This window comes from Lygodium microphyllum, chromosome 11 (assembly GCF_053477565.2).
Source record: "Lygodium microphyllum isolate KBCC chromosome 11, Lygodium_microphyllum_v1.1.10, whole genome shotgun sequence".
Classification (NCBI taxonomy): Eukaryota; Viridiplantae; Streptophyta; class Polypodiopsida; order Schizaeales; family Lygodiaceae; genus Lygodium; species Lygodium microphyllum.
Window position 1 is genome coordinate 84,432,133 of NC_141145.1, and position 144,179 is coordinate 84,576,311.

General features: G+C 39.2%; 1 protein-coding gene and 1 pseudogene across 3 annotated transcripts; one reads left to right on the forward strand and one right to left on the reverse strand.

The window, feature by feature from the left end:
* Positions 1-7,670: 7,670 nt before the first annotated feature.
* On the reverse strand, positions 7,671-15,432 carry LOC148029036 (uncharacterized). Of its 3 annotated transcripts, none has more exons than XM_087687805.1 (19): positions 15,221-15,429; positions 14,073-14,824; positions 13,426-13,961; positions 13,191-13,313; positions 12,939-13,063; positions 12,698-12,831; positions 11,987-12,600; positions 11,523-11,777; positions 11,253-11,429; positions 10,967-11,173; positions 10,550-10,756; positions 10,146-10,355; positions 9,822-10,031; positions 9,498-9,707; positions 9,185-9,394; positions 8,899-9,108; positions 8,514-8,720; positions 8,319-8,441; positions 7,671-8,172 (listed from the first exon to the last, which is right to left on the reverse strand). In XM_087687805.1, exons 2-19 carry the CDS (start codon positions 14,809-14,811, stop codon positions 8,167-8,169), a joined length of 4,503 nt encoding a protein of 1,500 aa, XP_087543931.1. In that variant the 5' UTR covers positions 14,812-14,824; positions 15,221-15,429; the 3' UTR covers positions 7,671-8,166. The 3 variants fall into 3 exon arrangements, 2 of the variants coding, with proteins under 2 accessions (XP_087543931.1, XP_087543929.1); XM_087687803.1 differs by having other exon boundaries at positions 7,672-8,188; XR_015692362.1 differs by lacking the exons at positions 7,671-8,172; positions 8,319-8,441; positions 8,514-8,720; positions 8,899-9,108 and having other exon boundaries at positions 9,255-9,394; positions 9,498-9,694; positions 15,221-15,432.
* On the forward strand, positions 15,268-95,653 carry LOC148029037 (uncharacterized; annotated as a pseudogene).
* Positions 95,654-144,179: the final 48,526 nt, after the last annotated feature.

A 144,179-nucleotide genomic window follows, 5' to 3' on the forward strand; every position in this document is an offset into this window, starting at 1 on the left:
AAATTTAAGGATGTATGCAATGGGAGAAGCAAGAAGATGAAGAACAAAGGAGGTGGGATGAGGATGAAGCAAGAAGACAGATAGAGAAGGAATTAAGTATGTAGATGCAACCAGAGAAGGATAAATGTATAGAGGAAGCACAAGCTTTTTCCCATGCTCCACTACTTGCTACCAAGGTTGAGATATGGATGTTTTTGATGCACTTACTAAGAAGTTGAGCACTTATGATGTGAGTGTCTATGTTGAAGGTATGGAGGTTGTGATTTACCCTACTAATGAGGTCTGTATAGTTATGATGGATGCTTTAAGTCACCACACAGATGATCTTAATGCAGATACTTTTGATGTTGTGAGTACCCATGTGGATGATATCTTGAATGAACCTAAAGGGGATGACAGGGACAATGCATATGTACATTTTTTGAGTGCTTATGAGGAAGCATATGAGGCTCATGTCCTACTAGATGTAGTAGAGACTATTGAGGTGTTGACTAGTCATACCATGAATGCCTTGGAAGAGCCTGTAGTGGAAGAGTTGTCCATTGCGTATGCGGATTTTCTTAGTACATATGAAGAGACTTACAAAGCTCATGTTTTACTTGATGCAAGGACTTAGAGGGAGATTGCTAACATGCTGGATGCACATGATTTGCAAGATACAGTTATAGTTTCTAAGAAAGTTCATGAGCTTGAGAATATGTCTACAGAGGATGTTAGATGTGATGCTCCACAAATGGAGAATGTTTCAGATGCTTTGTCCGATTCCTTGACAGAAAATGTAGAGATGCTTCGGTATTTGGAATGTTTAGATGTTTTCAAAGATAGTATGAGTGTGTTGGACACATTGATTATGTTGGATGTGGAGCAAAAAGGTTATCAGAAGTAGCTTCCCATGCAATGGATTCTGAAAGAGCAAGCATGTTGCTATGTATTTGTTGATGGGTGCATTTCAAGCATGTATATGGAGGTTCCACAACCTCTAGTGTGTACGATGCACACCCAAGGCCTTATGACCCTAGAGGGGGTGCTAGGTGTGGTTCAAGAGTTGTACAAATATGTTGAATATTTTGATCTATGATCGAGGTGGATACTTGCTAATGTACATGATTAGAGAAGCACTCATTATTTGGGTGTTTTGACCTAGGTGGATGCATTAGTGGCACATACCGAAGGATGGGCAGGTTCAAAGGGAATGGATGTTACGCCACTATGCAGATAGAGTGTGAAAAACCCTCGAGTGCATCATCATCCAGCTTTCTTATTAATCTATAGAGTCAATGTCATATTAGTCATTAGTGTTAGTGTCCATAGTATGGATGGTTTAAAATTATCAAATTTTTTGATAATTTTAGCATATTTTTGCTATTTTGGACATTATTTCTTTTAAATATCCTCAAAATGTATAGAAAAATTCTAGAATAGAGTGGCATGAATCAAGTAAGTTTCTTTTCAGCTAGTTTTGGGTGGAGATCTCATGGAAAAAGAAGGGCTCCCAAATTCCCACTACACGCGATCGCAATGAGAAGGCAGAAAAGAGTACTTCAAATGGGAAGAGGGAAGAAGTAGCGATCCAAGAGAGTTCTAAGTAGGTATACTATGGTTTTACCCCCCTTTTGGAGCCAACGGAAAAATCACATTTGTTATCTCAGCAAAGTAGGCGCTAGTGTTTTGGTGCAATTTTCTAGCTATAACAGGGTGAAATAGGACATGGTGAAGGGGAGACTCATTGTAAATAGATCTTCTTAATCAAGGATTGGTTTTAGGATACTTTGAGCCTCTAATCTCTTGCATGTATATCTTTTCATCTCTCATTGGTCTCTACTTTATGTAATCTCTATCATCATCTCTGCTCTAATACAAGAATCTTCCTAATCACTTACTATCGTTAATCCTCACTTAAGAATCTCTCTAACATCATATACATCAATCTATCCCTTACTACTCTTATTGACTCCCATAGCCAAAGACCCAGTGTCTTCCCACCGACATATACACAAATTATCTTGACAGCAGGCACCTAGAGAATGGTATCACGATTTTGAATGCATTCATGCATTCATAGTCCTATACCCACAGTGCTATGGATATGTGTCTTTACACGAAGAAGGCATGTGATGTTAGCCTTATCATTTTAGTATTATATATTGATGATATGTTGATTGGCTAAGAGTGCTCTTAATGAGCTAGATGCTTTGAAGACTCAACTTAAGAAGAGCTTTGAGATGAAAAGCATGGGACATGCCTCTCACATACTTGGTATCCACATTATGCACAACCACTCTAAGGGACTCATCTACTTGTCATAGAAGGAGTACATTTATAGGGTACTTCAGTGGTTTCATACGCACAGTAGTTAGACCAAGTGGTGAAATTCAACCCATTAAAATGAATCTTATGTGTAAAGGAATTCTTGGCCACATCAACAAGATAGAGAGGTTAACACATAGGTAGAGGCCTCCAATGTGGGCACGAGCAATGCGCTCTCGTTGACACGACACATCATGACAAAGTACTTGGTAAAGAATTGGAGATGGACATATTGCAAAATGTGTTTGATACCGTTATAGTTAGGCAGAAATTGAAGCCTCTATTACCTTTTTGTTGATGAGTCCCCCATGAGGAAATAAGGCTTATGGATGTGCAAGTTGAGAAACTTAAAGATATCTTTGATAGATATGCTTATAAGACTACTACCACTCCCTTCCTTGTATCTATCATGCAACATAGTTTTGATACGGTCGTGAAAGTGATGGGTCTTGATCTATAGGAGTGGGAGGTGATTGGAATAGTGCAAAATGAGGAGTTTAAAAATGAGCTTGTTGTCATAGAGTGGGAGGACCTAAATAATAATAAATTTATCATTTGGGATGGAAACCATAGATTCAAGGCATGGTATAACTACATTCACGAAGGTATGTACCTTGGACTAGGGTTTCTAGCATTCAAAGTCAAAATGTACAAGAGTAGTAATGCTAAGAGGAAGGAATAGTAGGGACGGGAGTGGAATATACTTGGGAATGAACCCTAGAGTGCCCACCATGCATGGGGGATGAGTGTACAATGGATTCAAAAGTCGATATGGGCTCACTAAGCATGGGGTATGGGCAAGATAGCCACATGAGTAGCCCAATGAGGAGGAATACGAATTGTCTAGGTAGAGGATAGAAAGCCCTACAAATGGGATGAATCCACGGAGTGTGTGATGGCGCACCATAAGTAGAGGATGGATATCCCTAGGTCTAAGAGGCCAATGAAATGGGTGGTAAAGATCCAATGAGAGTCAGGGGGATACTTATCATAGACATCCCAAGGTAGACACTCACTTGCATATGTGTGTAAGGGACATTGGTAATGGGTGGGATTCCTGCGAATGATGTACTAGAGTGCAGAGTGGGATTCATTTGTGGGTAGGTAACACATGGTGTTGAAAAATAAAAAGTACTAAGAATAGAAACAAATGTCCCTAATCCTAATGTGCTTTGATGCAGTTGTGGAATTAAATCCTAAATCCTAAGCTATTGAAAGCAAATGAAAGAGAATCGAAAAAAGAGGTGGGATGGATGTGTGAACCAAAAATGCCAATTCCATGCTCAAAAGACAGAGGATACAGTTGCAAGTATATCTATATATGTATGTCTGGATCTAGGGCCTCTTTTATTGAAGTTAATATAATCAAACTTTTCATGATGTTGCACACCAAAAGAAGAAATGGAGAAGGGTTTTGATTCATATGACTCAATAGGATTAAAGAAACCTGCCACCAGGCCTAGCTATGATGAAGAGTCATTAGTTGTCCCAAATGTAGCATGTCCTCTTTGAGGGGGAGAGGTGACCAACCTCACCAATTTATCATGTTTAATGTGTAAGCTCCCACGAGTGTAGTGGGAATGATTGACATGCAAGAATTCATTGAACTCCATCATGGGCCCTACATCTTGCCATGTAAGCTCCCACGAGTGTAGTGGGAATGATTGACATGCAAGAATTCATTGAACTCCTCCATCATGGGCCCTACGTCTTGCCAAGAAGAATGCCTCGTCATCTTCCTCATTGAGTCTATAATGTCTCCTCAAGGCCTCCAATGATGGAGAAGCTGAAAAAGACACTATGGGATCCCAAGAAGAAGATGCCTAAGACATTGCGAATAGGTTACATGTCATTCATGTATCTCACATAAACCAAGCTCTGCACAATAACTACAATATACTCTTTCAAAAGAGCATTGATTCTAATATTATGAATTGATGCTAGGATTTGCCTGAGAAAATATAGGATGTGCAAACACACATAAAACGCAAGAACTTGGACAAGAACGCAATAAATGGAAAAAACTAACATAGAAGAGAGAAAACTCTAAAGTGAATGAATCGATGTTGTAAATGAAGGTAAGAATGTACACAATGCTCAAATGTAGAGCAATAGGTGTAGTTGGAGATTAATGTCTGCTAGAGACAAATCTTGAGGTCAGCGACCACCAATCGAAGCTGAATGTGAAGGGGCAGCATGCTACTAACCAAAACACGACAACCTAGAGGTCTGGAATAGGTAAACGCAACTATGTACCACCAATACCAACTAAAAGCTAGGTGATAGTTAGAGATAATTGATCTAATGTAGAACAACCTGTAGCTATTGTCAATACATCTAGCAAGAGAGAGGGATAATGACATCAATAGCTAGTGATGGCAAGCTAATAGTAAATGCAATTGTCTAAACAACTCCTAGCAACATGGTTTTAGCTAGGGATTGGACTCCAAGTATTGGAGTGAATGTGGCTATAATTGGCAAGGATTGGATACTCACGCCAAGTATTGGAGTGAGTGTGGCTATAATTGGCAAGGATTGGATAGCCAATGGAGGGTTGAGTGCTATAGAGTGCAAACAATTGAAGAGGGTATGGAAGACTGATGTAATCTACAAAAAAGAAATGAGCTAAGTGGCTAAGCAACCTCCTATTTCTAAATATGGATCCTCCCAAAATTAGGGTTTTGGCTTAAGGACCCAAATTTTGGTCATCTTTTAGGGGTTGTTTTAATGAGCTAATGAAGATTTAATTATGGAACGCATCTTTAGCTTAACAAACTGCAACCAAGAATTTTTAAGTGATCACTGAAAGAAGTAGGCTTACAATTGAATGAGTCTCAATATAAGAACAAAAACTCGTAGCTTATACCTCACATAAGTTGAAACCCCATGAATCCAACTATGCTCGACACAACCTAGCACTACTTGCAATTATTCATACCTTGAAATTTTGGAAACATTATCTACTGAGAAGAAATATCACTTTAGTGAGAAACCACAAGCCTTAAGTGGATCTTCACCTAGGTTGACCTAGACATGAGACAAGTATAGATTGAGATGTTGCAAGAGCCTAATTTTGAGATAGAATACTAACATAGAAAGAATAATGATTTTGTAGATGCCTCAATTCAAAAAACATTCCTTAATAGCATTGTCAAGGTACAAAATGTAAGAACCGTTTAAGATACGAAATAAAATTTTGATTGTTCATGAATGATTATTGGATTCTCAAATAGGAGACTTGTTTGGAGGATTATGTAGTTGATAATAGTTTATAACCTCTCAAATATTATATTTATCATCACATTTTATATTTGCAAGCCTTGTAATTATTTAAGCCCTAAACTATGGTTACTAGTTTCAAAAATTGGGCTATAAAACAAATAGGGAGAAGTAAACTCTTTGTTTGGTCCTATTTTGAGAGGATTTGATGTATAAATATACATACAAGCATGGGAGTGTGGATTACTCATGCTTGGAAGGAAATAAACCTAGCCTATATCATGCTCCCTTTCTACTTTGTTGAATTGTATGTTTTGTTGCTTTATCAAATTACTTTTAGATTCACAATACATACAAGTTTTTGAATTGTCCTTATTGATGATCTGGATAAGCACATTATCACTTGTAACCAAAGTTATTATCAAAACTCTTCAGGATGACCCCTTAAACAAACACACCTCTATGTTCATCACTTACCTCATCTTGTGGAGATCTCATCAACCTTTGGAGATTTGTCTAATCCAAACACAATGATTGTCAATACACAAGGTCCTCCACTTTCACAAACTAGATACATGTGGCATTGGTTAAATCTCATCAAATTTTATTAATACTCAAATTCTTAGCAACCCGTTGAACAAAATGGATTAAATCTTTCTCTTTTCCTTTGCTCACCAAGGGTCTACATTCACGTTGAGAGGGTGCCCTAATCAACTAGTTTTCTTCGTGTAGAGACATTTATATTACAACCCAAGGGGATCCCCATGGTGACCATAACAAATCTATCATTATGCTCCCCACTTTATCTAGGTGATTGTGATTGTACTACCATTTGGATTTCCAATTTACTAACACCGTTCCTTTCACAAGCCACCCACATTTTAGAGGCATAGTCTATTTCATTTTACAATTTATTTTTAACACAAAAAAAGTCATGCGCAAGATGCAAATAAGAAATATAGTCAATGTTGCCCCTAAAGCATAGAAGAATCAATACCAAAAGAGTGCGGATTACTATTTGATCCAACTGTAAATTACAAACAAATCAAGTGAGAATATCACGTCATCAAATGAGCTCTAGGCAAACAAACATTATGCAATAATCTAAGTCTCCCTTTAAGCTCCCATAAATCGAATAATCTAAGCTTTTTACAAATGGAACTAACTTGATCAAACTATGAAGATGAGAGATTAAAAACATCCCAATGTAAACACGGAACTCCCATAGAGCAATCCAAGCTTTCTCCGATTGGAACCATCTTTAGCTCCACATCATTCAAAAAATCCTGTGAAACCCGAACATCCACTCCCTCTCAGATGAAATAATTTGAGCTTTCTACAGATAGAACCGTTTATAGCTTGGTCAAACTGTCAAGAAGAGATCAAAACATCAATTGGAAACATGGGAGAAGCAAATTGACTCCGGGTTTGTAAGTGTGTCAAGAACTAGTTCAATTCAATCACAATCCACCCAAAATTTGATTTAAGAGATCATCTTTCAATCTGCGTGTTCTCATTGGATGAACACAGAAGACCACTTCAATATCCACAAAATGGATTGCACCAAACATTCACACCATCACTCTCTGAAATTGTAAAGCCTCTCTTTCAGACTGAATTGTGTCCACCGATGCACAAGACAACCTCCATCCAAAAATTCCAATTCCAACCCTCATTCCTCTCCTCCAGGCCACATTGATTATATTGATTGGGACAGGATAAATGCATAGTTTAAGGTACACTCGTCTGGATTATGACTCCTTATAGAGAGACTCTACCTTAAACCGTTTACACTCTTCACTTTGTCCCTCAAGGACCTATTTATAACAGTCACGCACTTTCATTTTTCTCTGCTTCGTTGATAGTTGGCACCCCAAGCTGTATTAATGTATCCTCACACACTGCTTTCATTGAATGTGGATATCCCATTCTATGATGTACTCTGCTTCACTGACAGCTGGCAACCCAAGGACTTTTTGCTGTGTTGGTGCATTTTCACATTACTGTTGTCACTGAACGTGGATTTTTCATCCCATTCCACTAAAGATGTCATTTGCAGCTAGTAACTTAACAAAAAGTAGATGTTTCCACAAATACAAATCGAGGATTCTGTAGCTGCAGAAACACCTAAATATCAACTCAATATAGAAGAGAAAGGCTATTATACAAGGCACACGACCCATACCAATTCATATTTATGAGCAATTCTCGTATTACATGGAAGAGAAAGGCTACTATACAAGGCACACGACCCATACCAATTCATATTTATGAGCAATTCTCGTATTACATGGAACTTCAGGGCCAAAATTCCAATATACCCATCTTGCCTTCCTACTTCTACATCTCCAGAATACAAGCATGAATCCATTCTTGCAGAGTAAGCCATGCCATGATTCCTTCATTATCTCATCCAGTAAGTCATGCCATGATTCCTTCATTATCTCAGTCCAATGAGATCCCAAGTGAACAAAATTCTTTTTGACAGTCCAAAAGCTCTGCAAATACGTGCATCAGAAATGACTATTCTGATGATACACAAAGTGATGCATCCATCACTGAGCAGTTCAATATGATCCGAGCAACTCTGTTTGTTGTTGAAGCAAGCTGGTATTCAGAGAGGTTCTATTGACTCATCTCTTACTTCTGCAATCAATCAAGGCTGTTTCACAAAACAGCTTAATTCATAGGTATCCACACAATCAAAGGCTACAACAATTTGGAGACAAAACAACATGCAGATACAACTATGGTAAAATCATGCACCTTGAATGAATTTTCAGAGGACTTACCCTCTGTTTAGACCTCTTTTTAGCAGATGCCTTAGGAGGACTATACTGCTTTCGCTCTGGTATTAATGTCGGTTCTAGGTCATCCCATTCAAGCTCCTCCTCATCTCCATTTTCGTATATCACCTGAAGACAAGTTTCACTAAGGAAGGTAGGTCTAATTATGAGTAAAAAATTCTGACAGATCAAACTGTGTACCTTGTAGACTGCAGTCTTCTTATAATAGCTGACCACAGTGCCCGCGAAAGGCTTTCCTTTGAACTTTTTCCTTGTGGATCTACCAACCAATGCAGCTCCTATGTCACCACTTTCAACAACAGGTACATCTCCATTCTCTTTTGGTAAAAGTATTGGTTCTAATTCACTCCGTTCAAGATCCTCTTCATCTCCATCTTCATATCTCACCTATACAACTCAAGATTTGTAACACTCACAGCAAATGCACAGCATAATTTCAAATTTCAACGAGAACATTTCAACTGTTACCAGAAACGCATTAATAACCAATTTGATTGTGTTATTGCTTTATGCCATAAACAAAAGGAGGACAATATCAAAAACATAAATTTAAATACATGATTACCTTATAGGATGATGTTTGACTATCAAAGCTGACCACTCGTCCCCTGTAGAACCTTTTACCAAACTTTTTTCTTATAGGTCTACCTACCAAACCAGCTCCCATCCCATTATAATCATCATTTGCAGATTTGTCCTCGTTCCTTTCTGGCAACAAAGTTGGCTCTAGTTCAGTCCATTCAAGATCCTCCTCATCTCCATCTTCATACCTCACCTAAATAAGCAAATAAAGAGTCAACAGATTTGCATTTGCTTCCTTCTTTGTGTCAGTGTGCTGCATTGGGACTTACCTTATAAAATGATGTGTGGCTATCAAAGCTGACTACCCTTCCCCTGTAGAATTTTTTACCGAACCTTTTTCTTGTAGCCCTACCTACCAAAACAGCTCCCATCCCATTCTCATTTTTAGTTGCATGTTTCTCCTCATTCCTTTCTGCCAACAAAGTGGGTTCAAGTTCACTCCGTTCAAGATCCTCCTCGTCTCCATCTTCATATCTCACCTAAACAAGCAAAATACAGATTCATTGGACTCCAAAAAATAATGGTACTTCCCATTTCACTACAAGGACATCATATAAAAGTACCATGCACTTTGAAAGTTACCTTGAAGAATGATGATTTGGGATCGAAGCTGAGTACTGTTCCCCTATACAACTTCTTTCCGAACTTTTTCATTGTAGCTCTACCTATCAAACTGGCTCCTAGCTCATTATCACTCTTAATTGCATGTTTGTCCTCTCTCTCTTCTGCCAACAAAGTGGGTTCCAGTTCACTCCATTCAAGATCCTCCGCATCTCCATCTTCATACCTCACCTAGACGAGCAAAATTAAGATTCACTGGAATCCAAAATAATAGTACTTGCAATCGGCCATTTTCCATTTCACTACAAGTATATCATGTAAAATAGCATGCATTTAGAAGATTACCTCGTAGAACAATTTTTTGCTATCAAAGCCAAGTACCGTTCCCATATAGAACTTCTTTCCAAACTTTTTCCTTGTAGCTCTACCTATCAAACTAGCTCCCAGCTCATTACCACTCTTAGTTGCATGTTTCTTCTCTCTCTCTTCTGCCAACAAAGTGGGTTCCAGTTCACTCCATTCAAGATTCTCCTCGTCTCCATCTTCATACCTCACCTAGACAAACAAAATTAAGATTCACTGGAGTCCAAAATAATAGTACTTGCAATCGGCCATTTTCCATTTCACTACAAGTATATAATGTAAAATAGCATGCATTTAGAAGATTACCTTGTAGAATGATGTTTTGCTATCGAATCCGAACACTGTTCCCCTATAAAACTTCTTTCCGAACTTTTTCCTCGTAGCTCTACCTATCAAACTAGCTCCCAGCTCATTATCACTCTTACTTGCATGTTTGTCCTCTCTCCCTTCTGCCAACAACACAGGCTCTAGTTCACTCCATTCAAGCTCCTCCTCATCTCCATCTTCATATCTCACCTAGACAAAGAGATATAACATACATTAGCACACACCAGAAACAGTGACCCAACTTATAATTAGAATATGAATTCATATCAACTCGAAGTCTGCTCTTACATTTAACATGCTACAGACATGAATGGAAAGCCTAGACACACACAGGACTATTGAGGTACAAAAACTTGCAGATACTAAGAAGATAGCAATCTTACCCTGTAAGATGATGTTTTATCATCGTAGCTCTGTACAGTTCCAGTGTAGAACTTTCTACCAAATTTTTTCCTGGTAGATCTACCAATCAAAGTAGCACCCACTTCATTGCTCTCAGTTACAAGTCTTTCCTGATTTTGTTCTACCAAGAGAGTGGGTTCTAGTTCAATCCATTCAAGATCCTCCTCATCTCCATCGTCATACCTCACCTGCATGGCAAAACCCACAGGTTGGCAACAAGTAATGTTCATGACAGAAATCTGATTGCTAAAACCTGCTTTAATAGAGAGAGGTGTCTGTCATACTGTATGAATGTCTCCATACCACCTAACTAGTGATGCTAGTTTTAGAAACAAGTGTTATTTTCCCTAGAGTCTTTACCACTACAAGCTTTTGAGCAGAGATGGAACTATTCTCACCCTGTAAAATGATGTCTTCTTATCATACCCAAGCACCACACCATAGTAATAGTCTCCACCAAATTTCTTCTTCATGCGTCTACCAACCACACGAGTTGGTAACTCTCTGCTTTCAGATGCATTCTCAATCTGCTTCCTTTCTGAGAGAAGGGTTGGCTCCAGTTCGCTCCATTTGAGCTTTTCCCCAATTCCATCTTCATATACCACCTGCACTATGAGCAAGTGCTTTCACCCAACATGAATACAGAGAACCACCAAAAGGAAAACACTTTTGAGTGACTCATACCTTGTAGAGTTTCTTCTTTTTGTTATAGCTGACTACACTTCCTGTGTAAGACTTCCTCCCAAATTTCTTCCTGGTGGAACTGCCTATCAAAGTAGAACCTCGTTCGCCTTCTGGTACTAAAATAGTCTCTAATTCTTCCCATTCAAGGTCCTCCTCATCTCCATCTTCATAGCTAACCTACAGAAATATGCCTGCAAGTATAGTAACAACCACAAGTGCGGGAAACAAATTACACAATCCACCCCTAAAGCATATCACCATCATAGTTACCTTGTACAACTTCCGTTTCTTGTCATAGCTCACCACAATCCCTGAGTAGAACTTTTTGTTGAACTTCTTTCTGATGGGCCTGCCAACCAGAACTGATCCCAACTGCCTGCTCCTTACTTTGCTTTGGTCCAACATCACCTCAGAACGCTTAGAAGGGTTCGACTTCACTGGTGTATCCTGATTCACCTCAGACAGAAGGGTGGGTTCCAATTCACTCCATTCAAGATCCTCCTCATCACTGTCCTCATATCTTACCTAAATACAGATCCATTAGAAAAGTTTGCATCATCCTTTTTTGTCTACAAGTATATAGCCTATGAAGGAAGCCAAGCAATATATCTACATTAGTGGAAGTGACAAGTCCTACATGCCATAAGTAAAGCTCAATCCCGCTCATGTTGCAAAACTCCGGGTCATAACTGACCACAATTATGACCTTGAAAACAGAACTTGAACTCACTCACCTTGTAAAACTTTGTTTTTGGATCATGACTGACCACAGTTCCACTGTAGAATTTTCCATTAAATTTTTTCCTTGTAGGCCTACCAACCAAGGTAGTTCCTCCATTGGTGTCTTCCACATTTCCATCCACTTCACTATTGGCTCTCTTTGCATTCCTTGTGGGTTCTTCAAGAGTTGTGCTTTTATGAATTCGTTTCTTGACCTTGTTTGAGCTTTTTGCCACCTCCATACTTCTGCCCTTAGACTTCTTACCATTTGAACTGTCATGTTTAACCTTGTTTGCAACCTCCACAGCTCTCTTCTTACTCTTTGAGCTGTTAATGTCGACCCGCACAGGACTGCTCAATCCTTCAACATCGTCAAGCTTAAGTTTTTTGCTTTTTGGGCTGCTGTTCTCTTCTGGACATTCCTTTCTCTTCACTTCTTTGCGCATAAACTTTTGACCAGAATCTCCAAGCTTCTGCAAGTACCTTTTTATGCCTTCTTGAAGGCTTATGCCTGACCCAGATCTCCTTTCTTTAAACTCACTTTTCCCAGACAAAGGACTTTCAAGCGCTTTTTTCAATGACACAACTTTTGCAGCTTTTTGTCCCTTCGAACCTTTTGACTTACGTCCTGCATTATTAGACAGGAACTGTCAGTGCCAGCACATAGCTATTTGCCACCCTAAACTAAGTTCTAAATGCCAGTAAGATTTCTATTTGGCCCTCACCTTTGTTAATCTCCCATTCAAAAGATAGTTCCCCATCTGCTAATTCCGAAGGTTTTTTGGAACCAACAAGCGTTTCCTTCTTTCCCTCCTTAGGCTGTCCTTCCTGCTTTATCTTTTTTACTCTTGTTGCATCCCTGAGATAAGCATAAACTATCTCTTGTTGAGGTTCAGTACTTATTATGCAGATACAACCACTTCTAAATTGCTGAGAAAAAGCAACAGGACAAGACAGCATAAGAACCTTCCAGACTCCTCAGTAACCGGCCTTTTGTTTGATTTGACTACTGGTAAAGCATCTACAGGAAGTAGAACAGCCTCCAGTTCCGACTTCTCCAAGTCCTCCTCGTCTCCATCTTCATACAAAACCTGAAACCATATTAGGAGTACAAATTATTCATACTTATCAAGCTCTGTCCCTGAGTGATTGGAGAAAATGTTTTTGGCAAGTCCCAATACACTTTGAATGAGCATTCAAAGATGAGGAGTCAGTTACCTTGTACCATTTGTTTTCAGAATCATAACTAACCACATCACCAATAAAAACCTTTCGGCCAAACTGTGTCCTTACTCTCCGTCCTTTATATTCACCAACTTCATCCTTCCCTGTCTCAGTTTCCTGTGCCAAAACAAGATTAGCAACTGCAACATCATGCAGTTAATCATATGCAAAATTGGCACTGTTCTGTATGGTAAATTTGAAAATGGATCGCTTCAGCCTCAATCATCACCTCAGTTCCTATCCTTGTAGTTTCTTCGGATGGTTGCATGCCCCCATCCTTTAATACTTCAGCCTTGGTAGTTTCATTACTCGGCTGGTTGTTTTCTCTCTCTAAAAGCTTGTTATCCAGAGTGTTCGAATTTTCAATTGTCTTAGTGACCACAAGACTGTTATCCTGTTCTTTGAATTTCGAAACCTCCGATTCCTTCACAGCTGTGACAAAAGCAATTTCATCCCTGTTTTCCACCATCTCTGACATCTCAACTTCTGTCACAGTCACAATACCACCTCCATTTATCATTTCAACTGTTTCCGAAACCTGATGTTTCACTGGTACAGAATCCTCATCAGCAGATGTGCAATTTTTTGTATTGCCTTTCTGCTGTTCATCCTTGTGAGCCCCAGGAATCCACAGACGTGCAGCCTGTTTTCCACAAGAAATTACCTCATCTTGTGGCCGCTGTGCCACATCTTCATTCACAGAGGTCCTCTGCATAGCTCTGGTGGTAGGCATCTCAGTGGGATTAGTTTTGTCTGTCAAGCCAGCTGTCAGAAACAAATATCAAACATCAATTGATAATCTGGAGGTTGACATTGCCCTTTTACAACCATGCCCTTCTAGGAAAACCCAAAATCTAAGTTTACAAGTATTACTACCTTGCTGTGTATTGCACAACTCCCCTGAAACTTCAACCAAAGATGGTTTGCCCTCCAACATCGGAGCAACAAACTTTACTGGCCCATCTTTCAATACCACCACCTGATGAAAAGCAGCATCCGGAGGTCCAGTTTCTGCTGGAATACCATCCAGGTGCTCATTTTGAGCTCCTCCAATCAATGGTGCTTTTGTTGCATCTTCTGATGGCAATGACAGACTATCTTTAGGAGCACCAAGGTCTTCATGCTTGTGCTCTGGTACAGGTACAGTAGTTTCCTGCTGTTGATTCTGCCATTCGTGATTCTCCATCAGAATCCTATTAACATCTGACGTATTCAGAAGTCCATTATTATTTGAGGCAATTCCTTCCACTGCACCATTTGGTTCTAGTGAGACCTCCTTAGGATTGGGCAGCCTTGCGCTTACAGAACTTTGCATTGTTGCATGGCCAATAAACAAATCATCATAGTTACTGACTGCCTGAAATATCTCATAGTCACTGATTGTACCACCATCATGAGAGCTCTGCAGACCACCTGTGTGAGCAGACTCAATCTGGGCTCCTTTAATATCAGATGCTAGATCTTCTGATGCACCACCTCTTGTTTCTGACTGCCTGCCAGTTTCACCTGCTGAAGAAAATCTGGGTGCATTGTTTGATGAAACCACAGACGCAACCAAACCACTGTCCCGTCTAACAGCAGGTTCTTCTTCCAAAGATTTTCCATCATCATCCATTCTGAGTGCCTCTCTGAGATCAATCCGACAATAAAACTAAAGCATGAGTGAACACATCAGGAATGGGCTAGCCAGGAGGACTTCAGAAGAGTATCCAAAACATCATCAACTAAGGGAAGCCTATCGATTCTAAATTCATTAACAAAGATCCTTCAAAAACTATGATGGTCTTGTCAAGCATTACGGATTTCAGAGAATCAATACATGATCCAGATTTCATCATACATTTGACCTAAATGACAAGCTGATTTATCCTAAGGGAAGGTTTATTAATTCCAAATTCATTAACAAGGATCTTTCCAAAACTATGATGATGTTGTCAGACATTACAGACTTCAGAAAATCATTATATGCTCCAAATTTGATCGTGCATTTGACCTAAATGACAAGCTGATTTATCCTTACATACCAGAAGAAACCTGACGTTATGATGGATGGGCAAATCCGTCGTCCACAATGGAGATGGAGACAGAAGATAATGATGATGGTGAAGCTGCTGATGATGATGGAGACGGAGCTGAGAGAGAGATTATCGGCCTGCATTCGGCAACCACAGCAGGAGCGCGAGACAGCAAGTCGGAATTTTTGAGAAGAGAACGTGTCTGGGATGCCACGTGCGATTTCCTTCCATTTTCTAAATTCGCAAATTCTATTTTTGGTTGTCGTATGTGTAAATCGTCCTTAAACAGCGCCACACACCACAACTTGCATTTCGGTGCGATGACTCATGTTACATGTGATATGGCCCTAAAGTCTTAAGAAGAGCAATATAATGCAACGGAATAAGGAATATAATGGACAAATTAGAAATGCCTAAAGACAAGCCAATGGGGTCATAACCCAATTAGTTTGTGAGTGCATTGAGTTTCATGGGTTTATGAGTTCAGCACTTCTCCAAAGGTACAAATATCTAACATCGTCTAGAAGCACCAAAAGACATTAAATGGGAGCAAGGATCCACTTTGAGAATCAACAAGTACATCGATAGACTACCATCTCACACACTCCACAAGTTCCCTCTCTCCACAATACAAATCTATCAAGTGCAAGTATACTTGGTGGTTCATGCTAGTGTGTTTTATTAGCATTGCTTTTTAGGGCATATGCTTATACAATGGTGTAATGATGACAAGGTGGTGCAGGTCCAAAAAATTTTACCCATTTGTTAACCTCAATTAAGTGGTCTACTTAGCCTTGAAATAGAAAGAGAAGTTTGTTTTAGAAAATTAAAGAGCTCTCTCTCTCTCTCTCTCTCTCTCTCTCTCTCTCTCTCTCTCTCTCTCTCTCTCTCTCTCTCTCTCTCTCTCTCTCTCTCTCTCTCTCTCTCTCTCTCTCTCTCTCTCTCTCTCTCTCTCTCTCTCTCTCTCTCTCTCTCTCTCTCATGCATTGTGTTCCTTTTTTTGCATAATGTTCCACGTGCAAAAGAGAAGGCCTTTCCTCCACCACAGCTAGCAACCTCTTTTTGGCACTAAAGCACTTCCATTCTTCTCTCTGTGTTAGCAATTAATTACTTTTAATCTTGCCATAATTTTGCACTTGTGTTGCCTGCTTCTCCCCTCCCCCTGCCTTCTGCCCTTTTCTTCACGTTCTTCTTATTCATCTACTCTGCTATATCTTATATGTGTGATTGATAGCCTAGATTAGTGTTTCAACCCTTTCTCTTGTCATTTTGGCAAAGGGAAAGAGAGGGATTTTACATTGTTGTAGCCTAGACTATCCATCACAAGAAGGCTGTAGAAATGAAAGCTTGGGTTCTCGCACTTTGGAATGCTAAAGGGGCATCTCTAAAGCAATGCGGGACTGTAGCTAATTGTTCTTCCTAGTTCCAGAAGGTTGCTCATTTTTGCCCTCAAGATTGGTGGTCCTTCTTTCTTTGTTCAAGCCATATGTTTTGTAGAATTATTTATTTTGGTGTGTAACTACTGCTTCTTGCCCTGCATCTAAGGGCATGAACCTATGAATTGGCTTTTTCGAGCACCTACTAGTGGTTTGACAGCAATTCAACAACATGTTTATCAAGGTATGTGAATGCTATTTATGCAGCCCATCTTAGTGTAGGATGATTTCTATGCAGATGATACAAGAAGCATGTTTGTTCTTAAACACAAACTAATCCATATCAGACACATGTAGGAAATCATGTAGAGTATGATTCACCCTGCAATTCTACATCTTCTGACAAAGGTGTTTTCTTCCTCATGCAAAGGCCACAATCATACTAGTAAATTGATTGAAAGGGGAGGCTCTAAAAGAGAAATTTTCTATTGGGAGATCTCATTCTAGTTTGATACAAAGCTCATCACATCTTGTCTATGATATGACAAAGCGGTGGATGGTTATCATGGTGATGATTCTTGAATGGAATGGGGCTAGGAATGGGATAGTCATAGAGACTTAAGGTCCATGTAAAGGGACATGCTACTCATTTATTGGGTTGCTTATTTAATCTACATTACATTTTTCCCTAAACCTACATGTCTAAGTGCCATTGGGACCAACTAAGCTTTTTTAACATTAGTATGATGTGTAGATGCTAAGTTTCCTAGATGGTTTGGATGGTGCACATGGGATGAATTTTACCATGATGTCACCATAGAGGGCATCAAAGAAAGTTTAGACAAGTATGCATGATTCTTACACCTAGTGTCTAGAATCATGAACTTTGTATGATGTTTTCATTGCAGCTAAATCAAGCATTTGTTTTTTGCACTTTAATTGTAGGTCTCACCACATTTCTAATAGTTGATTATGGATAGTAGTTTGTGGCCACTTACAGCAACCTAAAACTACCTCACTCACCAAAGGGATAAACATAATTGCCCTATAATATCATTGTTGCAATCAATTAGCATAATGCCTAGAACATGTTTCACTTTGTGTGTTAGTGTTATACAAATCACCATATCCATTCAGGCATCATATTTTGAATATTCCTTAAAACTTTTTTGTAGCTTTATAAGTCATCTAACACATATAAATGAGAATTTTAAATGGATGGTCAAAGACATGAGGATCTTGCTTTTTATTATGAAGCTACAAAATAGCATAATGTGAAGTGAGTTTCTTTAATTTTTGGCTATCCATTGATATTCAATAAATGGGGGAGAGTCTTCTTCTCCATTTCTATCTATGCATTCTAGCTCATAAGGATATTTCAAGTATGTTTATGTTTGGCATGCATACGCTAGATATTGGGAAGGGGTGAAACCTAGGATACCATGCATGGAGCTTTATGAATCAATACTAAAATATCATATCCAATCTCTCAGAGTTATTGCCAACAAGCCCAATTATGCATTTGACATAATTGCAAAGCATGGCTTGGCCTTGTTCACCCAAATAAGGTATTTCAATTCTCTGATGAGCTCCATAGTTACCTCATTGTAGTATGAGTTAATGGAGTCAAAGCAGCTGTGCATAACATACTAAAGACCCATGGATCAAGGTTTGAAGGCCCCGTGTCCTCAACAAAAAGTGCCATTAGGCCTTAGAAGCACCTATTGCTCATAATTTTCCTAACAATGGGTGCATCTCTTGCATGAATCACAATACAAATATGCCAACTAATGCTATAGATGAAGTGCTTGACATGACTAGATAGATCTTCCAAATTTTGACCAATTGGAGGTTATCCTTTCTTTGTAGCTCTAAGTAGACTGATAAAGTCAGGGTGTTAAATGACTTCCATTGTAGATATTGAGTGTCTCACACTAAACACATAACTTTTGTTGCTTACAGCATTTTGTTCCTTGCAGAATCCATGTAGTTGGATTGGGATATGTTTTAACTAAGTATAATTCTTGGTTTGTTAGCATTGCCTTTTAGGGCATATGCTATTACAAATGGTGTGGTGGCAAAGTGATGCCTGCCCCTAAAGAATTATCCACAGTTTACTTAGGTTAAGTCACTCACTCTCTTTAGCTAAGTATTTATCATTTTTCTCCTTGTTTGATTGGTTCTTTTTTTTTTGAAAACGATAAAATTATGGAAAGATAAAAGAATACATTTTCTTCCAAAATACTATTTTTGAGCTACTTTCTCTTCTTCTAGTTATTTTTCTTTTTCTTTTTCTTGTGTTTTGTTTTGATTCTTCCTTTCCCCTATCCCTGCCTCAGGCCTCATCACAGGATACACAAGGGAGAGCGACGTGAGCGAAGACTAATAGCCATGTCACTTCTTGTGTACAATCTCTCCTATAGGCTCTAACCTTGCTTGCCGACTTCACCTTTCCTTTCCCACACTGCATAGCTAGGGTTAGGTACTTTTGCAAGTTGCTATCTTGCCTTCCAATTTTGAATTTTCAACAAAGATTGTCCTACCACAAAGAAGTAGATAGGATTCTCCAATGAAGGTCACATAGAGTCACGTTTAAAGATATCGAAGGAGAAAAAAGAGGAGGGAAATTCGTGGGTACCAACAGGCGGGCGGTTCTTCTTTTTCATGTGTTTTTGCATTGTAGACGATCAGTATCCCTAGAGGGCTCTTTGGTTCTTTCTTAGGCTCAGATCTAGGGTTTAGTCCTAAGCACTAAGTTTCGTAGATCTTTTCCATGGTGGGAGCTTGTGACATCTAGCATCTAGGATACAAATCTACAGAGTTGTTGCTGTGTAGGACTACTTAGCCACATTTTCTCTTAATTTTAATCATAGGTTGGGCCCACCAACCTGAGGTTAGATGTATTTGGCTATAATGGATGCAATGTCGCCAAAGGGTAATGGATGCCTCTTTGGTGTGAGTGAACCTCTTTCCACCTCGGGTCCGATCTTCTGCAAAATCAAGAGTTGGAGAAGGTCCTTATCTTAACAGCCATGCTCATCATATATTTCTTCCACTCAGTTTGTTGGCCCTGAACATAGTCTACCTCACTTGCTATTTTTTGTAGTATTTAAGGAGCCTTAATTTGTATGAAAGTGAGGTAGAATTAGTTCTGCGGTAGGAGGAGGTCCTTGGGTGCCTTGATCAGTTGATTTATCTTTCAATCCAATGGTAGCGAATGAGAATATCAATCAAAGTTCATTGTAGTTATGTGCCTTGGATTCATAACTCTTACCATTGTATGTTTTTAGATTGTGAAAACATGGGTGAAGAAAATAAGCTTGGATAAAGGCTACAGCAAGTAGGTTGTCCAAGAGGCTAATGCAAAAAATTTCACATTTGGCTCATATCGCCTTGAGGTAAGTTTCCTTTGATGTTGCTTAGATCTCCATAAGCAACCTTGTATTTCACCAAAGAAAAATTGCAAGTTAAATTGTAGAGCTGGCAATGTTTGGTCTTCTAAATGCCCATGCTTTTTACTTTGACTAGGCAACTAGCTAATTAATGCACAAATGGCCCCATCAGTGAATGACCAAACTGATTGCCATATCACTTGTTTGACAAGTCTTCTGAAAAATGAAGATGACAATGGCATGGCATTTGAGGGAAAGTAATACCAAATTGAAGATAGATTTTTTTTGTTTGAAAGCATCTCCATTCTACTTCTAACACCTCTTCAAGGTAGGTGACTGGCAAAGTATGGTAGGAAGTTTGTGCAGCTTTCTCATAAATGAGAGAAGTTGTGGTGCATTGTATTTTTTATCTTTCTTAAGTGAGGTGCTAAATCCCAGTATTTTAATAGGTTGCACCTAAAATGACTTCAACAGTGAATTCTTCTAGGGGTAGGCCTTGTCATTTGATGAGGTATTCCTTGATGGATTGAGATCTCAAGTGTTTATCTCATTGCCCAACGATTGCCTCAGGGATATACTAAATGATACCTTCGTCATTTATGGGAAGTAGCTCTTCCACATAGTCCACTAAGGTGCCCATGCAGCCTTGGTGAGGTGATCAACTACCACATATATACTATTCTATCCTTTCTTGGTAACAATGAGTCTAGTAATGAAGTCCATGGTGATATGTGTCCATTTCCCTTTAGGAATAGGCAGGGCTATAAGAGGCTAGTAGGTCTAAGCATGTTGTCCTTGTTTTGCTAGCATGGAACACATTTAATCACAAAATCCTTGACATCCCTCCATAAGCCTTTCCAATGAAAGCTCTTGGCAATCCTATCATAGGTTTTGAAAACTCCTAAATGACTTGCAATGGGGGAAGAATGCATCTCTTCCATAATCTTTGGTGTGAAGGGAGAAGTGTGGGATGACAATCTTTCCATGGGATCAAATAAGGCTATGTTTGAACTGATATTGGGAGTTTTCAATCATTACCCCATGTTGTAATTTTTGAAATATGTGAATGAAGTCCTCATCCAACAAATAAGCTTTCTAAAGTTTCTCAATCCAATCACTATGCAACTCTGAAATGGAAGACACTCTACATGCCCACATCCGTAAGAGTGAATTAGCCACAATGTTATCTTTGCCCCAAGTGTGAGAGATGTCAAAATCATAGTTTTGCAAGGTTGCCACCCATCTCCTTTGCTTAGGAGTCAAAGTAGACTAAGTTAGAAAGTACTGGAGGACTCAATGGTCGCTCTTCACTCTAAAATGGCTGCCATTTCTTAATAGTGTGGAGGATGTCCAACATCTCCTGGTCATAAACATTTATTTGCATCTCCTTGTTATCAAGCTTACAACTCTCAAAAGCAATCACACTATGCTCTCGCAGCAATATAGTATCAATACCTCGGCTCCACACGTTGTCGAAGGGGTTTTTGTCGAAAGGTTGAATCCACTGGGGATCAGAGGTAGAAGGAAGTAGAGATAGGAGATGGAAGAGAAGAAAGAGAATAGACAAGAGGTAAACACGACAAAGACAAAACACAATGAACTGAATCAATATGTATTGAAAGAACTTGGAATCTTTGCACTACTCAAAAGCAATCTCCAGGCATTAAATCTCCTGGAGCTTCTTCGTAGAATAAAACGTGCATCAAAATTACAGCTCCTTCTCTACTGCTCAGAACCCAAATCTGATGGCTCTGTTGGCTCTGAAAGGGGGGTAAAACCTTATGACACCTAGTCATGGATCTCCCAGATCACTCCTTCTTCCTCTTCTAGTTCAAACGGTAGTTTTTAGCCTGTTTACAGCGATCGCAACGCATGCAATTTCGTCAATCTGTCCTTCTTATGAAAATCCCATAATTGACTGAAAAAGCAACTAGCTTTTTGCATGCCATCCTAATCTAGAAGCTTTTCTAACTTTTTCAGATTTTTACAATAAATAATATCAAAAATAGGCTAAAATTATCCAAAAATTTAGTATTTTTGGATAATCCATGCAATTCACACTAGTACCAATGACTCAAATCACATTGACTCTCTTGATCAATAAGAAAGTCGGCTGATGATGCATTTCATGCTTTTTCACACTATGTCCGCATAGCATCACGACATCCACTCCCTCTGAACTTGCACATCCTTTGGTATGTGCCAAAATCCTAGTTGCCACTAGATTTTGAGTCCTCCTCATCCTCTGTAACCATATCCTTTGCTTCTTCATCTTCCATATCTTCCTGGCTATCCCCTGTATCATGGCCACCATTTTCTTTCAATTCTAGCAACTCATAGGCAGTAGATTCCCACCTCTTGAATAATTTGATTCTTTTTCCTGCTACCGGAAGTTTTATGGCTGTCCCATCCAATTCATTTAATGCATAAGTAGCATTATCAAACACCTATCTTACCACATAGGGTCCAAACCATCTTTTGGAAACTTTACGCATGGCACTATGTTGGTTGTCTAAACTGCTATCATAAACCAATACCCAATCCCCATCTTGTATGGTTCTTGGTCTCAGTCTATGTCTTTTGTCAAACTGTTTCTTGTTCTGTATCCTTGCTGCCCTTAACTTTGCAATTGGTGCCTCTATGTCTTTTGACTTTCTTTCCAATTGTCTAATGCATAGGGCCAACAACTCCTCTCGATTCAACTCCTCTTCCCAAGGTAGCACACTCCATGTGACTGTCATCTCTTCTATCGGCATGATAGGTTTTTGACCATACATCAATTCTGTAAGCATATATCCTATAAGAGCACTATGAGTTGTTCTGTCAGCCCACAAAGCATAAGGGAACAATCGTGGCCACTCTTTTACCTTCTCTCCACATGCTTTTACCAATGCCTTCACAATAGGTGGATGACCTCTTTTACTTCTTCCATTTCCTTCAGGGTGTTGAGTGTGAAATATGTTGGTTTTTGGGCTGATTTTTTGTTGTTTTTGATGATAAATGGTTGTTTTTTATGACTGATTGTTTGAATTTGAAGATATTTTGAAGTGTTTGGAAAGGTTTGGATAAGTTTGAAGGGTTTTTTATGGTTTTTGATGAGGATGTTTGGTTCTGTAAGGTCAGATTTTCTTCTGCTTTCTTCTGTTTTGTTTCTATTTTGGTAGTAGAGATGGTTGAATGAATGTTTTGAGAGATTATTGAAGTTGTGTGAAGAGGTTTATGAAAGATTGAATTGGTTTTGTTTTGGTTTTTATGATTTTTATGGGTTCTGTTGATCTTCTATGAAGTTCTGTAAGTTTATGTAGCTCTGTTGTTCTGTACTTCTGTTGCTCTGTGGTTCTGTTCGGTTGTTTCTGTTGAGTGTTATGGTGGAAGTGTGGATATTTTGGGAAGTGTTTTTGTCTTAGGAAAGGATGAATGGAAGCTCTATCCAAGCTAATTGAAGTGAAGAAATAACTGCTGAAGATTCATAGAAGGTTACAGAAGACAATGACAGAAGACAGATCTCATAGGACACTATGAAGTCTCTAGTGCCCCTTCATACCACACATACCTTTTGGAAAGTGTATCCACGACCAAGAGAGGAGTATTATGTGTGATTATTGATTATTGTAGTGAGGATATGATGTACTATTGATGCAAAGAGAGAGAGAGAGAGAGCCAGAGATAGTCAATTCAATCAAAACATTGTAATTGTATATGAGAGATTAAGAGAGAGAACTATGAAGACATTGAAGATGAATAATATGTGATTGATTTCCATTCAAAGATGGTGTATTCCTTTGTGTTCTTTGTTCTTTTGATGGAGATTATGAATATGTTGAAGATTATGGTTGATTCTATCAAATCCGTGGGAGATCTACATGATGCTGCATGAAGATTTGTTGTGCATGGTGTTCTTTTCTTCATTGTGATCATATAAAACTTAATAAAAAAGCTTGTTGATGATGACAAGATAGATTTTCTTACAATAGAAACCCTATTTCCTTGGTGTCTCTCTTGGGGCTCCACAGGATTATAGGTTGAAGTTTAAGCAAGTTTTATCCCCAATCGTGCAAAGAAATCATGAGCTTCATCTGCATCCAGCTCATCCCTATCTGCTGTAATTTTTCCCACACAGCCCTACTGACAAAAGATCTCTTCTAAGAGAAAAGTACACATGGCATTTGTTGTCTTAGTACGTAGAGCTCTCCCTTCCACTTGATTAGTCAATTCTTCACGGGCAAGCACAAGATATCTCATTTGCCAAAGACCTGTAGGCATTGTGACCAAATCCACCACCCACTTAAAATGAAGAGACAATGGATATGTGGACTGCAATCCATCTCGATGTCTCACAAATGAATACATTTGACATGTCATACATGTTTCCACAAAGCGAGCAACATCCTTATACATACCTTGCCACCAATATCTTTCTTTGATCTTTGCAAAAGTATCCCAAACACCTCTATGACCAGCCCATAAGCTTTCATGTAATTCTTGCATAACATTTACTTGTGAAGTTCTGTCACCCAAAACTTGCAATGGCATACCTTGTTTCTTTTTAGCATGTTTCCATAAGTATCCATCTTTTAAGAAAAACCCATAGGCATTCCTCTTGATTCTTAAATTCCTCATTTGACCATTCATCTCTCTTTGTTAATGTACTGAGGTATTGACCAATTCTTAGCCACTCTCCTTCATATTTGTCTTCCAGAAACATTTCTACACAAGATGCAAAACATCTAAAGTGTATTCTCTTTGTTGTCCAAGCTTCAGCTAATGCTGTAGCAACACCTTGCATTGCTAAATTCACTCTTGCAATATCATTTTCAGTCACAAGAAAGTCATCTTCTTCCTCCTCATCCATCATCCCATCGTCATTCTCATAGCATGCTCGAGATAACATGTCTGCCCACACTAGGTTATCTCTTCCTGCAATATGCTGAAATTCAGGGTTCAAAGATTTGATGTATGCAATCCACCGAAGCATAGCAATGTCCAGGGTAGCACAACTAGTAATCATACCCAATATCAACAAATAATTAGTCTCAATGACTACATGAGCACCCATAAAATACTGCTTATCACATTTAAGGACTGTCACAATTCCCCATAATTCTCTTTTTACCTATGGATATATTCTCTATCGTTCAGTCAATACTTTAGCACCAAAGCGTATTGCATATCTTTGCCCTTCCTCATCATCTTGCCCGATTGCCCATCCAATCCCGATTGGGCTTGTATCAACAGTAATAATGATAGGCTTTCCATGTGAATAGTCAGCCTTCCTCAATGTAGGAGCAGATTTTAAGAGTTGCTTCAATTTCTTCATTGCTTTCTGATGCTTCCTTTCCCAATGAAATCTATGACCTTTCCTCAGAAGCTAATATAGAGCATCGGCTATATGTGCAAAGTGAGGAATCCATATCAAATAGAACACACATGCACCCAAGAATCTACATACCTCTGATACATTCGTGCATACATCACCCATAAGGCCCGCACATATGCCCAACAATCAAAACCTCTTCAACTCCAAAGACAGACTTTTGTCCAGAAAGAGTTAAATGCACCACTTCTAGACGTGTCAAAATCCTCTCACAATACACAATATGGTTTGCAACAAACTGTCTGCACCCATGAGCATCCATCTCTTCATTCTTTTCATCCACTGCACACCCTTTTATTGGAATATCATCCAAGAAGGGCATTGTCAATTGTGGTATAAAATCCATGAATACCCTATTCATAGCATTTGTCATGTGTGCCACTGAGTTTGTTGCACCATATGGGAGAGTACACATCCATACTAATCCCAAGGGAGTCTCCATGGTTATGATATCCCTACTTTCAATTGTGTTTACCGCAGCATAGAGGAGCGGGAAATGGAAAAAAGGAAATAGCAAAAGGCGCAGGACAAAAAGAAGAAAAAGGCGCCTTAACCGGTGACCAGACCCTGGAAAAAATTAAAAGCACAGGCACGACCCTTAGGAAGTCTTAGAGTCGCCCAAGGAGAGTGAAAGAGTAAAAAACGCACCATTAAGTGTGAAAACGCTCCGAATCCTTGTAAGAGAGCGCCAAGCTCACTCCTATGCAAATTGTATGCATTAGTTGGGAATAGGATAGACTAGAACGGTGGGAAATGAGAAATGGGCCTAGGCTAATGGCCCGTCATGTAAAAAAGGGGATGACCGCCCATGAAAAGTAGGGCATGTATATAAAGTTAAAAAGTGAATGAGAAGCTCATTCTTGTGTGTGGCCAAAGCTTCTTCTTCTTCTTCTCTTGTTTCTTGCCTTCTTGCTTGTGCTTGAGAGAGGGATTGAGAGAGAGTGTGAGGGAGTGAGGGAGTGATTGTGTGAGAGTGAGGGATCTTGGAGAAGAAGCTCTCCATCTTCTCTCTTCATCTTCCCCTCCTCTCTTCTCTTCTCTTGTCTTACACGTGGCTATGGAGGATGAAGCTCATGGGAGAGGGATTGAGGTGGCTTGAGCTTGCCTCAAGGATTGTGGAGCTACCGGTGTGCAAGAAAGAGGAGGGTACTCAATCGAGCATCAAGGTAAGCTCACTACACCCGTAAGGTAGGCATTGCGCGTCGGCTATGTGAGAGGTAGCCATGGCCGCTTAGTTCGAAACACTTGAGGAATAAGTGGTCCGTAGGTCTCGGGGTAGAGCTCGAAGCTCCCCTCCATTTTGGTTCCATTGACGGGACAGACTGAATCGAGCCTTGAGCGCCGCGCGCATCAAATCGAGCATAGAAGTAGGGTTTGCAGCCTGAACCGGTGCTCGAGATAGCTAGGAGATTTAGGAGGTTTTAATCCATGAAACAAGTAAGTATTTTGGTTTGTTGGAAGCATTAGTGTAGGACTACCATTCTACATCTCTGTTTTGCATTTTGGCTGTACTAGATTAAGGTTATATTAGGTTAAGAAAAGAGAAAACATAGGTTTTGGCTGCTGCTGGAAACATGGAAACAGGGGACCAGATTCAAGTTTCCGGGTAAAACAGGGAAAGAGAACTTGCTGTAAGGTTTCACAGTGCTAGGAAAGGACCTTAAGAGGCTTGGGAGGCCAGGACAAACCTCATTTCACTGGTTAGCTTTGTGTGTGTGTGTGAGAGAGAGAGAGAGAGAGAGAGAGAGAGAGAGAGAGAGAGAGAGAGAGAGCTTCTGGTTGCTAGGAAGAGGGAGTGCTATCACAATTCTGGGTGCCATCGATTTGTGCTGCTCCAGGTAAGTCTGGTGTTTCTTAGTAGTGCCCTAATCAGATCTGGAAAGTCCCTCGTGATTGTGTGCAGCAGGCATCAAGAGGGATCGAAATGCTTCGGAATCGCGCCTACCGCCAGACGCAGTCGAACCAGGTCTCAGTGGTCCAATTCCCAGAATCGGATCGTCCGACTGGGAGAGTTGGACCAGCCCTGTCCGATTCCCAGAATCAGACAGTCCGATCGGACGTGCCACATGGCACTCGGACTGCCCATCATAGTCGGACCATCCAACATTCGGATTAGACCAAACAAATTTAGGACTCGGACCAGCTCTGTTTGATTGCTAGACTCGGACCACCCTGTTCGACTGCTAGAGTCGGACTAGCTCTGTCCGATTGCTAGACTCGGACCGTCCGACTGCAAGAATTGGACCGTCCGACTCTTAGAGTCGGACCAGCCCTATCCGATTCCCAGAATTGGACCATCCTACCAGAAGGAAAAAAATAAGGATCTTTAGTTGACCCTGCCACCCACAAACCTGACCCCCAGGACACAACCTTGAATACCCCCAAGACCCAATTTGACCATTAGAATCTCAGAGACCAATCGAACTTAGAGCAGAATAGAAAACGCAGCACAGACCTTCAGAAAGACCATAGAATAGCCGGGAACTGAGCTTAGAACTCAAATCAGGCTAAGAATGTGGAGAGAAATAGGGTGGAGTTCGCATTAAACGCTTTCTGCATTGGCACTTCACTCTTGTGTTCCACTAAGTCTGCACTGCAAGAAAAGAGAAAAGCCTCTTTTCGCACCAAGCACCATGAAAGCACTAAGCATAACATGGGAATAAGGATTGCAGCTACTTTCAAACAACAAGGAACACATCAGGATATCTAATAACATTAAGGAACCCACTAGTAGGAGAAGACCCCAAGATTTAGACGGGTGCCTGAGTGCCCTACTAGTAGGACTTGGGAGAAGACACAAAGACACGGAAAGCAACAATATAGAGGATTGGACGCTGCCGGAGCTGCTTGGATTTATTGACAACCTCGTAGAGTTGGAAGCAGAAACAATGTCGGGATCAAGAGGCAAACGAGGAGAGGACCAATTAGACTTAGGAGAATTTCCAATCTCAGTCCAGGAACTGGTCCACAACTACGATCTACTCACTAGGACTGTGATCCAGGGCAGACTTGTAGAGGAAGTGGTAGCAGACCTGGAAGAAGAGAGAAGAGCGATCAAGAGAGCGCTAGAAGGCGTAATTGCCTACAACCATGAGCAAAGGGCTAGAAGGCTACATCAAGACGTAGATATGTACGAGGCTAGATGAGTGCTAAACCTAGCTGGAGCGGCCAAATCCAGACCGAATGTAGAGAGGGAACGGGCAACAGAGGCTGACATGACATTGAACGAGCTGGTAGCAAAGCGACTCTTGGACAACACGTCCGTTGAACAGAGCGCTACTGCCCTAGCCACCACGCTACTATCGGGATTGGGAGTCACGCAAGGGGTTAAAGGGCAGGCTAGAATCCCCATCGTAGCAAAACAACTAGCTAGATACGAACCTAGCAGTGACCCGTATAGCTTCATGGAGTAGTTCGAGCAAGTATGTGAGGCAAATGGTCTTATTGACCCTGCACAGCGAGCTCAAGCTTTCGGCCTGTGCTTAGGTGATAAGGGGAGGACCTGGTATTCTAGTCTGGATGACACAGAATGCACGAACTTTGCTCGCCTTAAGGGCCTCTTCATCAAGAGGTTTTCGGAGGTTGGGTATTCGGATAACCTCATCGTTAGGTTGATGAATATCAGTCAAAGGGAGAAGGAGGACGTTAGGGATTACGTCACTCAGGTGCGTAGCCTCTACAAGAGAATCCCTGCCAATGAGCGACCTACCAAGAGGGAAGTGTCTGTAGTGTTCATGAACGGGATTTGGAGCGAGGAGCTCTACAAGGCTTTGGCCAATAACTCCACCTTGCAACGAGACGTGCTAGCTAGAGTTTTCAAGGAGGCAATACGCATAGATGATCAACTCAGGGAATGCAACAGGAGGACTACCAACCAAGAAAGTGCAAGCCAGAGGGACCCTAAGAGATCAACTACTTCGGGGATAAAAGCAACTGCTAGTGCGCAGGATAAGGGAAAGAGTGTAGACCACGACCAGGGGATGGCAGAAATGAGAATGGAGATTGCACGGTTGCAAGAGCTTGTGAGGAAGCCTGTGAGGTTGCATGTACAATGTATATACTGCGACGGCAATCACCTCCCAGTTGAGTGCCAAGATCCTAGATCTCGGCCGTGCTCAAATTGCAGTAGATTCGAGCATGATGCAGTGCATTATAGAATACCGAGGAGATTCCCATATGCACAGTAGCACAACCCTCCATACTTAGGTAATAGGCCACCCAATTTCTTTGGGAGGGGAGCCCAGTTAGCTCTTCCAGCACCGACTGACTCAAGACCTGCCGTGCCTAGGCTGGAGATGAACCCAACTGGTATAGCCAGACCACCAGGGCCTTTTGTAACCCACCCATCTAGCGATGCTCCTGTTCACTTTGTGGAGGAGCCTAATGAGGAAGAAACATATGTCAACCCGTACATATCCTATGACGAGGAGGGCAACCCAGTCCTGATGGACTATCGGCCAGTGCCGGTGATGGCTTTAGGAAGAGGAAGAGGTAGAGGCTTTGGAGGGCCCAGTCACATGATGGACTTGCGGCCACCCAGGCCACATTTCATCACACTGCCCAGAATGAGAACAAGCTAACAAGGACAAAATGGATCTCCGAGGCACAGAGTGTGGAATCACACATCTATTTCCTGACTGTCTTAGGCAGAAGCCATCAACCAGCTCTGCCAACATGCCATCGGTGCCTTTGGGGCTATTTGGAGTGGAAACCTTTGGTAGTGAGGATACGCCCATCCCACTACATGCTATGATGTGAGCTCAAGCAAAACAAGCAGGCATCTCCTTGCCAGGGCCAAGTAACCTTGACGCAACCTCAATAGGGAAGAAAAGCCGGAGGAGACAGAAAAAGAGAGCCGATGCAAAGATAACTCTTAAAACTGAGGAAGCGACTACGTTAGCAACGGGAAAGAAGGTCACAAACGTAGAGGCGGAGACCTCAGCTCCTAAGACAGCCGAGCTAGGGAGTGCCAAGGTAGGGGAATATCCCCACCCCAAACGGCAACTCGAGGCTATAGCCAAGGTCAAGGACGCCCAAAAGCACCTCAAGGATACTGAACCCATATTAGAAGATCCTATTGACGATTTCTCCAGCGTGAGCACACCAGTCTCACCTTCAAAACCACAAGTTGCGAGCATACCTGCACCACTAGGAGCAACTCAGCAGCAAGGCCAAGGGGAAACTTGCTAGGGCAGACAGAACGCATGGTCTAGAAATGCTAGCCTCAGGGGAAGACAAGAGCCCAGTAGCCTCCTCACAACCTTGTTGTCTACTCCAGTAACTCTAAGCTTGGAAGATCTGCTTAGGCAAAATCATTTCTTGTGGCAGGAGTTAAAAGACTTGATGGAGGGACACACAAGACTTGCGGGTGCTGATCTGCAAGATCATGATGTAGTTACACAGATCCCAAGTCTCACTCTACACTCAAATCCTAAGTCTTTGCACATCAATGCTTTTTGGGAAGGCACTGAAATGCACGCAGTTTTGCCCGTCCTAGCCTTAGGAGATATGATGCGAAAAGGAATTGTAGGCACATGCGCAGGTGTTAGCGTACTAAACCATGCAGTCCTAAAGGCATGGGGAAACCCTCCTGTAGAGACTACCAGGTTTAACGTCACGTTAGCAAATGGAATGAAGGTAAGACCATTCGGGGTGTTAAAGAATTGGCAAGTAAAGATTGCCGGTGTGCAATTTTCAGTAAACTTCATTGTCATGAAGGGAGTGGATTACGACATATTATTAGGCCGACCTTGGATGAGGAATGCGTGCGTCATTGAGGACTGGGGCAATGGTTTGATTTTCCTAGGGAACAGAACTAATGCAGTAAGGGTAGAGATGGACACTTGGAAGACGACCCCTGTTGACCTAGATGCCATCTCAGCTATGCTGAAGGGTGATACTCAAATGACCAAACCCTATGGATCACTCATTAAATATATTCCTTGCCCTGAGGATGAGAGGGATTGGATGCACGTTTTGGCAACCATTGACCTACCAATCTCGGATGAGGAAGAACTATATCGGCAGGCTGCTAAAGCTGCAACCATGCCAATTGAGGAGCCAATTGTGCCACTCTGCATGATGGTAGGAAGCTCACTCAACCCAGGCAAACCAGCCTCGTTCCATATCCCCAGCAACAAACTAGAGCTTCACGAAATCGTAGACTATCTGACCAATGAACTAAAAGGCAACCTGGCTGCTAACTTAAAACCGCTACGTGATCTATTAGCTAAGCTAGAATGGAAATAGACCAAGGTCCATGACCTGAATTTGTTATATAATTGGGCCTTAGTTCCTGGTGACACGGAGACTGGAGAGGAAAGCTTAGGTGATGATGAGCAATCAGAAGGACAGGACTCTGATGATGAGGAGTATGAGAATTGTTGCTCTACGGGAGGGGAGAGTGAAGAAGAGATAGATACAATAGAGTACGACACGGAAGGAAAAGCGATAGAACAAATTAGGGCAGACTCGAGGCCCAGGAGAGGAAGGACCAGTCAGAACGAAAAGGCAGTCATGCGAATGGAGTGTGACAGATCCTAGCTAGAATGCATAGGAGCCATGGATTACGAGCAGGCCGGAGTGGCACGACCATGGATAATCCCAGTGCTCAAGATGGATGCACCTACTGAACTACGACCCCCTGGGAAAACGCCTTCCTCAAGTGAGGGGTGCGAGTTTAACTCAGAGTCGGAGGCCAGCACTGAGAGTGATCCCGAGATACCACAATCTTCTAAAGTCAAATGCATCAAGGGAGACTTGCCAGTCCACCTGAGGCGCAGGAGGCTAAAAGAGGAGGCCAGGAAGCAAGCAAAGGACTCAGAAGCAGAAAGGCAAAAGAAACCGCAGGATCTACCCAAACGGTTTACAAAATTTAAAAAGGGTGACAGAGTGGTGATTCTGCTAGGTGCGAAAAGACAAGGCCAAACTAGTGAACCGATCGAGGGACCCGCCAAAGTCAAGGAAGTTAACTTGGCTGGGGAAGGTGAAAAGCCAAGACATGTGTTCATTGTAGATGACTTGACGGAGGATGAGGAGACCAAACTCGTTGCGCTCTTGCAGGAGTACATTGACGTATTTGCTTGGACATTAGATGAACTTAAGGGAGTCGACCCTAGGATTGTGACTCATAATATCCCAATGGTCCCTGATGCAGTGCCAACGAAACAACGACCTTACCCCATGAATCCCAAACACGCCCATGCAGTAAAAGAGGAGATTGATAAACTCATGAGGGCAGGATTCATATATGAGATCGAGCACACAGATTGGGTATCACCTATCGTGATTGTCATGAAGAAAAATGGAAAAATCCGAGTGTGCGTGAACTACAAGAAAGTGAATGCCACTACGAAGAGGGATAACTATCCTTTACCTTACACCAAGCACATGCTTGAGAGGGTAGCAGGTAAAGAAGCCTACAGTTTTCTGGATGGTTTCTCGGGCTATAATCAAGTGCAAGTGCACCCCGACGATAGGCACAAGACTGCCTTTGCCACGGAATGGGGTGTATTCGCCTACATTGTCATGCCTTTTGGGCTAATGAACGCACCTGCAACTTTTCAACGCCTAATGTGCACTATCTTTAAGGACATGCTTAGGCGCGAACTGGAAGTGTTTGTAGACGACTTATGCTTATACTCTAGTTGGGCCGAACACTTAGAGAAATTGAGAGCTGTCTTTGAAAGGTGTAGGTTGTACCACCTCTCGTTGAACCCCTTAAAGTGCCAGTTCTGGGTGAAACACGGATGCATCTTAAGGCATGTAGTGTCAAGGAACGGCATTGCCGCTGACTTTTCTAAAGTCATAGTCATTGTTGACTTACCGCCACCCGATAACTACAAGGGAGTTCAATGCTTCTTAGGACACACTGGATATTATCGACGCTTTGTACTGAATTACGCACTAATCGCTAGACCATTGTACAAGCTGTTGATAGTGTTCAAGTGGATTGAGGAATGCCAGCGCGCATATGAGGAGTTAAAAAAGGCTCTTACTACTACACCAATCTTACGAGTCCCAGACCGGAACATAACGTTTCATGTACACATAGACGCCTCTAAGTTCGCTATTGGAGCCGTGCTATGCCAGCCTGGTGAACATAACTTGGATTACCCGGTGAGTTTTGCTAGCAGGCAGCTCAAGAGACCAAGATGAACTATTCCACTACAGAAAGGGAGGGGTTGGCCATGGTATTTGCGGTAAAGAAGTTTCGGCATTACCTGTTGGCCACTCCCTTTGTCTTCTTTGTGGACCATCAAGCCTTGCTATATCTAGTGAACAAGCCTTGCGCTACGGGACGCATAGCTAGATGGTTACTCCTTCTATTGGAGTTTGACTTCTCTGTGGTTGTACGCAAAGGAAAGCAGCACTACATGGCTGACCACATGTCTCGCATACCCACAGGAGAAGCCGCTGGACAAGGCATACCTGACGATTTACCGGATGCTCATCTCTTTAACCTGTCTAGTGAGAGAGAATTGTTTAAAGCTGATCTGACGCCGTATTGGGCTAATGACATAGTGCAAGTGCTAGAGAACGGAATACCTGAGAGACCCATTGAGAAGGCCAGGTTGAGAAGACTTATCCTAAAAATTCAGCCGTACCAACTGATAGCTGGCCAACTCTATAGGTTGGGACAAGACGGTTTATTGCGCAGATGCATATGTGAGCATGAGATGCACGATGCATTGAAAGAAGCACATGGTGGAATCGCTGGAGGACACTTTAGCGGGGACACAACAGCCAGAAAGGTGCTACAATCCCAACTATGGTGGCCCACCCTTTTTCGTGATGCAGCTAAATTCGTAAAGCACTGCGATGAGTGCCAAAGGACCAAAGTGCCTGTGCAGAAAGACAAGATGGAGTTGACCCCTGTCATAGCCCGACAACCCTTTGAAAAATGGGGCGTCGATTTTATTGGACCTATCAGTCCTGCGGCACAATATTCCCAAGCTCGCTACATCATAGTGGCAACCGATTACCTAACGAAGTGGGCAAAGGCACGGGCCACAAGGAAGAATGATGCTAGAACCACTGCAAGGTTCTTATGGGAGCAGGTCATTTCACTGTTTGACTGTCCAATCGAACTTATAAGCGACCAAGGCACGCACTTCATTAATGAGGTGATTTCCCACTTGCTTTCTACCTTCCTAATAATTCATCGGAATTCCTCTCCCTATTACCCTCAGGCTAATGGCCAAGCCAAATCCACGAATAAAATCTTAGTCAACATGCTTACAAAGGTAGTGTCTACTTCAAGAAGTGATTGGGACAACAAGCTAATGGCGGCCTTGTGGGCCTATCGCACAGCTTATAAAACGACTATAGGACAGACGCCTTTTAGGCTGACGTACGGAACTGAAGCCATTTTAGCCTTAGAGTTCTTCATCGCTAGCTTAAGGATAGCAGTCCAGGAGCGTTGGGAGGGAAGAGAGGCTTGGACCAATCGCTTAGTGGAGCTAGAGCGCCTAACGGATACCCGACTCCTCACCTCTTACTCTCTGATTTGTGAGAAGGCTCGACGAAAGATGTGGTTTGACAAGCATGTCAAACAGTGAGACTTTGAACAAGGGGACCTTGTTCTGCTATACTCTATAAAAGGACATAAACAGAAGATGAAGTTTCGGGGGCTAGGGCCTTTCAGAGTACGCATGATTGGTAGAACATGGAATGTTGAGTTAGAGACACTTGAAGGCGAAGGAATAGGCTTTTTTAATGGCAGCCGCATAAAGAAGTACTATCCTCCTTCCCATCCATTACATGAGCCACCCATGCTAGAACCCCCAGTGAACGTCTGCATGGCTACTATAACCGACCTTACAGATCAGGACGAACAAGCAGTGGCACCGGCGTATCTACGAATCACAGTCACAGCAGGAGCGACGTATTCTTTCGATGCCTTGATTGATGAAGGTGCCGACTACAACATCTTGATGCATGACCATTGGACACTCATTGGTCAACCGAAACTGCAACCTACTAATGCCAAACTCACCCCGTTTGGGGGTACTGCTTATTCACTCCTAGGGAAGTGCAAGGTAGTCATTTCTATCGAGTCTGAAAGTTTACCAACTTTCTTCCATGTGTTGCCTGACACTAAAGGAGCCGGTACTGTGTCACTATTGGGTCGTACTTTCAAGAAGCAAATGAACTGTAATGTGGATTACAACCTAAACCGCATTCATCTTGCTATAGGCAATGTGCGTATAATGACGACTTCTAGCAAGGGCTGTCATGATTCCTCCACCATTACGAAGCCACCGATAGAAACCCCTACGACCACGCTCCAGCCCAAGTCTAAACAGAAGAAGACTATGGCCTTGTGCCAGGCTCTCGACCCTAGGCCCAAACCCACCAAGAGTACTCACAAGGCCAAGGAGTCCAAGCTTATATGGGTGCCAAAACAGAAAAGACCACATCCGGGCAGACCACCCAAACGTGATCCTAAACGCCAAAATAATTAGCCATCACGACCTAAGAGGCAGTCCAAACGCTATTGATGTAGACACACAACCACGCCGCGATGGATCCCCAAAGATCTCTTGCGAGCACAAGGATACTACGAGGGCAACCCCTGGATTTGGGTGCCTAAAAATGGCGAGTTTAAAAGCTCATCTATAAGCAATCTCACCCCAGCGAGGGAGGCTTGCACACATGGTGCCCAGGGCATAGTCAGCAAACCATCGCCCGCTATGGCTAGTAAGCCCCAGCTCATCTATTGACCAAAGCAAATGCCACAAGCCTTAGACCTATCTAATTCAGAGAACTTAAATACCCCCATGACTGCTCACTCAGAACCCATCACAACTCTCATGCCCCCAGAGCTTCCTACAACACCTCAAAGTGCTTCGGAGTGCACAGCCACACCTGTGACACCAATGATGGAGTCGCCACTATCCAGTCCATTTGCACCATTACCACCAGCTGGACTTAAACCTTCCTACATGGTACGACCTTTCCTTTCCTTGGCTAAAGACCTCACCGCGACTTCTGGGGATGACTTAGTAACCTGCATCAAGATGTTGGAAAAAATGTTCACTATATTCGCTAGAAGTTATGAGCGGCTAGACCTAGGTCTTCTTGACGAAACACTTGCTTCGCATGTTCGTGCATTACCCTGCACTTGGGAAGAATACGAACTTATGACCTGTAAATTTCCCACAATTGCTGCTGAACTGATATCAAACGATGAAATCTCAAAGGAGCAAGCTGTCCTCAGAAGACTAATCACTTCATATCGTAAGCCTCCTCGTTCTGTTCCTGAGCACGAGTTGCAAGAGCTCACATAGATGGCAAGCTTGCCTTCCACATTCTTGCAGCAGTGGTTTGCTCTGAGAATCCAATGGGAGCAAAAAGGTTGCCGGATAATGACCAATACTAAGCAACGCAGGGCTATGAAAACCATCGAATATGACCCTACTTATGTGGCACCTATCTCGTTTAGGGTTTTGGCCATCACCTGCAACTAGCATTTAGATGACCATGTGCTCGCTCACCCTTACATTGACCAATTCCTTACGGAAGAGGAATTACATGTTGCAAGCCGCCTTAATACTGGAGATCTCTTTCATGATGTCTTGACCTACATCTCCCAAGTCTCCATCCAACCATCTGCTCTTGATGGTCATGCCCAACTCGAATACAATCCCAGCTTCTATGATTGGTTATTAGCTAAGTAAGTCAATCCACGAGCAACAGCGTTGGCCTCGTCCTTCCTGTGCTAATCCTAGGAAGGATTCCTTGAAAGATCCCAGATGGGGGGGGGGGAGCAATGTGAGCAAGAGCAGAGCAAAATGAGAGTCAGCAAAATGAGAGTCATGCTGTCTAGCAGAATGCTATGATTAATTAAGTTTCAATGGAAGGTAATGCAAAGGGAAAACAATAGCAATTGCTGCTATGAGTCTGTCTCTAAAATTCAAGACTCTAAGCAAGTATACCAATTTTGGACACATACATTTTCCTCTCAAAATTGAGTTTTGATTAGAAATAAGCCAATTTTTAAGCATTAATGTTGGCATGGTGTGTTGACAGGTAACCACCTTGGCAGGACAAGACAAAGGGGGCAAACTCCCATTTTCTGAAGAAGAGATGACCAAGTTCGGCATCATCGTCAAGACACGAGGATTCAGTCAATTCACCTTTAAGCACATGCTGAATCTGGATGAGGCCATCTTGGAGGAACCTGCAGTCAAAGACTTGGTGGACAGATGCCACCTCCACAAGTATGTGGAAAAGGTGGGGCATGCCATGGATTATGGCATGTGTGCGGACTTTCTGAGGAACTTCGACAAGGGCAGGAACTGTGGCACTGTCACAGTGAGGACAGGGGAGCAGGAAAGAAGAATTGAAGTGCCCCTCAATGCGGCAATCATAGAGAAGGCCTTGGGGCTAACCCAAGAAAGAGAGGTGACCGAGAAGGGATGTTTATGCCATGCTGGGGCTAAAGAAAGAAGAGGTACACACCGTGGATGGAATCAGCTTGGCTGACATCCCGGATCCAGCAGTGAAATTGCAAGCGAAGATGATCCACACACTCTTCTCAGGCCAAAGGTACAATGCATTGATGAACAGGATTGGGGTCCCGCTGTTAGAAAGCATCGCAGCAGGAGTCCCTAAGGAGGTAGATTGGAATGGGTTCGTGCAGAAAACCATTCAAAGCTCAGCTGCCCTTCTCACTCCAGCGGAAGCACCAACAGGAGGAGAATCCCCTACCTCAACCGCACGCTCCACAAGGAAGAAACCTGCCTCAAAGGCAGCCACAATTAGATATGGTGGTATTTTGATAGCCATCATAGATGAAGCAATAAAGGATGCTGAAGTCATGGAAGAGCAAGCTACACATCAAAGCCCACCTCACCACGAAGGAGAAGAATCAAGCGAAAGAACGATAAGTGACAAGGGAGAACAGGAGGTGCCGCTTGCACAAGCAAGCAAATCCAAAGAACAAAAGAAAGGGGATAGGAGACAGAAGGAAAGGAAAGAGAAATTAAGCAAAGAAGAACGAGCTGAAATCAAGAGGGCTCAAAGAGAGTCTAGGAGGGCTGAGGAAGAAAGAAGGAGGAAAGAGGAGGAGGAGCTTGCAAAGATAAGAGAAGAGTCAAAGAAGGCAAAAAAGGACAGGAAAAGAAGGGCGGAAGAAGAAGCTGAAGAGCAGAGACTGAAGGAACTGGCTGAGTTGGTAGAGGCTACACGAAGATCTGTGGAAGAGACCCATGGGGGTGGAGAGCTCGAACCCATGAGCCCCCATCATAAAGCCGAAGCTAGTGCAAGTGTGGAAGCAGCTTCAGTGGCTGTAGGCAAGGGCAAGTCCCTACTACATCCACTTCCTTCCTCTTTTGTGCCTACAACGACTGAAACCACGACTGCAACCACCACACAACCCACACCTCCCCTCGACATGGCACAGCTCATGAACATGGTGCAAATGCTAGTGAGCAAAGTGGCCGAGATCGGGCCAGAAACCAGATTGAAAAGGCCCACTGTTGTAGATGCAGAGTCACGGCAAGACCCTAAAAGACAAAGGCTGGAGGTATCAACCACCACACCGCATACTCCCATGCCTGCCAACACTAACTATGATGCATATGTGGCTGAGCTACTGGCACAACTGGACAAGGCAAAAGAAGAGAAGAAAGTGGCCTTGCTGGAGCTAGAAAAAGAAAAAGAAACGTCAGTTGCCCTTAGGCTAGAAGTCTCAAGGCAGGGAGCCGACCGATGAAGAGAAATAAAGGCCATGCAGGACCAACTAGTAGCAAAAACAAAGGAAGCCCAAGACAACGAAAGCTGCCTTAGACAAAGGCTGGAAGACGAGGAGCAGAACCTCGTGGCAGAACAAAGGAGTCTAAAGCTACTAATGCAGCAATACAATGATCTACATCAAAAGGTCGCTCAATTGGAAATGCTAAAACAAGAGGTTCAGGAAGGCGAAGCCAGTATACCACAAGAATATACCACGGAGCTCCGGTTGTGGCAAGAGCTAGAAGAACAAAACATGTTAATAAGTGAAATCGAGTTTCTGAAGAGTGAAGGGCCAGGAATCTCAGTAGAAAAAGAAAAATAGCTACAAGATGAAGTGCAAAGATTACAAGATGCGTTGGAGACCTCCCAAGAAGATATAGAGGCCCTCATGGCCACGGCGTTCAATCAAAAAAGGCTATTCCTCTCGCTGAAATCCAAAGGCAAGAGCAGCTGGTGCAGGAAAAATCAGAAGTGCTAGCCAAGGTGCACCAAAGGCTCAGCATTGTAGATCAAGCCAAAGGGATTGCTGAAGAGCAGCTAGCTCAGAAGTTAAGAGAAAGGAACCAATTATGGTTTTTAACAAATGAGCAGCAAGTAATAACCACCCTGGCGAGCCAACTCGAGAAAGAGAGAAAAAAGATGGAGGAAAGAGCTATGGATTGGGAAAGGAAAAATTTTGACAGGGTGAGGGACTTGACCGAACGCTTCGCAGTGGCAGAATGCAAAAGAATGCTTGTAGAAGCCAGGGTTGAAGCTGCCGAAATAACTACTAAAACACAGCGGCAGGCCTTCCTCAACACGGTGCTCCATGTCACACAAGCTGAGGGTGATGATCCAGTGGAAAAGGTGAAAATAAAGTTGGAGCTAACCACTCGAGCTCTAAGATATGGTCGTCAAGAGTGGGAGCTCCCAACGAGTACAGGGATCACTAAGGAGCAACAATTCCGCTACTTACGCTGTACAGGCTTTTCCACTGATGAGCTCAAGGAGCTAGGTTTTGAGGAGCATGAACAGCCACCACCACCACCGCTAGTCATCCCATCTGTGGTTGAGCGACATGTCGAAGAGGGTCCAGATTTCGAGCAAGCTAATGAAGAAGAGCAACAAAGACTGCGGAGTCCTCCTCAACCCAATATCCCACAGGAAGAACCTGCAGATGTCTATCTACCTAAGTACATAGTTGCAGCAAGGAGAAGAAGACAAGAATTAGCTGAGGAGGCCCAACGCCAAGTATGCACACTTCCAAGACAACTTCCTGAGGAGCCCATGCCACTGAGAAATGATACGTATCCTGTAGACTGGCCCCAGGAGTTGGTCATCTGGCGTCAACGAGAGTTCCACAAGAGGCCGTTTGAGCTTTCATTTGCTTTCCCACGCTCTCTGGACCGGGCCTTGCCTCTAGGAGTCGTAGCCAAGATCAAGGATCTGGCTAATAAACTTGCAAACAGGTGGATAGAAGAGAGGAGCATGATAATGACTAGGTGGCGACAAGAGCCACATGAGTACTGGAAAGATAAGGTCAATCTGGTTCCCAAAACCATCCAAGGCTATGAGGCACAGCCGAAATGGCGGAGGAGGATTTGGGACACTAATTTTGATGCATGGACTGCCTTTTGTAGTTCACTCCTCGAAGAGCGCAATGATCCTATCTACATGCCCTACCCCAGTAGGCATGGAGTGGACTATGATAGAGACTTGCATGGGGATTATGACTTCCCAAAAATATATAATGTAAATGCTAGGAGCCCTGAGGAATGCTTAGTGTTTAGGTTAGAGGATATACTTCCTTCTATAAACCGTTTTCTTGTAGACTTCTCTTCCTGCCCAAATCCAACATTTTTGACCACTTGTAATTACCTCCGACTTATCAAATTCCTACTACTCCAAAAACCCGCAGCAGAGGAAGCCCATCTCCCCCCACTCTTCTTTGATATCAACCTAGGAATAGATAGTAGAGCTATGACTAGATTAATGATGCGGGCTACTCTCCTTCCTTCCTTCTGTCTAGAGCTCTTAGAAAATATGAGTGACACCCACTTTGCAAGGTGTAATCACCCTTTCTTGTCAGTCACTCCTCTGAGAGCTAAAGCCGATATTAAAGAATACCTACAAAGTTGTGCATTCTTAGCTCAATGCCTGCAATTGCCCCGTGATTAAATGGGTGGATATGCCTTGCCAATTGTACTCCCTCTCTCATTCTTTAAAAAAAAAAAAGCCACAAGGAAACAAAGACAAGGTGACTGGAGAGCATGACAAGAGCAAAAATAGCAAAGCTGAAAGATGAATCTACTACTAAGCAGGTTAGCAAGGAGGACATTTCACATGTGCTTGCAGTCTCCCTTCATTGTTATTGTGCACCACACTCACTGCATCTAGGGTTCTCTCTAGCCCCTCCCCCACTTCACACTTAGGGCACATCAAGGGCAGGACTTTCAGACCTGTCATCCTAAGTTTTGCACCGCACCTCCAACGACGCACGAACTAGGTCCTCAAGTGTGGGACATTACCAAGGGCTTGCCCAAGGTTAGACCCATCTCCCAGTTCCACTAGCACGGGCACCATGCACTACACAGTGAGACAGACACACCCCCTAGGAAGTGCACAACTTTTCTTGCAGGTTATGTTCGTGTTTCAAGAACTAGCTACTTGGCTGAAGAAGATCATCCACTACATCCTCCAATGACAAGGAATTTTTCCATGAGTCGGACATGACTCCATTCCCGCAACTTTAGGAGCTTCGCTGCGAAGGTCTAAATGGCTCAACAGATTTCATGTTGCCAATTATCCGTCTACTGATGGCTGCCATGACTGAACCAAATCAAGCAGAAGGAAATCCCAGTGATGGATCTGCCATTGGCATAGATCTTGGAACCTCATCGTCCAATGATCCATGCCCAACGCCTCAAGATCTATGGATCGCTCATTGATTCCACAAGCTTGAAGACATTCAACTCAAAACTGAAGACCTTCAACTCAAAACTGAAGACCTTCTACTCAAAGACAAGGATCTTCAACCAAAGCCACAGATTTTCAAGGCAAACAACGTTCGGGGGGTTTCTCCAGAATAAATCCCTCCAATACCATCCTCCTAAGGGATTGCTTATTGCTTCAAGCGTTTCGGATACTCAAAGGACGACCGGCTACCTAAGGGGCGCCACAACAGTGTGAAAGATGCCGAGTATCTTCATGGAGCCTAAAGCACACCGGAATCTCTCCTGGTCATCGTCATCAAACTCCATCACTTCTTATTCACAAGCATCAGTGTCATCTACCCACCAGTTCCACCTCGCAACAGCATCATCTATCCCACTACCTCCCACCACAGTGCCATGGGACTGGCGCTTGGCTAGGAGGGGGGTAATGTTTACCGCAGCACAGAGGAGTGGGAAATGGAAAAAAGGAAATAGCAAAAGGCGTAGGACAAAAAGAAGAAAAAGGCGCATTAACCGGTGACCAGACCCTGGAAAAAATTAAAAGCATGGGCACGACCCTCAGGAAGTCTTAGAGTCGCCCAAGGAAAGTGAAAGAGTAAAAAGCGCACCATTAAGTGTGAAAACACTCCCGAATCCTTGTAAGAGAGCGCTAGGCTCACTCCTGTGCAAATTGTATGCATTAGTTGGGAATAGGATAGGCTAGAATGGTGGGAAATGAGAAATGGGCCTAGACTAATGGCCGATCATGTAAAAAAGGGGATGACCGCCCATGAAAAGTAGGGCATGTATTGAAAAGTGAATGAGAAGCTCATTCTTGTGTGTGGCCAAAGCTTCTTCTTCTTCTTCTCTTGTTTCTTGCCTTCTTGCTTGTGCTTGAGAGAGGGATTGAGAGAGAGTGTGAGGGAGTGAGGGAGTGATTGTGTGAGAGTGAGGGATCTTGGAGAAGAAGCTCTCCATCTTCTCTCTTCATCTTCCCCTCCTCTCTTCTCTTCTCTTGTCTCGCGCGTGGCTATGGAGGATGAAGCTCATGGGAGAGGGATTGAGGTGGCTTGAGCTTGCCTCAAGGATATTGGAGCTACTGGTGTGGAAGAAAGAGGAGGGTACTCGATCGAGCATCAAGGTAAGCTCACTACACCTGTAAGGTAAGCATTGCGCGTCGGCTATGTGAGAGGTAGCCATGGCCACTCGGTTCGAAACACTTGAGCAATAAGTGGTTCGTAGGTCTCGGGGTAGAGCTCGAAGCTCCCCTCCAAATTGCAAGCTGAAACTGATCATAACGCAAGTAAAGATCACCCAAAGAATAGATTTCTCTGCCTGCAAAAGCCTCTGCAAATTCATCAACCACAGGACCTGCACCCACATTTCTTATGGTCACTTTATTGATCGGTTCCATGTCTTGAATAAATCTCAAAGCCCAATTCTTTTTGGGCATAGTAAACCAATGATTTGAGTAGAGGGATAAAGAAGGCTCTAAGATCTTCATGCGATCTTTTCATTTAGCGAATCCATCAGCTTTGGCAAGAAAGCTTTAGGCACTGAAATAGGCCTCAAGTTCCATGGTACATGTGGCACAGTAAATATGACCATAGGAGAGACAACATTAGGATCCACACAACCTATTTCACTTGGATAAAATGCAAATGCCTTTCCATGCCTAGCCAACATCCGCATAAACCAGTCTCTCTCAGCAGGCAAAAGAAACCCTTCTGCACCAACTTTCAATTCCTGTAATGTTTCAGATGTAAACTGATGACCTCCTATATCTTTAGGATCCCGTAAGCTTGGCCACCTTGACACTTTTTCATACAAAGCCTCACTCTCTGGTGGAAGTGGCAAAGCAATTGGTTTCACCTTTTTGCCAATTGTCTTATACTTTGTCTCCATAAGTGCGTCAGCCCATTGTAATCCTTCCTGCTGAGCAAACAATGCTATAACATCATACATATCCAAAGAACATACTGACAACACTCAGTTTTCAGCCTCATTTTCTACATGTATAGTTGCTGAAATTTCAGCCATAGTGTCATTAATATTCAGCCCATAAAAGATACCTGAAATGCCTTCATTTTCAGCTAACAGTCCCAATGCTTTCAGTTCCTTAGTAGCCCATCTCATAGATATGCATTCAGCCTTGCACATAGCTTCCATAGGCTTAAACCAGCATGAACTGTTTGCTGTGAACTGAGAATAATCAATAGTAAATACATGCTTCATTCCATCAAGAGGCGAGTACATCCTTTGAACAGCACTACTGTAGCCCCGCATTACATCAGTGCTTAATGAAAATCCAGGTCTTTGAATTCCCTTGCATTTGGAGCCAAAGGAGACTCTTGAAGCGTATCCTGATTTCTAGGATGATTAACATAAACAGTAAGAAATTGGACTGTTTTCTTCCCATCCTTACTTCTGACTCTTGCATAAGTAGAACCATCATCAAGCACCTTTGTTTCCATACGCACTCCTGTAATATAGGGCTGTCCCAAAATTACTGCATATGAGGAATTATCTTGCACAAAGAAGTGTTGCTCTTCTTGTACATCACCAATTGTCACTTTTACATTAGGACATGCAGCATAAAGCTCTCTCGAAGAATTATTTGCAGGCCTCATATGCAAACCATGATCAGTATCTACAAGCCATGCACCATTTTCATACAATCCGCGCTCAATGACATTTATCTCAAACCCATGGTCAAGTAAAGCAACACGAGGAGTTTCACGTTCCCCTATTTTCAACTTATCTTTGTAGTCTGATCCTCTAGCAAATCATCAAGCTTCTCTTGAAGCTAAGGATCAATTTCCTGTAGAAACAATTCAATTTTTTGGCTTGCAAGAGCTTGTTGTTTTGTAAGATCCAACTGCTCAAATCGACTTTCAAATTCTCTTAGCAATTCTATAGCCACAAGACCCTTATTGGGTTGTAAAACTCACTCCTGAAAAGTCTTGCGTGTAATCAAACTAGTATCTTCAATGTAAAATTCTTCCCTAAGTGTCTTCTTGAAAGCTATCCAGTCAGCATCCTACAAGTATAATTCAGTAATCCGTGCTTTCAGTTCTTCATGTACAGTAACACATACAAAATACTGGCTCCATGCAGGTTGAGCCACCCCAAAGATTTCCATCTTCTAAGCATAGATACGTACATATGCAGATACATTCTTGCCATTGAATAACTTCACCTCACACTCAATTGCTCGCAAAGCATTCATCACAACACTCTGTTTGAGCAGAAGCTTGCATCACATGTTGTTGTTGTTGTACCTGCATAAGCATATTCATATTTTGCACCAACTTTTGCAAAACACGGAGATTATGTTCAAAGATTCTCCCATCTTGTCTTTCCTTCTTTTGATGACCTTTCATGTCGGGTTCACCAATATCGGAGGGGCTTTTCTCAAAAGGTCGAGTCCACAGGGGATCAGAGGTAGAATGAAGTAGAGATAGGAGATGGAAGAGAAGAAAGAGAATAGACAAGAGGTAAACATGACAAAGACAAAGCACAATGAACTAAATCAATATGTATTAAAAGAACCTGGAATCTTTGCACTACTCAGAAGTAATATCCAGGCATTAGATTTCCTGGAGCTTCTTCATAGAACAAAACGTGCATCAACATTACATCTCCTTCTCTACTGCTCGAAACCCAAATCTGATGGCTCTTTTGGCTCTAAAAGGGGGGTAAAACCCCAGGGTACTTAGTCACGGATCTCCCAAATCACTCCTTCCTCTTCCAGCTCAAACTGTAGTTTTTAGCCTGTTTACAGCAATCGCGACACGTGTGATTTTGTCAAAGCCCACATATAAAGGCCATAAAGAATCTTTCTCAACTTACATACTAGGTGTTCCTTGCCTTTTTCCTCAAATCCCTTAGGCTACCACATATAAATCTCATCATACAAGTCACCATGTAAGAAAGCCATCTTGTTATTTATTTGATAGTGTAACAAGCAAGAAACATAAAAACTAGGGGTTAGACACCTAGTCACACTGCCGGGGTATATAAGGTGTAAGAGTCCTAGATTGTCCTAATTATTATCAATAACATCCTCTTCATCTTCATCTCTAGCTTCCATGGCTTCCGCCTTTTTTCTTTCCTCTTTTTTGTCTTTTTCTCTCCTCTTCTAGTTTTTCTTTCTCTTCTTCTTGCTCTTTTCTCTCTCTTCAGCTCTTTCTCCTCTCTTCTCTTAACTTCATTCATTACAATTGGTATTAGAGCATTAGACTTTGGTCCTTTTTTTCTTTCCCCTTTCTCCCTTTTCTCTTTGGTATCAGAGCATTAGACTTTGGTCCTTTTTCTCTTTCCCCTTTCTCCCTTTTCGAATCCCAAAACCCTAGTTACTCAGGTTACAGGTACATGTATAGCAAGAAGGACTACAGTTAGTCTCATCTTTTTGGAGCAAGTAGGAGCTATGGCTGGAGACTCATACATATCTAGAGGTAAAATGGCTAAACTAGTAGGTCTTTACTTCTTTTCATGCAAATTTTAGGGGTTCTAGGTCAAGTTTTGGAGACCTAGGAGTTAGAAGAGGGAAAAAGCCCCATTTACTTTTTGCCTCAGCCCTCCTTCTCTCTCTCTTCTCCTGCAAGATACCATGGCTACTTGCCACAAAAACCACCAAGAACTTGCTTGAGTCTGCTCCAAAGTTTGTGGCAATCTTGCCACTCTAGGGCACTTGTTTAACACTCCTCCCTCTCCCCTCTTGGCACTTTTGGCCCTAGAACAAAATTGCAAAGATGGACAGCATCTGGACAGTTTGGGCAACCATGGACTTTTTAGACCTTAGAAAGAGAAAATCACTTCTCTCCTCACTTCCAGAGGATCATGTCTCTTGTCTTTCTTAGTGAGAGAATTACCTCTCTTGTCTTTCTTAATGAAAGAAAAGACCTTAAACCTTGACTTGTAAGGGAGAGGATGACCCCAAATGAATGTAATGCTCATTACACACAAGTAAGCGTTCCAAGGTGTCCCTGGATGCACACATGAATACATATACACAATGCTAATGCACTTCCTTTTCTTAGAACTTAGTCCATCTTCATTTATGTGTAACTCCTTGGTTCTTGTGTACACTCTTACACTTGGTAGACACTTCTTTCCCCCTTCATAACTTGAACTTCCTGTACCAAATATCCCCATCACAGTGCTATGATCACCCCATTAAGTGATGCACTAGGAATATTGGTCTCTAAATGGTCTGATGGCCATGCTAGAGCATCATCAACACTTAAAGAAAAGCGAGTCACTAAATTATTGACATGAATTTATTAAATAGAGAATGTGTAATAAGCAATCAATTTAGTGACAATTTCTATCAGATTAGGCTGGGCCTATCCCTTGAGTATCTTCATGTCTTGGTTTTGTAAGGGGATAGGGTGAGAGGTGTTCTTATGCTCTGCTATGTATATTTTTTATGGTATCTTGATGCTTTCTGTGGTTGTTGTTTGTGCAACTTAGTTCATGGGATTCGACGGGATGAGCCACCCTATCCCACGGTTGCCAATGATAGTGGATTTTAAAGACAATTTTTGAAGCGGAAAAGAGCATGGGAGGCTGTAAAAGACCAAAATTTCATGCAAAATGAAACAGTTGTAGATCGATGAGCTAGAGCTTTCCTAGATGGATTTCGATGCCAGGAACCCAACGCAAGTCTTGGTTCGTCGATCAGAGTTCGTTTGGCCCCCCATTTAATCCCCGCAAGGTTTCACGTTATGAAGTAGCTATATGACCTAGAAGCTGGAAAGTGCTTGAAGGTGGGTAGGTGTATAAATTTTGATGTTATGAAGTCAGTCGTCTAGACGGATCTCAATTCCAACAGCATTTGCCCCTCTGAAAGTGAAAAATCCACTTGGCAAGAAGTGTGAACGTGCAAAAGTGATCTAGTTTTTTTGAAACTTAAGTTTAAGCTTGTTGGGAATGAAGGGGCATGAAATAAAACGTTTTTTTTTTTTTTTGCACTGTTTTTTTTTACACCCTCTCCAATCATTAAAAAATCAAATTATGAGCCTATAGCATCGTGAGAAACCATCTTGGTGGCTGTGATCTCCATCAATTTTTCGCTTCCTATCACTTTAGGAATAACTGAAAATGATATATATTCAACAAGATCTCATTTTAGTGTTTCTCTCTCCTCTTGTGGATTGTTCTTATGGATCAATGTAAAAGAGAGGGGGATGGACTGAGATGGATGTTTTTTATCAAATGATGAAGCATGAGTGGAGAAACATCTGAATCGGAGTTGGATGGATCATTAGCGGCCTCCAACGTCAAAAACCACGCGTCATAATGAGCAGTTTTATGAGAAAATGTAGATTTTACCATTTTATGATGCATTCTTGTTTGAAATGGTTAATAATTCTTGGATTTGATTGCCAATTCTCTATTTGATCAGTAATGTTGAAAGAATCATAAAAAATTAGTCGTATAACAATTGTATGCAAAACACGCAAAACCTGAGACGAAGTGATTTTAGGAAAAATATATGATTTTTGGGTTTTTGGTATTATGTATTTGCCATTCGCATGGAATCCAGTAGGCTAAGAAAATCTTTTTCTATAAGAGTAATCAATCTACATCTAAAAATTAGTAACTATATGTAATTTTATATAAATAAATAGAAAAAAGTAAAGAAGAATGGAAAATTTTAGGTTTTTTGCGCCTAAGATTAATGTATGTGATTGTAAAATGGAGCTGGCGCATGAGGTTTAGCCTCACTTCGATCCCATTTCTTTGTTAGAGTGACTTTTTACCACTTTCAATTTTTAAAATAACACATAAAAAACCATGCCTACACCTATCAACACAAGCAAAATCTTAAATGCTAGGGGGTTGTTGATAGATTAAAGTACATTAAATTATGATGTTTGATGTTGCATTTCATATAGAGTTTGTGACTGTTTGAAATTAAAGAGACTAGTAGCACAAGGAAACTCGGTACTATCCCTAAGCAACAAAGCACTCATGTAGAAAAGGAAATCATGAAAAGAATTGTCCTCGTACTTTCACGTTGATGATTTTCAATGAATATTTGTTTGAGCTGGATGGTCATATGCACTTTTGCATTGATGCACCTCATGGTATCGTATCCTGGATGCATAACACATATTTATATGAGTGATGACCGAATTTTTATGATTTTTTCAATATGACTATCAAATAGAGAATTGGGAATCAAATCCAATCATCACTAACCATTTCAAACAAGAATCCATCATAAAACGGTTTCATCTACTTTTTTCTCATAAACCACTCATTATGATACGTGCTTTTGGACGTTGGAGGCCCGCTGATGCTCTTCCATAGCCATTGACAATTCGTCGAACTCCGATTCACATGTCTCTCCACTCCCACTTCATCATTTGACAAAAAACATCCATCTTAGCCCATCTTCGACTCTTTTACATTGATCCATAAGAATAGTCCACAAGAGGAGAGAGAAATACTAGAATGAGATCTTGCTTAATAGTGTATCAAATTTAATCATTTTTGGAGATGACGGACGAAAAAATGGAGCATCTCACAGCCAAAGGGATTTCTCTGATGGTTGCAGGCTCAGAATATCATTTTTTAATGATTAGAGAGGGTGCAAAAAAAAAAAAAAGCCCCCTCCAAAAAAAAGAAGAAGTTTTTTCTTCGTGCCCCTTCATTCCACGAGCTTTAAGTTAAAACCCCCAAAAATTGGTTCACTTTGGGGGTTTCACACTACGGGGAATGTGGTTTTTTCCCTTTTGAGGAGGCAAATGTGCTTAGAATTGAGATCCGTCTGGATGGCTAACTTCGTGATGTTGAAATCTATAGAGTTGGCACCCGCCACACACTTTTCAACTTTCGGATATGTAGCTGCTTCACAATGCGAAACCTTGCGAAGATAAAATAGGGGGCGAAAGGGACTCCGATCGATGAACCGAGACTTGCATTGGCTTCTTGGCATCAAACTCCACCTAGGAAAACTCCATCTCATCGATTTGCAACCATTTCATTTTGCATGAAAATTTGGTCTTTTACAGCATCACAGGCTCTTTTTCACTTCAAAAATGGTCTTTAAAATCCGCTCTGACTAATCTTGCATCTAGTCTAGTCTCTCGAGCACAGTCTAGTGCTCCCATAACAACCATCCTCCGAATCATAGAACTGCTCTTGGTCCAAATCCTTAGCATACTCTTCATTTTCAACGGGTAATTCCTCCTCATCATTGTTCTAATCTTCCATCGCATACATGCTATGAACATTGACCATGGCTTGTAAGGATATTTTGAGGCATAGTTAGTTGTGTACTTATCACCACATTTGAAGCATATGTATTTTTCTTTTTGTTCCTTCACAACATCTAGGGAAATGAACTTTTGATCACTTGAACCATTCGAGGCTCATGTAATGCGAGGTCTATTTTAAGCATATTTGCTCTTTGCCATTAGAGCCAAGTGTTATCCCAAAAGTGTCATGTTTTCTTTCAGTATGGAAGGGGGGAGGGAGGGTAAGTGGATATTTTCTAGGGCTGCTACTAGACATGGTGTTGCCTCTAAAAGCACCCCCATATGGGGCTGACCTCAATAGGATGCGGGGTTGTCCATAACCTTGTTGAAAATTCTCATTTTTGTGGTACTTTCTTGCATGTCTTTAAGCCAATTAAATTGCATGAAATAGGGTAGTAGTGATGCCAGGAGGCATATTTCACGGTGGATTCCATGCCACGGTGGATTCTGTGAGGTTTTACGGTGGATTCCGTAAACTTTGATGACCGGGGCTCATACACAAAATGGATTCTTTGTGCGAGAAGTTGATGGGGACGCCTGTCGTTTTCGGGCGTTTCATTAATTTAGTATGTACATGGGTGATTCCATAGCGGGTGATTCCGTAAAATGCATATTAAATTAATAAACGTTTATGAGTTTAGAGTGCGCACTCGTAATAAATTAAGGTTAGGATTTATTTCTAACCAGTTGATTTATTTATGTAGCTGAAGACTGCTAGGTATTCACTTTTGTCGGTTTAATTGTATTATTTTACTAATGATTGTGAATGCTTCAGCTGGTGTGTAGAGATAGCAGTAGTGGCGGAGGAAAGCATTGGAGGATAGAGAGTATTCGATTTATGGATTATATTTTGATGGGCGCATACCTTAGGCATGACGCCTATATTTTGTCAAGCCTATTTATTGAGGCATTGGATATTTATTATTATTTTGTATGCGCATGGGTGCACGATTATGTTATTTCTACTTGGACATTGTATTGGGCGTGCCAGACTCTTTGGGCACCGTCCATTAGCTTTATTCCTATTTTGTGTTAAAGCAAACTCAAAAGCTAAAAGCTTGCTACTTTGTAATTTGGGCTATTATTTGAGCTTGAAGATGAATAATGCATAAAATACATGCTTTGTGGAGCGCTCACACAAGGCATGGGGGGAGATTGCACCCAATTGGTCTCTTGCTCTTGTCGTTCATGCTTTTTACCTTGTAATTTGTGCAAAAAGTAGAGTTCTATTGTTCTTGGGGACCTTCCGGCATTCACTACGCGAGCGTACACCATCCGATCTGCGCACAGTGGTATCAGAGCAAAGCTAAGATCAAGAGCTTCCGATCGCTACCCATCTCGTGCGAAGGCGGAGCTCCTTGAACGATCGGACTCTACGGTCAATCTTGTCGCGAACGGTCGATACAGATAGATTTCTAGCGATCAAGAACCCCTGTTTTCATCATCGGATCTCGAGGGACCGGTCTGTAGAGGCGGAGGACCACTCCTACATCTTCTTCATCAAGTCGTGAAGAACAGAGAGATAAGTCACCATTTTCATATCTTCAAAGCTTTAAAATTTAAAGCTTAAGAAGCTTAGCTTAAGATTTAAGAAGCTTAAAGCTTCCTTAAAATTTTCGTGGTATCAGAAGACGTCGCGAAAAATCCGCCGCTTGGCTGAAAAACGGCTCCCCCCCCACGATTTTCACCGTTGACTATTGATTAAGCTACCAAGCTTAATCACTTAAGCTCTAATCAGCCAAGTCATCACAAACTTCAAGTCACACACAACCACTCAAGTTCAGCAAGTTCTAACAAGTCAAAGTTCTGGAAATTCCACAAAGCAACTAAGTTCTGCAAGTTTACAAACTCTGCAAGTCACATTAGTTTGGTACTCTGCAAGTCAAACAAGTCAACTGGAGTCAAAACTGACTTCTGTCCAAAACTCATAGAAGGGTTGTTCTTGCACAAAAACTCCGAACTGCAAAGTTGTTCATTGGAAGGTACTCTACCCATACGCAGGTTTGCTAAAGCATATTCAGTATACGAAGAAGGATAAAACACAGATTTTCCAAAGATTGTGAAAGCCACACCCAAAAATACATAAGCCTTGTATTCCCGAACTTGAGCTACACTCATCCCGCTAACTTGATTTTGAGTGAGAAAGGTCTTTTGAGTTTTGCAGGATGATGGAACCACATATGGATGATTTAATGGCTGAAGGCGACCTACCTGAACCTACGATGGAGCAAAAGCTGGACTTAATTATGATACAATTGGATGAAGAACGAAGGGCTAGGCAAGCATTGCAAGTTCCATTGGCAAATTTACAAAGATCGTTTACCGACAAAGAAGAACCTCAATCTGAAGATCTTATTCGATGTACCATCGACGCGACTCTCGAAGCTCAAACCATTCGCAAGGAATCAAAGATAAGTAAAAGAAGTTTCAAATTTCGTACTTTCAATGGCATACGAGAGGGAAAAACTGTTCTTGCATTCATTAGTCAGTTTGACGACTATTTCCATGAGGAAACCTATGCAAAAAAAGATAAAATCAAGTGTGTCACTAATCATTTAGTGGACAGAGCATCTCTTTGGTGGATTGTAGTACGCAAGAGTATAGATTGTCCCGCTACCTGGGAGAATTTCAAGAAGAAGTTCATGCAAAATTTCCTTCCTCCACAATTTCATGAGAACGCCATTAAGTAATGGGATCTTCTTCAGCAACGGGATCGTGAGCCTATTCCTCAGTACACAAAGCATTTTTGGAATGCACTACTCTAGTTACGCATGCTTGAAGACGTACCTGAAGCAACACACAAGTGCAAGTACATGTCTGGACTCCTTGGGCATTACTACGCTGAAGTTAACATGTTCAAGCCTGCTACTCTTGAAGATGCCATTTCACTAGCTCACGACACTGAAGACAAGCTGCGAGGTAGAGACAGACGTCCACAGCAATTCCAAGCCAATGGTAACTATGGATCTAAGCAATTCAATTCCAATTTTAGAAGATTTAATCCAGGTCGTTTCTCTTCATCATCTTTCCGTAAAAATTGGGCAAAACCACCTGCTTTACCATCCAATGTCAATCAAAACCCTAAGTCTATTCCACATCCAAATCCTAATGTCCCTAGACTTCCTGCCATTGCAAACAATGTAACCAAAGCCAAGCCAATAGTATGTTATAAATGCCACCAGCCTGGACATTTAGCAGCAATTTGCCATTCGAAGAAGCCACCTGTCCATATCAACTACCTTGGAGCAATGGACGATGAAGAACATGAAGATATGCCTGATTTTACAGAAGATGAGGACGCCACTACTACTCCTTCGGATACTTTACCAGGTATGCCAGCTCCACATTCTTTATTGACTATGAAATGTTTGGTGCATGGAAATGAAAAGATTATTTTGCATGATGACGGTAGTACTCATGATTTTATTTCAGCAAAGCTAGTAAAGGAATTAAAGTTACAGACTGTACTTACGCATTATCGCATCAAAGCAGCATTCTTAGGCACTAGGTATAATGGTACACAAGAAGTGCAAGACTTAGAGATTCAAATTGGTCAATACACTGAAAGAAAAAATTTCCTAATTGTTCCATTACAGTCGAGTGACATTATTTTAGGCATGCCTTGGCGTCACTAGCATAACCCAGATATAGATTATTCCACACATTCAATTAATATTAAATTTCAAGGAAAACCTATTACATTGTATGGTATGCATGCATCTAATGTTTTTCCATTGCTTTCGCATACTCAAGCTAAACGTGCATTATGCAAGAGTAGTAAATCCTATCTCATTTGGGTGAATGAATTGCAAGTAAAAGAAAATCATATGTGTCCTAGGCATAAAGAATTTCTTGCACATTTTAAGGACTGTTTTACTGAAGACCTACCACCTGGTTTACCTCCACGTCCAGAAGACCATAAAATAGATTTGATTCCTGGTACACAACCACCTTGCAAAGCACCATATAGACATAACCAGATAGAGCAAAAAGAAATTCAGAGTCAAGTTGAGGAATTACTAAATAGAGGATTGATTAGACCTAGTAGTTCTCCATTTGGTGCACCTGTTCTGTTAGTCAAGAAAAAGAATAATACCTATCGTATGTGCATTGACTATCGAGCTTTAAATAAGATCACTGTAAAGAATATGTATCCCATTCCTAGAGTTGATGACCTTATGGACAAACTGCAAGGCTCTGCTATATTTAGTAAAATAGACCTTAAGTCTGGTTATCATCAGGTGAGACTAGATAAGTTAGACATATTCAAGACTGCATTTAGGACACAGTTTGGTCATTACGAATTTTTAGTGATGCCATTTGGATTGACTAATGCACCTGCTACGTTTAGTAGAATGATGAACCGTATATTTCTGAAATATCAGTATTGTGTAATTGTCTTTTTTGATGATATTTTGGTGTTTAGTCAAAATGAGAAAGAACATTATGAGCATTTGTCATTGGTTTTCCAGTTACTAAAAGATAATCAACTGTATGCAAATCCTGAAAAGAGTGAATTCTTTAAAACAGAAATTGAGTATTTAGGTCATATTGTATCATCTGATGGAATTAAAGTTGACCCTAAGAAAATAGATGCAATATTGAATTGGCCTGTACCTAAAAATGTGCATGAGTTACGATCATTCCTTGGTCTTGCTAGTTTTTATAGGAAGTTTGTGCGTAATTTTTCCTTGCTTTACCATTAACCAAACTTTTGAAGAAAGGAATTGTTTATCATTGGTTCGAAAATCAACAAAAATCCTTTGACTTATTGAAACATGCCTTAACCCATGCCCTTGTCCTACAATTGCCTGATTTTAATAGACCATTCTTTCTAGTAGTGACCGATGCTAGTGGATCAGGAATAGGAGCTGTACTTATGCAGGATAATCATCCTATAGCCTATTCTAGTTGTAAGCTGAAACCCTCTGAACTGAAATATTCCACATATGATAAAGAACTATTAGTTGTTGTACAAGCATTAAGACAGTGGAAACACTACTTAATGGGTTCAGAATTTATGATTAAGATCGATCAGCAAAGTATTAGACATTTACTTAGCCAACCCCAAATCTCTGACTGACATACCAAATGGGCATCCTTTATTCAAAGTTTTCATCCTATCATTCAATACCAACCCGGAAAAGAAAATGTAGTGGCTGATGCATTAAGTAGAAGACCTGCCATTCATAATATTTCTGTTATATCTTTTGATTCTTTGATTGCCATGAAAGATACTTATCATTAGGATATTACTTTTCATGCTGATTGGAATAAATTAGTTCAAAATAACTTGATTCCTATTGATTCATTGTCATATAATGATGGATTTATGTTTTATGAAAAGAGATTGTATGTTACAATTCCATTCCGATCTTTTGTTTTGAATGCGATTCATTGTCCCCCATATCAAGGTCATAGAGGTATCATATCTACTTTACGTACATTAACTGAAGATTTTTATTGGCCGCATATGGACACTGATGTATCTAACTTTGTTTCTGAATGTTTGATTTGTCAAAGAGTTAAGAGACATCATGGTAAATAGTATGGATTACTTATGCCTTTGTCTATTCCATCTAAACCATGGGAACAAACTTCTATGGATTTTATTAATGGTTTACCTAATACTAAATCTAACCATGATATGATTTGGACAGTAGTAGATAGATTTAGTAAACAAGCATATTTCATTCCATGTAAGAAAACTTTAACAGCATCACAAGTAGCACAATTGTTTTTGAAAACTGTTTTCACTAACCATGGATTGCCAAAAGTTATTATTTCTGATCGTGATTCTAGATTTTGTAACAACTTTTGGATTACTCTGTTTGCTAACCTAGGCACAAAGACTCATCTGCATTTCATCCTGAAACTAATGGACAAACAGAAGCCACTAATAGCACTATTCTAGATCTCTTACATGCATATACTATTTCTAAATCTCAGACATGGGACACACATTTGCATTTATTACAGTTTGCATATAACAATACACCACACACATCTACAAAGAAAGCACTGTTTGAAGTGATTTATGGTTATAGATTATCTACACCTGTTGCATCTTTGTCAAATAGAATTCAGAGTGCTGATGGTATTGCTAGTATGCATAATACTATTTTTGATGAGGTTAAAGACATGATTGCCAAAGCTCAACAATCATATACCAAACAAGCCAATAAGAAAAGACAAGCAATGAATTTCAAAATTGATGACTATGTTTGGTTGAGAATAGAAAAACGTAGACTACAAAGTGTAGATAGACACCCAGTTGTGAAATTAGCCCCTAGATTCTATGGACCATTTAGGATCATTCACAAAATTAATGACAATGCATTCAAGCTAGAATTACCACCTCACTGGAAAATTCACAACACATTTCACGTTGTCTTTTGGGTCCAAATTTGTAAATCCAACCTTTAAAATACAAACATTTGAGTTTCTAAGTACACTATCAAATACAATTTGTGTATGGGAATCATGTCTCATTTGTGCAATGCTGCTTATAGTGCATTCAAAGGTTAGGGATTTTACTTTTAATAATCTTTGTGTTAGTTTTTTGATGGTGTTGTATCTCATTCAAATTGTGTGCATTCGAACACTATGCATAGATATTTGTGTGTGGCCTAGTTCCCTTGATGTGGCTAGTATGACCTACTAAAGTTCCATGGTCTCTGTTATTTCCTTATTCATGTGCACATTTTTCTAGTTTCATTCTTGTGATTCTGGTAATTGAGATCTATTGCTTGGAAACTATTGCTCCTTAGTCTAATCTCTTAACGCTAGTCTTATAGCAAAAAAGCAATTTTTGTAGCAATTTGGACCCTCCACAAAAAAATTCCATTTCTCATCAATAAGAGAGATCAAGAAGAAATTATTTTAGGAAAATGTGATTAATACAAGACAGTGGTTGAAAAAAATAAAAAGGGTCAAAATAAGCTAAAAAGTGTATGTTTTTATGTTCATCTTGAAGACATTTTTAACAAAAAATTGAAAACTTTGAGTGTTTCTAATCAAAATCATCTAAAAAAAATATTAGACTTAAACTTTCATGAAAAATACTTTGGTATATATATTATGTATTTCCATTAAGGGATTTGGAATTAGATAAAAATTATCACCTTTCTTAAGAGCTCCAAATAGCAATGCTGATTGCTATTTTGATCCATTTTCATACACTTTTGAAAATTCAATTTATTTAGAAAATGAAATTTCACTTGAAAATTATTTCAAATGTTTTACTCTAGTATCTTACAATGTTGTTAATGTCCCATCCAATTTTGGTATCATATGCACATATTATTTTAAATGTAATGAAATAATGCAGGAGCCACAAAAGTTTTGTGGCAAATTAGAATACTAATGCTAAGCATTCTCAATTCAATTTATCTCTCTTTGAAAGTTTTTAGTGGCATGTCAATCCCCCTCTTCTATCAATGTTTATTGCGATGTGGTTTCTTGTTTTTTTGTTAGTGTTTTGCAAGTGTGGCTCTTGTTTTTCCTTGGGTATTCCATTTGTTGCATCCACAATTTGTTTCCTTGTTGTGCTTCTTTGCACTTTTTTGATAGATTGGATTCTTTTACAAGATTAATGAAGTTTGCAATTCTTTCGTGATTTCTTATGACAATGTGAATAAGCACAAACAATCATTTTATTTTCTCATCTAATGTGTATAATTAGAATTCAAATACTCTATGTGTAGCTCCTACTCAATCAAACTTTACACTTTCCAATCACTTGTGTATCATGCACAAACAAGGTTGTCAAGAATCCCCTGGTGGGGGGACTTGCTTGAGTTGTTGTGTGAAACACATACCATACACACAAGAGGAAGTTCACTCAAGAATACAAGAAGAGAGATGGAGGCCAAATTGTTTTCTTTTCGGTTTTTTCTTCTTCTTCCACACAAAATACAACATACACAAAGTATAGATGAGATTCAATACAAAAAAAAGTGGCATACTAAGTTAAATAGTGGATAACTGACTATACTAATTGACTGTCACTATAACTATGCTATGCTATAGGTAGGCGCATCAAACTAAATATAATAAGTGATAAGTCAGTGGCCATGTGAGGATTATAATGGCCATTGAGAGGCCATTGACAAGCTAAGTGTAGACGCTCGGACCCACCTAGCCAGGTGGTCCATCATCAATGACTGTACGTATTGAGCTTGCTATCTCAACACCCCCCCTCAAGCTCAACTGTATCTTTGTGACTCCAAGTAAGCTTTGAAACTTTTAAAGCTTCTCTAGACCCAATGCCTTTGTGAAAATGTCACCTATCTGATCATGTGTGCTGACATATACTAAGTCAATCTCTCCTGCAAGTATCTTCTCTCTCACCAAGTGATAGTGCACCTCAATGTGTTTTGTCCTAGCATGGAACACTAGGTTCCTAGCTAGTTGTATGCTGCTCATGTTGTCACAGTGAATGACAACTAGACCATCTCCCTACACATCCAAATCACCCAATAACTTTTGTAGCCATACCATCTCACATGCTTCCATAGCAGTATCTCTATACTGAGCCTCTATATACTCGATAAAGCAACTATAGATTTCTTTTTGCTGCTCCATGTAACTGTTGCACTACCAAGGAAAAACATGAATCTGTTGGTAGATCTTTTGTTTGACATGCTACGAGCCCAATCTACGTCTGTATATCCTCTGTGTATCCAAACACTTGTACATCCTTACGTGCCTTATAAAAAAGTCCATAATGTAAAGTGAAATTCACATACCTCAATGTACGTCTTACTGCATCCAAATTAGGCTTTCTAATCATGTGCATAAATTGATTGACAAGGCCAACAGCATAGCTCAAGTTTGACCTTGTGATAGTCACGTAAATAAGACTCCCTACTATCCTCCTGAACATAGTAGGGTCTTCTATCTCATCCCCATCATTAGCACTCAACTTCACATTTTACTCTAATGGTATCGAAAGAGGCTTACATATTGTCATACCATATTTGGATAACATATCCAAGCCATATTGCCTTTGGGATACCTATATACTATCATCACATATGATCACCCCAATACCAAGAAAGTACTTAGCTCACCCAAATCCTTAATGTCAAACTTCTTCTTCAAAAAATCCTTAACTTTAGCAATCCCATTGTCACTGTCACACATGTAATAATCAAGTCATCCACATAGATGACTATGATGAACAAGCATGCATCTCCCTTTCTCACATACAGTGAGTGGTATCAGAACATAAAAGACAATGTTGACAAGATACCCTCCGATCTTGTTAGACCATGCTTTAGGTGCTTACTTCAGCCCATAAAGCACTTTCTTTAACCTGCACACATATGTGGGATGCTCTAAATCCTCATAACCTATTGGTTGCTCCATTTACACATCTTCTTGCAATTTACCACGCAAGAAGGCATTCTTGACATCCATTTGCTGCAAATTCCAACCTTTGGCTACTGCCAAAGCAATCACACATCTAACAGTTGCCATCCTAGCAACTGAACTAAATGTATTTTCATAATCTATGCCATATATTTACACATAGCCTTTTGCAACCAGCCTAGCCTTATACTTGCTAATTGAACCATCTGCATTATGCTTGATTTTTTAAACCCACTTATAGTCAATAGCTTTCTTGCCTTTAGGTAAGAGTATCATATCCCAAGTCTTATTGGCTTCTAATGCAACTGTCTCCTCATCCATTGCTGCATCCTAATGAGCATGACCAATAGCATCCTCAAAACAAGTGGACTCAACATCCTTAACTACCTTTACTATATAAGCATAATGGTGCGTTGGATAACCTTTAAAACCAAATCTTTTAACTGGATATTTGACCCTACTAGGCCTGCATACTACTAGATCAGTTAATGGAGCCTTTATATTACCATGTGCTCTCTCTATCCACCTGGTGTCTTGATTGAAGGAATACCAAGCTCATCATCCAAACTCTCTAAACCACTAGAATCTCCATCAAATTCCAAATGACTAGTAGATGCATCATTACCATCCAACACTTTCTTCTTTCCTTTGTCTTTACCTGTAATACTTGCAGATCCATTTGAAGATGTGGGGCTACTCCTTAGTCTCCAGACCAATTGCTAATTGTAGATGTAGTATCAAATGATATTTCTGGTCTACTAAGGATTTGTAATTCTTACTTTTATTTGTATACATAACTATCATGATCATGATCATGATCATGATCATCATCATATAATGCATCACCACTAGATGTATACTGATTGCTCATCTCATAAAAAATAACATCCTTGCTCACTCTAAACTCACTTGTGATAGGGTTATAACAATGATATCCTTTCTGTTCTAAAGAATATCCAATCAATATACATTTTTTAGCATTTGGATCAAGCTTCTTTTGTAGCTCATTTAGCACATGAATATATGCAATATAGCCAAATCTTCAAGTGTGATACATTAGGCTTCTTGCTTGTAAACCATTCTTCGAGGGTTATCCCATGAACTGCAACTATGGGACTTTTATTATATATATATATATATATATATATATATGAACAGCTTCAAACCAAAATTTTTTTGGCATATTCTTTTTAGTCATCAATGCCTGTGCAACTTCTGCAATATGCCTATTTTTCCTTTTTGTAACTCCATTTTACTGTGGGTTATACTTGCCAAATAAACTGTCTTTTTATCCTATAAGACCTCAAGAAGGTAATAGACTCATTAGAGAGGTACTCTCTCTCCATATGAACTCAAGCACTTAACTTTCAAGCTTGTTTCCGTTTCAACCACCACAACCTAGAAACTTTTGAAGTGCTTAAACACATCACTCTTTTTCTTCATGAAATATATCCACAACTTTCTTGAACAATCATAAATGAATGTAACAAAATATTTGCTGCCACTAAGAGATATATTCTATGTAGGTCCTCAAGCATCTGTACATACAACATCAAGTATGCTTTTACTTACATCTTTGTCATGCAAAAAGGGTTGTCTTTTTTTCTTACCAAAATTACATGATTCACACACTTTATGAAATTTTTCAACTCTAAAAGTAAGTAATCCTGTAACCAATCCTTTGGATTGTATTAATTTTAGCCTTTGTACGTTTGCATGTCCAATACATCTATGCCATATTTTTATTTTTGCAACCACTCCTTTTTCTTTAGCATACATAACAACATTCATTGCAAGAATTCCAGCATCTAAAGTGAACATATGGATAAATTTTCTTCCTTTTGTAACCAACTTGCACTTAAAATTAAAGTCTTCTACAAAATGACCTTTTGCATTAAATCAAACTTGTAACCCTTGCTCTACCATCTGGCCAATAGATACTAAACTCTTTGTGATTGATGGCACATGTAATACATCTAATAGAATCTTTGTCTAGCCACCATGCAAGGATAATGAAACCTTTTCAATGTGTGAAATTGGGTGGTATGAAGCATCACCCGTCTGCACATAACCTAGATTTTGTAAGTCATGCATCTCTCCAAATCATTTAGAATGACTGGCCATATGATTAGATGGACCTAAATCAACATACCATACATAATCATGTGTTCTCTTTCCTGTAACAACATTCATCATGTGTTGCATAACAAACATCCACTCATTTTTGTCTTCATTTTGTCATGAAAAGAATGTATAGTTTCCTTACTGCAATTTACCACTACAAATATAATACTTTTAGCATAACAATGGATTGTAACATAACTTGTTTTGCCAAAATAATGAAAAATTATAGCAAAATCTCTAGAAACTCTATTCTGCCATCCACCTCTTCCTCTAGAGCTCCCCATGCCTCTAAAGTTTCCAGGCCTCCTGAAACTTGCATTTCATTGAATTACTGATTTAACCTATTTTGTTGGTTATCACCAATGTGTCCCATATCATGGCCTCTCAAAGAGGATCTACCATACCCTCTTCCTGAACTTGAGTAAAATTCTTGGATCTATTCACCATTTCTTTCAGGTGAGTCACCCTACATATTGATCTCTTTTCAGTATAATCATGAGAGAGACCAACCCATCAAAATCTGGAAATGTCTTCCGTACATATACAAAAGTGACAAATGATTTTCAAGCCTTTTCATTATTAAGGCCACCCAAAGTAGATAAAATCAAATCATCATCATTAAGCATTCCATCAATTAGTGTAAAGCATTTACAATGCTCCTCACCTTCAAAACATACTCATTGATAGATATTTTCTCTTTCTTCAAGTTATTCAACTCTTGAGTTGAATCTTTCGTGCCTTTGTATTTATTGAAAACATGTTCTCAATGCATATGAAGTTTTAACATTCTTAATATGTCCTAGCGTAGTGTTATCAATGACTGCATATAACTAATACATCACCTTTCTGTCCTTTGCATTCCATTCTTTTCATGCTTTCAATTAATTTGCAATCATAGCGTTACTCAGCTTTGGCTCCTTTTCTTCACCAGAAATGAATTCATAAAGACCATTTCCAATAAGGAAGTGCATACACGAATCTTCCATAATGGGTAAATGTTCTTGTCCAGCTTCTCAATGATGGAATTTTCACTATTCTCTACCATTATAAAAAAAATGATACAAAACAACAAGCAAGTCTTTTGCAACCTTTCACAACAAGTGCATATAGCAATACACCAAGCAACCTTTTTCAATAATTGCTCAATAGTACATATAATTTGCAACTTGTTTGTAGATAAAACTTACGTTTTCTTTCTAAAAAATACTAAAATTATACATTTGAAATTTGCAACGTGTGTATCCACTTTCGGTCTGCTAGCACAACCAAAATTGCAGTATATCTTGAAATTGCTATCCGTAACCTTGCGGCTCTAAAATGGGGCCCAAAATAGCTTCGGATACCTAAAGGGCATATTTGTAGAATATACAATGCTTTGCTTATATACTAAATCTTATAACAATATGAGATATTTGCTCTGCCCTACTTTTGATGTGTCTATAGGCACTATCCAAGAGAAAGAGTGAAATAATGGGAGATCTTGTTACCCGTTGCTTGCTTGCTTGAATCCTTGCTTCTTTTCCTTCACTTCAACCTTCAAAACTAGCCATTCTCAGTGGCGCCACTCTGATACCATGTCAAGAATTACATGGTGGGGGAGACTTGTTTGAGTTACTACGCCAAAAACACACCATACACACAAGAGGAAGCTCACTCAAGAACACAAGAAAGAGATGGAGGCCAAAACATTTTCCTACTAGTTTCTTCTTCTTCTTTCTCACACAATACAATGTACACAAAGTATAGATAAGATATAATATAAAGAAAAGTGACCTACTAAGTCAAACATTGCATAATTGACTATATTAATCGACTGGTACTATAACTATGGTGGCTGTAGGTAGGTGCAACAATGGAGTCCCAAAAGGAACACCAAGGAAATAGAATTTTACTACAAGAAAATCTATCCTGTAACATCAACAAGCTTTTGTTTCATTGTTTAGTGAACCACAACAAGAAAAAGAACACCATGAGCAAAAAATCTTCATGTAGCTTCATAGAAACAATCTTCCACGACTTTAACTTTAACAAAATTGATCATTCTCTTCATATTATTTATAGAATTCATAAATCAAGGTTGAGAACACAAGAGAAACACCACTTTGAATGGAAATAAAATCACATAGTATTCATCTTCATTGTCTTCGTAGTTCTCTCACAATCTCTCATAGAAAGATACATTTTTTGGCATAGAATTAGCTATCTTTTACTCCCTCTTTCTCTCCCAATCAATAGTACATCATATCATCACTAGAATACTCAATAATCACTCATAATAATCCTTCTTTGGTCATGGATACCCTGTCCAAAATGTGTGTTTGATATGAAAGGTCACCAAAGCCACTTCAGTGACTCTTCACAGCTCATCACTGTCACTTCACTCCAGTCTTCTCTTGAGTCTTCAATAGCTGCTTCTTCCACTTCCTTGAGCTCTTTTGAACTTGCATTCACCTCTTTCCAAGGCTAGAAAACTTTCCTAAAGTCACACATACATTCCACATAACACTTACAGAGGCTTATAAAATAGAACATAACAGAAACATATGCTCTATAAAAGCTCAACAGAGGGTTACAGAAGGTTAATAAAAAACATTAGAACCACATAACTCATACTATAACCATTCCAAACTATAAAAAACCATTCAATGAACTTTCAAACATTCTCAACCTTCATCCATCATTACTCCATGCTTCAAACAGAAGAAAAACAGAACAAAATAGAAGCTATCAGAACCAAAGAGAACATCATAGAGCCTTATATCTTCGCTAGAAATCATCACAAGCTTCCAAAACATAATAAACCTCATCCAAAATACTCTCAAATACTCCCAAAACAATTCAACATAATTCAAAATCCATAAAAAATCAACCATCCAGTCCTAAAAAATAACAAAAATCAACAATTTAGCTCTAAAAAACAACAAAAAGTAACAAAAAAACCAAGTCATTTTAGCATTCAACGAAAAAAATAAATATAATAAGTGATAAGTCAATGGTCATGTTGTCATGCCGCTCTGTGGAAACAGTGTGAAAAACTCTAGAGTGTATCGTCGTTCGACTTATTTTTTATATTATTTCTTGTAAATATCCAAAAGCTATATAGATAACTTCTAGAATAGGATGACATGTAAAAAAAGCAAGTGGCTTTTAGCAATTTTTGGGGATTTTATGCAAAAAGAAGGATTGGTGAAATCGCACGACGTGCGATCACAGTTTACGGGTAGAAAACAACATTGCAAACTTGGAGAAGAAGGAGTAATCTGGGAGAATTCTGACCAGGTGTTCTAGTATTTTACCCCCCTTTTGGAGCCATTGGAAGCATGAGATTAGCAGTATGAGAAGAAACAGAGAGAAAGCTATTGTTTTATGCACGTTTTTTTTGTCTACAAGAGATTTATCTTCTCAGGATGTAGAAATAAATTGATATGCTTCACCTTTGTGAGTATTCTTCTACATCTTCTATTTCTTCGAACCCCTTCTCTTTCATCAATTGCTCTCGTTGAATCTCCCTTCACCCTATTGTCTCTTACCCTTGTGGTAGACTTTCGACCCTAAATGCTTTGATAGTGTGAACCCGACATGGAAAGTCCAGGTGTGTAAAGATGGGGGATTGTGTAGGTTCAAGTGGTGGTGATGCTTTACGATAGATGATTGCTTTGTTGCATCAACAACACCAGCAGTAATTGTTGTTACAATAGTAGATACAAACTCGACAAGAAGCAAAAAGAATTGATTCCTTAGCTATGAATGCATTTCAGGTATTTGGTGTGATATTTACAGTATGAAAAGTGAGATTGTACAACCTATCGTAAAGCGGAAGCAAAAAGGTTAGTCTTCTGGAAAGATGGAAAAATACATGCAACAGAAATTGGTCTTCCAATGAGACAAATTTTGGAAATGGTGGCATGTGGAAGAGGTTGGAAGATATGGCTACAAGGACAACATTTGTTGCCATAGATGTAGTCACATATGGGTTGAGAATTGAAAGGATTGATGAAGCTCGTAGAGGCATGACTGAAGAAAAATCTCGCATTTGGATGCAAGCATTAGATTGCATGGAAAAGGGAAAAACAACAAAGTTTGAATTGGCTGATGTAAGTTAGAGTATATGAAGGAGAATAGGATGGAGTGCATTGGTAGATTCATTTTCAGCCTATGCTTATTTGTTTGAGGTTCATAATCAAGAAGCTCTTGTGGAAGAAAACAGAAGAAGAGATAAGGACATTGTTGGTTTTTTCTCTTTAGGCCCATCTAAACGCATAACACGAAGTAAAATGGAGTAGCAACAAGAGGCTAAAAAAGCCATAGTTGAGCATCTTATGGGGGATGCATCTTAAGAGAAGAAACAAGAAGGGAAAAAAAAGGGCAAAAATCCTGGTTATAGGTTACAATCGGATCTTGAGATTGCCACAAACCTTTGAAAGGCATTGGAAGATCGCATACTTGGCAATAGAGTGGAATTCACACTTGGCGAAGTTCTTGGAATCATGAAGCATGAATTTCATGATGCAATCATTGATATGTTGAAATGAAAAAGACACTTTGATGGTGAAGTTTTGCAAGCACTGATGCAGGTTGACAAAACATAGTGAAACAACTTTAGGGGGAATATGATGATGCATGTAATGCTAATTTGGAGTAGGCTGATGTTGAAAATGGATTAAATGGATGTGTAGATAGCAAGCTTGTGGCTGAAATTGGTATTATGGCCAGCAGTAAGCATAGAGAGAAGGCTATGTATAATGGGAATGTCCATCAACAAGTACATGAAGAAGAAGATGCTCATTTTATTCAAAGCAGTCATTATTCACACGAACGCATTGGGCTCGTGCAAGAACAGAGACAATTGTTAAAGTGGAAGAAAGAGAGACACCTTGCATAGCTCTCTTGGATCATGGTTCTGAAATCAATGTTATGGCACACAGCTTGTATGAGAATGGAGTTAGCCGATTGATGTAGATCCAGGCACATGCGATCAACAAACAATTCATCAAGGGATCTTTATGGGGCTTGTCCAAATGTACCCGTGACTATTGGAGATGTTAGGGATGAATATCATTTTTTTGTGTGGAATTCATATAGTTATCTGGTGATTTTGGGACAACCCTATATTTCAGAATCAAGGTTGGAAACAAAAGCCTTGGATGACGGTTAAAGACAATACAAAGGTGATACAGTTTCTCGCTGTTTGTGTGAATCATCCTTACAATCAGGATATGCTACGTGATAATCCCATGCCACCTAATGCATGAGAGTTTAAGGGTTTTTAGACATCACGGCTATAAGTGGAGGCTATGGTAGTGCCTCTAGGAAGATAATTATGCCTCCAAGAAAGGGGAAAATTGTGTTTGTGTCTGGATTGCAGGAATGGATAGCATGTAGTCTTGGCAATTTTAAGAATATTTTAGCCATGTGCAGGGCTGAAAAGAAATATGTAGGATGGGATGAAAAAGAGCTAAAGACATATGGTTTGATGGCTGTAAATGAAGGTATTTCAGGGCTATTTTCACGGTTGGTTGATGTTGATACAACGGGTGAAATTTCTATAACAACAATTAATGTTGAAAACATGGCAAAAAAAGAGGTTATTTATGTTGACACTTTAGAGATGTATGAAGTCATTCAAGAGTTTGCTGAGCATGAATGTTATGGGCTACAAAATAGGATTGAAGTAAGGGTGGATACAAAGTACAAAACAGTTGCAAAGAAGGTTAAGCATGTTGCTTTTCCTTTACCACTTGAAAGTGATGGGTTGGTTGAAAAAGTGACTCAACAGCCTAGTTTACGAGATCCACATGGAGTAAGACATATATTTATAGCTGAAACTTTACATAAGCTAAAGAATGGTGATACAAGCTTTCTTTTGCCTACTGCAGAAAGAGCTTGTTTCTTGCAGATATTGGCAAGGCATGGGAAAGCCTTTGCGTTTCAGCCAGATGAAATTGGATGTGTTGATCCATTGCACCTATGGTGATCTTTACAGTACCTCATGTGCCATGGAATTTAAAGCCTATTCCATTACCTCGAGCATATTTTCCTAAGCTATTGGAGCTTTTGAATGAGAGGATGTGGATTTTGGAGCCCTCTTAAGCTCCATATTCAAATCAGTGGTTTATTGTTCCAAAGAAGAATGATGCTTTGAGGTTTATACAAGATTTACAACCAGTTAATAAAGTCACCATAAGGAATATTGGATCATGCCCGATAGTGGATGAATTTGTAGAAGCATTTACAGGCAAGGCAATTTACTCTATGGTAGATTTATATTTATGATATGATTAGTTTTAGCTTGCATTAAAAAGCTGGGATATCACTACCATGAAGATACTGCTTGGATTGGTTAGGATGTGTATGCTTCCACAGGAAGCAACCAATTCAGTGGCGCATATGATGAATGCTATATATAATGTTTTGAGGGAGTATATTCCTCAATTGACCTTACCCTTTCTTGATGATGTGCTGATCAAAGGATGTGATATCTATGAGAAGAATAAATGGTTGAATGAGCATGGATGTAGAAGATTTGTGGCTGATCATATTGCTGATTGACAAGGTTTTGAGGTGCCTTGAAGAAGTGCATTTGACTTTGTCAGGAGAAAAGTTGGTTTTTGGAGTGGAGGAAGCATTAGTTGTTGGGTACATGTGTAGACCATATGGGAGAAATCCCTCACCAGTGAAGATTGATGCCATAAGTAGGATGCGGGAGACATGTTCGAATGTATCCGAGGTGAGAATATTTTTGGGTACATGTGTCTTTTACTTGATATGGATTTTGCATTTTGTTGATGTGATTGACAGTTCATATCAGCTCTTGAGAAAAGGGAAAAAGTTTTGGTGGGGTAAACAATATACAAAGGCAGTTTAGAAGTTAAAGAGCTTATTGATTTCAACCGCAACACTAAAGAGAGCAAATTATGAGAATGGGTAGCCTATTATTCTCATGTTTGGATACAAGCCCAATTGGCATTGGTTGGCGTTGGTTGGGCAATGGGTCAGGATGATGCTAATGGGAATAGGTATGCCATTCGGTTTGGAGCAAAGGTCCTAAATGAACGGCAATGGCAGCATTCTCAAGTCAAAAGAGAGCTTTGGAGTGTAGTGACAACCCCTAATTGTGATACTCAAACAGGGAGAAGAAGAAGGAGTGATATGAAAGAATTCTAAGTAGGTGCCTTGAAGTTTCACCCCCCCCTTTTGGAGCCAACGGAACCATCAGATTTGTGGTCTGAGCATTAGGTTGCATCTTAGAAGCTTTAGATTGCTGATTTTGCCAAGACCCTCCATAAAGAACTCTTCTTCTTAGCCACAATCCTTCTTATCTAATTTAGCTATAAATAAGAGGCATGGGGAGCCATTGAGAGCAATCGGAGCAAGAGGGGAGGGGCCCTTCTTAGGAGTATATAATAAGAGGGAGTGAGGCAAGAGAAGTGCAAGCATGGGAATTTCTCATCAAGGAGATAAGGAGGATACTCCACAAGCTCTTGAATTCAATTCCTCCATCCATTCTATCCAATTCCTTCTTGTGGAATCAAGACTCTTCTCTCGATTTCTCAAAATTCTTGGTGATTGTTTCCCCGCCTCGATCAATCAAAATTCCGCCAATCTAATTACCCCCAAGCTCCTTCGCCAAATTTTCATTTTTTTGCGGTCTCATGATTAAAGACCATGGCCATGAAGAAGAAAGCTACAAAGGTCACGCAGGTAGGAGTTGCCAATAACGTTGTGGACACAATTACTACAAACGGAATGGTGAGTATGGGGATTATAAATGAAGCCGCAAATACCATCAACCAAGCACCGGTCATAGATCTTTAGGTACTAATTTTTTTAAATAAAAATAGCTAGCATGCTTTTATCCCATGAATAGGCAACATAAGCTGCATGTGTAAACTAAGATTTTATTAGATTCATGTATATAATTTCTTTGAGGAATTCTTAACCGCGAATTCCAAGGGGTAACTTGGGTCTGTACAAGATGAACCTATGCAAGTACAAGGAAGGTACTGTGTTCCTAAAAGATTTAATATTTTTGATTTTTGTGTCGATCAAACAAAATCTTTGATGGGTACTAATGGATGCTAATCCTTGGTATATAAGAGATATTGAGATACAATCGCCAAATGATACTGTTTGTAATTAAGCTAACCAAGATTTTCTTTTATTGTGAGCAAAGACCCATGAAACTCCAAGGGAGTTATCCTCAAGTATGAAATTCTTGCTTAAATTCAATCAATCCAAACTAATCCCCAAGGAAGAGGGAGTCTAGGAAGACTATTTGAAGGTATTGCCACTTATGCTGATTTGTCTCGAAGTTATTTTGCCACTTATATTAATTTGCTCGATGATATTATTTTTGAAAATAAAAGATTTGTCTTGGAAATAAACTTGTTAAACGTTTATATATAATGGATTCAAAATAAGATGTTTGTGATTGTAAGCTAGGTGCTGATCTTTCCTAAAATCATTAGGCTAAAATATGGATGCCTGAGTATAGATTGCCGATTGAGGTAGTATCCTGGTGAACACAGAACACTGACCAAGGCAATGTTCTTGATGGCACTAGACCTCCCCAAGGCCATCGTGACTAAGACCTACTCCAAGGGTTTTTTTTTTGTTTTGTTTTACATTAGTGAGTTTAGATCAATCATGACATGAAATGTCTTGTCATAGGGAACTCTAGTCGACAGGAGGAGGTGAGGATACCAGGAGACGCTGGTCATAAACTCCTTAGGCTCTTATGAACTGCCAACTACCCTTTGATTTCCAGACTGTGTTCTGGAAATTCCAATAGTAGTTGCGGAACAAAACTTGGAGAGAATAATACTTCGAATAAAAAATATTGTAAATGTCATTTTTCTGAAAAGAACTATTAAGAAGGAATTGCTTTACTCTATTTTTATGTCGTAAATTAAAGGCGTGTAACGAATTTGTATTAGGAGATAATTCAAGGAAGCTGATTTTATATGTTGAACCCAAAGTGGTAGGTAATTAAATAACTAAAACTACTCTCTCGAGGGAAGTGGGAGGATGGACCCCTGACGATGGATCCATACCTATGGCTAGGTAGTCTCGGTAAATGGAGAGCTTTCCTAAGAAGGAATAAAAATCGCACTTGATGGACCATTAGAAACTAGAAAGACCGACTCATATCACTTTAGCATCCGCTAATGTTAATTAGCCGCTCGTAATATATTTGACTAGAAAAACTCAAGTTGATCCTCGTGGTAGTGTGGGGTAGACTCAAACGAGCCTAGTTAGCAAACTCTAAGGGTTTTATGAAAATCCCGGACGACGCTTCCTAGGACATCTCTTGATGGGCTACTAATAATGTACCACCAAGAAATAGCTCGGGCGGCATGTTACATTGTCTTTGGATTATTGTCAATGGAAGGAGGAGGATTTGTAGTATTGCAATGGAAGCTTACAATTGACAAACAAGCATCTTTGCATTAAGCCTCTTGGTCATCTTTCTAGCAATGTGACTGTACCATTGTGTTTCCATCAAGCACAAAGTGTGGCAGTTTTCTCCCACACCTGGTCATGGTTGTGTAATAATGTTTTCAAACTATGATTGGAAGCTCTTTCTTTATGCCAAAAGCTATTTTAAAATGCCATTTGGAGTGATAGATTGCACCATTGTGTCTCCATCAAGCACAGGGTATGGTAGTTTTCTCCCACACCTTGTCATGATTGTGTAACAATGTTGTTAAACTATGAATGAAAGATCTTTCATTATGCCAAAATTTGCTTAAAATGCCATTTGGAGTGATAGATTCGGTTGAGGTATGAGAATCAAAAAGATAGAGAACATGGTGTCCTCAATTTTGAAATGTATCAGCTCCACTATGTGGAGCTTTCCTGACATTTTTGCATTAGTTGCTGGTACTATTTGATTGCCAATTTTCTAAAAACCATTAGAGATTTTCTTGTATGTGCCTTTGATATTTGATAAAGACTAAATTGATTTCATAAGAAATAGACAATGTCTTTTTATGGCCATCATCAATTTGGCTCGTTGGGTCACTTGTACTACTCTTCATGTCTCGAGTAGAAATCTCACAGAAGCTACTCTCAGTTTTGATTAATGTGTTAGCTGCCAACCAAAGAAACCATAGCCACCATTATCAATTTGATATTCTATTAGAAAGGCAACCATTATTTCCTTGACTTTCTAGCTATCTCAAATAGCAAGCTTGTCTCAAACTGCACAAAAAGTGAAGATAGTCGTTAGGTGCACTTCACTGTCCTTAGTGGCATAATGCCTTGAGTGGGTGATAACTAGTTGTTGATCATCTCCTCATAGGTAGCTCTATGAAGCCCATCATTTTCCTTGGGTAGGGAGCTAACTCCTCATCTCACACTTCACATTCCCTTGGTCATATTATTCTTGTGCCTCCTATTACAATACTACCAACTAGATAGCCTACAATTGATGATGCAGATGACCCAGGATCTACCTATTCTATAGGATCATGCTCTTAGATAGAGAGGACATATTGTACATGCCCTAAAACTAGCTTTGAAGAGCTCTACTAGAGCTTTATGTCCTCCTTATCACTATGAGTCCTCTACGGATTATGTCATGGTAATAGACTTTGCGGAGTCACTTACTTATGAGGAGGATATGCGAAGAGGTAATTCTCATTCTTGGGAGAGGGCTATGCAGCCTGAGTTTGATTCACTGTAGAAGAGCCATACATGGGACTTAGTTTTCTTATGTTATGGAAAATGTGCATTGCCATAACTGGGTGTACATGTTGAAGAGGACCCCTAGTCACCCTAAGCCGGCATATAAGACTAGATTAGTTGCAAAGGATTTTAAGTAGGAGCATAGTGTTGAGTTTGATAAAGTCTTTTCTTTTGTAGTCAAGATAACTATCCTATGCTTGGTCTTGGCCTTGGTCACTCAGTTGGATTTGGACCTTCTCATTAGATGGATATGAATACAACTTTCTTACATGGGAACTTACATGATGAGATTTATATGTAGAAACCTAAGGGCTTTGCAGAGGGAGATAGGGAGCACCTAGTATGAAAATTGGAGAAGAGTCTTTATGGGATAAGTAGGCACCTAGGGAATTGTACCATAAGTTTGGTACTTTTATAGACTCATAGGGATATTCTTGTAGTGATATGGATCTATGTTTATATACAAAGAAGGCCCATGATGGTAGCCTAATTATCTTGGTGCTTTATGTTGATGATATGCTTATAACTATGAGTGCTCATGCTGAGGTGGATGCTTTAAAGACTTAGCTCAAGAAGGGCTTTGAGATGAAAGACATGGAACAAGCTCCACACATACTTGGTATGCACATTATATGCAATTGTTCTAAGGGATTTTTGTACTTTTCCTAGAAGGAGTACATACACAGAGTACTTGAGGGGTTTTATAAACAAGATGGTAAGCCTATTTGTTGTCCTTTACCTTCTCATGTGAAGGTTAGTTAGGTTGATTGTATGTAGTCAGATGATGAGAGAGCCGAGATGGCCAAGGTTCTATATACATCCATAGTGGGCTTTTTGATGTATGACATACTAGCTACTCGTCCTCATAGAGCATTTTTAGTGGGAGTTGCGCCATGTTATATTGCTACACCTAGCTAGCAACATTGGGACATTGTGAAGGGTATCATGAGATGCCTAAAAGGCACAACAAATGTGTATATTTGTTGCAGTAGCCAAGATACAAGAGTTATAGGTTACACTAACTCAGATTATACAGGACATGAAAACAATAAAAAGTCCACCTTTGGGTATGTCTTTATCTATGTTAGAGGTACTATCTCTTGGATGTCCAAGGTGTAGAAATACATAGCCTTGTCTTACCAAGGTTGAGTACATTGCAACCATTGAGACTTGCAAGGAGACCCTATGGCTAGGCCATCTTCTTGTAGATCTTGGTATTATGCTGAATTCTACTTTGCATTTGATTTGATAAATGCCATTCAATTGGCTTGTAATCTAGTCTGCCATGCAAAGACAAATAAACTATCACTTCATCTAGGAGGTGGTAGAAGATAAGTCAATTGAGCTTGTCAAGATTCTTATGGATACGAATCCTGTAGATTTACTCACTAAAAATCTCCAGGTGGAATGATATGCCTTCCTTAGGAGGTTGATGGGCATAGGATGAGATGACTTATTTCATCATCCTATTGTACTTTATGTACATGTTATACTTTTTTCTTTTTTTCTTTTACTCCTCACCAAGGCATATTTGCTTTAAGTTTGGGAGGTTGTTGGGGATAAAGATACATGTGCCTAGCCACCCACATTTTACTCACTGTACATTATACCTACACACCTATATATTGCAAGTGGTGGGCATCTATCATTGTCACTTCATTCTTTATTCTTTTAGTGACTATTGAATAAGGGAAGGTTGGTCATACATTGTGACTATTGGAGTTTCCACATGCGGTGTCTTTCTCTCTTGTTCTCTTTCTCCTTTTACCATAGCTCTTGTTTTGCTATTACTTCTACTTGTGTGGTTCCACTAGGCTCTACCTTTCATTAGATGGACACTAATGTGTGCAATGAATCAAATGGAGGACCATCTTTGCCATTTATCATTGCAAATAAATTTGACAACACTACTATAGAATTGATAATCTCCTCCCACTCAAAAAAGTCCCGTCCTCTTACCTCAACATCATAGGGAATCCCACAATTACAGATGATGCAAATAATATGAAATTTGCAACAAAAATAAGGAGGCACCATAACAACATAGGTCATACCACTAAACAGAGGAACATGCACTGTTTTTGCTGTAAGAGAGGGGGATTTAATAATGGGGAAATACTAGCCACACTGGCTAGTATATAAGGTGTTAGGGACTTGATTTTTGGACCATTAGATTATAATACAAGTCTCCTTTCATATTCACCTCTCTCTCCAAGATTTCATGGCTTCTTCCTCTCTCTTTCTATCTCTCTCTCCTTTCCTAGTCTTTCTCTCTCCTCGTCACTCTCTTTCTCTCTCTTCGTGCAGTCTTTCTCTCTCTTCTACACACACACTCTCTTCTTCTTGTCTCTCTCTTGTCCTCCTCTTGACAAGTGGTATCAGAGCCTCTCAGGTTCTTGATCCAGTTAGTCATATTTCATTTAATTCCTCCTTTTCAAGCATACAAATCCAGGAACTTCAGGTACACAGGTACAGACATGGTAGGGAGCATTGCAGTGACTAGTGGACATTTCCAAGAAGAAGATAGGAAGCATTGAAGACTGAAGAGGAGGTAAACCATGGATCTTTGTATTCAGGGTGGGGAATACCAGGTGCTTTCCATTCACCATCCTCCTTGTCATCCTAATCTTCTGTATGCGCTTGCTCCTGTGGCTATGGCTTCCTTTGCTGTTTCCTTCGCTTGATGCCACTCTTATCTCAACATCATCCTCTATCCAGTTCTGCTTCTGACCCTTCCTCCTTCTGGCTTCAGACCCTTTTGTGTCATTGAAGCTTTCCTCTACAGAGAGCTCATATGGTGAATGCCTAGTACTTTTCACATCCTCATCATTATCGCACTCCTCAATTTTGGAGCTCAAGACTGCGTCTATATCTTCGAAATTCTCGTGGAAGATAGTGCTGTCCCATGTGGGAGCTACATCAATCCCCTTGTGTGTCCTTTTTGCACCCTAGGATTGACTATCCGTGCTGACATTTTTTGCTAGGGTGTCAGGAAGTTCGGGGAAAGCCCTACACTGAGAAGCTACAGCTAAGGCTTGGAAGAATGTTAAAGGCTACAACGTCTCTGAGGAGCTCGTATCAGACTAATCAGGCATGGTTCCAGGACAATACTTTGAATACAGAAGCTTGGAATTGGATGATTTTTTGTCCCAGCTATGGCACTTTTGGGGCTACTCGTAATGCATTGAAGAGAAGCAAATGCTCCAGCTACTACTTGCCCATAAACCTTCTTTTTGGAAGAATTGTCTCCTGCAATGGCTAGAGAACTGCCTGAGAAAGGGAAAACTTTGTCCTTCAGAGCACTATTGGTTTTCCCATCTTTGATTCTTTTTCCTGGATGCGTGGCTCTATTGGCCAATGGTCAGATGGAGGAAGTCCCTGCCTTTAACTCCATTTCAATCGAACATGATGGATCTCTTGAGATGAAGCTGATCCAATGGCGATTTAGTTGAAACTTGCAGCTCATCCAAGGCTAGATGGTAATTTGGGCCACGATCTTGAGTCCAAGTATTTTGAGGATTTGGAGTAATTTCTCCCAAGTAAGGTGACACAGAAAAACCAGGTGTGCCAATAGGAGTTGAGCGTCCATTCAATGGAGCAGTCATCACCATGGATATGCCAGGTGTCAAATGTTTCAGTTCAAATTCCTCTAGCTTCAAAGAAGGAGAAGGAGCCATGAACAATGGTGTGGTAGCTTGTAACAGTGTTCCAAATTTGGGAATTTGCAGAATTGAACTTCCAATACTCTGCATATCACTTTGAGGGGACATTTGAGGGGGAGATGCAATCTGTGGGGAGGTGCAACGAGCTTCAAAGACAAAGCAAGGAAAAACCCAAGAAAAGGCTTGACAAAATACTGTGCAAGCAACTCTTATGCTGTAACACCAAAAAGGCTTATTCAAAGATTTCCTAATGTCACCTCTGTTACTCTCAAAGGCAAGCCTAGATTTGCAGAAGACCTTGCCACACTGCTATCATCAAATGCTGCCATAAACAAAGCTTCATCTGCATTGGAAGAATTGGAGCTCTTCCCAGGACTACTTCATGATCATCAAGGAATTTGAGAAGATTGCTACCAAGGGTTCTTTCAGATGGTCTGGATTCTGGAATAAAGAAGCAACTATTATTGGATCTAACATCAACTCCAAGGATAATGGACAACAAAAATCTACACGCGCTGCTGATCTCACTCATGGCATCTCTAGCGCATCACTTGATAAGGTATAAAAGCCTCTGCACATGACTCAAAATCTGCTAGCAGCTCCTTGGATAATAAGCTTAGTAATTGGCAAGCCCACTTTGCAATACTTGATGTTTAGTTTGGAAGTTGAAGACTTAATGGGTCAATGAGATGTTTGGGAAGATGTTTGACATGCAATGAAGACTATTGAGTTGCACCTGATGCTGCTGGTTTGTCTCTTGTTGAGATGCTGATTGTCCATATGGCTCATGAGAACATAGAAGACCTACACTCTGTCTGAACTATTACTACCCTACCTCTACCTATTATAGAAGAAGAAGAAACAACAGAAACAGTAAAAGCAGTAGCATCAGGTTTACTCTTTTGGCCATTCAAAGTGTTTCAAAACAGCCATTCATCCACCATTGAGACAACAGGAAGCCCTTTCATGAGTAGCAGTTTGTTCTGCCCTAACAACTTCTTTTTTCACATGGATTTCCTTGCCACTTTCAAACACTGATACATCATCAGAAGAATCTTTTCCCCGCTCCAAGTGTTTATCACTCTCACAAGCATCCAACTATTGGCATCATAAGGTACTACATTGAAGATAACTACTTCAGATGGTGGCAACTGCTTCCAGTTTTACTATCCACAGTTTCCATATGACATTCATCAAGCATCATAATTTACTTGGTTGTTGAACTCTTATTCTCTCAAATTCAACCTCTTGCTGAGGCATAACCAATTGATTGGGAGAATGCAAGATCTCAAGTAGCATTAAGAGATAAATCTAATGCTTGTTTGCTGTCCAATTCCTCACAGTCATTTTGCTTCACTATCATTGCATTGGAATGGGTAAATTCATGCTAAAACTCATTCAAGATTATTGCTTCTACTTACCTTAACCAATTGAGTTGTTGTTTCTTGACTGAGCCACTTAAATCATTAAAAAGTCCATTGTATAAGGGTAAGTCAACAGTGAGTCACTACTTGGTAAGCCCCTACCCTTGATCCCAATTTTCCATTCCATGCATTTCATGAAAAGGTTCAATTCCTACTTCCAAATGCATCTCATGTTGGGTGTTTAATTAATAAATGTTTGCCATGTATATTTCGGGTGAGGAAAAGCCTGATGCTAGGCAAAGTGGTAAGACAAAAGAGGGGTGACCCCCCTTGCCATCAAAGACCCTGAAGGGGTACACAACCACCGGCTCGGGGGGAACTTTGCCCACCTCCTAGTGTTTCGGAGCCTAAAGTTGCTTGCAGGTGCAGGTACCCTCTTGAAGAACCAAGATATTGAGTTGGCACTGATGTAGATGTATTTGTTGATGTATGGATGTATTATTGGCTACAAATGTTTTGAAAAATACTATTGAGGATGTATTTACAAACATGAGAATACATATGCAGTCAATGGTAGTGAATACGATGCTTGGAATGTATGGGAGATGCCTATGCATGAGGAATTATGCTAAGAGATGCTTATGACATGCTACAGTTCTGGAATAAAGCTACAAATGGTGAATTTGGATGGTTAGGCAATGTATTATACCATGTGGGATGACCCTTGAGTCATGCATTGACAAGTTGATCCATTGCAACCCCTTTCTTGACCCCCACAGGGTGCTGTAAGCAATTTGCTTACATTTACATATATCTACTCCCAGTATCTAAGATGTAGGTCTTGCAGAGTGGCTATAAGTCCTACTAAAGGCTTTGATAAGTTTTGGAACTCTATTTGGACTCTACAAGATACTTACAAGTCAAAACAGGCCTCCTACAGGTGTAGACAGGGTGCTGGATTGCACAGTACAACAATACTTTCCCTATTACATAATTTTGGTACTAAACCTGTAGCAGCATGCTTATGCTTAGTTCAAAGAGGACATCCTTGGCTTAGTTTGAAGAGGACATCCTTGGCTTAGTTCGAAGAGGACATCCTTGGCTTTGACTTGAACAAAAAATTAGTTCAATCGGAGCCCCCTAGCTCAAGTTACAAGCAAAATAGTGAGCGGGGGTCTAACGAGACTGCACTTAGCCATGACAAGGAACATGGGAAAAACTAAGGCAAATGATAACCTCTAGCAATAAATAAGGGATGCATGTGTCTCGAGGGCTGAAACTAACCTTGAGGTGGAAGATGGAGATTAGTCTTATGACGTGGGGAGCCTCAGGGTGCTCACTAACACCCTCAGTTTGCATGAGACAAGGCATGCTGAGAGGCATATAGAATTTATGGAAGGCATTGGTCAAATGAAGATCACTATGGACACCCTTGCTGCCCAGCTCACAAGTGGATGGAACTCCAAATGAAGGGAAAAGAGCAAGAAGATCAATCACATGTACATGCTGAAAGGACCACCTTCCTATCAGTTAATGCAAATTCTCATGGGCATTATGCACCCGATGCTTATGCTTATGGCCAACATGTATATGCTGATGGCACGTACTATGACCTGCATGCATCTTATGAATATGGACAGCATCAACATGCAAACAAACATGAGCAATATGCAAGTACATGATGCCAGGAGGCATATTCCACAGTGGATTCTGTGAGGTTTTACGATGGATTCCGTAAACTTAGATGACCGGGGCTCATACACAAAGAGGATTCTTTGTGCAAGAAGTTGATGGGGACGCATGTCCTTTTCGGGCGTTTCATTAATTTAGTGTGTACGTGGGTGATTCCATAGCGGGTGATTCCGCAAAATGCATATTAAATTAATAAACGTTTATGAGTTTAGAGTGCACACTCGTAATAAATTAAGGTTAGGATTTATTTCTAACCAATTGATTTATTTATGTAGCTGAAGACTGCTAGGTATTCACTTTTGTCGGTTTAATTGTATTATTTTACTAACGATTGTGAATGCTTCAGTTGATGTGTAGAGATAGCAGCAGTGGCGGAGGAAAGCATTGGAGTCTAGCGAGTATTCGACCTTTGGATTATATTTTGATAGGCGCCACGCCTATATTTTGTTATGTCTATTGAGACATTGATTATTGATTATTATTTTGTATGCGCCTATGCGCACGGATATGTTATTTCTATTTGGACATTGAGATTGGGCGTGCCAGACTCTATGGGCACCGTCCATTAGCTTTATTTCCTATTTTTGTAGAAAGCAAACTCAAAAGCTAAAAGCTTGTCATATTTTTGTAAATTGGGCTATTATTGAGCATGAAGATGGAAATATACATAAAATACATGCTTTGTGAAGCGCTCACACAAGGCATGGGGGGAGATTGAACCCAATTGGTCTCTTGCTTCTTGTCGTTCATGCTTTTACATTGTTTTTTGTGCAAAAAGGTAGAGTTCATTGTTCTTGGGGACCTTCCGGGATTCACTACGTGAGCATTCTGCGACCGATCTGCGCACTAGTGGTATCAGAGCGGAGCTGAGATCAAGAGCTTCCAATCGCTACCAATCTCGAGCGAAGGCGGAGCTCCAGGAACGATCGGGCTCTACAGTCAATCTCGTCGCGAACCATCGATACAGGCAGACTTCTGGCGATCAAGAACCCCTGTTTCTACTGTCAGATCGCGAAGGACCAGGCTGTGTAGGCGGAGGACCACGCATCCATCTCCTTCATCAAGTCGTGGTTATACAGTGAGAAAAAAATTTTCATATCTCTTATTTCTCATAAGTTTAAGCTTACTTAAGCTTAGAAGAAGCTTCAAGCTCCACAATTTGGCATCGTGGTATCTGAGGACACCCCTGCATTTTTCGCGCCGTCACAAAAATGGCCCCTCCCCCCCCCCCCACAAAATCTGACGACTTAGCTATTAAGCTTTTCAAGCTTAATCTTCTAAGTCAAAGCTAAGCTCTGCAAGTCACACAGGGCAAGAAAGTCACCAAACTCTGGGTCCTGCGCACCAGAAGTCAAGTTCTGCAAGTCGACTGGAATCAAGTCCTGCAAGTTCATCAAGTCGGCCTAAGTTTTGTAAATCTGCAACTCTGCAAGTCGGCTAAGTCTGCAACTCTGCAAGTCAGACTAGTCAACTGGAGTCAGAACAGACTAGTGCTCAAAACTCCTAGAAGGCTTGTTCCTACACAAAAACTCTGAACTGGAAAGTTGTTCGTGGCAAAGTGTTCTACCTATCCACAGGTCCGCTGAAGTATTTTCAGCAAATGAAGAAGGAAATATTGCAGATTTTCTGAAAATTGAGAAAGAAATACCCAAAAATACATAGCCTTGTAACCCCGAATTTGATCTACGCTCATCCCGCTGACCTGATTTTGAGTGAGAAAGGTTTATTGAGTTTTACAGGATGACGACCCCACATATGGATGATCCTATGGTTGAAGACGACCTACCTGAGCCTACCATAGAACAAAAGCTGGATCTAATCATGTTGCAATTGGAAGAAGAATGAAGGGCTAGGCAAGCATTGCAAGCGCAATTGACAAAATTACAAAGAGCGTCTATCGACAAAGAAGAACCTCAAGCTGAAGATTTGATTCCACGTACCATCGACGCCACTCTTGAAGCACAAACCATTCGCAAGGAATCAAAGATAAGTAAACGAAGTTTCAAATTTCGCACTTTCAATGGCATACGAGAAGGAAAGACTGTTTTATCATTCATTAGCCAGTTTGATGACTATTTCCATGAGGACACTTATCCAGAAAAAGATAAAATCAAGTGTGTTACTAATCATCTGATAGACAGAGCATCACTTTGGTGGACTGTAGTACGCAAGAGCATAGAATGTCCTGCTACTTGGGAAGATTTCAAGAAGAAGTTCATGCAGAATTTCCTTCCACCGCAATTTCATGAGAAGGCTATCAAGCAATGGGATTTACTTCAACAACGGGATCGTGAGCCTATTCCACAGTATACAGAGCATTTTTGGAATGCACTCCTACAGCTACGCATGCTTGAAGACGTACCAGAGACGACACATAAGCGGAAGTATATGTCTGGACTTCTTGGACATTACTAAGCTGAAGTGAACATGTTCAAGCCTGCTACCCTTGAAGACGCCATCTCACTAGCTCATGACACTGAAGATAAGTTACGCGGAAGAGACAGACGACCACAACAATTCAAGCCAATGGTAATTATGGATTTAAAAAATTCAATTTCAATTTTAGAAGGTTTAATCCAGGTCGTTTCTCATCACCATCTTTCCGCAAGAATTGGGCTAAACCACCTGCATTACCATCCAATGTCAATCCAAATCCTAAGCCTATTCCACAAGTAAATCCAAATGTACCCAGACTTCCAGCCATTGCAAATAATGTAACCAAAGCCAAGCCAATAGTATGTTATAAATGTCACCAGCTTGGGCATCTCGCAGCAAATTGTCATTCAAAGAAGCCACCAGTACATATCAACTATCTTGGAGCCATGGACGAAGACGAGCATGAGGATATGCCTGATTTCACTGAAGATGAGGATGATCCTACTACTACTTCCGACACTTTACCAGGTATGCCTACTCCACATTCATTGTTGACTATGAAATGTTTGGTGCATGGAAAGGAAAGAACTATCTTGCATGATGACGGTAGTACTCATGACTTTATTTCAACAAAATTGGTAAAGGAATTGAAATTACAGATTGTACCTACGCATTATCGTATAAAAGCTGCATTTTTAGGCACTAGGTACAATGGCACACAAGAAGTACAAGATTTAGAGATTCAAATTGGTTCATATATTGAAAGAAGAAATTTCTTAGTTGTTCCATTACAGTCAAGCGACATTATTTTAGGAATGCCTTGGAGACACCAGCATAATCCAAATATAGATTATTCCACGCACACAATGAATATTAATTTTCAAGGAAAATCTATTACATTATATGGTATGCATGCATCTAATATTTTTCCACTGCTTTCGCATACTCAAGCAAAACATGCATTACGCAAGAGTACTAAATCATATCTCATTTGGGTGAATGAATTGCAAGCAAAGGAAAATCATATGCACCCTAGGCATAAGGAATTTCTTGCATATTTTAAGGACTGTTTTGCAGAAGACCTACCACCAGGTTTACCACCTTCACGTCCAGAAGACCATAAGATTGATTTAATCCCTGGCACACAACCACCTTGCAAAGCACCATATAGGCACAATCAAATAGAGCAGAAAGAAATCCAGAGTCAAGTTGAAGAATTACTAAATAGAAGCTTAATTCGACCTAGCAGTTCTCCATTCGGTGCACCTGTACTCTTAGTCAAGAAAAAGAATAATACTTATCGTATGTGTATTGATTACCGAGCATTAAATAAGATCACTGTAAAGAATAGGTATCCTATACCTAGAGTTAATGACCTTATGGACAAACTGCAAGGATCTTCTATATTTAGTAAAATTGACCTTAAGTCTGGATATCATCAGGTGAGGCTAGATAAATCTGACATATTTAAGACTGCATTCAGAACACAGTTTGGCCATTACGAATTCTTAGTCATGCCTTTCGGATTGACTAATGCACCTGCCACTTTCAATAGAATGATGAACCGTATCTTTCTGAAATATCAGTATTGTGTGATTGTTTTCTTTGATGATATTTTGGTGTATAGTCAAAGTGAAAAAGAGCATTATGAGCATTTATCATTAGTTTTTCAATTACTGAAAGAAAATCAATTGTTTGCAAATCTTGAAAAGAGTGAATTCTTTAAGACAAAAATTGAGTATTTAGGTCATCTTGTATCAAAAGAAGGAATTAAAGTTGATCCTAAGAAAATTGATGCAATATTGCATTGGCCTGTTCCTAAAAATGTGCATGAATTACGCTCATTCCTTGGTCTTGCTAGTTTCTATAGGAAGTTTGTACGTAATTTTTCATTACTTGCTTTACCATTAATAAAACTTCTTAAGAAAGGAATTGTTTATCAATGGACTGAAACTCAGCAGAAATCCTTTGACTTACTGAAACGTGCATTAACCAATGCCCCTGTTCTATAGTTGCCTGACTTTAATAGACCATTCTTTCTAGTTGTGACCAATGCTAGCGGATCAGGAATAGGAGCCGTACTAATGCAAGACAATCATCCAATAGCATATTCTAGTTCTAAGCTGAAACCCTCTGAGCTGAAATATTCCATTTATGACAAAGAACTATTAGCAGTTGTACAAGCATTAAAACAGTGGAAACACTACTTAATGGGTTCAGAATTCATGATAAAGACCGACCAGCAAAGCATTAGACATCTACTTAGCCAACCCCAAATTTCTGACCGTCATATCAAATGGGCTTCCTTCATTCAAAGTTTTCATCCTATCATTCAATACCAACCTGGAAAAGAAAATGTAGTTGCTGATGCATTGAGTAGAAGACCTGCAATTCGTAATATTTCTGTCATATCTTTTGATTCTTTGATTGCTATGAAAGATACATATCACCAGGATATTACTTTTCATTCTGATTGGCAAAAATTAGTTTAAAATAATTTCATTCCTGTTGATTCATTGTCATATAATGATGGATTTATGTTTTTTGAAAAGAGACTGTGTGTTACTATTCCATTCCGATCTTTTGTTTTGAATGAAATTCATTGTCCCCCATATCAAGGTCATAGAGGTATCATATCTACATTACGCATGTTAATTGAAGATTTTTATTGGCCACATATGGATGCAGATGTATCTAATTTCGTTTCTGAATGTTTGATTTGTCAAAGAATAAAGAGACATCATGGTAAACAGTATGGATTATTAATGCCTTTGTCTATTCTATCTAAACCTTGGGAACATATTTCTATGGATTTCATTACTGGTTTACCAAATACTAAATCTAACCATGACATGATTTGGACAATTGTAGATAGATTTAGTAAGCAAGCATATTTCATTCCATGTAAGAAAACTTTAACATCATCACAAGCACACAGTTATTTTTGAAAACTGTTTTTACTAACCATGGATTGCCAAAAGTGATTATTTCAGATCGTGATTCTAGATTTTGTAACAATTTTTGGATTACACTGTTTGCAAATCTAGGCACAAAGATTGATTTCTCATCTGCATTTCATCCAGAAACAAATGGACAAACAGAAGCCACAAATAGTACCATTCTAGATCTTTTACGTGCATATACTATCTCTAAACCTCAGACATGGGACACTCATTTGCATTTATTACAGTTTTCATATAACAATACACCCCACACATCTCCAAAGAAACCACCTTTTGAAGTCATTTATGGATATAGATTATCTACACTTGTTGCATCTTTGTCTAATAAAATTCAGAGTGCTGATGATATTGCTACTATGCATAATAGTATTTTTGATGAAGTTAAGGATATGATTGCTAAAGCCCAGCAATCATATACCAAACAAGCCAACAATAAAAGACAAGCTATGAATTTCAAAGTTAATGATTATGTTTGGCTGAGAATAGAAAAACGTAGATTGCAAAGTGTACATAGACATCCAGTTGTTAAATTAGCTCCTAAATTCTATGGACCATTTAGAATCATTCATAAGATTAATGATAATGCATTCAAATTAGAATTACCATCTCATTGGAAAATTCATAATACATTTCACATTAGTTTATTGAGACCATTTAGAGGCCAATTACCTATCCACCCTGTTTATGAAAACCCTCCTTTATTAGAGGAAGAGACTAAAATACTTGAACCAGAAGCCATCATAGACACTGACTACATGACCACTAGAACTGGCCGAAGGTATTCTAGATATCTAGTAAAATTTAAAAACCATCCTGTAGAGGAAGCACAATGGATGCACGCTAGAGACTTAAATGCTTTCCCCACTCTGTTAGCTCCACATTGAGCTAATAGCAATTGAGGTCAATTGCTATCCCATCCCGGGGGTATGATGCCAGGAGGCATATTCCACGGTGGATTCCGTGAGGTTTTACGGTGGATTCCGTAAACTTAGATGACCGGGGCTCATACACAAAGAGGATTCTTTGTGCGAGAAGTTGATGGGAACGCCTGTCCTTTTCGGGCGTTTCATTAATTTAGTGTGTACGTGGGTGATTCCATAGCGGGTGATTCCGCAAAATGCATATTAAATTAATAAACGTGTATGAGTTTAGAGTGCGCACTCGTAATAAATTAAGGTTAGGATTTATTTCTAACCAGTTGATTTATTTATGTAGCTGAAGACTGCTAGGTATTCACTTTTGTCGGTTTAATTGTATTATTTTACTAACGATTGTGAATGCTTCAGTTGATGTGTAGAGATAGCAGCAGTGGCGGAGGAAAGCATTGGAGTCTAGCGAGTATTCGACCTTTGGATTATATTTTGATAGGCGCCACGCCTATATTTTGTTATGTCTATTGAGACATTGATTATTGATTATTATTTTGTATGCGCCTATGCGCACGGATATGTTATTTCTATTTGGACATTGAGATTGGGCGTGCCAGACTCTATGGGCACCGTCCATTAGCTTTATTTCCTATTTTTGTAGAAAGCAAACTCAAAAGCTAAAAGCTTGTCATATTTTTGTAAATTGGGCTATTATTGAGCATGAAGATGGAAATATACATAAAATACATGCTTTGTGAAGCGCTCACACAAGGCATGGGGGGAGATTGAACCCAATTGGTCTCTTGCTTCTTGTCGTTCATGCTTTTACATTGTTTTTTGTGCAAAAAGGTAGAGTTCATTGTTCTTGGGGACCTTCCGGGATTCACTACGTGAGCATTCTGCGACCGATCTGTGGACCAGTACATCTAGACAGCATGTTAATGCTTATAGATATGATGTACCATGTCATAATGTAGTGTATCACTCCATTGAACCTTGGCAGCAGAATGGCTATTATGGGCAACATGCTTATGCTTATGAGCATTCACCTTTTCATCAACATAGTCATGATTATACATGTGAAACTTTCTTAATTGAGTAGCCCAGTTCTTATGGATGTGACAATAATGGTCATTCTTATCAATACTCTTCTAGCTTTGATCAACAGCAAGTGCATAACTACCATGGTATCCTATATCCCAATCAGTTTATACCTCATGATCACCCAAATGTAATGATGAGTTCTTTTCAAAGTGCTGATGATGAAGAAGAGAGCAATGAGCAAGCTGAATAACAAGATTGGGATAAGGAGCAACATGATTGACAAGAAGACGAGCAAGAAGACCAAGAAGATGTACAAGAAGGGAACAATGAAGAGCAAGATGTACAAGCTGATGACATCTTAGCTGATGAATCATATGAGGCACTCACAGATGTATATAAGGTGTTAGGGATTTGATTTTTGGACCATCAGATTATAATAAAAGTCTCATTTCATCTTCACCTCTCTCTCCAAGCTTTCATGGCTTCTTCCTCTCTCTTTCTTCCAATCTCCTTTCCTAGTATTTCTCTCTCCTCATCACTCTCTGTCTCTCTCTTCTGGCAGTCTTTCTCTCTCTTCTACACACACACACTCTCTTCTTCCTCTCTCTCTCCTGTCCTCTTCTTGACATTTGCTATGCTGTAAGGGTGAAATAAAACACTAAGAAAGAGGGGTGCCATAGGTTGCTGATAGAATGTGGATATGAAGATTAGAGATGATGGAGTCTCCAAAATCAACAAAATGCTATTAGTAGTAGCAAGTAGAAGCGTGGCTTCATCAATTGCTCCATGCATCTTCATTAATCAACCCATCATCCTCTGTGTAGCAACTATGGCCAAAGATTAGTATGTCCATCCAAAAACCATTGTGGGGAAACCAAAGAAGGAGGCTTCATGTTGCTATGATGCATGTCAACTTGCAATAGTGAAACTTTCAAGTTTCACCACTAATACACTTTCTCCCATCGTAATCATGAGAGGAAGAGTTTCACTATGGTGGACTCCTTGTGTCAAAAAAGTGATCTACAATAGTGCACTTTTCAATGGTCTAGTACCTCATCTGTGAGCGCTACCAAAAGATAATTATCAATATCCCACTTTGTTGCAAATACTTGCCTCTTTTGGAAGGCCAAAAATCTCTTCCACTATCTTCTTCTCGTCTTCTTTCCAGGTGGACCTTAAAGTTGCCTCTCTAGCCTTTGTAAATGAGCCTCTTTTAGCCCCTACTCACACATTCAATACCAACAAGCATCTACAAGCACACTAGCATGCACATGAATTGAGAACAATATTATATATATAAATATGTACGCAAACCAATTTCACTCTCTCCGTGTAGTAATCAACACAAAAACATACAATCACCATAAGTCATAACATGAGTTATAGGCCCTTAAACAAGCATCCAAATGAAAGATATGAATGGATATACAACATAATTGGGATATATGTACATACGTACTCCAAAAATAAAGAAAATTCATTGTTCTTGGTCTCATCTCTCTTAATGAATGTAGAGACTAAACCCATCACCCCTTTCTACTCTTTTGTAAAATTGAAGCCCTAACCTCACACTAAGCCCAATAGATGGAAACCTTCCCAAACCTTGTACACCCATATAAAGCTTGCTCATGATGCTCTTCAAGAAATGCATACACATAAGATATGCTATGCATTTTGGCTCACATGATGCTCATAAAGGAGGAATAATGCATTAGAAGATGTAGTGCCTAATTAGTGCCAGGTGCTATATGTAGATGCACACACAAGTTCCTTGTTTTAGTTTAAGATTTTTACACCCAAAGCCACTACTCTCAATGAAAGTGATGTGACTCATCTCTAACCCTCCATTCATACTTACAACTTTCATTTCACCCTTGCCTCCTTCATCTCTTTTTGTAGAATTCCTAAATAGTGGAAGATATCACAAAGTGATGTACAAAGAGATGTGTGCTCAGTTAGGTTGCGATATCTTATACTCATGTAACTATATTTGTTGAGTATATCCTTAGCGAGTCATGCAATTCAATGCAAGAAAATGGTGCACTAGATGTGTCATCCCAATGTCATGGAGGTTTGTATGAAAAGTTGGAGTATATGAAGCCCCAATGTTGTGCAAAACAGCATATGATTTGATGTGCTTGTGACCCTTCATTTCCTATGTGTGCAAGCTAGGGTTCACAAAAAATTTACCTCATCTCATTGTAACCCAACCCTTGATGCAACTCCTCTTAATCAACAAGTTAGATACATTGCACTTGGGAGTCATCTCTCAAAATTTTCAATTACTTCCATGCCATGGGTTGGGTTAATGCACTTATTGCACCATTGTTGAGCACTAGCACAACATGGTGCCTACTACAACTATATGTAGTAAATCTTAGATACATGCACACTTGAAAAAGCATATTTTATTGTGCATGCATTGTTCTTTGCATGTATGAGATTTGGGCTATTCATCACCAATTTAGGAACTACAAGCTGAGTGGGAAATGCGGTTGGGTGAATTTGAGGGTCCTAAATGAATTCTATAGTCGTGAGATGGGGTGTCTACTTGGTCAATATCATGAGGACCATTATTTTCTTGAGTGAGTGAGATTTTTGGTAGGAGAAGAGAAGCGCAATTATTTTTCCTTCAATGAGCGATGAGAGGTCAGGTTAAGGATTCTAACTAATCAGGAAACTATGTTTGCATTTTTCACAATGCATGGGCACTTAGTAGACTAGGCTAGGCACACATCCTTTCAGTTTATCCATCATTCATGTATTGCATGGATTGTTTGACTATAGGCATTGATTTTGCTTTTCATCTTCTCAAAGTAAGGGCAGTCAGTAGACCAGGCTAAACACATATCCTTTCATTGCATCCATCTTTCATGGATTGCATTGATTGTGACAATAGGCATTGATTTTACTTTTCATCATCTCAAAATAATGATTGGTTGAGCACATGATTCATCAACTATAATATTTCCACAAAATTAAAAGTTAGTTGGTGAATCCAAAAATTAGTTAGTCAATTAATAAGTTAGTAAGGTTACTAACTAAAGTAAACAAATTAACTAATGTTAGAAATAAATAAATAAATAAAACCAAGAGTCATAATTTGACATTTTTCTTGGATTGACAAGGACCATAGCCACCCTTCACGGAAGTTACAACATGAACAAGATTTATGAGCCATATTAATCACTAGTATTAATATGTATAGTTTGGATGGTCCAAAAATATTAGGACAAAACTAGCATATTCCGGATATTTTAGATATTATCCTAAAAAGATATGGAGATATCTAGAACTGGATATCATTTAAAAGAAAATACAAGTGATGTTTTAGTTAGTTTTGGAGATTTTATAAAAATAAAAAAAATAAAGAGAGGGATTTGTGAAATTGTGTGCGCCATGATAGCAGTCTACAGGTAGTAGACAACACTTCAAACAGGGAAAGAAAGAAGGAGTGATCTGAAAACTTTCCAACCAAGTGTCTTGGAGTTTTACACCCTTTTTCAAGCCAATGGAACCATCAGATTTATGAGTTAAGCATCAAATCATTGAGTTTTCCAAGAGTCCCTCCACTAAGAACTCTTGTTCTTAACCACATCCCCCCTCTCTAATTCATTATAAATATGAGGCATGGGGAGGCACAAGGAAGAATAAGGAGACCTCGAGAGGTTGAGAGAGAGAGGTAGAGAGAAGGATACCCCTCCGAGAGAGAGAGAGAGAGAGAGAGAGAGAGAGAGAGAGAGAGAGAGAGAGAGAGAGAGAGAGAGAGAGAGAGAGAGAGAGAGAGAGAGAGAGAGAGAGAGACCCTAAGAGGCTGCAAGGAAGAGAGTTAGCTTAATTCCTCAATATCGATCCTCAACTTAGCCATCTTCTCTTATGCTCTCCCATCTCGAATCTATTCTGCCTTCTCAATCTCTTGAGTCTACTTGCGGATGATGGCCTCCAAGCAAAGAATGTCACATGCGGATGGCAATCCTACAACCAGCAATGAAGCTTCGGCGAAGGCATCACTATCAATCCAACCATGGTTTTGCTCATAAGTAATGTATTTCTAAATTGATAGATGCTTGCTTTGATTCTTGCATGAGATACATTAGGTTCCATACTATGATGTATGAGAATAGATCATGTGAAGGGATAGGCCTCTTCTCACATATTTGAAAGATGGAGTTTGCAAAGCGCATGTATCAAGGGAAGTTAATTGCACTTAGTTGCGTATGGCTTATTTGTTGATAAAGCAATTGGTTAGGGGCTATGAATAGCATAATCGTAAAAAGAATAACATTAGGAATTGTGCATACAAGTATTGAGTAAAATTTACATAGAATTGCTCTTTGATCCCAAGGGGGAGAGTGAATATGTGATGGAATTATTATCGCGTCTATTCTTGCATTGTTTGGAAAAAAATACAATTAGTTTTATTGCTTGATTGAACAACACCCTAAATGGTTTTTAACATCAACTGATTGCTGCATTGTGATTTGGATAAATATTCCAAGTGCTTATGTTTGATGGTAAAAGCATGGCAAAGGTCAGTAATGACAAGTAGCCATGGGAAATAAAGGAATGTTTCACTGGAAGATGATATTAGGATGATTGCCTTGATTATGCTTGATTCTTAATTGGATTAATTAAGGAAGGATATTTTGTACGGGTGGATCATCTCCAAGATTGCACCGTGGATTACCCCAAGAAGGCACTGCTCGATTCACAGGCCAAAGGTCAAGTTGGTGAAAAGGCCAACCACAGAAGTTGTGTTTCACTCCTAGGTCGCTTGGGGTCAGTGGAGCTCTGGACACCCCTTGCCTAGACAGGAATGGAAGTGTAGACTGCTATGAGCCCAACATCTAGGGCATTGGAAGATCCTATTCTAGATAAAGGATAGAAATTATGGTGCCATGTGATATGGACCGAGTACTTCTGTTGGACAGAAGGGATATATAATTATCCTGTATGGGCAAGAGACAAAGATTAACTTGAAGATAAGTTAAGAAACTTGTTTGTCAAAAGGATTTCTTGTTTTGTTTTCGTGTTTGTGCTGTAAATTACGCGAATGAACCCTGTTCCCTAAAATGATTAATTAATAAAGCTGATTTTAAATATTGCACATAAATGTGGTAGGACTTAATTAGAAAACTAAAGCTATCAAGGGAGGTGGGTGGGCGGAATTCCCGACAGGTTTGTCCTATGGTAGGGTGGTCCCAGAGAGCTGGGAGGCTTCTCACAAGGATTTATCATCGTTTGACTTTAGGTATTGTTAAGTTAGAATACGATTCATGCCATCTTAGGGGATCAAAATGGGACTATGCCCTATGGGCAGAGAGGTTGAGCGACGCATCCGTCTCGTTTTTCATTCTCTTTGAACCAAGTGCAGTATGGATCTGCTTTGGATTGGGTATCTTCGCGTAAAATAGGATGTCTAAAACATGATGCTAGAATGATGTTAGGAGACCTTGGCCCTAGGAACCTAGATTTCAGGTCGATCCTAGTGGGTTCGACCACGGACGTTTCGTTGCGAGGCGGACTCGGGAAACCCTAGGCAACAAACCCCGTGACATTCCATGGGAGTGTCAGGCGGTGTTGCTTAGACTCGTCTCTCGATGGACTACTAAAAGCATGCTTGTAAAGTGGATAGGTGGGCACGTTACATCAATGAGGCATCTTTTTTTGGTAGGGATACTATATGAATATGTCTCCAAAAGGCAAAATATGTTTTTAAAAGACTAATGGAGAACCTAGGACATGATTATGTCATTCTTGGAGTTCATTTTATTGTGGTTAGCATTGCAACTTGGTTTGGTATGTATCAAGGTTTCATTGGTTTTGAGTTCAACATCAAAATGTAGTGGGGGAACCCTAAAGATGATAGATGAAGTTTCTCTATGAAAATTTGAAGGGACAAACTTGGAATAATATGTATACTCTAGTGTCACAAAGATGATTAAGAATAGGAATGTCTTCAAGGCTTTGAAGGAAATGGGGAGAAAAAAAGAGTTTCTCTCTCTCTCCAAACACACACACACACACACACACACACACACACACACACACACACACACACACACACACACACACACACACACACACACACACACACACACACACACACACACACACACACACACACACACACACACACACACACACACACACACACACACACATTGCTATATAGTGGGGTTGGTGATTTTGGAGAAGAGGTGGCTATTTGTGCTGCAAGAGCAAGGACCATGCATGAATCGTGAATGCATCAATGGGAGTTATGCCGCAACTTAACATACACTTTGACCTTAACCAGAAAAGTTAAGGTTTGTAAATCTAATCATACGTAGGCAATGAATCATGTGCTTACGAGAATGGTATTGTAATGCAACTAGTTTTTTCCCTCTTTGATCAAGATTTTTTTGATAAATGTATTTCTCAATAGGATTTGGACATCCCTTTTTAAGGGTTGTCATTTATGAGAATATTCTTGATATGTTGACAAACATCTCCATGTTGATTCCATACATACTTTAGAGGCTTGAACATTGCTTCTACTCCCATCTTATCTAGCCTATATATGATTTTGAGTGGATGTCTATGACATTGTTCTTGGCCCCAGAACATAAAGAAAGGATACTTTCTTTTTGCATGGATCTCCAGGAACTTAACAATTGCCATGACATTCTTATGTAAAGTTGTTGACAAAACTCCCACTTGGAATCTTGCAAAGAAGGCTTCAAGAAGCTCCATACATCCCGGTCGAAGAACAAGCCATTGCTTTCCCATTTGAAAAGTTTGGAACATTTTAGAATTAGTAAAACATTGTTGCAAAAGAAGACCATTGAGAACAAGTATTACACATAATTGTGTTGCATTTCTTATTATGGACACATCAATCACACCATCATGCTCTATTGTTGTTGAATCTATTAGATATCCAACCATAGATTTCTTAGTTGAAGTTACAAAGAAGAAAAAGAAGCACATTAGATTCATTTACTTCCTCATCATTTTACTTAATGTTTGAGCTATAAGCTGACATAGGACACTAAAGCAATTCAACTTCATATTGACAAATGCATGTATAGATAATACTTAATAAATTATATCTTAAGAAAAGAGACATTTGACCATGTGGAAAAATCTAAAGAGTAATATCATGAGGTGAAGAAAATATATATGATGATTTATTTGAGGTAGAATCTATTCTAATAAGGTAATTTTTCCATATCTACTTTTATCGCTAGTTATAAGTATACTTGGACTACTACAATAGAGCATTATAATTAGTTGCAAAAATTGTCTTACCCTTATAATACTAAACATGCTTAAATTCTAAAAAGACCTTCAAAATGGTATGTACAAATAAGGTGTTTATTAGTCCTAATTATTTAAAAAAATTTAAACATGATATATTTAACCATGTGACCAAAACCAATGTCACATTGTCAAGCATTTTTTTGAAAACTAAAAAGCCCTAGTAGAATTATAGTTAGGTTTGATTTTTGCTAGCTTAGTTCTTTGCGTGACAATTTGTTTTGTTGTTTGGTAATTGGATTTCTTGCGTTTATCTAGCTTAGGATTTGTTTATGTTATTTTGTTTGATTTGTTGAGTGTGAAACTTGATGGCCTTGGTCGAGCTTGGTATTTTTTGGACAGGTTGAAGGTGGAGTTTGCTAGTGGCTGTCGCACATTGTGGAACATGGTATGTTTTCCTACTGAGATTCTTGCACATCACGGGGATTATGGGTTCACGAGCACTTCATGTTGCACTTGTTGATGCACTATACTCGAGGGTCATCTCCTGTTCTTATCAAATACTTCCATGCCATGGGTTGGGATGAAGCACATTTCGCACCATCGTTGAGTACTTGCATGGCATGAGGCTCATTGCAGCTATATGTAATAAATCCTAGATGCACACGCACTTGAGAGAGCACCTGTCATTGAGCACACACTGTTTCTTGCATGCACTATTTGGGATGTTCATCACAAAGTTAGGAGCCTCTGGTTGAGAGTGTAAGGTGGTTGGGAGAGTTAGAGGGTCGTGAAGGATGTTCATCACAAAGTTAGGAGCCTTTGGTTGAGAGTGTAAGGTGGTTGGGAGAGTTAGAGAGTCGTGAAGGATGCCGCCAATTGTGAGATGGGCTATTCTTATATGGTCAACATCTTGAAGGCCATCTTTTCTAGAGTGTTTGTGAGATTTTGGATGGGTGGAGTGGAGAATGACATTATTTTCTTGCTGAAAGTTGAGAGGTGAGGATAAGGATTTAAATAAACTAGGAATTTTGTTTGCATTTTGCATGACGCACGAGCACATGTAGTTAGGCTAGGCACAATTCTTCTATGCATTCATAGTTCCATGTGAAGCATCGCTTGAATGGTTGCATAGGATCGATTTTATATTGCATGTCTTCTTCAAATCATGTGGAAGATGGGGCACGATGTACATTTTTTGAAGCATATTCGTTAGGGCACATTGCATGAACAAAGCCAGATACATATAAAGGAAATATCAGTCATTGAAGACTTGGGGGGTTGGAAGACAATAAGGATATGATTGCTTGTGATGTCATCAATCCTGATGATATTGATGTAACATGTGAAAGAATTGGAGGCCTTGAAGGGGTAAAGCAATTGCTACATGAGCCGGTGATTCTTCCTCTACAAAAGGGAAGCTGTTGGGTTTGCAAAAAAAGAGTCTTACTTTATGGACCTTTTGGAATGGGCAAAACACTATTGGCCAAGGTAATTGCAAAGGAATCTGGTGCAGTCTCTATTAATGTAAGGGTGGCAACACTAAGGAGCAAGTGGTTTGGTGCTGCACAAAAATTGGTGATGATTGTCTTTACACTGGTATACAGACTTCTGCCCTCTATCATTTTCATAGAAGAAGTAGACAGTTTTCTAAGACAGTGAAGAGCTTTAGACCACAAAGCCTAAGCAAATATGATGACAAGTTCATGGATTTATGGGATGGCTTTACCAACCACTGATAAAAAAGCACAGGCCATGGTTTTTGTAGCAACCAATAGGCCATGGGATTTGGATGAAGCAATCTGGCATCTACTACATTGAGCTTTTGAAGTGGGAATGCCAGATTTGAAGGAGCGAGCAAGCATATTGCAGATTTTTTCTGAAAGATGAAAATGTGGAGGATGATTTTGATTTTGAATGTGTGGCTATCTTGTGTGATGGCTTGACACGGCTACTCAAGTCCCAGGGGGTCCACTAGGCTTTATCGTATGGTACCACGTGAGTGTAAGGGAGGGGGGTTATTTAAGGGAAGGAAGGTACATTCTATAAGGTAAGGTCCCATAAATAGGGGGTAGATAAGGGGTATTTTCATATATTTCTTGCACGTAGGTGACGTCTCCTTATTACTACTAGTGAATCCCTTGTGACTCAAGTAGGAAGACGATGGCGAGAAATTCAACATCACAGAATTGACGATGAAGGATGAGAGCATATTGAAGTGATGACAAATGACATAGTGGTCAGCATTATGGATGCAGGAGACTAATGAACAAAGGGGGGCCTCTATTAATTCTAAGCAAGATGACGATGTTAATTACGAGATGAATGGCATGCTAAATCACAGACATCGCAAGAAATGACGGAATGTAACATTCAATGTTATAATCTTAAAGCATAAATTTTAGATGGCGGCTTGTGAGCAATGACAACAGTTGATGAAGACATAGGATGATGCAAGTTAAACGGTTGTAAAGGAAACACATATGGTGGCAATATAATTTTAAGCACATCGAGCATGACAAAGCAGTTTGTTTCTAGAGGGGGTGGGGTTAACGTAATGCAAGAAGTAAAAAGCCTTAAAGGCTATAAAGCTTTTTGAGCTTTTGATCTCTTGTGAATGTTAAAGTTATGTAGCTTAAGGCATTAAAAATTGCCTTAACTTTGAAAGGCATAAAAAGCCTAAGGCTTTTTGGGAAAGCAAAAGCATATCCAACGTGAGTAAGAATGTAAAAAAAGTATAAAAGGAGAAGAGAGAGGAGAGTTAGGGGCCTTCCCCCTTTATTACAATTGTATTTTGTGAGAGAGGAGAGTGGAGGGTCGCATGCTAGAATGAGCTCTTGTCATGCCAATTTGGAAGTTGAAGAATTTGGACTTGTGGCGCTGAGCGTTGGCTCAAGGTTGTTAAGGTACGAGAATATATTTCACTTGGTTTGTTTTTGAATTGTTGGTATTTTTGCTATGTTGTGGTTGTGTGATGCTATACTCGAATTCGGGTTTTAATTGTTTTTGAGCTACAAGAGGCATTGTTTATTGTTTTGTTTTTCGTGTGTGGTTCATGTGGTGTTTGTGAAAACATTTAAATTTTTGTGTTGTGTTGTGTATCTGGAAAAGTCAAATTTCCCCAATTGGCACTCCTTAGCATCCCGTTATCGGGTTGTGAGTGAGGCTTGCTCTCACAATCACCGCTCGCATAACAACACATAAGTATAAGTGACATATGACAATTTAATTGAGATAATGTATACTCTATTTGAATAACGTTTTCATAATTTCTTATTAAGGGCTTAACCATTCTGTTTTTGAATTAGTTATATCCCATAGATATTTAAACTTATGAATTGTACCAAGTATTTTATCTTAACGACCCATTTAACATCTCAAAAGACACATTGGAGGTGAAATCTTTATTGTAATACTTGCTAGTGAGATAAAATTCCTTTGGGGGGTGTAGTGAAATTTTTTTGGGGTGTGCAATATTGTTGGCTCTCTTATCCTAAGGTATATGCATAGACATATACTAGTGATGTAGTAAAAGAGATTATAAGAGATAAGAGATTTGACCATGTGGACAAATCTAATCAAAACTAACATGATAAGATCATTACACAACATATATGAGAGTTTAATTGAAATAATATCTAAAATAAACTTAAGTAAATTTTACATAACTAGCTCAAACTTTTCATTGTGATAAATCTTCTTACACACTAGATTATAGTATCTCCTTTAAATAGTTGTGTTTACAAAGCATGATAAATTTTAATGAGCTCTTTAATACTATTTTAGAAAAATATTTACTTACATATATTTAAAAAAATGCTTGGTACCTTTTGAAAAAAAAAACTAAAGACATAGTTTCTTTAAGAAATATCATTAAAAAAATCACAGTGCTAATGGAGGTAACTTTTCAAGAAAAAAACCAAAATTACATCAATGTGTCTTCCTTGATGAAAGGATAAGGAACCAAGTTTAAGCACTTGAAGTAGCCTTTAATTTCTCTTTCATAATCAGACTTGCTATATCTTGACTTGATTCTTCTACACTCTTGGGTGATACTTCAAGAACTTGAACTTCAGTAGGAGAAAACTCTTGGGAGTTTGCAAAATTTTTGGCACTCTGATGGACTCTCCACAATTATGTTTCAACCTCTCTTTACTATTGAGTGTTGCAAACCACTCCAATAGTCTTCATGTGATTTACCAATGCCACCTTAGATGCAAGTCCACTTGCATATACATTAATGAGAATCATTGAATGCTTTGATTGTAGTCCTCATAGCTTCCTTTTCTTTCTCAAAATGGCCTTTGCGATCCTCTGGTCTTCTTCAAGGTCTTCATCATTGCACACCTTGTCCAAGCCTTCAAATTCCAAAATAGAGGGCTTGTTGGCATTGTTTATATATCACTCAAAATTGATGAAGCTTTTTTCCATGGTCACTAATGTCAAAACCACAAAGGATTCTATAGATCCAAAAGCAAAGGTTCTATCCATTGGTAGGAAGTAGGCCATGGAAGCTAACTATGGATCTCTTCTCTCTAAAGGTACATGGGTTCTAATTGACTTACCACTTGGATGTACTGCTATTAAATGCAAGTGGGTTTATAAGAATAAAACAAAAGTAGATGGAACATTTGAAAAATTCAAAGCAAAGCTAGTTGCCAAAGGTTTCTCATAAATTTCAAGAGTTGATTATCAAGAAACTTTCTCACATGTTGTTTGTATTACCAATATTTGGGTCTAGTTAGTTGCTATTGAGTTATATTTGGAGGTTTACCAAATGGAGGTGAGAATTACTTTTCTTAATGGTGATTTAAAGGAAGAGATATACATGGAGCAACCAGAGGAATTTATAGTCAAACATAAGGAAAATCTTGATTGTACACTTCATCGGGCACTCTATAGTCTCAAACAATCTTCATGAGCTTGGTATTAAAAGATTGATGTCTTCCTTAAAAAACAAAGTTTTATATCTTGTTTTTCAAATTCTAACTTATGTGTCAAGCACTACAATGATAGTTTTCTTATTCTTGCTCTGTATATGGATGATACCCCATTTCTAACAATCTCAACTTTCGTGAATAAGTAAAGAAGGTTTTATCTTCTACATTTGACATGGTGGATCTTGGAGATATACACTCATGTCTTGGTATTCAAATTGAACGCTATTGAGAAAAGGCTGTTTTATTACTAGGTCAATGTGAGCTCTACCAAAAACTCTCACTTTCTATAGAATGATGAACAATTAGCATTACATCAATGTTATGCTAATCTTGTTGAATGTCTTCAATTTGTTGGCTTAAATTCTCTCCCTCATATTCTTTTTGCTGCAAATTTTACTGGACAACATCTTAGTTCTCCATGCCTTAAACATTGGATTGTAGCTAAATGAGTTTTGAAGTATTTGAAATAAATTAAAGATTTTGGGTTTGTTTATTAGTGCCTACAAAACTTTGATTATCTACATTCATTTCACCTTTTGGGTTATACAATGCAGATTGGGCAAGATCTCACTTATCTATGCATTCTACAAGTGGAAATTATTTCTTTATCAACGGTTGTCTTATTCCTTGTACTAGCAAAGAAACAACACTATGTTACTACTTCCACTATAGAGACTAAATATGTAGTTGCATCTTTAGCATCTCGAGAGTTAGTATGGCTTTGACAAGTTCTATCAGATATTGGCCATCCTCCTCTCCCTTGGCATACCACTTTGATGTGATAACCAAAGTGCTCTTAGTCTTGGTAAAGATTATGTTCAACATCACCAGTCTAAACATATTGTAGTGCATTATCATTATGTTTGATGATATGAACTAAAGAAAGGTATGATCATGATTGAATATTATCTAAGTGATCAAATGACTACAGATATATTCACCAAGAGACTCAATGAAGCATGGTTCACTCTACTGCGCTCGGAACTTGGAGTTGTTTCAACTTCAATCTCTGGAAAGTAATCTACTATGACATTGTAGTACATTGTACATACTCCTTGTAGGCACCATACAATTCACATATGCACATAGGTCTCAGATCTCTTGGTCATTTTTGTACATACATATTCAGTTTCACTTCACATGCACCAATTCACTTTACATAGACACAATAATCCTTCTTCATCATATTTGTACATTTGTATATGGGAGGTTGGGTTTTTCCCTTGTGCTCCCCAAGGGTTTTTTCATCCGTAGCTAGAGACCTTTGTTTGAGTGGGGGTGTTGGAGCTATATATAGGTCACCCTATCTAGACTAGGTCTTACATATATATATGTAGATTGTGATTAATATGAAATACTCTTTGGGAGTGTATATGGTATGTCTCTTCTCTCTCTCTCTCTCTCATACATCTCTACATATATTCTCTCTCTACATCTCAATAGAATATGCAACTTAAGCATGAAGCACAAAAAAATATTAAAATTCATGATGCCCTTTTTACTACTTAATATTGATAAAATCCTCTTTTGGCATAGTCACAAAGTGAGCACACCCACAAAACTCTTTTTAATCTTAAGCATGTGTAGGCATGTGGGAATATAGATATACATATATCTACAAAGATACAGCTTCCCAAATCTTGATTTAGCTTTCTCTAAGCAAAAATCCTCACTGATGTAATTTGAATCCTCTTTGTGTACATGTAATTTTTAGTATTTAGATGGAAGAGATCACATTCTCTTCCCTTTACTACCTTTGTGTTGCTTCTTATGTATCCCCCCTTTGAGATTTGAATACAGTGATTAGGGCATTTCTATGATTTGAATTACCTTTTCTCATATATCTACTCATAATGATTTGCTAAGGAGTATCTCTCACTTATGTATTTTCTTTGTTTATGTGTATGTGCCTATGTTTTTCACAAGTGTACATGCTACTAAAACATGTTAGTGCATCTATTTTTGTATGGGTTAAGAGATATGCATGGAATTCTTGTGTGATTCTTCATGTCTATCCATCTAGAGGCTATCCAAGTATCTTCTAGTTCTGTTTCTCTACTTTGCCTTTTGTACTATGTGGAATTGTGAGACCTTCTCCTAACTTGTTTTGGAGAAAGAGAAGAGGATGACTTGCCTCTTTAAAATTTTCATTGCAAGGGTTCTTATGGGTCTCCCTAGGGTGCTCATCATATGAAGTGGCTCGTTCATAGTACCATGCAAAACTATTAATGGCATCTTTAGCTTTTCACGGTCCTATGGCTAGTAGTAGCATCACATTGGAGAGGACCTATTCAAATCAAATCAAAGGATCCTTCAACTCACAACTATCTGTGTGCAATAGAAAATGGTGATGTCGAGGCAACATCTATAGGTTTCGAAGGAACATAAGAGGATTCGTCCTTATAAAGATGTTAGATACCATCAAAGGATGCAATTGTCGAACATCAAAGGATCCTCTACATTAAATGTTATTTGAAGCTTGACAAAAATGTTAATTGCTTATCTTCAACACTTTAGATCCCATAGATGCTGTCTAGACCTTAAAATTTGGCCTCTTCCTCACCCTTGTGACTTACTACATGTGGGTCAGTCCCCTTGTAAGGGGGAAAGCCTCTATTCTAAGTCCATTGCTTTTTTTGTAGGTAAGGAAGCTTGGCATCATGATCCCACACATCACTAGCTTATTCTAATCTCTCTAGATATATATGCTTTCCTACACATAGTTGGCTTATTGTTTGAAGACTTAAATATGTCAGTGGAGCTGAGATCAACAGTGTAGCTCTCATGTGATCTGCACATACAAAAATGACCTAGTAGCTCGTGTAGTCCACTTCACTACTCTTTCTTTTGTAGTTGATGGTGCTTGCTCATGTAGGGTTATGCTCATGTAAGCATGTGAGATCATCAAGAACAAGTTTGAATAAAAAATGTAGAAATTGCAAGCTTGAAAAAATATTGAAATTTCAATAAAGTCTATCTAGAGCCTACAACATCACTTTCCTAATCTATCTTTAGAATCTATTAAAAAATCATAGTGTATGCATTATTGAAGCTTACAGGTTCCTTTGTAAGTATCCCTATATGCACTCTATTTTTTTCCCATAAGGATGCCTGGTAGGGTGCATCTTGAGGGAGAAGCCCTCGTACTTCATGATGCTTGAATTTTACTTACCTTTAACATAAGACCACAACCAATCATGCCTACTCTTAAATGGTTCTCTGTTTGCAAAAATACAAGCATAAAATTTTTCCCATGTAGGTCACAATGTGGGATCCTTAATGAATGCTTGCTCTATTAGCATACCATCAATCAAGGTGTATAGAATTGAGGGCATGTTCTTTTTGGAAATGGTCCAACAAAAGAGTTGGCATGACATGTAGTAGGGTAGCTATGCCACTTATAGTTGGTACAAAATGGAGATGTACCTAAAATGACATGTACCAATAAAGACTTATTTCAAGATTTGCAATGCCAGTTCACACATATACAATCTCCATGATACAAAATAGCCTTATAAAACACACCATTAGATGTGTCAAAATCACCAAACTCGAATGTAACAAATCCATATAGTTATGCAAGCCCTTGAGAGAGAGAGAGAGAGAGAGAGAGAGAGAGAGAGAGAGAGAGAGAGAGAGAGAGAGAGAGAGAGAGAGAGAGAGAGAGAGAGAGAGAGAGAGAGAGAGAGAGAGAGAGAGAGAGAGAGAGAGAGAGAGAGAGAGAGAGAGAGAGAGGTCTTACCACTAACACTTTTAGAAAATATAAGAAGCATAAGAATGTAAGAAAATCTAAAACTTCTCACTCTTGTGAATTTCATTCTATTATAAATGAGAAAAAAGGATTAGCCTCTCTCATCACCACATTGTGTTGATAGCAAAACATACTACTAGCTAGCTCAAGCATATTTGCTAGCCCACAAGTTTTGCAGACACTTGCACCTCATTGTTTTACAATGGATTCTATCCCTTTGCAACAATGCATATCTACTCACACGTGCACACACATACACATACACTCTCTCTCCCTCTCTCTCTCTCATATCATGGCCTATACATTGTTTGTCTCGCATAAAATGCTAATATCATCATAATGTGGAAATGAAAAGGGGGGTGGAAACCCCCCATCCTCCGTGTGCACACGAATGATGGGCGGGGGGTTGTTACTCCCCTTTTGCTCAATGTAGGTGGCAAGCATAAGCAAAGGACAAGATCTTGAGAAATTTCACTTGCACAACTCCCCCATGATCTACATGTGCCTAGACGACCCGACTACTTTATTATCTTCAAGATGGTATACAACTTGATGAACAAGTGCTTCATGATCTTGAGCAAGAGAAAAAGACACATATAAAGGTTTGAGAGAGAGAGAGAGAGAGAGAGAGAGAGAGAGAGAGAGAGAGAGAGAGAGAGAGAGAGAGAGAGAGAGAGAGAGAGAGAGAGAGAGAGAGAGAGAGAGAGAGAGAGAGAGAGAGAGAGAGAGAGAGAGAGAGAGAGAGAGAGAGAGAGAGAGAGAGAGAGAGAGAGAGAGAGAGAGAGAGAGCTTTGGGTTTGAGGGTTTCAACTTGGCGTCCAAGTACGATATTTGGCTGCATTTCTGACATGTCAAGCCCTAGCTAGCACTTGAGGCATTTATCGTGTCAACTAGTTATGCCTATATGAAACCCTAACAGTTATAATATCACAAGTGATTTGGGTAAATTGACCTACTTGTCTTGCGACAAGGACGATCCTTTCCTAGAGATGCTAAACTAGTTTGCAAGACGTCACAATACATGTAAACATGTGATTCATTACTTCTATGCACCAAAAGGTTTGCAACAACCCTAAATTTTCTTGCTAAAGTCATTACACATGATAATTTGGAGAACAACTTACATAAGACCTACTAGGATTTACATCAAAGAATCATGCCTACAACCCTTTTGTCTAAGCTTTAGAATTTCATGCTTTGATAAGCCATGCAATCTTTTCTAAATGCAACTCGATGAAATGAAATTTACGAATATGTAACATGCGACCCTTAGATACAACATCGTAAATGAAGTTCATGCAACACTAAGGCTAGTGTTGACTTAATCCATTTCCAAGCATCTTTTTCATGCAACTTACAAGTCCGTGGTTCCATTCCCATACTATGCAATTGTCCAAGGTTTCATTTTCATGCCGTGCAATGGACGTTAACAACTCTTTCCATGCGAGACATAACAAGGGAATTATTGACTAAATGCAAGATACGCCTGTTCTTTCACAGCCAATCAAGGATGCACTTAACAATTTCAACTTTTAACTCTAAGTAATATATGCTTAGGCTTGTTACTATCGAAGTGCACAAAAAAAGTAACATGTAGCTAGGCTCCTAGGATGGACAGGTAGTTTATGTTCACAACTTTGAAAATGCAAACGATCCAATTGCATGATATGCACCAATCCTTGTCCATTGTTTACAAAGATAATTTCTCAAATGTACTTTTATGACTACTACCTGAATTAACGATAAGTGTAAAATGCATTCTCCCTATGAAATTAAGCGTGCTTAAAGCATTTCTTATACGTGGGATTAAAATTGTAAAACCTGGGCTTGTGGGATCGGGGAGATGTCCACGTGTATGTTTGGGAAAGAACCTCCCATAGGTGCGCCTTGTGTCTTCTTGGGAGCCATCGTTGATGACTTGAACTCCGCGGATTCCTCCTAGCTTTGGCAAAACAACCTCCAAGCTGCCTGCTTCCTCCCTTGCGTAGGAATTACCTTTTTACAGGGTGTGGATATTAAGACCCGGAATTAGACGCGTGCACGAGGCTTAAGAGGATCTCCTTTAGAAGCTTAAGAGGATCTCCTTTAGACGTGTGCACAAGGCTTAAGAGGATCTCCTTTAGAAGCTTCTAAGAAGCTTCTGCTTCCCAGGACCACGCGGATAAAGGCCAATGATTGGGAGGGAAAATTTGACGTCGAGAGGGGAGATTGATGGCGATATGGCGGCAGGAGGTTGGCGGCGGCCTGACGGAATGTGGTGGCGATTCCCTCAGCTGCAGCGACAGTCTCTCCCCTTCCACTCCCTTCATTTTTCCCTGCATGGCAGCCTCCTCCTTATTGTGCCCCTACTCTCCCTCTTCTCTCCTTAGCACGGTGTAGTTGGATAGGCGACGGCAGTAGTAGAGTCGTTCCATCCTCTCTCTCTCTGATCCTCCCTTGTGCCACAGGGGGTGTTTTTATAGTGCAAGGGGGGGGGAGAGACTCCACACATGTGGAGCCCCCCATGCTTCTCCCTTCTCCCCATGCACTCCACCTCTACAAGCTCCCCACACTCTTACTTACTCTCCTCATACTCCCTCTCCTCCAGCCATGCTTAGGCTGGGGGAAGGGATAATTAGATTTTTTTTTTTGCATAAATTTCATCCAATTGCCCCTTCAAAAAGGGTGTTCCCCCACGGCTTTTACGGTCTTGAACCCTGGCCTCGATTTCACAATGCGGAGGCCTCATTTTTTCACGTGCGGGGTACGGATTAAGCTGCCAATAATTACGATGTGGGAGATAACCTTGCACAGGTTTTACGCGGCATGCGGGGAGTCGAGTTCAATAATATTTTTGAGCGGAAATATTACAGAGATTGGTGGGCACAAAATGTAAACAAGGATAGCATTAAGGCTTTTTATAGGTGGTTAAAATGGTGGTAAGCAAATAATTGCCCATTAGAGCGAATTTAATCCCATGTACTTGTGTTGTTTTTCTCAGGTCTTTGAAATAATTGCTACAAAATGTACTCATGGGGAGATCTCCTAGCTTTGTTCTTGGATTTGACTCTACTAGCTAACAAAATTCATTGGGAACATGCTCAGATTCCAATCATAAACTTTTCAGAAGAAGCATCCATGTTAGCTTAGCATGTGAAAGTCAAAAATAAAACATACCACTTTGTGATGCATATATTCAATGTGCAAAGAGGTTGGCTATACCATGGATAGGTTTATTGGATCTAGGCCTTTAATGGATTCTTTGTTGGCTAGTGCTAGCAAAAAGAAATCCCCAAATTCTATCTTTGTTGCATGTGCATTGCAAGGTATTCTAGCTGGTAATCATCTATGTGAGGAGCCCACAATGCAAGGTGATAGGGAGATTGTGCATAGAAAAAAGAAGGCAAGTGGATCAACTACAAGTTCCCAAAAGCCATGATACACGATAGAGTTAAGATAATGGAGAAATAGGGGGGACCATAGAGTATATAGTTTGATGATGGTGAGATGGAAGAGATATATATCCATGATGCTAAGGAGGATGAAGAGATACCACTCAAGCCCTTGGCAAGTGGAGTGAGTGCGCCAAATGCGGGAACATCAACCTTGTAGTAGAGGTAGAAATGACATAGGTGGAGTGGGCTTTATGAAGGATACCTGAGAGCGGAGTTTTGAGCCTGGGATGTGCCTAAAATTTGCCCAAAAATAAAAAATTTAGAGGAAAAATATTTAACATCGAAGGCGGTGCCTCCAGCTAAGGACGATTTTAAGCACTAAGTGAAAGACGACTTTTAAAAGGCGCCCGAGTGACACTTGTGGATTTTTGATAATTTTTCAGATTGCCATGTAGGTTGTCAGGAGTTGCCAGTCAATGCAGGATGTCAAGCCGGATGCTCACGATTTTTCAGAGCTCAAATCGGAGCCAGGACGGGGAAATGTCCACAAAATTGGCAAGAGATGAAAAGGTGGACATTTGAGAGGACCAAAAGGGGTGCCCTTTGGGGGAATTTTAACCCCCCTTCAATTTTTGATCAAGGGGGGCATGAAAAAACGTGGAGAGAGAAGGAAGACATGGTTTGAGCATGCCAGGGCGCATTTTTCGCCTCCTCCTCTCTCATCATGAATATCACGCTGTGAAGACCACACAGAACAAACATTGAGGCTTGACTTCTCTCTATGGGCTGGTCTTATCGCTTGTCTTCGCCTGTGAAATGGTGGACTGAATGAAGAGATGGAAATCTAGTCTTTCTCTCTCCTTCCTCTCTCTCCCCTAAGGGGCTGTTCTTGTGTGCAAGAGGAAAATGAATAATGGTGAAGGAAAGCTTGTTCGGTTGAGACCGGATTGCTTCCGGATCGATGTAGACATGAAGATTGCTGATTGTGAAGATGTTGGACATTGCATGTGGGCTGACCCGCAGTCCCGCAGCAAGAACCAAAATCCCAAAACACGAAGCCTAAGCAGTAATTCAATTTTTATGAAGAAAAAATGAGTTTTTATGCTATTTGATTGATAAAACATTGTTCCCATGGGCTGATTATGCATTATGATGTTGTTTTCTATGAGTTTCAACAGTTTATAATCTGAAAATTACAAAATCATAAGTGATATGGCTGAAATTAATGTTATAAAACACTAAAAACATGTGTTTAAGGGATAAAATGGGATTTTTTGCAAAATAAATGGGAAATATGAGACATAATGCCTACAAAACCTGAAATTTTGCTGTCAAGGAACCTAAGGGCCATAGCCCACAATCAATCTTAATTTTTAGACATTTTTAATTGAAGAAAATAGAGGAAAAATACCAAAAAATGGTGAAAAATAAGTTTTAAATGGGAGAAAATTAGGAAATTGTAAAAGGAAAATTCCAGAAAATTACATGTGTGTCTGTGTAGCATATAAATGAAGGTAAAGCACGAGGTTGGCCTTAGTTTAACCTTGTTTCTATGTTTCTGTTCATGTTTATCGCTTTCTTTGTAAGGAAATACACATAAAATGACATTTTCACCTATCAACGAATGTAAAACATTAAACGGTAGGGTGAGAAGGGAGGTTGAGTGTCAAAATATGAGTTAAAATTTGGTTCATGTGTTGCATCATGCCTATAGGACGTTGTTTTAAAATAAAGGGAAAGGCAGCATGAGTGTAAGGCTCGGTGTCTCTTCTCATTACATAAACGCTAGCATGGAAATCATGACAACACTAGTTTCGCACGATGCACAATGCTGATTTTCTTCTGTTTGTGCACTAAACTGTTCACATTATGCACTATGCATAGTTCATGGTATCAACGAAAAAGCTCCTAGACTGCATATCAATTGTTTTCTTAGGAATTTGACCCACGATTGAGAGTGTAAGGTTATCCCTTACCGTAGGATAGAGGGTCGGTTTCCTAAGGGACTATTAAGTAAGGAAACATGGTATATCTCTTGGATTCAAAATGAAAGAGAGGAGTTTGTGTTTGTTTGTTTTATATGTTGAGCAATGCATCAAGGGGCTAATCCCTGCGATATAGGAAAGCTGCAGTGAGGCTGCGGTGTTTCTATGGAGAGGTTGCCTCCATGTATGTGATCGTGGTATTTATTGCCAATGTGTATGGGTCCTCCTCTGCGGAGTTTATAGAAAGGGAAACGTTGGACTACAAAACTATAAAACTATAAACGCATAGATTAGGCTTTAGGGCAGTTTATCCTTTAGCAGTAGATAGACGCTCCCAGTCCGCGAGGCCATGAGGGTGTGTTTGTCTGTTATGAGCATCAGGTCTGGCTAGTGCCATAGCCAGTGCCGGCCCATTTTAGGTCCCATCAATACCACCTAACTATGTGAGAAAGTGTTTTGCTATGGAGGGTATAAAGAGTTGCAGCAGCAAGTTACAAAGTAGTTAAGTGAGGCTAATCATACCATGATTTTGGTTTGAGAGAATCTATAAGAACAAGACCATTACACAATGAATATGGTTTTGTAATCATGACATCAAGCACAAATTGATGTGTAGAAAATGTAATAGTCTCAGCGATTGTTCCATCTGTATGGCGAGTTAATATAGGTACAAATATATCCAAGGAAGAGTGTAGCAATCTAAAATAGGTTGGTCTAAAGTTTTCCTACTTTGTCACACCATCAAGGAATGAGAATAACAAACCTCCTACTTTTGTAGAGGGTAGTTCAAACAAGAGGAGACGCCAACAAAGACATGGAATTTCCAAAGATGCACAAAAGAGAATAAAATGCAGCTACTTGCATGGTTGTAACCTTCTTGGAGGTGATAGTGCAATTTGAGAGGCAACATTCAACATTTCAAGTATTAATAGAGAGCAATTATGATGTACACATCAAAGAAGAGCCTAGGTATACTTGTCTTTCTTTTTAGAAAAAAGAGAACCTACCCAAAAGACATTTCTCTCTTGCAAACATATGTACTATGTATAGGTACACCTATTTGGCCTTTAACCCAAGGAGCACATGGTTATACATCAACCTACATTAACTCCCACTAACCTTGCCTTTGTGTTAGGGTAGTCAGATTAGTAGGGTGTGGGATGTCACTATTTTTGGGTGATGCAAAAGTTTGGAATATGTTATTTTTTAGTGATAATTTTGTACTATTGCTTCCTTTGTTTTTGATAGTATACGTCTTGTTGTGAGTTTAAAAATTCTCGAAAAAAACAATTCATGTAAACAAAAGCTCGCAAAAATAAGGGCATACGCAACACATGTTCGAGCCATTATCTAAGTATGTATTCTAGTGCTTAATACAATCATACCACCAAAACCAAGATGAAGCAAACTTTGTAATGATGTATGTGCATATTGAAGTTCAAAAGAACTGTAGATAATTCCTAGATTTGATTTGATTCCGCATTTTACATATCGAACAAAGTTTTTAACTCTAAGAATTAGTTTCTTATGTTTGATACATGAGGCCATCACGCAGGTAAGTTACTCATGAATATATATGTGCATCACGTGGGTTCAAAATAAGGTAATTTTAAAATATCATTTTATACATTTTTTACATACAGAAGGGTGTAATGTAAAGGGGTTATTTATAGATTAAATAAAAAAGGGTTATGTTTTATTCAGGAAAAATTCACAGGTAAGGATATTTAGAAATAGGCCTTGAACGCAGGTGATGTATAGAATATACATATAGTAACTTTCCCAAGGGTCATCAAAAGTTAAGGAACCAACATGTGTACATAAGTAAGCAAGGGTATTATGGAGCAACCTTATGGCAACATAGTTGATCCATGCATGCAATCACATGATCTAAACTTGCATGTAAACACCAACACCCTTAACCCTCTCTCTCTCTCTCTCTCTCTCTCTCTCTCTCTCTCTCTCTCTCTCAATATACACACACATCTACATGTGTGTGTATGTGCCACATACACACACACACACAAACCCAAAATACAAAATACTTGCATTAGAAACTAGTGATGGAAATGAGCTAACATCGTATGTCATGGCATTTAATATCAGCAGAGTAGACAACAACTGCTGGGCTAGAAATCCCCTTTTTACATCCTAAATTTTAGTCAGCTTACATGCTAAAAAATGGCAATAATATATACTCAGGCATCCACAATGCTCGTGCTCTGGTTGTCAAGTAGTTTCTCAGCTTGAGAGTTCTTTCAAGTTGATCGAATAGAATGCGTCATTATGAGCGGGACACTTGAATCCCCACATTTAGATTGAACATTCATATCTAGGATACATCATAAGAGATATTTTGCTAAGATGTATTTCTACAATTGTTTTACTTGTGTAAAGAGTGGTTGTAGATCATTCTTCGTTGATCTCCCTTTCTAATCTTGAATTAAATGGGAAAAGGGGGGAGGGGAGTCAATACTTATAAGATTTGGTTATGTGCATGTGTGCTTGATTGGTTAGGAAGAAATGGACATAGCCTACTAGATTCTATATGAAAGGGTGAAAGGGCTAGGCCAAAATGTCATTGAGCTAATCATTCTCCCTCTAAATTGTGCCCTCCCCAATGAGATGCAAATGGGAATTTTAGAGTGAGCTCCTCTAGGAACAAGGAAAGTGGTAGTAGCCACCACCAATATTGCTCAAGCCTCTTTGACAATCGATGGCATTTATAAAGTACTTGACCCAAGCTTGCCAATGAAAAATGTCTACAATCCCAAGCTTGGTAAGAATCCCTTGTTATTACATACATTTCCCAAGATTTTTCCAAACAGCACATAGGAAGAGTTGGCCACATTAGATTGGGCAAGTGCTACCAACTCTACACAAAAAGTGAAAATGGAAATGAGATGCTACCAACATCTTTCCTAAAGATTTATGGATTCAAACCTGGAATGAAAACTTTATAGATGAAGGCTATTGAATTAATGATTTAAATGATTTGACTTTATGGATTCTATCAACTCCCTCATCCCAACCTCTATTCATGGACAACCCTCATCTATTGATGGCAAGAATGTATAATGTGCATTCCACCTCTACCACTAGATGCAAGAGGATCATTTCCAACCTACCAACCATACATTTAATGCCCTCCTCAAAGCCAATGCCAAGGCCAAATCATTTCTTGCTGTAAAAGAGCGGATTTACAATTTTTTCTTCCCTTTCATTCTCTTCTCCCTTGTCCTTGCAATTGTCCCTCTCTATTCTTCTTCACCCCTCCCATTTCTCTCTTTTGATTTATCCCTACCTAACCACACAAGGATGTGCTTAATGTGCTTGTTAGGAAGGTGTGGTTGTCTTACAATACAATACACAAGTTTTTATTGGTTCTCTCTCAACATCTTTGGATCTCATGGGACATTCTCATCACAAGCAAGGAGGTGGAACATATAAAAGCTCATAGTCTTCAAGAAAATTGCAAAAAGTACAAAATGAAGACTCCTTTGAAGCTTGAAACCCTTGCAAGGATCTTTGTAGATATGGCCTCCATTAACAATGTCAATATTGTGCTTCTCAAGTCTCACCCTCTCTTTTTGTTTATGTTTTTTTAGTAGTAGAGGAGAAATACCCTTAGAAGCCATCACAGCATGGCTCTCTAAGTTGCTATAACGCTTTTTGCGAGGCAACTATGGATGTGATTTTTCCAAAAAGATTGAAGGCAAGCACACCTTCATGCTAAAAGGATAATTGATGTCTACGGTTTCCTATCTATAGTTTCTTGTTTGGTAAAACATAGGCTTTGTGAGGAAGCACTCATCTATTTTCAATAGAGGCAGCTGGGATAAGGTGTATTTTGGAGCAATTACATATGCTTAGAACTTGAAAGCCTGGGGTGAGCATGGAGGCAATAGAAAAAAGTCATGTTTTGTGTGGAGTACTCAAAACATGGATAAAGAAAGAAATTATTATTAGTAACATATTCATAGACATGTGTTCTGAATGTTACTCACTTAGAGAAGCACATTGGGTTTTTGATAGGCTTCCTGTTTGTGATGTTGTTAGTTGGAACACATTAATTTCACGATGTGTTGAGCATGGACTTGGTAAGGAAGCATTTACTAATTTTTAGAAATATGTAAGTGTGGGGAATATGTTTAGATGATGATACACTTGTAACTTGTAACCTTGTGTCATTGTAGAAGCCTTGGAAACGGGCGAAGAGATGGATAGTCAAATTCTCAAGAGGTGGTTGGAAAAGATTTTCTTGTAGCAAATGCTTTCAATCATATGTGTACCAAATGTGGGCTTCTTGAAGAAGCAATGAAAGTGTTTGATAAGCTTCTTGTTTGAGATGCTTGTTCCTAGAATGGACTAGTTATAGGATACATAGAGTGGGGTCTTGGTGAGAAAACATTGAGATGCTATGAATGAGCTATGAATGGATGTAGCTAGAGGGTGCTTTCTTGAATTCCATAACACTTTGTTACCACTTGATATCCTGTGATGATAGAATAGGGGATTAAAGAAGAGTCCTAGAGTTATCCTAAAGGGCTCACCATGGGCAAATGAAGAGATCACATAAGTGTAGGGGAGGGGTTTTTTCCAAAAAACACATGAGTATATGCATTAGGGATAGGCTCCCATTAGTGCCCCCCTTCAACCATAAAAGGAACAAAGTTTGGAGTTTTTGGGATGAGAGGGTGGTGGAAAGGAAGAAACAAGGAAAGGCAAAGAAAAGATAGATCTTTCAATTGGTTAAGAGGTAGAACCACATTTTGGATATTGTGATATGTGATCTTCTATTTGGAACTATGTTAAGAGCCTTGGTTGATGCCAAAATAAGCTTCTTGTTAGAGACTCTTTTCACCATAAACAAATAAGAAATGTGCACATCAAACATAGCAAGAATGTTTTTGTGGAATATAGACATCATCTAATAGGATGTTGGATGATGATACTTGGAATAAAGCCTTAAGATGGAACTTCCCGAAAGATTTTCATTGTCAATATCATGGAAGGATCTAGAAGGGCAATTTTCAGTGCCAAATTGGAGAGGGGACTTGATTGCCTTGATAAAGAGAAGCACTATAGGTATGCTTCACAGATATTGAAAAATTTTACTTTTTCAAATGGAATTAGGATGTCGCAAGTTTAAGGAAAGTTTCTTATCATGGGGAGTACAAATGGAGAAATCTTTAAAATTTTGAGGGCCCTTGCAAACTTGATGGACATCTAAAAAGCATATGTCAGCAAGACATGCATCGAAAAATTAGAATGGGCTTAAAAAATAGGATTTTTGTTCAAGTTGTCTTGGGAGAGTTGGCAACCAAAACAAAAATAATTGCACCATTCCATAGACTACGAGTATTGAACCAATGTTTGTGATATAGAAGATATGACTTTGCACATGGACGAGTCCGATTGGTTTATATAACTTGCTCCAAAACAAAGGAATTATATTTTCTTTGCGCTTTTATAAACGCCTCAATGTTTTCCTCCTACATGTGTGGCTCCTTGCCCACCATGTTTATAAGGGGCTTGAATTTTGTGAGGCCATCCAAGAAAGTTTGTCTTTACATTGATTATAATGAAATTTAAGGTTAAACTATCTTGGAGAGAGAGAGAGAGAGAGAGAGAGAGAGAGAGAGAGAGAGAGAGAGAGAGAGAGAGAGAGAGAGAGAGAGAGAGAGAGAGAGAGAGAGAGAGAGAGAGAGAGAGAGAGAGAGAGAGAGAGAGAGAGAGAGAGAGAGAGAGAGAGAGAGAGAGAGAGAAGCATGTGAAACATTTTAATGCAAAGAAGTCCACCTTTGATGGGCTCAAGGTATATTTACATAGGGGCCCAACCACAAACAACTAAGTGTTGACCATCGTGACCTAAATAATCCCTCACATGTAAAATATGTTACAAAACTAGAATTATCAAAAGTAAATTAGTAGAGTGCTTTATTCATCATGAATTTTATGTAGGCATGAGGGAAGGAGCATGATGTATGGGACAACCTAGATTTGTAGGCTCAAATCCAATGTAGTTGAGACCATTGCCCTATGGAGCGTGGCATATGGGATAGCTTGGATTTGTAGGCTCAAATCCAATGTAGATGAGACCATTGCCCCATGGAGGGGTGCTCTTTTGCACCTATGCTATCAGATTAAACACTTTTGGGCTATTGATAACCAAAGAATGGAGTTGGTGTAGCATTTATTCCACCTCCAGCACAAATGGAGTTATGTTGCCTTTGTCGACTCCCACCTTGTCTTCCACAAGCTTTCCTACTAGGTCCCACAATCTTGGACAACTCTCATCTTAGCTTATGTCAACTACTCACATGGCCTTGCTCCTCTTCCCCCAAATGCAATAATACCACTTTCTACAGTCTATTAAGAATGTAGATTGGGCTGCCAACCTAAATGGAATGTACGTTGGCCAGCCAGCCAAAATTGATTTATGTTGCACATTAAAAAAAAAACTAGCTCTAATTATGAAACTAACTCTCGTTATGAAGATACTTATTATTATTAATGAGGTATTATATGCCAGTGCTTCATGGAAGAAAGACTTGTGAGACCCTCCCAAGACTAGCTTATTAAAACTATGTTTGTAGTATAGAACAACAAAAAGAACAAGCCTAGTGGATAGTCACTTGGCAATTAAGCGCACTTGGGTGATGACATTGTCAGGATGGATGACCTCTCGGGAAGATTTTCCTACAAGCTAGTGGGAGGTTCTTGCGTGTAGCCAACAGTGCCAATGAAGCCTTTATAGCACGTTGCCAAATATGCCAAGGCCAAGATGCCAAGGTCTATGCCTTGGTCATCGCCTTATTCGTAAGCCTTAGAGTGACAGCTGCCTGACGACGTGCCACGTGGTGCTTGCCCATATATTCATAATTTTTAATCTTCACACTACAAAAATGGAGCTCCCTCTCTGACGTCATCAATGATGCCATCAAAAGCGCTAAAAGAAAGCGTTCTTCTTTGTCATTGAAAAATGCTAAAAAGCAACCATCCTGTCTTTTATCTCCCCCCCCCCCTTCACCCCCCTTTTGCAAAACTATAAATTGAGGGCTTGGGGATGACTAGGAAGGGGAACAAGAGCAATCTTGATGAGGACGAGACACTGAACAAGAAGGAGGAGAATCTATTCCGTGAGACGAAGCGACATCATTCCATTCAACCCAAGGAAGGGGATACACAAAAGGTCTCTCATCCTCTTCCACTTTAATCCCAGATAAGAGAAGACATAGAAGAACATTATCCTATTCTATGAATCCCATTATAAGTCATACCACTACTCTCATCCCTATTCCGTCTACCAGAGAGAGAGAAGTATTGCTCTCCATGAGGCAAGAAGAACCATTCGCGAGGCCTACATCATTGAATCCTGCAATAACCATCATCATCATTGAGAGCCTTACATCCTTGCCAACTGGTATTACTGCCGTGTTCTTCTTCTTCTACGAGTCATATTTCCGTCATGGCTCAGAAGAAAAAGAATTCAAAAGTAGAAATCGTAAATGACCCTATGAACGTGGAAGCAACAATTGGAGTTGCAAGCATGAGAGACATTAACGGAGTCACGGGCGTGGATAACAACCCTTTATCAATTGTGATACCGTAGGTTTCTCTAAAAATTTCTATCCCAATTCAATAGAATTAAGATAAGACTCTTGAGAAATATTGTGATCTTAGAGTACTCACTTGATAAATTATTAGAACATCTTATAGGCTAGAAACTGTTAGGGAAACTATGAAAACCTAGAACTCAAGAGAAATCATGAAGGAATTTTAATCTTAATCCCATAGAAAAAAAGACTAGTAAATTCTAGATGAATTTACCAAGAACGAAGCCGTGAAGAAACTAGCCAAGGATATAGTTTTATTCTAGAAGCTCTGATAGAAGTTTTTTTTAAAAAAAACATCCAGAAATGATATATATAAATTTTTATAAAATATTTGGTTGAAAAATTATGAGCTATAATATTTTTTTTCATAAATTATATACTACTGAAAGTTTTCAAAAATTTTTAAATAATTTTTGAAAGTTGTTTAGCATGTTTGAAAAAATATATTTTGAATGAAAATTACAGTATTTATTGATAAAAATCATATTTTTAACTTAATAAAAATTAAGATTTTTTATAGAAAAATTGAAAATATGGTTTTTGCTATTTTATGAAATTTTCTTGGGGTTAAAGAAAAATAAAATTAATTTGATGTTATTATTTTGATACACTATTAATATAAAATACGGTGTTTGACACTTCAAGTAAATTAAGAGTGTACACAAAGTGTTAAGTTATACCATATGGAACAAGGGGAATATAAGGGTATTCTCAATTACTTCCAAGATTGATAAGTTTGTTAAGATTTATTAAACAAATAACTTAATAAGGAATAATTGCAATACCAATCATAAAAATTCATGAACAATATCAAAATAAACAATTGATTTATATGATGGCATGAGGGGAATCCTCATCATCTAAACTGGAACTCTATATTTTATTTTCTATAAATAATTATTGAGCGATCAAAATAATAAAGAGTGGAGGGCCACTACGATAAATTGTTAATAAAAGGGAAGTGCAAGACTAAGTAAGCTTACTGAGGTCTAGATATTTGCATGAGAATAGTTGGACTATTACAAACGAGTGTTGTAAGTATAGGGAAAGGCTAGATAGAGTTATTGCAGTTAGTGGAAAAATAATCACCTATCTAGTGCAACAACTCTTAGGAGTTGGCTTGACAACCTGGTTAAAAATGGCTTGGTCTTTGGCTAGTCATTTTTAGGTGCATTTGCTGGGAGCCCAGTACACTCGAACGGGTGATTGATCTCACTAGGATATTTAAATCCTAAGTATTTATGAGTGAACATGAGGTTTCTTTCCTAAGGGACTATTTTTTGAATTTTCCCCAAGATTGCCAAAGGAGAATATTGGATTGGGCAAGAGACACATAATTAGTAGAGGGGGGAAAATATTTTGGCCCACAATTAACTGTGGACGTAGAAAAATTATCTTCTTGGAGTTGGGGCTATAAAAATTGCATGCAAACCATAGTTTTATTAGCAATGCACTTTGGGCTAATAGATGTAGTCGAAATAAATACAATTACTGTGTCGTACCCCTTTGATTGGTATTATCGCAACGCTTATCGGACTTTTAGAAGAGTGGTATGGGATGAGGTGTTGCCTTGGATATGTGTATCCAGAGGTTTAAAAGTTACATTCAATACAAAAGATTTTAGAGATGTCATTGAAATTTTAGGCCTAATTCTTGATCAAGAAGAAAAGTTGCCTTATGGAGAAATAGACCGAGAGTTACCAATCTTCTAAGTGCACATGCAATCAAGAACCTAACTTGAGAGCTCTAAACAAAACGTGTGAAATTTTGGAGTATGACAGTAATAGCTATTTCATTAATAGTGGATGAATTCAGAGGAGAGACAGAGATAGCAAAATGGAGCTTGAAATCAACGAGCTAGAGAATGCACGGCACGACAGGAGGCTTGGCTATTAGAAAGGCTTGAAAGGGTGAATATATTACTAAGTCTGGGGATAGATACTGTGTCTAATTCAATTGCAGAACTTGTTGGGCCTAGCATATCATTCGATAGAACATCATCAAAAGAAAGTGAAGCAAACTCATATCAATGGGATCGAGTTGCCTCAGGCACCAGTAGTGTCACTAGGGAAAGGAGTATACAGAGTAGCGAAAGTAGAGAGAGTAAAGCTAATGCTATAGTAGGGACTAGTACTAAACCGCCCTTTGATTGGGATTTACAGTCGAATTTTGAATTGTGCCAATTATTTAAGGAGCCAAAAGAGGTTCCATGGCTAGAGCGAGTAGTGAATTTTGAATTACGATATTTGTTTAGAATTCCCCACAAGGGAGATTCAATTCAAGACGTATCTAACATAGGTCTAAGATCTTTATTTAAGGAGCCCAAGGAACCTGCGTGATTTGATATTACCAAAGATTTAATACTAGAGATATTATTTAGAGAAACAATGGCTCACAACCTAGTCAGATTAGCTGACTTCACATTTGCAAAGATTTGAGGTGACCTGTGTCGCCAATGAGATAGTAGACGATGACCAAAGGCTTCATATCTTCCCTGCAACACTAAAAGATGAAGCAGTGAGGTGGTACGGGAACTTAGATGCTCAACATAAATGACTTATGTTGCCTTATCAAGAGCATTCCTAGAAAAGTTTCGATAGCAAGGTTTCCAAGATAGACTAGCCCTTCAATTGGATTATTTGTCCTAGGAAAAAATCAAAAGTGCTGAACATTACATTGAACATATGGAGATAATTATTTGAAATATGAATCCAGCCCCTGATGAGCCCACACAAAAGTGTAAATTTATTGATGGGCTTAATCCTAAAGTTTATAAGCATGTTAGCTTACAACAGCCAGCTACACTGGCACATGCTAAAACACATGCTAGATGGTGGGAAGAAGTGCAACTTAGGCAACAATGAGGGAGGGATTTATTCAAAGAACCTCATATGGAATATCCAAGAACTTCAAGCCGGATATCTAAGAACGTGTCTTATGTGACCGTTTCTTTAAATCCATCGGTAACTACAGGTTCCAATGCATCAAGTGTACCTTTAAATCCGTACACTTCAATTCCAGCCTATATGATATAGACAGGAATGACTTCTATGCCTCAATCTCAATCCCCTCTTGATGAAGCGAAAGTAGTTGATATTATTGCAAAATACCTAGGAAAGTTGAAGGAGGAAATCATGGGTGCAATGCAAGCACCCTTGAAAGAAATTTATTTGATAACAACACAGTCTTCTAATGCACGACAATCCTCAAGAAGCTCAACTCCAAATCCACCTAGATCCAATGTTTGGTATGGTAAGTGTCATGGGTATGGCCATGTGGCTTGCAAAAAGATAATGGATCCACTTCCATTGAAGTCTTATGAACTCACAGATGGCTTATCAACACCAGCAGACAAAGGTGTTAAACATATATTTTCCAAGAAAATGAAGGCACATTCCTTGACAGTGGGCACTATAAGCTAACTTCCTAAATAATCAAGTTCCTTATCGATAGGTGAATACATGCTACATGAGCTAGGAATGACTTTTGAAATCACCTCTGTGATAATGAGATAGAGGCCTGAATGTATTGTTTTCTATGTTATACGGTTTAGCCAGAGAGCCAGAGGTAGTTTTAGTAGAGGATACAAGATAGACTCTCTTTTTCTTGTATATAGAGCCCCTATACACGCTAGGAGATAGTCTCTCGAAGACAACGATGAAATTCAATAGGAAGATAATGGAAGCAACATCAAGGAAGCTATAGAACTAGAGGAGAATAATAATGAGGATGAAATTTTGGAAGCAATTGAAGCTGAACACCCCATGCTGTTGGAAAAAATGTTTTGGATTAGCAAATGAATTGCATCATAGGTAAAATACCCATAAGCAATGGATTAATAAAAATAAGCATTCCTTAAATAGTGACTCTTGTCACTTTAATTTACCCTTCTCGTGATCATGATGCACCTTTCCAATGAATGCCAACTCGACAACGTAAGTAGATCTCGGATGGTTCCTGTTATATGATATTTCTTGAAGCATCCTTAAAAGATGAGTCCTCGAGTCAAGAGATAAGTATCCCTCCCATAAAATCTCAAATAGCCAAAAATTTTAGAATCCCAAAGGGTCAATAGAATTCTCATGGAGAGAAGAAGTTGCTTCTATTGGAGCATCAGACAAGGAGGCCACTCCCTTGAAGGAGTCGAATCTATACCTAGAAGCAATCTATGGGACCTTTATCTAAGAAGTGGAAGGTGAAAAGCAATTAAATTTTGTGATAGAAATGGTACTAAAAATGATCTAAAGGTGGGTATCAATATTTTAGAAGAGGAGTTGTTAGTCGTGCGTAACCTATTGAAGGAGAACTTAGTCTATTTGCATGGTCATATAAATATATGAAGGGGATTGATCCCATGGTGTATGAACATCACATTGACCTTGAGCTTGATGCCAAACTTATGATGCAAAGACAGAGGTGTATGAATCCAAATTACTTTACCCTCATGAAAGCCAAATTTTTAAAGCTTCTTGAAGCGGAGTTTATCTATCCGGTAGGGCCAATAGTGAATTGGGTTTCTCCTATTGTGGGAATACCCATGAAGAATGGAAAGCTATAAATATGTGTGGACTTTTGAAAGCTGAACTCCAAGACAAAGAAGGGTTGTTTCCTTGTTCCATTCATAGACCAACTGTTGGAAAAAATGGCTAGATATGAGCTCTATTTTCTCTTGGATAGATTCAATGGATATAACTAAGTTCATATAGTAGAAGAAGATCAATCCAAAATAGCCTTCACAAAAGAATGGGGAACCTATGCTTACACAGTGATGCCATTTCTGGGCTTTGTAATACTCTTGCTACCTCTTAAAGAGTGATGATGGCTCGGGGGGTCACTCATGAATATATGTATATATAACGTGAGTTCAAAATAAGGGGTTTTTAAAACACCATTTTTATACATTTTTTCCATACAGAAGGGTGTCATATAAAGGGATTACTTACAGATTGAATAGAAAATGGTTGTGTTTTATTCAAGAAAAATTCACAAATTAGGATATTTATAAATAGGCCATGAATGCACGTTATATAGAGAATATATATATAGTGAACCCCTTGAGGATGATGGCCGCACTCCAAAATCATTTACATGATTTTATTGAGGTATACTTGGATGATTTTTGTGTCTATAGTCTAATCCAGGAGCATTGGGAACACCTAGAGCAGTGCTTTGACAGATGTGGAGAGTATTGGATTTCTCTCGACCCCAACAAATGTGACTTCGAAGATCCTTCACAAGTTCTTCTAGGCCGCATTATCTTAGCACAAGGGATAGCAACACACCTTATCAAAATTGAGAAGATTGCAGCTCTAATAGTGGCCATCAACCTCAAACAATTGAGGAGATTCCTTGGCCATGTGGGCTATTATAGACAATTCATTACACACTTTACAACAAAGGCAGCCCCCTTTCATAGGCTCCTAAGGAAAGATGTAAATTCTATGTGGATAGTTAATTGTGACAAAGCGTTCAACACTCTAAAGTAGTGTCTAATTCAAGCACCCATCTTGCAACTCCTAATTAGATGAAAGAAATCCGTGTCCACATTGATGCATCTGTCAAATGGTTAGGTGTAGTCTTATGTTAAAAAGGCTCCTCAAAGTTAGACAAACCTATCTACTATGCAAGCTATAATATCATTGATCGGAGAAATAAACTATGTAGTGAACAGAGTTAGAATGTCTCGCAATGGTGTTTGCCTTTGCAAAATTTCAACATTACCTACTATTGATACATTTCAAATTTTATGTGGACCATGAGGCATTGTTCTTCTTGATGAATAAGGTAGATGTAAAAGGCCGAATGATGAGGTGGCTCCTTTTGTTCTAGGAATTTAACTTTATAGTCATTACAAAACTTGCTCGCTCCCATGTCTTGGTTGATCATCTGTCGTGAATCCCTCAAAGCATTGAGGAGGAGCAGGATGACCCAAACCTCCTTGATGCTTTCCTCTTTGTAGTTGAAATTGTAACCCCATGGTATGCAGATATATCCAACCTCTTGGCAACTCAATAATATCGTCTTGGCTATGAGAAGAAGAAGCTTTTGTTGAAATTAGCCCCTTACACTGTGTTAGGTGGCACTCTCTACAAGAGAGGCAAAGATCCCTCTTCCTAGTTGAAATTATAATCCCATGGTATGCAGATATAGCCAACCTCTTGGCAACACAGCAATATTTGGCTAGCCATGAGAAGAAGAAGCTTCTATTGGAATGAGCCCCTTACGCACTATTAGATGGCACTCTGTACAAGAGAGGTAAAGATGAATTGTTGAGCATATGTGTTGCACGAGACCAGATTGGGATAGTTCTAAAAGCATGCCATGAAAAGCCTTGTGAAGGACACTTTGTAGGAGAATCGACCGCCAGAAAGGCTGTACTTGTAGGATACTGCTGGCCTACATTACACAAAGATGCCTATGACTATTGCAAAAGTTATGATGCTTGTCAATGGATGGAAAAGCCTACAAAAGCTAGCATTATGCCCCTCCATTCCATCCTTCCCCTAAAGTCATTTGAGACGTGGGGCATCAACTTCATTGAGGCCCTGTTAATCCACCAACCATAAGAAAGTAGAATAGATACATTTTGGTTTATACAAGCTATATGATGAAGTGGTATGAAAGACAAATCTCTCAAATGAGATAATAGCAACAACATGACCTTCTTTATGTAGAAGAATATCATCACTTGCTTTGGTAGTCCCTTAGAGTTGATAATTGATAGAGGAACTCATTTTCTCAATAAGATTATGGAAGAACTGACAGAGCTTTACAAGGTACACCATCGCAAGTCCATACTGTACTATCCCCCAGAGCCAACAACCAATTCAAAGTTACCAATGGTATCCTTTGTTCAATCTTGACAAGGATAATTGTGTTTCACATTGCCATGCTTGGGATGATTGACTTAGAGAGGTCCTCTAGGCATGTAGAATCTCTTATAAGGCTCCTGCAAGATAGACATATTTGCAATTGGTGGAGGGCACAGAGGTCGTATTTCTTGTCAAGTTAGAGCTACCCTCTTTTGTGAGTGGCTATCACCAAATGCTTGGGAGATGTTGATTCACTACAACGTCATTTTCTACACTTGAAATTTTTTGATGAAATATGATGAATAGCTTGATAGTGTATGGAAGCCACAGAGACTCAATGGAAGGCTTACCATGATAGTTTCATCAAGCATGAGGAATTCAAAAAAGATGACCTAGTCTTAACCTATGATTTGAGATCTGGAAAGTTGCGAGGAAATCTCAAACAATGCTAGATGGAAGCCTACAAAAGGTATTTATTGTCAATCCTAATTGCTATGTCCGGATATAGGCCATTCTGGATGCCTCTAAAGATCCCTTTGTAATTAATGACTATCACCTTAAGAAGTATTTCCCTCCTTTGGGATCCTAACAAAATCATTGATAGCCCCTTCATTCCTTGCAAGTCAATTGGTAATGCTTTACACACTATTAGTGTTAGTCCTCATTTTGCTTTTAACGAGGTATCTGACACCTTCTATCCCCTCACTTCCATCTCCAATCCCTACCCTCCTACCTTCGTATCTAATCCCACATCGATGGTGTGAATGGTTCTACTAAGTAATGTTCTAGCCCTCTGAAAAAAGTGTTTTTTTAATTATTATGGGAGAAAAGGAATTCAGTCCTTGCCATGCCAATCTACTCTTCAAGAAAATGTGGGAACACCCTCCAGAGTAAGGGAAAAGAAAAAGAGAGAGAGAAAAAAGTTAAAATTGTTATGGAAGAAAATGAAAAAATTCCTTGTCATAACAGGCCTGGCTCTCTAAGAAAAGGTAGCGAATATCATTGGGAAAAAAGCTAGCTGTGGAAAAGGTGGTAACACCTCGCAGTTCATTCCTTAATCCATCTTCTAGGATCAAGTTCCGAAGTCACCTCCCTTGGTGCACTGTGTCCTACGAATCTCTATACAACATCTGTTTTCTTCAGTAGATGATGTATTCCTCTATCCCAACATGAGTTCTTGATCTATTGCCTACCTTGCTAGGTATGCCACTTCATCAACAGATATAGTTTGACTTCATCAACAAGCTAAAATAGTTTTTCATTGACAACCCCTTGAGTCATGTGAGTTTTCATCCTAACAGGATGGGGATGTGAGTATTGAATGTCCTCTATATTCATCAACAGAGCATGAGATAGAGAGAGGGCTGAGCGTGAATAATTTTTCCTTCAATCAATTGAGAGGTGAAAATCGATGGATGTTATGACATTGGTGATCAGGTACATTTTCATTTTCCTATCCACACACAAGACGTGCCTTTGCCATCATTACAAGACACATCACTTTGTCCTATGCACTACACTATAAGGCTTCTTAGCCTTCATTCTTGCACCTATGCTAGACACATTTTGGGAAGCATATATATACCATCAATTGTGCACACTGACATACTTCGTCTATATCATTCCTTGTGTCGAATTCTAAAATGACCATGAGATATGGATCCCATTCCACTCCTCTTTGAGCGATGTGAGTTATGGGATGAGCAACTGATCTATCATTCAAATATGAGTGATTGTCAAGATTGAGTGTTGTATTCTTTGCCATCGACAGATTACTAGGTCTTCATCAATGATGCTACCTCTCTAGCTGCTACTGCATGGTCCTTGCTATGATGGAAGCATACTATGACAAGCCTTGGTACCTTTTGTGGATAACTGCAACATCCCCGTGCGGTGTCAATGATCTCCATCAACCAACTGAATGCGCTAAGTGTTTCTAGCCTACCTCTTGCATTCATTTACATATACGTCATGTCTTAAGTGGGGAGACATATAAATATGGGTCAAGTGTTAGGCCCCTCTTGATTAGTCAAATCAATATGTTCACATTTTAAGTGTGGAGACATGTCCCTAGACATCTTGTTTGTATACATTCATGAATACACTGCTCTATGTTTGTTACACAATAGAATATTTTTTGGGTATGGTGGGGACCCTTCCTCACCCACGCCTCGTATTCAAACGTGGTCATGCGATATTTTCTTGCCCTTCTAGTTATTTTATCATTTTGGTGACCCTCCATGTGAACTCATCCTATGTTCATCGACATTGCAATCTAATCTTCCAACCTTTGTTTTTCTGTTTGAATTGGCCACTTTTCCTTTTTACATCCCTCTATTCCGAACAACACCATCCGTTACTAACTTTTGAAAAATTTTACGTGAATCAGATATGTTTCCAATTGAACATACATTTTTCACTCCAGAACTATAGATTGATGTCATAGCCCTGATCTTCTCTCTTTCTCAAACACTTTTTCTTTTTATCGCCCACCTTTTCAATGTAGGGATTGGTCATTATTTATTTTTGCATATTTGCATATTTATTTTTACATATTTTTTGTATTTTTTCCATGTAGACACACTCTTTACTCATCAAAATGGTGTTCTACTTAGATAGCCTCAAGCTATTCGTCCCCTCGAATATTTTTCATTTTTTCTCCCTCCCTTTTTGACCTACTAATTTTTTGTTATTAGTTTTTAATTGTGTTTTTCTATGTGTTTTTACTATTTTTCCATGTGAATGCGCACTTCTTCCTATCCGAATCACGTTCTGACTTGATAGCCTTATTGACCATTATTCCTCAGTATTTTTTCATTTTTATTACCTCTTATTCCACTTGACAGATTTTTTGGAATTAATTTTTGTTTTGATTTTTGTGTGTGTTTTTATCAGTTTGCTATTTGAACCACACTATTTGTCATCGGAATCATGTTTCAACTTGAAAGTTCTATCTAGCTCGTCAATCTGTATATTTTTCTTCTTGTTGCATTTCATTTTGACTTTTCCATTTTTTGTTATTAATTTTTAATAACATTTTTAGATATTATTTTTCCATATTTTCCATGTGAATGTGCTTGTATCAAAATAGTGTTATGACTTGATAAGCTTATGCGGCACCTTCAACTGACATTTTTCATCTTTCTGTGCTTTGTTTTAGTTGACGGATTTTGTGATATTCATTTTTTAATGTATTTTTGTCCACGTTTTTGACATTTTTCATGTGAATGTCAGTTTCTACCTCCTCCTGCATGTCAAGGCATTCATCGGGTTGTGCTCAGCCCGTGTCTTATTCTCCCACTCCTGTCTAATCCTGTCAAGTAGTCCTAGTGACCTTGTTCTGCTAGCCTGCTAGGCAGCCGTTCTAGGAGTTCTTCCTAGTTGTGAGGCAGTTAGAGAAGCCTGCAAAAGGAAAAATGATGATGATAGAGAGAAAGAAACCCTGAATATCTTAAAGACAATAAATATATACAAAGGTGTGTAAAAATGGGTTTAACCCCTATCAAAATAGAAGAGAAAAGAAAGGAAAATTTATAAGCAGTCAATCATTGCCTTGCGAAGGCCTGGTAGGTTCCTGGGGACGAGTCAGACCCAGGGCCGATGCCTTGTCTTCCTAGGGGTGGCATCTTGCTGGAAAAGAAGAAAGTAAGGAAGGTTGGAGCGAAAATAAAAGTGAGAGTAAAAAAAGGATTCATTGTCGCCTTGCGAGGGCTTGGTAGGTTCTTGGGTACCGAGACATGACCTGACACCGATGCCTTGTTCTCCTTGGGTCACTACGCTCAGCTCCCTCCTTTTTACATGCTCGAGTATGGAACAATAAAAACCTAAAAGAAGAAATGTGCTAAAAGAAAATACTTCTTGATCAAGCTATAGGGGTCCTTGCCTAGTAGGAGCTCCTAGTTGTGTTGTCCTTAGTTAGGTAAGTAGTTTGGACCACCATTTAGGGCAACCTCTTTGATAGGTTCTTTTTAGTTTGGCCATGTTGGAGAAGTTGGTTAGTGACTAGCTTCGAACCCTTCTATTAGATTATGCTAGGCCTACTCCTTGTGGATGTCATGCCTTGGTTTTATCAAGGGGTAGGGTGAGCATTGTCCTGTGTTTTAGTATGTATCTATTTTGTGTCAGCTTGATGCTTTCTTTGGTTGTTTTGTGCAGATCTATTGTGGGATTCGACGGGCTGAGTCACCCTATCCCGTGGTTGCCAATGAGAGAGGAGTTTTCAGCCCGAGAAGTGCCTAAAATTTGCCAAAAAATCTGGAATTTAGGGGAAAAATATTTAAAATCGAAGGCAGCAGCTCCAGCTAGGACGATTTTAAGCACCAAGTGAAAGACGACTTTTAAAAGGCGCCCGAGTGACACTTATGGATTTTTGATAATTTTTCAGACTGCCGTGCGGGTTGTCAGGAGTTTCTAGTCAATGCGGGATGTCAAGCCGGATGCCCAAGATTTTTCAGAGCTCGAATCGGAGCCAAGACAGGGAAATGGCCACAAAATTAGCAAGATATGAAAAGGTGGACATTTAAGAGGACCAAAAGGGGTGCCCTTTGGGGGAATTTTAACCCCCCTTCAATTTTTGATCAAGGGGGGCATGAAAAAACGTGGAGAGAGAAGGAAGACATGGCGTGAGCACACATGGCGCATTTATCGCCGCCTCCTCTCTCATCATGAATATCAGGCTATGAAGACCCCATAGAACAGACATTGGGGCTTGACTTCTCTCTATGGGCTGGTCTTATCGCTTGTCTTCGCCTATGAAATGGTGGACTGAATGAAGAGATGGAAATCTAGTCTTTCTCTCTCCTCCCTCTCTCTCCCCTAAGGGGTTGTTCTTGTGTGCAAGATGAAAATGAAGAGTGGTGAAGGAAAGCTTGTCCGGTTGAGACCCGATTGCTTCCGGATCGATGTAGACATGAAGATTGCTGATTGTGAAGATGCTGGACATTGAATGTGGGCTGACCCACAGTCCCGTAGCAAGAACCAAAATCCCGAAACATGAAGCCTAAGCAATAATTCAATTTTTGTGAAAAAAAATGAGTTTTTATGCTATTTGATTGATGAAACATTGTTCCCATGGGCTGATTATGCATTATGATGTTGTTTTCTATGAGTTTCAATAGTTTATAATCTGAAAATTAGAAAATCATAAGTGATATGGCTGAAATTAATGTTATAAAACCTGAAAAACATGCGTTTAAGGGGTAAAAGTGGGATTTTTTGCAAAATAAATGGGAAATATGAGACATAATGCCTACAAAACCTAAAATTTTTCCATCAAGGAACCTAAGGGCCACAACCCACAATCAATCTTAATTTTTAGTCATTTTTATTGAAGAAAATAGAGAAAAAATACAAAAAAATGGTGAAAAATGAGTTTTAAATGGGAGAAAATTAGGAAACGGTAAAAGGAAAATTACGAAAAAATTACATGTGTATTTGTGTAGCGTATAATGAAGGTAAAGCACGAGGTTAGCCTCGGTTTACCCTCATTTCTATGTTTTTGTTCATGTTTATCGCTTTCTTTGCAAGGAAATACACATAAAATGACATTTTCACCTATCAACGAATGAAAAATATTAAATGGTAGCGTGAGAAAGGAGGTTCAGCGTCAAAAAATGAGTTAAAATCTGGTTTATGTGTTGCATCATGCCTATAGGACGTTGTTTTAAAATAAAGGGAAAGGCAGCATGAGCGTAAGGCTCGGTGTCTCTTCTCATTATATAAACGCTAGCATGGAAATCATGAAAACACTGGTTTCGCACGATGCACAATGCTGATTTTCTTCTGTTTGTGCACTAAACTGTTCACATTATGCACTATGCATAGTTCATGGTATCAACGAAAAAGCTCCTAGACTGCATATCAATTGTTTTCTTAGGAATTTGACCCATGATTGAGAGTGTAAGGTTATCCCTTGCCGTAGGATAGAGGGTCGGTTTCCTAAGGGACTATTAAGTAAGGAAACATGGTATATCTCCTGGATTCGAAATGAAAGAGAGGAGTTTGTGTTCGTTTGTTTTATATGTTGAGCAATGCATCAAGGGGCTAATCCCTGTGATATAGGAGAGCTGCAGTGAGGCTGCGGTGTTTCTACGGAGAGGTTGCCTCCATGTATGTGATCATGGTATTTATTGCCAATGTGTATGGGTTCTCCTCTGTGGAGTTTATAGAAAGGGAAACGTTGGACTACAAAACTATAAAACTATAAACGCATAGATTAGGCTTTAGGGCAGTTTATCCTTTAGCAGTAGATAGACGCTCCCAGTCCGCGAGGCCGTGAGGGTGTGTTTGTCTGTTATGAGCATCAGGTCTGGCTAGTGCCATAGCCAGTGCCGGCCCATTTTAGGTCCCATCAATACCACCTAACTATGTGAGAAAGTGTTTTGCTATGGAGGGTATAAAGAGTTGCAGCAGCAAGTTACAAAGTAGTTAAGTGAGGCTAATCATACCATGATTTTGGTTTGAGAGAATCTATAAGAACAAGGCCATTACACAATGAATATGTTTTTGTAATCATGACATCAAGCACAAATTGATGTGTAGAAAACGTAATAGTCTCAGCGATTGTTCCATCTGTATGGCAAGTTAATATAGGTACAAATATATCCAAGGAAGAGTGTAGCAATCTAAAATAGGTTGGTCTAAAATTTTCCTACTTTGTAACACCATCAACGAATGAGAAGAACAAACATCCTACTTTTGTAGAGGGTAGTTCAAACAAGAGGAGACGCCAACAAAGACATGGAATTTCCAAAGATGCAGAAAAGAGAATAAAATGCAGCTACTTGCATGGTTGTAACCTTCTTGGAGGTGATAGTGCAATTTGAGAGGCAACATTCAACATTTCAAGTATTAATAGAGAGCTATTGTGATGTACACATCAAAGAAGAGCCTAGGTATACTTGTCTTTCTTTTTAGAAAAAAGAGAACCTACCCAAAAGACATTTCTTTCTTGCAAACATATGTACTATGTATAGGTGCTCCTATTTGGCCTTTAACCCAAGGAGCACATGGTTATACATCAACCTACATTAACTCCCACTGACCTTGCCTTTGTGTTAGGGTAGTCACATTAGTAGGGTGTGGGATGTCACTATTTTTGGGTGATGCAAAAGTTTGGAATATGTTATTTTTTAGTGATAATTTTGTACTATTGCTTCCTTTGTTTTTGATAGTATACGTCTTATTGTGAGCTTAAAATTTCTCGAAAAAAACAATTCACGTAAACAAAAGCTCGCAAAAATAAGGGCATACGCAACACATGTTCGCGCCATTATCTAAGTATGTATTCTAGTGCTTAACACAATCATACCACCAAAACCAAGATGAAATAACTTTGTAATGATGTATGTGCATATTGAAGTTCAAAAGAATTGTAGATAATTCCTAGATTTGATTTGATTTCGCATTTCACATATCGAACAAAGTTTTAAACTCTAAGAATTAGTTTCTTATGCTTGATAGATGAGGCCGTCACTTAGGTAAGTTACTCATGAATATATATGTGCATCACGTGGGTTCAAAATAAGGTAATTTTAAAATATCATTTTTATACATTTTTTACATACAGAAGGGTGTAATGTAAAGGGGTTATTTATAGATTGAATAAAAAAGGGTTATGTTTTATTCAGGAAAAATTCACAGGTAAGGATATTTAGAAATAGGCCTTGAACACAGGTGATGTATAGAATATACATATAGTAACTTTCCCAAGGGTCATCAAAAGTTAAGGAACCAACATGTGTACATAAGTAAGCAAGGGTATTATGGAGAAACCTTATGGCAACATAGTTGATCCACGCATGCAATCACATGATCTAAACTTGCATGTAAACACCAACACCCTTAACCCTCTCTCTCTCTCTCTCTCTCTCTCAATATACACACACATCTGCATGTGTGTGTATGTGCCACATACATACACACACACAAACCCAAAATACAAAATACTTGCATTAGAAACTAGTGATGGAAATGAGCTAACATAGTATCTCATGGAATTTAATATCAACACAGTAGACAACAATTGCTGGGCTAGCGAAAGGGGGGAGGGGAGTCAATACTTATAAGATTTGGTTATGTGCATGTGTGCTTGATTGGTTAGGAAGAAATGGACATAGCCTACTAGATTCTATATGAAAGGGTGAAAGGGCTAGGCCAAAATGTCATTGAGCTAATCATTCTCCCTCTAAATTGTGCCCTCCCCAATGAGATGCAAATGGGAATTTTAGAGTGAGCTCCTCTAGGAACAAGGAAAGTGGTAGTAGCCACCACCAATATTGCTCAAGCCTCTTTCACAATCGATGGAATTTATAAAGTACTTGACCCAAGCTTGCCAATGAAAAATGTCTACAATCCCAAGCTTGGTAAGAATCCCTTGTTATTACATCCATTTCCGAAGATTTTTCCAAACAACACATAGGAAGAGTTGGCCACATTAGATTGGGCAAGTGCTACCAACTCTACACAAAAAGTGAAAATGGAAATGAGATGCTACCAACATCTTTCCTAAAGATTTATGGATTCAAACATGGTATGTAAGCTTTATAGATGAAGGCTATTGGAATTAATGATTTAAATGATTTGACTTTATGGATTCTATCAACTCCCTCATCCCAACCTCTATTCATGGACAACCCTCATCTATTGATGGAAAGAATGTATAATGTGCATTCCACCTCTACCACTAGATGCAAGAGGACCAGTTCCAACCTACCAACCATACATTTGTTGCCCTCCTCAAAGCCAATGCCAAGGCCAAGTCATTTCTTGCCCTACGAGAGCTGATTTACAATTTTTTCTTCCCTTTCATTCTCTTCTCCCTTGTCCTTGCAATTGTCCCTCTCTATTCTTCTTCACCCCTCCCATTTCTCTCTTTTGATTTATCCCTACCTAACCACACAAGGATGTGCTTAATGTGCTTGCTAGGAAGGTGTGGTTGTCTTACAATCCAATACACAAGTTTTTATTGGTTCTCTCTCAACATCTTTGGATCTCATGGGACATTCTCATCACAAGCAAGGAGGTGGAACATATAAAAGCTCATAGTCTTCAAGAGAATTGTAAAAAGTACAAAATGAAGACTCCTTTGAAGCTTGAAACCCTTGCAAGGATCTTGTAGATATGGCCTCCATTAACAATGTCAATATTGTGCTTCTCAAGTCTCACCCTCTCTTTTTGTTTATGTTTTTTGAGTAGTAGAGGAGAAATACCCTTAGAAGCCATCACAGCATGGCTCTCTGAGTTGCTATAACGCTTTTTGCGAGGCAAGTATGGATGCGATTTTTCCAAAAAGATTGAAGGCAAGCACACCTTCATGCCAAAAGGATAATTGATGTCTACGGTTTCCTATCTATAGTTTCTTGTTTGGTAAAACATAGGCTTTGTGAGGAAGCACTCATCTATTTTCAATAGAGGCAGCTGGGATAAGGTGTCTTTTGGAGCAATTACATATGCTTAGAACTTGAAAGCCTGGGGTGAGCATGGAGGCAATATAAAAAAGTCATATGTTTTGTGTGGAGTACTCAAAACATGGATAAAGAAAGAAATTCTTATTATTAACATATTCATAGACATGTATTCTAAATGTTACTCACTTAGAGAAGCACATTGGGTTTTTGATAGGCTTCCTATTTGTGATGTTGTCAGTTGGAACACATTAATTTCACGATGTGTTGAGCATGGACTTGGTAAGGAAGCATGTACTAATTTGTAGAAATATGTAAATGTGGGGAATATGTTTAGATGATGATACACTTGTAACTTGTAACCTTGTGTCATTGTAGAAGCCTTGGAAACGGGCGAAGAGATGGATAGTCAAATTTTCTTGTAGCAAATGCTTTCAATCATATGTGTACCAAATGTGGGCTTCTTGAAGAAGCAATGAAAGTGTTTGATAAGCTTCTTGTTTGAGATGCTTGTTCCTAGAATGGACTAGTTATAGGATACATAGAGTGGGGTATTGGTGAGAAAACATTGAGATGCTATGAATGAGTTATGAATGGATGTAGCTAGAGGGTGCTTTCTTGAATTCCATAACACTTTGTTACCACTTGAAATCCTGTGATGATAGAATAGGGGATTAAAGAAGAGTCATAGAGTTATCCTAAAGGGCTCAGCATGGGCAAATTACGAGATCACATAAGTGTAGGGGAGGGGTTTTTTCCAAAAAACACATGAGTATATGCATTAGGGATAGGCCCCCATTAATGCCCCCCCTCAACCATAAAAGGAACAAAGTTTGGAGTTTTTGGGATGAGAGGGTGGTGGAAAGGAAGAAACAAGGAAAGGCAAAGAAAAGAAAGATCTTTCAATTGGTTAAGAGGTAGAACCACATTTTGGATATTGTGATATGTGATCTTCTATTTGGAAGTATGTTAAGAGCCTTGGTTGCTGCCAAAAGAAGCTTCTTGTTAGAGACTCTTTTCACCATAAACAAATAAGAAATGTGCACATCAAGCATAGCAAGAATGTTTTTGTGGAATATAGACATCATCTAATAGGATGTTGGATGATGATACTTGTAATAAAGCCTTAAGAAGGAACTTCCCGAAAGATTTTCATTGTCAATATCATGGAGGGATCTAGAAGGGAAATTTTCAGTGCCAAATTGGAGAGGGAACTTGATTGCCTTGATAAAGAGAAGCACTATAGGTATGCTTCACAGAGATTTAAAAATTTTACTTTTTCAAATGGAACTAGGATTTCGCAAGTTTAAGGAAAGTTTCTTATCATGGGGACTACAAATGGAGCAATCTTTAAAAGCATATGTCAGTAAGACATGAATTGAAAAATTAGAATGGGCTTAAAAAATAGGATTTTTGTTCAAGTTGTCTTGGGAGAGTTGGCCACCAAAACAAAAATAATTGCACCCTTCCATAGACTACGAGTATTGAACCAATGTTTGTGATATAGAAGATATGGCTTTGCACATGGACGAGTCCGATTGGTTTATATAACTTGCTCCAAAACAAAGAAATTATATTTTCTTTGCGCTTTTATAAATGCCTCAATGTTTTCCTCCTACATGTGTGGCTCCTTGCCCACCATGTTTATAAGGGGCTTGAATTTTGTGAGGCCATCCAAGAAAGTTTGTCTTTACATTGATTATAATGAAATTTAAGGTTAAACTATCTTGGAGAGAGAGAGAGAGAGAGAGAGAGAGAGAGAGAGAGAGAGAGAGAGAGAGAGAGAGAGAGAGAGAGAGAGAGAGAGAGAGAGAGAGAGAGAGAGAGAGAGAGAGAGAGAGAGAGAGAGAGAGAGAGAGAGAGAGAGAGAGAGAGAGAGAGAGAGAGAGAGAGAGAGAGAGAGAGAGAGAGAGAGAGAGAGAGAGAGAGAGAGAGAGAGAGAGAGAGAGAGAGAAGCATGTGAAACATTTTAATGCAAAGAAGTCCACCTTTGATGGGCTCAAGGTATATTTACATAGGGGCCCAACCACAAACAACTAAGTGTTGACCATCGTGACCTAAATAATCCCTCACATGTAAAATATGTTACAAAACTAGAATTATCAAAAGTAAATTAGTAGAGTGCTTTATTCATCATGAATTTTATGTAGGCATGAGGGAAGGAGCATGATGTATGGGACAACCTAGATTTGTAGGCTCAAATCCAATGTAGTTGAGACCATTGCCCTATGGAGCGTGGCATATGGGATAGCTTGGATTTGTAGGCTCAAATCCAATGTAGATGAGACCATTGCCCCATGGAGGGGTGCTCTTTTGCACCTATGCTATCAGATTAAACACTTTTGGGCTATTGATAACCAAAGAATGGAGTTGGTGTAGCATTTATTCCACCTCCAGCACAAATGGAGTTATGTTGCCTTTGTCGACTCCCACCTTGTCTTCCACAAGCTTTCCTACTAGGTCCCACAATCTTGGACAACTCTCATCTTAGCTTATGTCAACTACCCACATGGCCTTGCTCCTCTTCCCCCAAATGCAACAATACCACTTTCTACAGTCTATTAAGAATGTACATTGGCCTGCCAACCTAAATGGAATGTACATTGGCCAACCAGCCAAAATTGATTTGTGTTGCACATTTAAAAAAAACTAGCTCTAATTATGAAACTAACTGTCGTTATGAAGATACTTATTATTATTAATGAGGTATTATATGCCAGTTCTTCATGGAAGAAAGAATTGTGAGACCCTTCCAAGACTAGCTTATTAAAACTATGTTTGTAGTATAAAACAACAAAAAGAACAAGCCTAGTGGATAGTCACTTGGCAATTAAGCGCACTTGGGTGATGACATTGTCAGGATGGATGACCTCTCGGGAAGATTTTCCTACAAGCTAGTGGGAGGTTCTTGCGTGTAGCCAACAGTGCCAATGAAGCCTTTATAGCACGTTGCCAAATATGCCAAGGCCAAGATGCCAAGGTCTATGCCTCGGTCATCGCCTTATTCGTAAGCCTTAGAGTGAGAGCTGCCTGACGACGTGCCACGTGGTGCTTGCCCATATATTCATAATTTGTTATCTTCACACTACAAAAATGGAGCTCCCTCTCTAACATCATCAATGATGCCATCAAAAGCGCTAAAGGAAAGCATTCTCTCTTTGTCATTGAAAAATGCTAAAAAGCAACCATCCTCTCTTTTATCTCCCCCCCCCCCCCCCCTCCACCCCCCTTTTGCAAAACTATAAATTGAGGGCTTTGGGATGACTAGGAAGCGGAACAAAAGCAATCTTGATGAGGACAAGACACTGATCGAGAAGGAGGAGAATCTATTGCGCGAGACGAAGAGACATCATTCCATTCAACCCAAGGAAGGGGATACACAAAAGGTCTCTCATCCTCTTCCACTCTAATCCCCGAGAAGAGAAGACATAGAAGAACATTATCCTATTCTATGAATCCCATTATAAGTCATACCTCTACTCTCATCCCTATTCCGTCTACCAGAGAGAGAGAAGTATTGCTCTCCATGAGGCAAGAAGAACCATCCGCGAGGCCTACATCATTGAATCCTGCAATAACCATCATCATCATTGAGAGCCTTACATCCTTGCCAACCGGTATTATTGCTGTGTTCTTCTTCTTCTTCTACGAGTCACATTTCCATCATGGCTCGGAAGAAAAAGAATTCAAAAGTAGAAATAGTGAATGACCCTATGAACATGGAAGCAACAATTGGAGTTGCAAGCACGGGAGTCATTAACGGAGTCACGGGCGCGGATAACAACCCTTTACCAATTGTGATACCGTAGGTTTCTCTAAAAATTTCTATCCCAATTCAATAGAATTAAGATAAGTCTCTTGAGAAATACTACGATCTTAGAGTATTCACTTGATAAATTATTAGAACATCTTATAGGCTAGAAACTGTTAGGGAAACTATGAAAATCTAGAACTCAAGAGAAATCATGAAGGAATTTTAATCTTAATCCCATAGAAGAAAAGACTAGTGAATTCTAGATGAATTTACTAAGAACGAAGCCCTGAAGAAACTAGCCAAGGATATAGTTTTATTCTAGAAGCTCTGATAGAAGTTTTTGTTAAAAATTCCAAAAATGATATATATAATTTTTTATAAAATATTTGGTTGAAAAATTATGAGCTATAATATTTTTTTCAGAAATTATATACTACTAAAAGTTTTCAAAAACTGTTTAATAATTTTTGAAAGTTTTTTAACATGTTTGAAAAAAAATATTTTGAATGAAAATTACAATATTTATTGATAAAAATCATATTTTTAACTTAATAAAAATTAGGATTTTTTATAGAAAAATTGAAAATATGGTTTTTGAAGTTTTATGAAATTTTCTTGGGGTTAAAGAAAAATAAAATTAATTTGATGTTATTATTTTGATACACTATTAATATAAAATACGGTGTTTGACACTTCAAGTAAATTAAGAGTGTACACAAAGTGTTAAGTTATACCATATGGAACAAGGGGAATATAAGGGTATTCTCAATTACTTCCAAGATTGATAAGTTTGTTAAGATTTATTAAACAAATAACTTAATAAGGAATAATTGCAATACCAATCATAAAAATTCATGAACAATATCAAAATAAACAATTGATTTATATGATGGCATGAGGGGAATCCTCATCATCTAAACTGGAACTCTATATTTTATTTTCTATAAATAATTCTTGAGCGATCAAAATAATAAAGAGTGGAGGGCCACTACGATAAATTGTTAATAAAAGGGAAGTGCAAGACTAAGTAAGCTTACTGAGGTCTAGATATTTGCATGAGAATAGTTGGACTATTACAAACGAGTGTTGTAAGTATAGGGAAAGGCTAGATAGAGTTATTGCAGTTAGTGGAAAAATAATCACCTATCTAGTGCAACAACTCTTAGGAGTTGGCTTGACAACCTGGTTAAAAATGGCTTGGTCTTTGGCTAGTCATTTTTAGGTGCATTTGCTGGGAGCCCAGTACACTCGAACGGGTGATTGATCTCACTAGGATATTTAAATCCTAAGTATTTATGAGTGAACATAAGGTTTCTTTCCTAAGGGACTATTTTTTGAATTTTCCCCAAGATTGCCAAAGGAGAATATTGGATTGGGCAAGAGACACATAATTAGTAGAGGGGGGAAAATATTTTGGCCCACAATTAACTGTGGACGTAGAAAAATTATTTTCTTGGAGTTGGGGCTATAAAAATTGAAAGCAAACCATAGTTTTATTAGCAATGCACTTTGGGCTAATAGATGTAGTCGAAATAAATACAATTACTGTGTCGTACCCCTTTGATTGGTATTATCGCAACGCTTATCGGACTTTTAGAAGAGTGGTATGGGATGAGGTGTTGCCTTGGATATGTGTATCCAGAGGTTTAAAAGTTACATTCAATACAAAAGATTTTAGAGATGTCATTGAAATTTTAGGCCTAATTCTTGATCAAGAAGAAAAGTTGCCTTATGGAGAAATAGACCGAGAGTTACCAATCTTCTAAGTGCACATGCAATCAAGAACCTAACTTGAGAGCTCTAAACAAAACGTGTGAAATTTTGGAGTATGACAGTAATAGCTATTTCATTAATAGTGGATGAATTCAGAGGAGAGACAGAGATAGCAAAATGGAGCTTGAAATCAACGAGCTAGAGAATGCACGACACGACAAGAGGCTTGGCTATTAGAAAGGCTTGAAAGGGTGAATATATTACTAAGTCTGGGGATAGATACTGTGTCTAATTCAATTGCAGAACTTGTTGGGCCTAGCATATCATTCGATAGAACATCATCAAAAGAAAGTGAAGCAAACTCATATCAATGGGATCGAGTTGCCTCAGGCACCAGTAGTGTCACTAGGGAAAGGAGTATACAGAGTAGCGAAAGTAGAGAGAGTAAAGCTAATGCTATAGTAGGGACTAGTACTAAACCGCCCTTTGATTAGGATTTATAGTTGAATTTTGAATTGTGCCAATTATTTAAGGAGCCAAAAGAGGTTCCATGGCTAGAGCGAGTAGTGAATTTTGAATTACGATATTTGTTTAGAATTCCCCACAAGGGAGATTCAATTCAAGACGTATCTAACATAGGTCTAAGATCTTTATTTAAGGAGCCCAAGGAACCTGCGTGATTTGATATTACCAAAGATTTAATACTAGAGATATTATTTAGAGAAACAATGGCTCACAACCTAGTCAGATTAGCTGACTTCACATTTGCAAAGATTTGAGGTGACCTGTGTCGCCAATGAGATAGTAGACGATGACCAAAGGCTTCATATCTTCCCTACAACACTAAAAGATGAAGCAGTGAGGTGGTACGGGAACTTAGATGCTCAACATAAATGACTTATGTTGCCTTATCAAGAGCATTCCTAGAAAAGTTTCGATAGCAAGGTTTCCAAGATAGACTAGCCCTTCAATTGGATTATTTGTCCTAGGAAAAAATCAAAAGTTCTGAACATTACATTGAACATATGGAGATAATTATTTGAAATATGAATCCAGCCCCTGATGAGCCCACACAAAAGTGTAAATTTATTGATGGGCTTAATCCTGAAGTTTATAAGCATGTTAGCTTACAACAGCCAGCTACACTGGCACATGCTAAAACACATGCTAGATGGTGGGAAGAAGTGCAACTTAGGCAACAATGAGGGAGGGATTTATTCAAAGAACCTCATATGGAATATCCAAGAACTTCAAGCCGGATATCTAAGAACGTGTCTTATGTGACCGTTCCTTTAAATCCATCGGTAACTACAGGTTCCAATGCATCAAGTGTACCTTTAAATCCGTACACTTCAATTCCAGCCTATATGATATAGACATGAATGACTTCAATGCCTCAATCTCAATCCCTCTTGATGAAGCGAAAGTAGTTGATATTATTGCAAAATACCTAGGAAAGTTGAAGGAGGAAATCATGGGTGCAATGCAAGCACCCTTGAAAGAAATTTATTTGATAACAACACAGTCTTCTAATGCACGACAATCCTCAAGAAGCTCAACTCCAAATCCACCTAGATCCAATATTTGGTATGGTAAGTGTCATGGGTATGGCCATGTGGCTATAGAGTGTCTGATATGGCCTTCAAGACTAATGCCTGACGAGCCACCGTTCTGCACTTTTTGTCTTAAGACAAGGCATCTAGATGCAAATTGTTGGCATAAGATAGGTCAAGAGCAACAACAAGCTTGTTCAATGCAAATGAATTATAATTACATGGATCGTAATAATATGACTTATACGATTGGACCACCTAATCAACCTTTTAGGCCGAGAGGATTGCCAACCCAAGGTAGACCCCCAGTACTCTGAAATAATTACAATAGTGATGGAAACCGATGAAGAAATTCTCCTTTTAGGAATAATAATGGTACTTTTTGTAATCCAATGGGGCAAAATGGACAGCAAAGGCCTAGGGGACCGGTAATTTATTATCAATGCCAATAGGAAGGCCATATAGCTACATATTGTCCAAATGTGCGTAAAAATCAAGACTTTACTCCTCTTTGTAGGAGGTGTAGTGGTGAAGGGCATCACGAAGAGATTTTCCCTAAGCGAGAAGATAAAAAAACTAATGAGAGGGATAAACAAGTTTCTAAGGAACCCTTGACCTCATCCACAAATTTAGTTGAAGTAGAAACAACAAGGCAAGAGAATGGGCTTAGGTCTAAATTCATACCCTGTAGGGTGAGCTCTAAGATTGGCCCCATGATTGGTGTGGTTACTAGAGCCCACAAGCAGCAATAAGAGAAGCAAGGTTTGGAGGAAGAAAGTTTAAAATTAAAAGGAGCAGTGAAGGATAAATCTAAGATATGGATACTAATATAGAGCTACCTTAGTCAAATTCTCCACAGCATTCCTATGACCATTCATTATTACCTATGCCCTTAGCAAATACTAAGATTCAAGTAGTGGTAGCTCCTTTTCCCGAAATACTAATACCTCCTAAGGAAGGAAGTAAAGAGCAGGCCGAATCCGTGAGCAAGACCTATGATCTCTGGGCTACGTTAGAACAAGTATCTTTGACCATTAACCTTCGACAATGGCTAGAAATAGTGCCTACATGTCGAAAGCAGCTTTATCATAAATTAGTTGGGCGTCAAAGGAAAAGGTTTGAGACTAACACTTCTAAAGTAACCGCAATTGCTTCCAAAAGAAAAACAACTCGAGATGTAAAAATAGTAGATTTATTTGTGGATCCAGGAGCTCCAATTATAGATATTACTATTAATGGCCACTTGTTGAATGAGGTACAATTAGATGGTGGCTCAACGGTCAATTTGATGACAGAACAAATGATGCAAGAATTAGGGTTGAAGAATCTAGAACCTACCCATATGGTTTTACGTGTGGCTGATCAAAGGAAAGTGATTCCTTTGGGGTTACTTTGCAATGTAAAATCTGTAATTGTTGGCCTAGAATTTCATGTGAATTACTTAGTAGTTCGCTTACTGTCAAACATCTCTTCATATTCTGTGTTGCTGGGTCGACCTTGGTTATACCAAACAAGGTGCACTCAAGATTGGTATAAAGGTTCAATTGTGATTGGTCCTTGAAATGATAGGGTTAAGATACAGGTTATCACAAAATGGTTTTTAAGGGAGTCACGAGATCAAGTAGTTAGCGAGATCAATTAAAAATCATGTAGTGAATTCTATGATTCAGAAGCAAAAAGGACTGATAATGAAAGGCCTTATGACTAGTTATTTAAAGCACAACGACCAGTAAGAGAGCAGAAAAATTAGAAGTGAACGTTGTGCATCAGCCTAACAAAGTGGAACAAGTGGGTATTGGTGAATATACTATTAATTTTTCATCAGATAATGACTCTGACAATGATATTACTTGTTGGTTATCCACCTTAGAAGACACATCCCTAGACTCTTTAATGGTTTTAGTAATGGAGGATAAAGATTCTGCGGATGAAATCCATGAAGTTAACGATTTGAATGGTTTATTTCTTGAAACATGTCCTAGATTTTGTAAAGATGAGGAAGAAGGTAACCTTAGGGATGTAGTTTTTGCATATCATAGATTAGAAATCTTTTCACCTAATGATTTAGAGGAAGAGTGAAATGATTTAGAGGGAGAGTGAGGATGGAAGCATTGTTCAATCTCTTGTGTGCCTTCCTCTTGTGTGTTTTGAGGCATGGTTCTTGGTGAAGAAGGAGAGTTTTCTTGCAAGTTTTTGTAGTTAGTAAATGTATTTCCAGCCTCTAATTGGTTGGTTCCAGCTTCTCATGGTGTTGTGGCAGGGTGCTCTTCATTTGGTGTACTAGCCGAGAACAATATATTTTTATTTTGAGGATGCATAGCAGTGCTCATGGTAGCTGTGTTCATGATGTTGGATGTTTGTGATGTTTATGGTATCTATGCTCGTGAGGACAGTTCACAATTAAGTGGGGGAGAATGATAACACCTAGAGACATGCCATACATTGCTAAACTTTTTTTTGTAAAATTGTACACAATTGGCACATTGTTACCAAAGTTTTACATTAATTCAATGTAGGTGTGATGCTCGTTGTTGCTATCTTTTGAGGCCGTGTCTCTGTAGTCTGGCAAGTAGATGTCGGTACAAGGAAGTTCTTGTACAAGAGGAAGATGGAGTGCAATATTTTGGCCCTTTTGAGCATGAAATAACTACTTAAATACATCCACAAGAATAGAGTCTAGAAGCAATAGGAATGTCTATAATGCCATATTGGGGAATATGGGAATTTCCCACAAGTTTGGGATACGTGGTCAAATCTTTGGATTTGTCATAACTTGAACACTATAACTCCAAATCGAGTGCTCTATAGCTCAATAGATTCTATTTTTCAAGTGCTTTCCAATGATAGGTCACATTGTATAGTTTTGAGAAACTTATGGGCATGTTATCCGGATGCCACCTTTTTAGTATTCAAAAAATGGGCATTGGGAGATTTCCAAACTCACTAATATTGTGTTCTATTTTGAAATGTGTAAAACATTTAGAGGAACAGTGTGAGCATTTAGGAACAAATCAAGAGGACTTAGAAGCCATCCCAATGATTAAGCACTTCTCGACATCAAAATTCTGCTCTCAAAGAGAGAAAGAGAGGGATAGGGTGAGGGAGTCTTCTAGAGATGTACTATTTGAAAGAAGACTGGACTTCTCAGTGGAAAAATGTGAAGACTATAAATCTACTTCTTTTAGAGTGTCATCTATTAAGGATTTTGAAAATGGCACCGAAAAGGAGAGCTCATCACTACTTAACAAAGACAATCTACCAGAATTAGAAGCATGAAAAATAACAGAACTCAATATAGATGGGGTTAGAGCTTCTATTCGACACGAGAATTTCTGTGGAGATAGTAGACTAGATTTTGGTGAAGGTATACATGATGTCTATGAAGTCGAGCTTGAAAGTAGGTATGTGTTTGTCAAAAGTGATTCTGTTTTAGTGGTGGAGTATGGTGATATTAGAAAACATTAAGCAGCAATACTTTTACATTTGGTGAATAATTAAAAGGGGGTGTTAGTTACAATTTAGGGAGCCATGTGAAGGAAGAAGGGGGACTTTGATCATCTCAAAAAAAGATGATGGAGAGAGAGAGAGAGAGAGCTTTCAGTCAAAAACAGAGAGATGCTAATTATGACCATTCTTCTTGATGTTCATTGATTGCCAAAGGGATCTAGCTCTATGATCACTATAACACCGTGGCCGCTACTTGTCTTCATTCACAATGTATGAATAAACATTGTCTCTAGATCAATATAAATCTCCTTCGCCTCATCATCATAATCACATGAAGAGTACTGATATGCTCATCACATCCAGAAGTAATCAATGAAGGAGGAGAGAATTAATACGCAGTCTCACGACATCATCTAAATGGCCACGTGAAGGGTAGCATGGACCTTGAGAAGGAAGGGGGGTGCCTAATCTGAAGCAACATTTAGGAGAAGGGGATGTCTAATAAGAAAAGGAAGATGCAAATGAGAATGAAAATTGCATAGCTAAAGCAGATGATGAGGATGAAGATGAATCAAATGCCAAGCCAAAGGAGAAGGGGGGGTGCTTCATCTACATGATGCCAACGCTAATATGAGGATGCGTCTTATTTGCTACAACCATTTTGGAAGAAGAAGAGAGATAGGAGGCTCCAAAAACATTCACATAGCCAGGCAATTGACCATAATTGCACTTAAGAATATGAAGAAGAGAGAATTGTGATCAATGCCTTCCTATTGATGATTATCGCCATGTCCTTCTCTTGATGTCGAATTTGAGTGTCAATATACCTACCTAATCTGAAGTGATAGGGTAGGAGAATAATTTTTTGCCTTCCAATCGCTCCACTTTGTTCTTGATTTCATGGAAGTATGATGGAGATCTTGAATTACTCTCTCCCCCTCCTAAGTCATCATTTTCTAACCATGCAAGCTAAACTCTTAAGTTTAAAATTAATCAAGATTAAAACTTAAGAGAGTTGTAAGTGGCCATTCCTATAGCAACAATGCAATTTGTGTATTGAAACTCAAGGAAGCGAGAAATGGTGAGCCTGCTCTTCAAAATGATTGGATAGAATTCCCTTCGCCGGAGTGCAAAGGACACGGTCTCCAAAGACGTAATTGCAACTCTCGTACTATGACGTAAGTATCTTACCTCATTTAACAAAAATAAATGGTGCAAAATCAAATATTTCTTTGGTTTATGATTTTTATAAAATATCTTTAAACTTGATTCTCAACTTTGAATTCTTGTTAGCATTTATACATGTCTGATTGTATATTTTAAAAATAAAAAAAAGATAAAAATGCTTTAAAAGGACTTTAAAATAGCATAGATAAGTTTTTATAAAATATTTTATTAAACAATTATGAGTTATAATAATTTTCTCATAAATTATATACTATGATTTTTTTTAAAAAAAATTCTAGAACTTTTTGAAGATTTTTAACATGTTTTAAAAATAAAAAAGAGTTATTTTGAATGAAAATTATAGTATTTATTTATAACTCAATAAAAATTAAGATCTTTTATGGAAAAACTAAAAATATGGTTTGTGATGTTTAATGGAATTTTCTTGGGGTTAAAGAAAAAGAAAATTAATTTGATGTTATTATTTTGAAACACTATTAATATAAAATATAGTGTTTTCGACTTCACGCAAATTAAGAGTGTACACAAAGTGTTAAGTTATACCATATGGGATAAGGGGAACGTAAGGGTATTCTCAATTACTTCTAAGATTGATAAGTTTGTTAAGATTTATTAAATAGATAACTTAATAATGAATATTTGCAATCATAAATACTCATGAATAATATTAAAATTAACAATTGATTTATATGATGGCATGAGGGGAAGCCTCATCATCTGAACTAGAACTCTATATTTTATTTTCTACAAACAATTCTTGAGCAATCAAAAGAATAAAGAGTGGAGGGCTACTAGGATAATTTGTTAATAAAAGCGAAGTGCAAGCCAAAGTAAGCTTACTGAGGTCTAGATATTTGCATACGAACAGTTGGACTACTAGGAATGAGTGTTGTAAATATAGGGGAAGGCTAGATAGAGTTATTGTAGTTAGTGGCAAAATAATCACCTATGTAGCACAACAACT

Excerpts from the sequence above, each read along its gene's own strand:
- LOC148029036 (XM_087687805.1), bottom strand. The coding sequence starts at position 14,811 with ATGGATGATGATGGAAAATCTTTGGAAGAAGAACCTGCTGTTAGACGG. Across the intron at positions 13,962-14,072 it reads GTTGTGCAATACACAGCAAG|CTGGCTTGACAGACAAAACT; the intron begins GTAGTAATACTT and ends TGTTTCTGACAG. Across the intron at positions 10,356-10,549 it reads ATAAAACATCATCTTACAGG|GTGAGATATGAAGATGGAGA; the intron begins GTAAGATTGCTA and ends CTCTTTGTCTAG.